We start from the raw sequence: 144,179 nt of genomic DNA on the forward strand, positions 1-144,179 counted from the left end.
TTAGGGTTATCTAACAAGGAAACCCTAATTTGGATGCTTAAGCCCTAAGCAACCCATGGACTCCTTTACTTAAAGGCCTTGGACGATTTCTAATGGGTTTCCCCATAGAATTCTTCCACTCCTTAATATAAGGCAATCCATAGCCCAAATTGAAATTATCTTATAATTACAATTCCAGTCCCTTAAGTTTAATTAATCTCTTTTAGTCACAAACTTAATTCTTATTAATTCTTGACTAATATTAATTAAACAATATGATTTCTCCTTTAATATATAATTCCCATAATATATTAATAAATCATATTTAATCCTTTTCTCTTCATAATTCATCCTATCAAGTTGCTTTGGTGAAGGCAACCCAAAAGGACCATGCACCATCGGGTCAAGTACATACCAAAATAGTTATGGGCTTAGACATTAATCCAACAGTCTCCCACTTGGATAAGTCTAATAACTATTCTGCGTATGACTTCAGATCCTGATCTGCAATCATAGCTTTCCAAAGCCGCTGTCAACTCTGATCCTATCAGATACGCGTGTCCTTTAGATAAGGGATCATATATTCCTCCATTTTAGATATCGTAAGACATGATTTCTAATCATTCTCTTTGTACTATTTCTCGACTTCCGATTTATGACGACTGACTAATTGAACAAATCAAATTAGTTCTAGCCCGGCCGAGCATTTACGTTTGTCATCACTAAATCATCGAGGGGCCCAAAGATATCGCTTTTATCATACTTTGGATAAAAGGAATGGATAAACTTTGATTCAATGCTCTCTTGCACTCACTCACCGAATCACACACAACAATATGTTTTATGACACCAAGTTACTGGTGCATTTACATATTATCAATGTGCAACCGATTTGCAAGATACAACTCACACATCTCGGTTTCAAGAATATAAGATGTTATCGTCTCACCAATCACTCGTGATACAATTCATGGAGTGATCCAAGTGAGCGTGGGTTTAATCCAATGCTCAAATCATATTCATAAGCACTCATGAACGTTGCAACAAACATTTGCTTATGTCTAATACTCTTTAGACGATCCACACACCAGTTCATGACAGTCTTTATTCATACCTACTTCCAACACATGAACGACTGTGGCCCGTTCGAATAATTTGACTGTTGTTAACCAATTAAATTATTCAGGAAGTCAAAACATGCAAAGTGAAACACAAGAATAATACTAATCCCATATGGCCTCAAACCTTTGAGTATAAATAAAACACCTTTTATTTATCACCATATCGATTACTCATTATTTGTTGTTTCGGGTAATCAACTTCTTACTTGAATTATTACACTTGTCCCATGCTCTTATCATGCACACAATGTTTACCTATGGTTCTTACTTTGTGAAATAGATCAAATGAACACATTTCCAATGATAATCATTTCACAACTCCAAATCCTTTTTCATAAGTGAAAGAATATCAAATTCTTGCTACTTATAGAATATGTTAGATTCTAACATTTTATGCAATGATCCTTTTCGTAATGTCATAGCACAAAAAAATCACAAAGACTATTGCGAACGATATTACGAAGTCCTCTATCGAAGATTGTTACAATACAATTCCTTAGATATGATGTCTCTCACTCAAAGTACATTCCTTTGAACATCCTTTTGCATAAAAGTTTCTAATCTAGACATAGATTTTCATATTCAATTCCTAATATGGAAAAGTTTCCATACTTACCATATGACAGCTCATTCTCAATAGAATCTTATCTATTCATAATAATGTCGATATGGTCCATCCAATATCATGCTTCCAACTACTCACAAGCGACCAATCCTCAGCGAACTTTGGATTGTCCTTTGATAGTTGTTTAATTATCTTAGTCAAAACCAATTCTTGTCCTTTTCCCTCTAAATGAGCTAGACATTTGGAAAAGTCTAGAATGGTCAAATATTATAGCATTTGCAATCGATCCTACACCCGAAGCGTATGGGACACGATGCATAATGTCTCACATAAAGATTTGATACTTTATCAATCTTCTGCCGTAATATTTTATGTGCTACGTTCTCAAAATTCGAACTATGAAGAGGAATGTCGTAATCATAATCGAAATTTGAGAACACACTATGTTTGCTTGACTAAATTATTAACATTCCACAACCTAAGCCTTTAGATTTGAAATGAAGCATAATATTCTCTCCCTTAATTATAGCAAAACAACTATTCAACCTTTACAACTTTGCAAAGTATGACTTTTGTTTTTCTATAATTAATATTGCTAACTTGCAATACTTTCCATAATAATCATGCAATCATAACATTTATGTTCCCACTATCATGATAATTATTATAAACATTACACTTATGCTCCCACTAGCTTTGACATGTATTCAGAAACAACTTAACTTTCAGAAAAAAACAATACTTATTGAATTTCTTAAGTTCATGTTTCTAATACCTAATGCTTTGATAATCCTTTATCTAAGCTTATACACCTTTCCCTTAGATAGCTCATATGTGTGTCTAATCAATTCAGACTAATTGCCAAATCTCACAATTCGAATCATGGAAAGGGATATCGTAACCATAATCGAATTCGAGAATCCAATTTTCACAATCACTATCGTTTTAAAATCTCTCTTAGTGAAAGCATTTCCTCACAGTCATTTTCATGAAGGAGGGAATCTTATGACACTTAGATTTTAATGGTGTATGTGTTCCTATCCATGTGAATTTGTTAAAACCAAAGTTTACGACAAATTCAAACTCATATGGACCGAACTTTTTTTAATCTTGATTTCTTGCCTTATGGTAGCACAGCTGCCCACCATGTCTTCCAAGTAGTTAAGCAGCTCACCTTTTCCTATCAATGTACTTTTCATTGATCAAGGTGCCTGCCTTTTATGCGTTCAAATGAGAACTCATAGAACTCACATGCATAATTAACTCAATTGGAATGGCACAGAAACAAAATAGTGTCAACACGATAGGTTGTAAACCTCAACTCGTGTGCTAGTGATGATCGATAAGGTTTATTTTGATTTGTTCTTGAAACCTTTCAAGACCATTAAGACTCCCACTGACTCCTTGACATATAAGATTCTCTTGTCAATAAACATTTCTTGACAAATATTCAAGAGTTAGTGCAGCTTTTATCAAAACACTTCATAAATTGGTCCTAGTTGGTCTTTGTCTTATCCAAGACATCACAACTTTCCACATTTGATGAATGTTATAAACCTTCTTAATATTTATCACTCAATGTCACAATCTTAACTCTAAGACTTGTTTTGGAACGAAGTATGATTGACTTCTTGATTTAACCATTTCTTCAATTCTTGATTCCTCTTCTTAGACATACAATTGTACTAAGACTCACTTAGAGGATCAATTGAGATATGGTTCTTAATCATTAAGACCTATCATAAAGCATAAAAGGTACTCTCCCTTCTTCTTAGAATGGAGAAACTTTTATCTTTCTGCCTACTTGATTCTTCTTATTCGTTCTGCTATTGATTTAAACTTTTTCAATCAATTCAGAATTACACTTAATCTTATAAGTATAATCATATTTACTAAACCTTTAGTAAATCATGACGAATATCTTTGTTACTCTTATGGTGGACTTGATCAACACGCAACACTGTGTACTCGATCTCCTAGTCCTTCACTTGACACTTTGTCAATGAATTAGTCTAATTTCCAAATATGAAATTTCTCATTCATCGTGTAACCATGTTGCATGATTCCAAGTTTCTGTCCAATTGAAGCTTGGGCGATGAGAAACTCTCCCTATTTGGTAAATTCTCGACATTTCCACAAATAATATAATTAAGAATCAAATCCATTATTGCTAATATTAGAAACCTTCAAACATGCCATTGCAAGGATAAATAAATAATATAAAATCAAAATTTATTTTATTGAGGAAAAATTTGTCCTTACAATGCAATTTATTGAAAAACTATGCTAATGCATATTTCTAATTCTAACTCTAAGTAGTAGCTCAAGAATCTAATCTTCAAGTAATGCGATCGAAATCCATTTCTTCACGGTTAGATTCTGCTCACTTCTTCCCTTAAGCTTCCTTTCTTTTCTTCGATCCTACAAAACATCGATTGTAATCTTATCACATTATGTATTAAGAATCTAGAATAGAAGCTTAAAAGAGTTAGTCAATGGATTTTACCTAAAGCAGAGCCATATGTTTTGACTCTCACATCTCTTAGATCTCTTAGGTAAATAGGGCAACTTCGTCTCCAATGCCCCTTCTCTTGGCAATAAAAGCAAATTGACTCTTTTGGAACAGAAATGAAACTACTTCAGATATTGCCTTTCTCTTATGATCAAACTCTTCGATCATGGCATGTCTTTCGTTGCCATTGCCTATATCCATAGAGGTCTGGAAGGCAGATTCATTAATCAACTTTGCTTTTCCATTGCGCCAAACCATTGTTGATTCAGCAACAATAAGCATATAAGTGAGATCTATAAGGGTCACGTCGTGGTTCATCATATAGTACTCTCTTACAAACTCACTATACGAGTTAGGAAGTGACTGAAGAACCCAGTCAACAACCATCTCCTCACAGACAGCGGATCCCAACATTTTTAACTTATCAATGTGTGACTTCATCCTTAGGACGTGTGCACACACCGACTTTTCTTCTTTATGTTTACTTGCCAAAAGGGCTTGAGTGAGCTTGAACCTTTTAAGCCTTCGAACTTGTGGGTTAGGGAGAATAATTGGAGGAGGTGGAGGGAGTGAAGCATGATCTCTTGTTCCTCGATCGAATCGTGGAATATCATCTTCATGTGGAATGCTTGTTCCACGGGATTTGGGAAGACCATAGTTGTCGTACTTTGACATCTACAAAACGGGAGAAAACGAATTCAAGTTAGTTGATTGATTGAGTCCTTAGTAAATCACCCAAATGAGATACTAAGGCTAGGACCCAACACAATACGCTACAACCTAGAAAAGGGATGCCGTAATTTAGTTGCAGAATGTTTGAAGGTAAGTGAATGACGATTCACTAATTTCCACCATGAAAAAAGAAAAAGAAATTTAAGTTTTAAATCTACGAAAACTCCTAGATCCTTTGAGATTCATTGAACATTTCAATGGCATGTTTAAATCTCGATATGCCCCTCTAGTTTGTGACTGGGATGCCAATGATCACAAAGCGGGTGTGAATAACCATGCAAACTTACGTGGTGCCCTCACATGTTACAGTCACCTATTCGATGTGCCGGTAAACCACACACGCTCCACCGAACTATGACAAACATTGAGTCACCCTTTTCTACCTTTGATTAGAACCATTTAGTGTGCCGGTTAACCACACACGCTCCACTAACGTCTTCGCAAGGGCACAAAGTGTAATTTCATGGAATTGCATCAATTCACTTTTGCCTAAGTAACTAAGATTGGGAATTTGTAAAACATTTAGTTACTTTTGTACTTCATTATACTTATAATGGAAGGTTTTTTTTCTTCCTATCCTACCCGTTCGGCTAACGACCCTCCACTAGTCAAGAGTGCGGTGGGTAAGAGTGGATACCCATTCAATCGCCATTTTATAGGCAATTTCCTTAAACACCCCTTATAGACCAGCTTCGTGAATGAGGCCTACTAACGGTAAGACTGACTTTTACTCATACATATATATAATGTTAGACTTTTAATGTTATATATAATGTTACACTTTTAAAATACTAGGAGGTCAAATTTAACAATTATACTTTTAATTCAATTAAATTGTAAACCTAAACTTTTATGGATTTATTAAACCTCTTTTAATTATACACCTTAATTAATTAATAAAACCATAAGGGTGTGATTTGAACTTTTCAAACCAATACTAGGGTTTTAGAATTTAACATTCCTAAATTAAACTTTTAATCAACTTTTAAATTCCAAAACTTGAGGGCAAGTTTTGAAACATTTCAAAACATTAGGTTTAGAATTTAAATATACATCAAAATTAAACTTTTAATCAAAATTTAAATTCCAAAACTTGAGGACAAGTTTTGAAACCTTTTCAAAACATTAGGGTTTCAACTATTTAAATTTCAAAACTAAACTTTTGAGTTTAAATTTAAACTATAAAACCTAAAGGGAAAAAATTGAAACTTTTCATAACACAAGGATCAAATTACAAATAATATAAATTAAACAATTAATTTCATCATTATCTATATTTGACCTAATTTCAGTTTCTTGCAAAATAAGTTACCCAATTAATACAAATAATCAACTTTAATCATATAAGGAAGTTATTATCTAATCAATTGGTAATTATTTTTTGTTTAATCAAGGATATACTCAAAAATATGAATAAAATCGGATTTTAATGATCTAAAACAGATAAGGCAAGTATCCATGAGAAAAACAGCAAGAAATCCCGAAATCCCCTCTTTCTGACGCTCGAACTCGCCAAGTCCACAATGGGACTCGCCGAGTTCATCAGGCAGTTTCACAAACATCGAATTTTTCAACTTGAACAAACATACAAGGCACCAATACAATAGAAACCAACCAAGCTCTGATACCACTGATGGGTTTTAGCAATAAGAACATCCTATGTGCTCATACAAACCCTAATGCTTGGATCTAGGTTTCTCTATTGTACATGCAAGTTATCCAAGACTATAAACCCTAGTTCTAGCATACAAGTAATCATATTAACATAAGAATGGGTTTAAGATATTACCTTGATTGTTATGTAGCAATAACAATCACAATTCCTCCTTGTAATGACTTTAGAAAGCTTAGAGTCACAAATGTCACTCCTCTAATGGTTCACAAACACCAAGAGCAAGAGGATGAAGAAGAGAAGAGAATGAGACTGCCCAAAACGTGTGGAAACCTTAGAAGAAATCTTGTCCACGTTTTTTGGGGCATAATGGCTCTTGAAATAGTGAGGCTATTAGGGTTATCTAACAAGGAAACCCTAATTTGGATGCTTAAGCCCTAAGCAACCCATGGACTCCTTTCCTTAAAGGCCTTGGACGATTTCTAATGGGTTTCCCCATAGAATTCATCCATTCCTTAATATAAGGCAATCCATAGCCCAAATTGCAATTATCTTATAATTACAATTCCAGTCCCTTAAGTTTAATTAATCTCTTTTAGTCACAAACTTAATTCTTATTAATTCTTGACTAATATTAATTAAACAATATGATTTCTCATTTAATATATAATTCCCATAATATATTAATAAATCATATTTAATCCTTTTCTCTTCATAATTCATCCTATCAAGTTGCTTTGGTGAAGGCAACCCAAAAGGACCATGCACCATCGGGTCACGTACATACCAAAATAGTTATGGACTTAGACATTAATCCAACACATACCAACCGGGTCAAGTACATTCCAAAAATAGTTATGAACTTAGACACCTAATCCAACAGTCTCCCACTTGGATAAGTCTAATAACTATAATTGCAAGAATGACTTCAAGAATCGATCAGTAATCGTAGCTTTTTCAAGGTCTCGCGGAACTGAGATGATGATGAGACGCCATTTAAGATAAATGATCATATAAGCCTCTGTTCTAGATATCAGTCGAGCAAATACATGGACCATAGTCTTACTTATTGTCCAACAGTTTGTTTCCCGATTTCTGATTTGTTTGACATAGAACTTAATCGAACACATCAATTTAGTTCTGACCGGGCCCGGTACATAGGTCACAACAAAATCATCGAGGAGCCCAAATATCGCTGTTAATCCAAGAAGGAACAGATAAAATTCGACTCGTATGCTTGTTCTACTACTTGTTAAATCATACACAAAGGCACGTTTTATAACATCGAGTTACCAATGTGTTTTCGGACAATCAATGCATAACCAACTCATAGGCAACAACTTATATCTTTAGGTTTGAAGACTTATATGATATTACTGTCTCACAATCACTTGAGATAAATTCCATGAAGTGATACAAGTGAGCGTGGGTTGAATCCAATACTCAGAACTTATGAGCACTCATGAGTGTTGTAGCAACACTTTTCTATGTCCAACATCTTAGACATCTACAAGCCAACTCATGACAACCTTGATTCATATCTACTTCCAACATATGACCGACTGTGGAGAATTTGAATAATATGAAATACCATAACATAATTATTCTAGAAGTCAAAACATGCAAAATGAAACGATAGTAAACGATCGACAAAAGATAGCAACACTTTACTCATAAATAAACAACAACTTTTATTCATCATCAAATGTCAATTACACTTTACACATTTCAAAAACTATCTAATTACTAAAACTAATATCATCCTTTAGCCCTATGCGCCTCGTATGCTGGAGATGCTTAACCCTACCCAGTCCCTTCGTGAGGGGATCTGTTGGGTTCTCATCCGATGATACCTTCTTTGCCACGAGGAATCCTTCTTCTATTCGATGTCTGATGAAATGGTATTTTCTGTTGATGTGTCTAGATCTCCCGTGATCCCTTGGTTCCTTAGCTAAGGCAACTGCACTTTCACTATCACAAAAAATCTCTATAGGCTCCTTTATAGCTGGTACAACTCCAAGGTCTCCAATGAAGTTCTTTAGCCATATAGCGTCCTTTGTTGCCTCGCTTGCCACTATATACTCTGATTCGCAAGTTGAATCAGCCACTGTCTCTTGCTTGGAACTTTTTAAAGAAATTGTTCCTCTGTTTAAGGTAAAGACCGAGCCTTACTGAGAGCGGAAATTATCCCTATCAGTCTAGAAGTCAGCATTGATATACCCTAATACTCTCAAGTCATCACTCCCACCGAGGGTAAGGACCCAGTCCTTAGTCCTCCACAGGTACTTGAGAATGTTCTTTACCATAGGTACTTGAGAATGTTCTTTATCGCAGTCCAGTGAGCCTTGCCAGGGTTCCCCTGATATCTGCTGACCATGATCAATGCAAAGACCACATCAGGACGAGTACATGTCATAACATACATGATCGAGCCTACAGCGGAAACATACGGTACTCGACTCATCTCTGCTATCTCATCCTCTGTACTCAAGCTTTGAGTCTTACTCAGTCTGGCGTTACTCTGGATCGGTAACTCTCCTTTCTTGGAATTCTGCATGCTGAACCTATTCAACACATTCTCCAAGTAGGTACTCTGACTAAGTCCAATTAGTCTTTTACTCCCGTCTCTCAAAATCCTTATCCCTAAGATATAGGCAGCTTCTCCAAGGTCCTTCATAGCGAAACACTTCCCAACCCAGAATTTCACTTCCTACAGAGTTGGGATGTCATTTCCTGTAAGTAGTATGTCATCCACATACAGTACCAAAAAGATAACTATACTCCCACTAGCCTTGACATATACAAAAGATTCATCTTCGCTCCTCGGAAAGCCAAACTCTTTGACTTTCTCATCGAAACAAAGATTCCATCTGCGAGGTCCTTGCTTTAATCCATAAATGGATTTCTCAAGCTTACACACTCTATTAGGGTACTCTGTACTGAAAAAACCATCTGGCTGACTCATGTAAACATCCTCAGCCTGTTTTCCATTAAGGAAGGGGGTTTTGACATCCATTTGCCATATTTCATAATCATGAAATGCAGCAATGGCTAACATAACCCTAATAGACTTAATCTTCGCTACTGGTGAAAAGGTCTCATCATAATCAACTCCTGGAGTTTGAGAAAAGCCCTTTGTAACAAGTCGCGCCTTATAAGTGTGTACATTACCATCCATGTCAGTTTTCTTCTTAAAGATCCATTTGCACCCGACTGTCTTACGACCTAGTGTTGGAATAGTGTCTAAGGCTGCAACTATATTAGGCAAGTATTTGACCCGGTTGTGCATGGTCCTTTTGGGTTGCCTTCACCATAGCAACTTGACAGGATGATTTATTATGAGAGAAGAAATATTATTAATATATTATGAGAATAATATAAGGAATAATAATAATATTATTTGATTAATATAAGTCATAAATTAATTAAGAATTAATTTGGTGACTTAAAGAGATTAATTGAATAAAGGGGCATAAACTGTAAATTGTGTGATAGTTATACTTTGGGCTATAAATCCCTTATGGATAAAGGGTGGCCGGTTTTAAGGACATTGGATAGGGCTTAAAATCGTCCAAGGCTTATCTGGAAGGGATTAGGATTGCTTAGGGCCTAAGTTATCCAATTAGGGTTTAAGGGTGAAACCGTAGGAGCCTTACAAGTATAAAAGGACCCCAAGGGTTAAGGAAATCGACACTTGTGCTTAGAGAAGAAACCCTGGCCGATTTGATCCCCTCTCCTCTCTCCTAAATCATCTTCTTGCTAATTGGTGTTTGTAAGCCATTAGAGGAGTGACAATTATGACTCTAAAGCTCCAAGGACAAGAAGATCAAGCAAGTGATTCAAGGTAAACTTCTAATTCTGATTTCATAATGTTATTATAGTCAATTAGCCATTAGAAGTCTTGGATTGAATGCATGTTCAATTAGAGAAACCTAGATCCAAGCATTAGGGTTTGCATGTGCACATAAGAATGTTCATATGGCCAAAACCCATCAGTGGTATCAGAGCCTAGATTGGTTTCTATTGAATTGATGCATTGTTTGCTTGTTTGATGCTTGTTAAATTCGAATTTTATGTTTCTGTCTGATGGAATTGGCGAGTCCCATAGTGGACTCGGCGATTAGGCTCGACTCGGCGAGTCCATTGGGGTACTCGGCGAGTCCAAGCGTCAGAAAGAGCAATCTTCGGGATTTCTTGCTGTTTATCTTTGAGATACTTGCCTTAATCATATTAGATCAATATGAATCCGATTTTATGATATATATGATTATATTCTTGATCTAATTGAAGATATTTATCAATTAATAAAATATTTATTTCCTTATGTGATAATTGATTAATTATTTTAATTAAATTGGTAAATTGTTTTGCAAGAAATCATTAAATAAATCAAATATGGATAATTATGTGATTAATTGTTAATTTAGATTATTTGTTATTTGATCCTCTATGTTTTGAAAAGATTTAAAACTTTCCCTCAAGTTTTGAAATTTATGTTTTGTGATTAAAAGTTTTAATTTAGACAATTTAAATTTCAAACCCTAGAATTTTACAAGTTTAAAATTCAAACCTATACTAATATAATATTACAAGATTAATATATATATATATATATATATATATATATATATATATATATGTATGTATGTATGTATGTATGATTAAAATGCTAGTCTTACCGTTAGTAGGCCTCATTCACGAAGCTAGTCTATAAGGTGGGTATAAGGTTGCTGCCTATAAAATGACGCTTAATGGGTGTACACTCACACCCACCGCTTGCTTGATCGGTGGAAGGTCGTTAGCCGAACGGGTAGGATAGGGCAACCTCATCTCTTCATTAAAAGTATAATATGAAATACAAGGTAACTACATGTTTTTTTTTAAATTTCCCAATCTTAGTTACTTTAGGAAAAGTGAATTGATGCAATCCCATGAAATTACACTTTGCACCCTTGCTAAGAAGTTAGTGGAGCGTGTGTGGTTTACCGGAACACTAATTGGTTCTAAGAAAAGGTGGCAAAGGGTGATTCATTGATTCATTGTTTATCATAGTTCGATGGAGCGTGTGTGGTTTACCGGCACATCGAATAGGTGATTGTTACAATGAAGGCACCATGTGAATTTGCATGGTAATTCACACCCACTTTGTGATCCTCGGTATCCCAGTCACAAACGAGAGGGGCATATCGAGATTTAAACATGCCATTGAAAAGTTTCAATGAATCTCATCCAAACCTAGGGATTCTCAATACATTTAGAACTTAAGATTATGTTTTCAATGGAGAATTAGTGAATCGTCATTCACTTACCTTCAAATTGTTTGCATGTTAGATTACGGTATCCCTTTTCTAATATGTAAATATTGTTGTTGGATCCTAGCCCTAATTTTTCTTATTGGGTGATAATTAGGGATTCAAATTCTAATCTATCTTTCTCCTTTCTATTTGTAGATGTCGAACGCGAACAACGCTGCTGCTAGTTCATTCACATTGATGAGCCTTTATCAAAAAGTGACTTTCGATGGGACGAACTTTAGCGAATGGATAAGATACATTCGCACAATTGCTTGCTACGAGGATAAGGAGTATGTCCTCGATGAGAAGCTCTAGAAAATCAACCCAGAAATCGCTACTCCGGCTGAAATGACCGCTTTTGAGACTCACGAGCGTGATGCAACGAAAGTACATTGCATCATGATAGCCACCATGAATGCCGAATTCCAAAAGTCCTATGAGGACATGTATCCGTACGAAATGCACCAAGACTTGTTGGAGAGATACCACCAAAACGCAAGGCAATAGCGTTTTGAGATTTTCACTAACATGATTTTCGCCAAAATGGGTCATGGAGAATCTCTTACCGTGCACCTGCAAAAGATGCAAAGGTATGTCGATCTTCGCAAGTTGAATGTTGACTTTGGGGAAGACTTGGCGATCGACATGGTGCTTCACTCTTTGCCTCCGTGTTACAATTAATTTAGGATGACCTACCACATGAACAAAGAAGAGGTCACCCTAAGCAAAATCCAAGGTCTACTTAGGGTTGCTGAAAGCAACCTCAAGGACAAGTCTGTTGCACCCACTCCCAATCCACCCGCTGCTCCTGTTTTGGCCATTGGGCAAGGAAGAGGCAAGAAGAGGAAGGCTCCGTCTAAGAGCCACCGCAAGGGAAAGTCCCATGATGGTTCCTCCTCTAGCGGGACCAAAGTTGATCCCGCTAAGCCTAACCCTAACCCTAAGGAGGCAGAGTGCCATCATTGCCATAAAATAGGGCATTGGAAGAGAAGCTGCCTAGACTACCTGCAAGCCATAAGGGAAGGAAAGATCAAGCCGTATTTCGCAGGTATATATACAATTAAATCTAATGATTCATCTCATGCTATTTCTTGGGTCCTTGATACCGGTTGTGGTTACCACATTTGTTCTGAATTGCAGGGACTAAGAAGAAATAAGGATGTGGAGCATGGAAGAATAAATCTAATCATGGGGAACAGAAGATCGTCGCCTGTGACCAAGATTGGAGTGTATTCTTTAGTGCTTAGGAATGGTTTATGTTTAGATTTGAACAATTGTTGCTATTCGCCAGAAATGGCAAGAAACATCATTTCATTTCATGGTTTGTTTAGATAAGGTTTTAGATTTTCTTTTAATAATGAGAATGGTTCTATTCTTGCTTATCTAAATGGTGTCTTATATTTTGAAGCAATACCGTGTAATGGAATTTATGAAACTGTTATGATTGTAGATACCTTAGGAAATGATGTTTTATGCATGGATTCTTCCAATGGTATGGATAGAGCATCCTTGTGGCATTGTCGTCTTGGACATGTCAAAAAGAAGCGCATAGCCCAACTCCAAAAGGATGGAGTGTTGGAGTCATTCGACCTTAGGGAAGATGGCACATGTGAATCTTGTTTGCTTGGAAAGATGACTAAGTCACCCTTCACTAGTACATGTGAAAGGGGTGAGGGTCTATTAGACCAAATACATACCGATGTATGTGGGCCGTTTAGATCAACCACGAAGGATGGGAACCGCTTCTATGTGACTTTCACCGATGACTATAGTAGATATGGGTATATCTACTTAATCAAACAAAAGTCAGGAACGTTTGAAAAGTTCAAAGAGTTCAAAAATGAAGTGGAGAATCAATTGGGCAGGAAAATCAAGATGCTTCGATCCGATCGAGGAGGAGAGTACCTAAGTCTTGAATTCCACGACTATCTCAAGGAGTGTGGAATAGTTTCACAATTGACGCCACCTAGGACACCGCAGTTGAATGGTGTGGCAGAAAGGCGTAATCGAACCTTGTTGGACATGGTTCGCTCTATGATGAGTCGTGCTTCACTACCTATCTCTTTTTGGGGGTATGCCTTAGAGACTGCCGCCCATATCCTTAACCGAGTCCCTACTAAGAAGGTTGCCAAAACACCTCACGAGATGTGGACAGGGAAAGCTCCCTCGTTATCACATATCAAGGTTTGGGGTTGCGAGCCTCTCGTAAGACGAGATACTCACGACAAGCTCGAACCTCGTAGTGAGCGATGTATTTTCATTGGCTACCCGCAGAAATCCTTTGGATATCTCTTCTATAGACCGAAGGACAATGTTGTCTTTGTTGCGAGAAGAGGAGTTTTCCAAGAGCGAGAACTCATAAGCCAAAGAGACAGTGGGAAAAAATCGAGCTTTAAGAGATTCAAGAGTCGATAGATGAAGGAACCTCTACCGCTGGCACTCAACCCGAGGAGGAAACTCCGGTTGAACCAATTGACGAATCATTACCTATTAGACGTTCCGAAAGAGTTAGAGTTCAATCCCAGTTTTATGGTTTTCATATTACTACAGAAGGGGATACGTATATTAGTGATGGTACACTAATAAACCTTGATGAACCTAATAGCTATAAGGAAGCCATGGCAGGCCCGGAGTCTGCGAAATGGAAAGAGGCAATGGACAGCGAGATCCAATCCATGTATGACAACCAAGTTTGGAATTTGGTTGATAATGTGCCCGGACGTAAGACCGTTGGGTGCAAATGGAACTTCAAGAAGAAGACCGACGTGGATGGAAACGTACACACATATAAGGCGCGATTGGTTGCAAGGGCTTTACTCAAACTCCCGGAGTTGACTATGATGAGACCTTCTCACCAGTTGCGAAGATAAAGTCTATTAGAGTGATGCTAGCTATTGCCTCATTTCATGATTATGAGATTTGGCAAATGGATGTCAAAACCGCTTTCCTTAATGGAAAGTTGGCTGAGGATGTTTACATGGCTCAACCAGAGGGTTTTGTCGATCCGAAGCATCCAAATAGAGTGTGTAAGCTTGAGAAGTCCATTTATGGACTTAAGCAAGCGTCTCGCAGATGGAATCTTTGCTTCGATGAGAAAGTCAAAGAGTTTGGATTTGTACGAAGCGAAGATGAATCATGTGTATATGTCAAAGCCAGTGGGAGTATAGTAAGCTTCCTCGTTCTGTATGTCGATGACATACTACTCATAGGAAACGACGTCCCGACTCTGCAGGAGGTTAAGTCCTGGCTCGGAAAGTGCTTCGCTATGAAGGACCTCGGAGAGGCTTCCTATATTTTGGGAATACGGATAGTGAGAGAACGAAGTAAGAGACTAATAGGACTTAGTCAGAACATTTACTTAGATAAGGTACTGAAACGTTTTAGTATGGAACACTCGAAGAAGGGAGAATTACCGATACAGAGTAATGCCAAATTGAGTAAGACTCAAAGTCTGAGTACCGAAGCTAAAATAGCAGAAATGAGCCGAGTACCATACGCTTCCACAGTTGGCTCAATCATGTATGCTATGACTTGTACTCGCCCTGATGTAGCCTTTGCTTTGAGCATGGTTAGTAGATATCAAGGGAACCCTGGCAGAGCCCATTGGATTGCGGTCAAGAATATCCTTAAGTACCTTCGGAGGACGAAGAAATGGTTCTTAGTCCTCGGAGGGAGTGATGACTTGAAGGTGAGAGGGTATAGTGACGCCAACTTTTAGACCGACAGGGACAACTACCGTTCGTAGTCGAGCTGGGTCTTTACCCTGAATGGAGGAGCAGTAACTTGGAAAAGTTCCAAGCACGAAACCGTAGCTGATTCAACGTGCGAATCAGAGTACATTGCAGCGAGCAAAGCGTCGAAGGAGGCAATATGGTTGAAGAACTTCATCGGTGATCTTGGAGTTGTACCTGCCATAAAGGAGCACATGGAGATTTTCTGTGATAATGAAGGAGCGGTTGCCTTGACCAAGGAACCGAGGGATCATTGTAGATCTCGACATATCGACAGAAAATATCACTTTATTAGACATCGTGTAGAAGAAGGACAACTCGTGGTGAAGAGGATATCATCAGAAGATAACCCAGCAGATCCGCTTACGAAGGGACTGAGTAGGGTCAAGCACTTGCAGCATGCTAGGAGGATTGGGCTGAAGGATGATATTAGTGTAGATTAGATAGTATCGGAAACGTGTAATAGATAAATGTAATTAACATTTGATGATTAAATAAAAGAGTATTATTTATGAGTAATGTTACTGTCTTATGTTAATTGTTTAACTATTGGTTCACTTTGCATGTTTTGACTTCTAGAATAATTGAATTTATTAAGAATAATCGAATTATTCAAATTGTCCACAATCGTTCATATGTTGGAAGTAGATATGAATGAAGATTGTCATGAATTGGTGTGTAGATTGTCTAAATGGTATTAGACATAGCAAAAGGTTGCTGCAACGTTCATGAGTGCTTATGAAATAGTTTTGAGCATTGGAACAAACCCGCGCTTGCTGGAATCACCTTATGGAATGTGAAAAAAGGGTGATCGCAAGACGATAATATCATATGGTCTTAAAACCAAGATATATGGTTTGTTATTTGTTAATTGGTTGTACATTGATAATGCGAAACCGCATCAGTAACTTGATGTTATATAATGCATTGTTGTGTATAGTTGATTAATGAATAAGTAAATGCATATAAGTTGACGTTTATCTGTTACTTTTATCCTAAGAGGGTAAAAGCGATATCTCGGCCGCTCGATGATTTGATTTGACTTATGTGCCGGGCCCGGTCAGAACTGAATTGATGTGTTCGATTAAGTTCTATGTCAAATAAATCGGAGATCGAGAAACCAAATGCTAGACAAATTGATTCCATATAAATGTCTGCATGATATCTAAACAGAGGACTGTACGATCCCTTATCTAAAGGACAAGATTGATTAGATCAGAGTTTGACAGCGTCTTTGAGAGCTACGATTGCTAATCAGATTATACTTGTATATATAGTTACTAGACTTATCCAAGTGGGAGACTGTTGGAATAGTGTCTAAGGCTGCAACTATATTAGGCAAGTATTTGACCCGGTTGTGCATGGTCCTTTTGGGTTGCCTTCACCATAGCAACTTGACAGGATGATTTATTATGAGAGAAGAAATATTATTAATATATTATGAGAATAATATAAGGAATAATAATAATATTATTTGATTAATATAAGTCATTAATTAATTAGGAATTAATTTGGTGACTTAAAGAGATTAATTGAATAAAGGGGCATAAACTGTCAATTGTGTGATGGTTATATTTGGGCTATAAATCCCTTATGGATAAAGGGTGGCCGGTTTTAAGAACATTGGATAAGGCTTAAAATCGTCCAAGGCTTATCATGGAAGGGATTAGGATTGCTTAGGGCCTAAGTTATCCAATTAGGGTTTAAGGGTGAAACCCTAGGAGCCTTACAAGTATAAAAGGACCCCAAGGGTTAAGGAAATTGGCACATGTGCTTAGAGAAGAAACCCTGGCCGATTTGATCCCCTCTCCTCTCTCCTAAATCATCTTCTTGCTAGTTGGTGTTTGTAAGCCATTAGAGGAGTGACAATTGTGACTCTAAAGCTCCAAGGACATGAAGATCAAGCAAGTGATTCAAGGTAAACTTCTAATTCTGATTTCATAATGTTATTATAGTCAATTAGCCATTAGAAGTCTTGGATTGAATGCATGTTCAATTAGAGAAACCTAGATCCAAGCATTAGGGTTTGCATGTGCACATAGGAATGTTCATATGGCCAAAACCAATCACCTATTACATTGTCAACCAAGTTCCAAACTTGATTGTCATACATGGATTGTATCTCGTTGTCCATAGCCTCTTTCCATTTAGTAGCCCCAGGGCCTACCATGGCTTCCGTGTAGCTGTTAGGTTCATCGAGACTTACTAGTATGCTATCACTGATAAGTGTATCACCTTTCGCAGTAATATGGAAACCATAGTAATGCTCAGGTGCATTCCTAACTCTCGTGGAATGCCTCAGAGGTATAGACTCTTCTGTCGGATCAACAGGAGTTTCCTCCTCAGGTTGATTGCTAGGGTTTGAGGTTCCTTCACGACTTGAATCTCGAATTTCTTCAAGGTCAATTTGCCTCCCACTGTTTCCTTGGCTTATGAACTCTCTCTCGTGAACAACTCCTCTCTTTTCTACAAAGACCACATTATCACTAGGTATGTAGAAGAGGTAACCGAAGGATGTCTGTGGGTAGCCAATGAAAATACAACTCGCACTTCGAGGTTCGAGCTTATCGTGAGACTCGCGCCTCATGAATGCCTCGCAACCCCAAATCTTGATGTGATCTAGATTGGGAACTTTTCCAGTCCACATCTCGTGAGGTGTTTTGGCAACCTTTTTGGTAGGGACTAGATTAAGGATATGGGTGGCAGTCTCTAAGGCATACCCCCATAATGAGATTGGTAGCGAAGCTCGACTCATCATGGAACGAACCATATCTAACAAGGTTCGATTACGCCTCTCAGCCACACCATTAAGCTGTGGTGTCCTGGGAGGTGTCAATTGTGAGACAATCCCACATTCCTTAAGATAGTTAAGGAACTCTGTACTAAGATACTCACCAGCTCGATCGGATCGAAGCATCTTAATGTTCCTGCCCAACTAATTCTCTACTTCCTGTTTATACTCCTTGAACTTTTCAAAGGTTTCTGACTTATGCTTGATTAAGTAGACATATCCATATTTACTAAAATCATCAGTAAAAGTCACATAGAAGCGGTTAGCATCCCTTGTGGCGGTTCTGAAGGGTCCACACACATCAATATGTATGAGATCCAACAAACCCTCATCCCTAGCACAAGAACCAGTGAAGGGTGACTTTGTCATTTTCCCAAGCAAACAAGATTCACAACTATCATCCGAATTTAGCTCAAATGACTCCAAGACTCCATCCTTTTGGAGTTGGCCTATGCGTTTCTTGCTTACATGTCCAAGACAACAATGCCATAATGATGCTTTATCCAAGCTAGTGGAAGAATCGATACACAACACATTATTTCCTAGGTTATCTACAACCGACACAGTTTCATACATACCATCACAAGGTAATACTTTAAAATAAAGAACATTATTAAAGAAAGCATTTATACCACCACATTCATTATCAAACAAAAAGGTAAAACCTTGTTTGTACAAACCATGAAAGGAAATAATATTTCTCGCCATTTAGGATGAGTAACACCACTTATTCAAATCTAACACTAATCCACTACTTAGCAACAAAGAATAAACTCCAATCTTGGTGAGAGGTAAAGCTTTCCTATTCCCCATGATCAAGTTTATCTTCCCATGCTCCACGTTCTCACTTCTTCATAGTCCCTGCAAATCAGTACATATGTGAATACCACAAGCTGTATCAAGGACCCAAGAATTAGAATGGGGTGAGTTATTAGACAATATAGTATAAATACCTGCATGGTTGGGTTTTACTTTCCCATCCTTAACATCTTGCAGGTACTTCGGGCAGTTTCGCTTCTAGTGCGACTTTTCATGGCAATAGAAGCATTCAGCCTCTTTAGGGTTGGCAGAAGGAGTGACAAAACCTTTCTTGGTTCCACTTGAAGAGGATCCATCAAGGGACTTTCCTTTGGTATCCTTCAAAGGGCTCTTCCTCTTCTTTCCTTTGCCTTGCCCGATTGCCAAGACAGGGGCTGTGGTAGGAGTAGGAGTAGTAACAACCGACTTACTTTTAAGACCACTTTCCGTGGTCTTCAAGAGTCCTTGAAGTTTTCCGAGTGTAACTTCATCTTTTTTCATGGTGTATGTCATTCAGAATTGATCATAACACGAAGGTAAGGAGTGCAAAATGATGTCAATTGCCAACTCCTCGGGGAATTTCACATTCAGTTTCATCAAACAGTCCACATACCTTTGCATTTTCTGCATGTGGCTTGTGATGGGTTCACCATACTTCATCCGGGTTGTTATCATGGAGGAGATGATTTCATACCGCTCTTGACGAGCACTCTGATGGTAGCGGTCCATCAAATCTTGGTGCAGCTCAAAAGGGTAATAGTCCTCATAGGACTTTTGGAGCTCGGCTGTCATTGTGGCCAACATGATACATGCCACTTTGGTAGCATCTATCTCATGTGCCTGGTATTCAGCAATCTCCTCAGGAGTAGCAGACGAATCAAGTTCCTTAAGCTCCTTGTCGAGGACATATTACTTGTCCTCATACTGAGTGATCATCCTGATGTTCCTGATCCAATCCATAAAGTTGGATCCATCGAAGATGACTCTCTTACAAAGGTTCATGAGAGAGAAGGAACCAATAGGATTTGATCCAGAAGCAGCATTGTTGGAAGACATCTGAAAAAGAAGAAAGACAAATTTAGATTAGATATACAGATAGTACTTAATAAGACACCCAAATGTAATATTAAGGCTAAGACCCAACACAATATTTTATAACTTAGAAGAGGGATGCTGTAAACCAAGCTATAAAATACTTTACATTCATCATACTTTTAAGGAGGATTTAAAGTCCTTGTCCTACCCGTTCGGCTAACGACCCTCCACTAGTCAAGGAAACGGTGGGTGAGAGTGGACACCCATTAAGCTGCCATTTTATAGGCAACAACCTTATACCCCCTTATAGACCGGCTTCGTGAATGAGGCCTACTAACGGTAAAACGACTTGTTCTTATACATATATAATTATTATTAAACTTATAATATTATAAAGTATAAGGGTTGAATTTTAACTTTCAAAATTCTAGGGGTTGGAACTAAAGTTTTTAGAATGACTTTACATGTTCCTAAACTTGAGGGCAAGTTTTGTAACTTTTAAAACTTTTCATCTTTCATAACTTATGAGTTAATGGTTTATTAAAATGAGAGTTTTTTCATTTTATGTAACCTATGTGTTTCTTTAATGGACTTTAAAAGAGTGACTTTTGGTAATCCAGAACTTGAGGACAAATTATGAATTCCATCAAAACACATCACGATCAAGAATTAAACTACCAAGCAAGTTGCAAATAATTCCTATGATCTTCTAAACTCATAAGTTCATGAACATTCATATCAACAATTTCAAGAATCATAAATAATCCATACAAAACTTGAAATTTTGATAATAGCCATTGAAAATGGATTAGCATAACCATTACACCATCTAAAACAAGTTTTATAAGACCAAAACAGTTTAGGGTAATGTTTGTAGTCCATTTCCAACAGTAAAACTCGAAAATATTTATTCTGGGGCTCTTACTCGTCGAGTGCACTAATCTACTCGACGAGTAGGATGAATTATCACATGGACTCGTCGAGTCCACCCATGGACTCGGCGATTTCATGCTGCAGAATGTAGAAAACTTGAGTTTTTTTCAACAACTTGCATCAAGTATCAAGAAAACAAGCCTAGGCTCTGATACCACTGAAGGGTTTTGAGCAATCTAACACTCCTAAGGTGTACATGCAAACCTAGAAACCTTGGATCTATGTTTTACTAAGATACATGCAAATTTGATTTTCCAAGGTTCTTTACTTAACTAGCGTGGCATGGGGAACTTTGAATCATAATAGCTAGTAGAAGAACATACCTTTTGTTGTTGGGATTCCTTGAGAACCTTGTGAGCCTAGCACGGCAAGTGTGATGCCTCAAATGTCTCACACAACATGTAACATCCGGATTTTCAGGGTTATTATTGTGTAGGTTAATCTTTTGATTAAATGAGAGACTCGACAAGTTGAGGATCCAACTCGCCGAGTCGAGTCGGGTTTCTCACGCGGATTTAATGAGTGGACTCGACGAGTCAGAGGAGGGACTCGCCGAGTAGGTGTTGGGTAGAGAAACCCTAATTTCTTGGATTTGGTACCTATTTAAAGGTCCTTATGGCCTTCATTTGCGGCTACCACACCCTGAGAAACCATAGAGAGCAGAGAGGAAGCTTGTAGTGCAAGAGGATGGCTAATTCATCATCCTTTGGAGTGTCTTAGCAAAGGGAAGGAAGGATTTTGAGTTGGGCTGTCACGTGGGACTCAAATCTTCCATCATTTCGTTCAGAACTGCTTTGAGAGGTAAGGATTCATATCCATCTGCGTTTGTTTAGTAGATTTCATGAATCTAGGGTTTCTTCATGCTTTATTTAGCTTGAATCTAGAGTATGAGAGGTCCCATGGTGAAATGATTCCTAGATATGGACCTTAAGAGGTCCAGAGAGTCCCTTCCATTCTGCTTTATGCCTTTTCCTTGGAGTTATGAGCTAGGGTTGTCATGATATGAAGGATTTCACCAAAATAAGCATAGAGAGCCTTGCATGTGTACCAAGATTCGACCTTTACGTGGTTATTGGTCGTAAGGAAGCCAGATCTATGGATTAGAGGAACATATCTGACCTCAGAAGGTCAGATGAGTGTTGTCATGGGAGCAACTCACCGAGTCCATGGGAAGACTCGACGAGTCGAGTCGGGTTGCCCCGTGATTCGAATGTAGTGGAAACCCATCAAGTGAAAGGTTCACTCGACGAGTCGAGTGAGGCCTTAGAGGAGTCGGGTGACACGCATGGACTCGCCGAGTCACTCTTGTGCACTCGACGAGTCTGGTCAGAGTTGACCGTTGACTTGAGTTGACTTCTGTTGACTTTGGGGTTTTGGTCAACATAAGTAATAGATATCATAGAGGGGTAAAATGGTCTTTTACCCCCTACCCGATTAGAGAGGGAAAGAGAAATTGTCGGTTTAATTATAGATATTTTCCTTATGTGTTAGGCGGTGGCGAGTTCGAGATTCAAGTGTAAGGATAACTGCTTTATGCTTTCATGTGAGTCTTTTCACTATACTTTACCTAGAGTGGTATTTATGTGTTGACCGGAGGGTCTTATGTGCTATGAATGAGTTTATGTGCTATGTGATATATGTATGTTATATGATTGTATAGACCAGACCGGAGGGTCCAACGATACAGATTGGACCGGAGGGTCCAATGATACAGACCGGACCGAAGGGTCCAACGATTCAGACTGGGTCAGAGGGCCCAATGAGTTATGACCGGACCAGAGGGTCCAACGAGCTACGAGACTGGAGGGTCCCGCTGAGACGCATCGACCGGAGGGTCGTACTGTGGCATCGAGTGGCGTATGTGTTGTATGTGGTATTTTGGGGAACCCACTAAGCTTCGTGCTTACCGTGTTATGTGTTATGTGTTTCAGGTTTTTCTCAGGATCACGGGACGGCACCAGCTCGATTGTACACACCAGAGGAAGAGTTATGTTTTAGAGGATCCTGAATTATTATTTAATTGATTATGGATTTATGTTTTGTAATTTAAACCAAATGAGATTTTTACGAAAAGTGTTTTAAGAATTAAGAGAATTTAAATGAAAATTTTAGTTTTGAAAATTTTGGTGTTACACAACACCACAACACTTGGAATAACCTTGAGAGAAGTTCACTAACACTCAAAATTCGGCTAGCCCTCTTGTACTTTCTTGTAGTAGTGCCAATTTTGCTAGTCATGAGGTCTTTATATAGTTGTGTCACAAGATGGGTTACACCATGTAAACCCTAATTGTCATGGCTTTCCATATTCCATGATCCATGGGTTTATAACCTCCATGGACTATCTATGGAGCACCTTATGGGTTTAGCCCAATTTATATAAACCATGGATCATTAGGTCACTATACAAGAATAGATGATTTACACAATCAACCCCATATATTTAATTAGTCTCTTTTTGATCACTTAATTAATTCCAAATTAATTCTTTGATCAATAGTAATTAAATAGTGTTATTAATATATTAGAACTTATAATATATTAATAAACCTTAAGTGTCATTTCTCTCATTTAGTCTATCTAAGTGTTGCAATGCCATGCAACCCAAATGAACCATACCAACCGGGTAAAGTACATTTCAGAAATAGTTATGAACTTAGACACCTAATCCAACACAATTATCTCTACTATAATCAACTACTAGTGGGCTGGAAATCGTGCCTTCGACCCACTTCTACTGGAAGTTAACTCACCTCAAATGTAGTGAAGTAGCTGAACTATCCTCGACTCTGAAATCAACCCCACTCAAACTCTTACACATAAAATATTCCCTTTAATTACCCTTTTGATACTCATAACCCCTTAAGGTTCAACTTTGATCAAAGTCAAAGTCGATGTCAACACCCTAGCCAAATTTAACATTCTGGTCAAAGTTAACACTCTAGTCAAAGTCAACATTCTGTGTTGACTCAACTCGGCGAGTTCCATAAATCATGAAACCTTGAAATCACGATCCAAATCGTCGAGTTCTTTCACAACTCGTCGAGTTCCTCCTATAAACAGAATTAGGACTTCTCCAGTTTACTCGTTGAGCCATCCTTGAACTCGTCTTTTTTTTTTTTCCTTTTTACAGAATCGGGATACTTCAACCAAACTCGTCGAGTTCCTCTATGAACTCATCGAGTTCTTCAGTCTGTTAAGCCCTTCTTAATGGATGAAGCTCCTATCCCTCAGATCTAAGCTCCATACTTCGTATCATACTGAAAATGTCTTTTTAAGGGTAAAAGTTTCCAACTTTACCCGTTAATACCCTTCCTTAATGGATTTAGCTCAAAACCTAACTCTATAAGACCTAGATCTTGATCCAAAAGCCATTAATACTTCAAGCTAAGGCATACAAACTGAGATCTAGACCCTAGACACTACATGAACATGTAAAGTCTCTGACTTTATCTCCATGCATGGCCTTTTGGAGCTTAAAAGGACAAAATGACATCCTAAAGCTTGCATGGGGCTTCAATGGCCATAAAGTTTGCACCTTTATGCCATGAAAGCCCTTCAAGGTCCTAGATCTAGAAGTATACTCACTTGAGACGTCCACTTCCCAAGGACCATGCTACTTGGACCAAAACCCAATGAAAGTGAAAATGAAGGGATCTAAGAAATCATTAAGCAAGTTTGAGGCTTGGTTACTAGAAAATGCTGCAAATGGAGTGAAGTTTCTGGATCTACTACTTCATTCTAGAGTCCTCACGCTTCTTCTTCTTCCACAAGCAGGAACCGGGTGTTAAACAACGACCAACGTTGACTTGCCATTTCGTGGTGGTCCTTCAGCATGTCGTAGTTGTTGGATTAGGTGTCTAAGCCCATAACTATTATTGGTATGTATTCGACCCAAGAGTAGCATGATCCATTTGGGTTGCATATCATCAGGACAATTTGTTAGGATGGACTTTTGTGAGAAGGTTATTTATGGTTTATTAATATATTATAAGTAATAATATATTAATATGAAATCATATGTTTTAATTAGTATTGATCAAGAATTAATTTGGAATTAATTTAGTGGTCGAAAGAGACTAATTAAATCTATGGGGACTAATTATGATAATTAGTTAGATTTATATGTGTTGGGCTTATGATCCATGTTGGACCAAGTTTATGTATGGATACATAAAGAGTTGGGCCACATGAACCATTGATCATAAAACCCATGGGTATGGGTTTGGGTTATATCCATGACCCTAAAAATCCCACATATAAATAGATACTTCATTGCCCAAAATCGCCACTTGTGTCTTTTTAGAGTTCATGGTGTCTTTTGTGTGCATGGAATTCTCTCTCAAGTTCATCCTTTGCCCATGGTGTGTTGTGATTCCATTTGAGGCTTCTACACTATTGGGGCTAAGCTCTTTAAGGCCAAATACAACAAGAATTCAAGCTCCATCAAAAGGTATGTCATGCTAACTAGTATATTATATTTTTATGTTAAATGCATGCTAGTTGTAAGATTAATACCCTGGAAACCATTTGCATGTATAATTAGTGAAAACATAGATCCAAGGTATTTAGGGTTGTATGTGCACCATAGGATGTTGTAGTATACCAAAACCCAACAGTGGTATCAGAGCCATGGGTTGTTTTCAATTATACTTTATGCAAGTTGCAAGAAAAAACTAGAAAAAAAATCGAATTTTTATTGTCGGGACAACAGACTCGACAAGTCCAGTGATGGACTCGACGAGTCCATGAACAAATTCATCCAACTCGTCGAGTTGGTTCATGCACTCGATGAGTTGGACCCCCTGACAGCTTATCTTTGAGTTTTTTTTGGCCTGTTTTGGATTAGAATCATTACCGCAAAGTGTTTTTGTTCATAAAATTTGTTTTGTAATACTATGGTAATGTTTATTCTCATCCAAATAAAGGATAATAATCAAAGTTTCAAGTTTTATACATGTTTATATGATGCTTGAAAAATGTTGATTATGAATGTTCATGTTTATGAGTTTGTTTAGATTAATAGGAAAAATTATGAGATAATTGTTTTCAATCCAAATTAATCTTGAAGTTGTTCATAATATGTGTTTTTGTAACTTTTCCTCAAGTTACATGAAAAGTCACATTTATGAATTTTAAAACTCATAAAATTTCCATGAGTTATGAAAAAAAATGAAGAGTCACATTTTTAATGCTTTTAAAGTCTTCCATAAGTTGTCTACAAGTTATGGAACTTGAAGGGTTTTTTCCATTAAACCACTTTAAAATTCATAAGTTATGGAAACCATAAGTTTTTTGAATTGTTCAAAGCTTGTCCTCAAGTTTTGGAATTTGTAAAGTCAAATCCCATATACACTTTAATTCCAAACCCAAGAATTTTAAAAGTTAGAGTTCAAACTTTATGGACTTCATTAAATTAATTAAAGTGTCTAATTAAAAAAGTTAATAATTCCATAAAGACATGGTTTAAGTTTAATTAAATTAAGAGTATATTTTAATTAATAGATTAAACCACCAAGTATTTTAAATGTTTAAAATACACCCTTATACTATTATAATATTAATAGTTAATACTTATATATATGTATAAGAACAAAGTCAGTCTTACCGTTAGTAGGCCTCATTCACGAAGTCGGTCTATAAGGGGGATATAAGGTTACTGCCTATAAAATGGCAGTTTAATGGGTGTCCACTCTCACCCACCGCTTCCTTGACCGGTGGAGGGTCGTTAGCCGAATGGGTAGGACAAGGACTATAATTCTCCCTTCATTAAAAGTATTAATGATAAATACTAAGTAACTAAACCTTTTATAAATACCCAATCTTAGTTACTTAGGAAAATGTGAATAAGGTGCTAATCCATGAAATTACACTTTGCACTTTGTTTAAGTCGGTTAGTGGAGCGTGTGTGGTTAATCGGCACACTAACTCGTATTTAACAAGGTAGGCAAAGGGTAACTTAATGTTTATCATAGTATCGATGGAGCGTGTGTGGTTAACCGACACATCGATTGAGGGGTAAACACCTAAGGGTGCCAAGTAATTTGCATGGTTACTTCACACCTTGTTTTGTGATCCTCGGCATCCCAGTCACAAAACCTGAAGGGCACACTCGAGATTGAAACATGCCATTGAAAAGTTCAATGAATCTCAAAAGATCTAGGAGTTTCAAATCCAATTAAAACCTAATAAATTATTTCGTTTTTCAAGGTGGAAATTGGTGAATCGTCATTCACCTACCTTCAAATATTCTATAGCTTGGATTACGACATCCCTCTTCCAAGTTATAAAATAGTTTGTTGGGTCCTAGCCTTAATATTTCATATTGGGTATTATATTAAGGACTTTAAATCAACTATCTTGAATATCTCCCAAAAGATGTCTGGTTTAGACATTTATGATCTTCCCAAATCTCTTGAAACAAGCTTTCCTAAATGAAGATGGTGTCTCATGAAAATTATACTTCTTTCACCTCCTCCAATGATTCTCCCTAAACCACAAGTTCCTGAAAAATTTAAGGTCACTCAAGCCATATTTGCAAGTAAAGGTCTATGTGTGATCACATCTTGGAGATGTAATCACATATTGACAAGCCGGGAGAGTTGGGTGTCAAAGTCTTGAGAAAGTTGGTGGCTCAACTACTTTCTAAGTCACATAGTGAGTTCTTTTGGAACACCTATGAAACAGACTATGACAAGACCCTTAATGATCTTATCTATTTGGTAAGATCAACTTCCTAAAAACTTTATGGACATTGACAATGATGACACTGGAAATCCAGAAAAAGCATTCTCTTCCCAATGAAAGGGATCGGCCATAGTCAACTCGGTTGACCAAATGGTAAAGAGAAAAGTTAAGTCTGAGATAGTCCCATTACCAATGGGTCCATATGTTTATATTGCCCAAGAAAGGGGAATTGGTTGCGAAGCTGCCAAATTTACCTAAGGATGTTAAAGTCAATAAGTTTGACTCTATTTCTAGTAAAAGTCCACTATCTAACTCTGCTAAGTTTTTATTCTGAGATTCTTGATACATGATGTGACTGGGTCACATGTTGATGTTTTAAGAATCAAAGAAAAGTGAAGAAACTTAAAGAAAGAATATGTTGAATCTGATCGCGTAGATGGATTTCTATCGCATAGTTTGAAGATCAGATTCTTGAGCTACTTCTTAGGAGTTATGATATTTTGCTTAGGAATAGATAACAACAAGTTTTCATATGGATTGTAAGGATAAGTTTTTCCTCAAAGTTTTAAAATAAAAGGTAAATCTTTTGATTTTATTTATTTTAAAATATCCTTACAATGGCATTTCTGAAAATCTGTGTTGCTTATAAGATTCCATTAAGAGAAAGAGTGGAAATATGAATTTGATTCTTTCATTAGTGGTAGTGTCTAAATTTACCAAATAAGGAAAGATTCTCATCACCTAAGTTTCAATTGGACCGAAACTTGGAATCATGCAAGTTGTATAGTATGATGAATGAGAACTTTCGAGCATTGGAAAAATTAAGACTAACTACTTGTTCACATGGATGTGTGAGTCAAGAGAAGGACTAAGGGATGAAGTACACTTTCTTGTGCACTTGTCAAAGTCCTCCACAAAAGATGGATAAGACTATTCGTCATGATTTACTAAGGTTTAGTAAATATGATTATACTTACAAGCTTAAGTATAATTCTGAAACATTGGAAAATTTTCAATGTATGACAGAACGAATAAGAAGAATCAAATTAGGCAGAAGGATAAAAGTTTCTCAAATCTGAAAAGATGGGAGAGTACTTTAGTATCATGTTTTAAGGTCATCTTAATGATTTTGAGACCTTATCACAATTCATCCTCTAAGTACATTCTGATAGTTAAGAAGAGGAGTTATGAATTGTTGAAGTGGTTAAATCAAGAAGATGATTCATACTTCATTCCAAAACAATTCATAGAGTTATACTCTAAGATTGTAACTTGAGTGACATGTCTTAAAGAAGGTTTAAATTGTCAAATATAAGAGTAAAAGTTTTCTACTCTTGTACATTTGAAATTGGTAAGTTGTGATGTTTTGGATAAAACAAAGACCAACTAAGGCTAATTGTGTTAAGTGTCTGTCTTGATTAGAATCCACACTATCTCTTGAATATTTGGCAAGAAAGTCGTATAGGTCAAGGAGACCGTGGGAGTCTAAAAGATCCTGAAAAAGGTTTCAATAAGTAATCAAGAATAAAACCTGTATTTCATCGCTAGCACACAAGTAGAGGTTTATAACCTATCGTGCTGACATTTCTATGCCCATTCCAGTTAAGTTGGCTATACATTTGAGTTCTACATGTTCTCAATTGTTTGCATAACTACTTGGAAGCAATGGAAGGCCCTTGAGCTGCCAGGTGGCAAGAAGTTAAGATTGCACAAGTTCAGTCCATATGAATTTGGATTTGTCATTATCCTTGTCTTATGACTATGGTTTTGACAATTCACATGGATAAGAACACATACACCATTAAATCTAAGGGTCATAAGGTTTCTCTCCACTTCATGAAAATGATGGTGAGGAAACACTTCCACCAAGTAGATTTGAAGTAGATAGCAATTGTGATATTTGCATTCTCAAAGTTGTTAGTGGAGCTGTGTGGTTAACCGACACACTAACATGGACTTGTGAGAAGTGGAAAAGGTCTAAACAATTGAGACTATGATTATGACATCCCTTTTCATAGTTCTGAAATTGTTTAGACACACATATGAGCTATCTAAGATAAGGTGTATGATATTGATAAAGTTTATCAAAGCAATCTAGTATCAGAAATCTGAACTTTGGTAAGAAAGTCAATAAAGTATTGTTTTTTTCTAGAAGTTTAGCTGATTTCTGAGTACATGTCAAAGCTAGAAGGAGCATAAGTGTTATGCTAATAATCATCATGTTAGTGGGAGCATGATAATTATAATAAAGGTTGCAAGTTAGCAATGTTAATTATAGAAAACAAAAGGTTTCAATTAGGAAAAAGTTGTTTTGCTATAATCAAGGGAGAGGAAATTATACTTCATCTCAAATCTAAAAGCTTAGATTGAGGTTTTAATCGTATTTAGTCAAGAATATATATGAATTTCATGTTGGGATGGCTCAACATAAGGAAATTCTATATATGGGTTCATTATTTGCGTTAAAAAATTCGATTATGATTACGACATCCCTTTTCATAATCTGAATTATGAGAACTTGGCAAATAGAAATGGAAATATTATAGCAAAAGACTGGTTTAGTCTTTATGTGAGACATCATGAATCGTGTCCCATATGCTTCGGATATCGGATCGATTACATGTGTTATATTCACTCTTTCTAAGTTTTTCCAAATGCCTGGGGCATGAAGAAGGGAAAAAGGTCTAGAAATTGATATAACTAAAATGATTAAGCAATTGTTGAGGAAAATATAAGGTTTACCAAAGATTGGTTGCTCAAGGACAGTTGGAAGTATAGTATTAATTCTGGAAGGACCATATTGACATAATCTGTAAGGAGGCAACTCTTGTTCAGAAGTGATAGTCAAAATGGAATATGGAAATGCTTTAAAGTTAGAAAGTATTCCATCTGTATGATTAGGAAACTTAATACCGAAATGGGCCAACAAATATGTCCATTATAATAGACTAATATTTAGTTGGAGTTTTGAACGATAACAAGATTTTTTGACCCAAGTTAGCAAGTTAAGATTAAAAGTTTTCTTTCTCTTCAAAATTCACAAAAAATAAAAATAAAAATAAACCACGGTCAAACATCTCTCCTTTTCTCCGGTTAGATGAAAGATACACCATTTTCTTCTTTAATGATCAATCCCCGATAACTACATCCAATTACACCCTTGATCCCGTTTTAAGTTGGAGTAGAACTTTGAGCACCGTGCTGGAAATGTATACCCACTTATAGGACTATGTTGTACCGATGTAGGACACACTAACAACAACATGAGAAGTTACATCTTTGATATTTTGGTCGGTGGTCAAGTAAAAACTTTAAATTAGAGTTTTAGACATCTACCACGTACACCCTGCATACCTAATCGTATGCCCAACGTAGGCGCCTCAGCCACTCGATGCTCACACACGAGTATGCTAAGCGTACCCAAATGTTTGCCTAACATATGAAAAGACCCTTTTTGCGAAACTTGAAATACTTCAGGGAAAACAATGGAATACCTAAATTGGAGTGTTACACCCGACATCATCACGACCTTTCGATTTGTGTTATAGGCAGTGATAGGGATCTAAGACCATTTTCACTCAAAATTTGATTCCATCAAAATCAGGTCTTAAACACTTGTATTTCTCCATTTTCTTTGGACCGTAAATATCATATATAATTTTTGTATATCTTGATGATTAATTTACTCAGCCCATGGTCTTAATGCTTTACCTTTCTACAAAAATCTTGGTGATTTTTTTCAAAATATCAATATTTCTTTACTAGTTATTGTTGATTCTCATTTATATAGTATTGGTTCCATATATTGGAGGTATTATTCCGAACTTTAAACATGGACTAAGTTTTACGAATATTGATAAACTTTGTTATTTTTGTTAAGTTTAACGAATATTATTGTAAAAGACTTGCTAAAAATTCGCTGGACAAAGAGTACATATGACGGTTCTTTCTGACATGCCATAATTCGAGTTTTTTTAATTGTTATTTCCGACATCTCAAAAAATATCTTATAAACAAGTTTATAAGCAAGGTTTTTAAAAAGCTACTCAAACTCACATTTCAACAAACTTCAAAATCTTTTTTTAAATCCTCCCTTCATATATGTTCATGTCCCTAGACCAAGGGCCAAGGAGCCAAAAGAGAAGATAGAAGAAAAGTAGTCTGTTGGTTAGCTAGTTAGCTGGTGCAATACCTTTTTTTTCTGTTTGTAAAAGTAAGCTGCACTATTACAAAAAGCATTTGTTTATGCGGTTAACATGATTAACTAGTGCGAGTAAAGAACCACACGTTTTATAACTGCACCAATTAAACTTGCATTCACCTCCATTAAACCTCCATACACGATGCTCTTCAAGATCTCAAAAGATTTAGAATGGTGACTTTATGTTTGACCATGGATCAATGCAGGAGAGGTGGCTACTTGAATATGTTTCATGTTTTATTGGTGTTTTACTTTTACCACCCAAATGAGAAAAGACATCATTAATAGCTGGTGGGTCTTTTGGCTTTGAATACGCTCCTACTCTCGATCCATCATTTTCACCTGCACAACACCAAATCATATTTAAGATTTTTAACCACAAAAAACTAGTAATTAAAAGATAGACATGATAAAGGATTTCACTTGGTTCCCCGACTTCTGGATCATTAACTGTACTGTTGGGTTATAACTCGAAAGATGCTAAAAGGCTTCCCTTCTTCCATTTAACCGTAGTGTAAGACTTAAGTTAGTACGAAGATAAAATAACAACGAACTTACAACATGAACAAGGCAGGATATAGTGATGACGGTGGTAGTGATTGTTCTTTGAATGTTGGTAAACGTGAGGTCGTGGTGGCTAGAGCTTGTCCGTGTAAGCTTGAATGACATATTAGAATGAAGACGGAAGATTTGGGAAGGGTATCTATATACACGGAGGGAACGAGCGCAAAATGAAATTTTTGAATAAAACTTTTAGAAGGATGATTACATGATTTTTTGGTGCAGTATTGAACTAATGCACCAATAAATACACTTTTAATTTCTTTTGATGCGGATATAGGAACCACAACAATAAATGCTTTAAATGGTGTGGTTGGTTGGTGTGTTGATGCGAAATTCTTTTACTAGTACGGTTTTAGCTACAAGCGTACCAAAAAAAACCCTATCGCACCAAAAGGTTTTAGGCTACCACCGCACCAAGAAAAAACCCTATTGCACCAAAAAAAAGGTTATGTACTACTGCTGTCATGAATGGTTGATATGAAATGGAATGAAAATGCTAGTCTTATATATGTGTAATACTACAAAAAGTGTAATTAGGTCAAAAGGGACAATAATAAGAAAGTATGATTGTTACTACCTTCATATATGTTATTATAAGTCATATAATTTATTAGAAATGAGTTTCATGGAAATGAGGATAAAATGAGAAGAATTGTGAAAAATTAAAATTTACATGAAATAATGAAAGTAGTAAATTTGGAGCTTTGGGAGGCTAACCAAACGAAGGTGTTAAGGAACAAACAAGGTTGAAATGGAAAGAGGACGTATAAGACTAAACAATGTAAAATGAATCAACTTAATTGGCCAAACAATGAGCAAATTATGAGCATGCAAAGTTAAAAGACAATTCATTCATAAGTTATGTTTTTTTTTCAAAATTCCGAGGTATTAACTTTAGAGATTAATAGGTATAGAGCTAGAATGATTCAGAAATATCTATAAAACGAAAGTTATAAACATTGTGTCAACAGAACATACAAAAATGATTCAAGAAAGTCAGAATAAAAATATAGTTACGATAATTTAAAAAAGTGAAGTTAAAACATAAAATTTATTGAAAATGATTATTAACCTATGTTTTCGTGTTAATAACTCAATATTGGTACATATTCAGCCAAAGATGTCTGAAGATAAGTTGCAACACACTTTACTAACTTTCCACGTATATAAGAGTCATCGGAATCTGATATCATACGAAGAATCTATGGTTGTTACAAGATGGGAAGAAAAATAAGAAAGAAAGATGGACAACGGCTAAATTTTTCTATTTGTTGGAGAAAGGCTATGTGGGCCACAACACAAAATGGGTAAATACCATCATTTAATCATAGTCTAAATTCACAAGCCACGTGGTTGTGTTAGACACAAGCCCAAGCCAAAACATGTTGTAAGTGGACACTCACCCTCAAACTTAAGCAATGCATGGGAGGACGTGAGTGGTCCCTCAAGCCATGAAATTTCGACACATGTTATTATCTACCTTTTCAATAAATCGTTTCAAAAACTATATATTGATTTCAAACTTATAGTTAGCTAGGCAAATCGAAGGTTGAATACTCCTTGTCCACACACTCGGTTGGAAAGCCAAAAAATTAATAACTATGATATAACAACCTCATAATAAAAGAGTCCGGAGGGAAACCAAATTGGGATATCAATTACAACGTCCTTCGTCAAAAGGTACCAAACTCAACATCTATCGACTAAAGTGCAAGTTGGTATATTGAGAAAGAGAAGATCAAAATTTTGAGATTTTTCAATATTAAAACATTCACGTTCCCAATATGAATACCTTTCCCGTCTTTCAACATAAATCTAAAACTTGACAAGAGAGTCAAATTTTTTCTTTGCTCTGCGGGGTTCTGTCGGGATGGTCAAGAGATGATCAACGATGCTAAAAATGATGCGGTGGGTCTCAAAAAGTTAAAGACACGCGTAGTAATTGAGTTCGTCTAGACCAAGGATAAAGAGGAACATATGCATTGACGTTGGTAATGTCGAATGGCTTGTCTGAGTTCTGGGGGGTGGCAACCATCGGTGAGAAGATAAGGCGGTGACTATGGTTGTATCGAGAATGAAGACTAACAGGAAAAAAAGAGAGAAGATATGGATTGTAGGCTGAGGTGAGATAATCAGGATAAATCTGTTACAAATTTGATAGTATATTAAAACATTGTTTCCACATCAATCCCAATTCTCATTAAAGAAAAAGAATATATAATTGTACGACATACATAGGCCGAATTTCAACATTAATGGGTCGGGTATGTATAAATACATAGATATACATACCGAAATGGGTTAAAAAATATGCAAGCTATAATAGTTACATGGACTTTTGAGAGATAACATGATTTTTAACCCAAGCTACCAAATTAAGATTAAAATTTTTCTTTCAGTTATAAATCTACAAAAAAAGAAAAATAAAAAAGGAAAGAAAGAAAGAAAGAAAGAAAGAACGTTCAAACAGCTCTCCCTTTTTCGGGTTAGATGAAAGAAACAACATTTTCTTCTTGAATGGCCAATCCCCCATAACCACATCCCATGACACTCTCTATTCCCATTTAGTTAGAGTGGAACATTTTCTTCAAAAGCATATTACTAGCTGGTTAATTCATATGCCTAATTAGATTTGCTCCCTTTTCATTATTGATTGTGTTCAACATTCACCACCTAAAATGGTGGAATGGTTGTACTTCAAAAATAAATAAATTATAAAGATGCAAAATGTTACGTTTTTTAATGGAACATATCCATGTGAATAATAATGGTGCATGTCCTTCAGAATCCAATATACATATGGGCCATAGTTTTGTTCACTCTTTTCCACTTACATTGCAGAAAATATGTGGCATACTTCATTCAACGTCTAATCCTTTGGGTCCAATAACAACTTGGAAGACAAAAGCATGTGATCTTGCATTTTGCAAGAATGTGTCACAATCTCTTCGCTAAAATTCCTACTATTACCCAATCTTATTGAAATCTTCTTACACCTATATAATGCATCCAATTGTGCTGATATCAAGCACAACTCCTCCACAGCACCTGTCACAAAAACGAAATCCTTTCATATTGCATTTCTTCACCAAAACAAATTAAGTGACCGTACCCTTCATATATACATGGCTATTCGTATGCCTCGGATCATTCAAGCAAAGAAAGTTCTTGGTCGATCATTGTCCAATGGAAGCCGTCCATCATCATCTACAGACATCATCCCTAAAGGACATTTTGCAGTTTATGTTGGTGATCAAGAGAAAAGACGATTTGTTGTTCCTTTATCATTATTAAACCAGCCTTCATTCCAAGACTTGCTACATCAAGCAGAGGAAGAATTTGGATATGATCATCCAATGGGTGGCCTCACAATTCCATGTCGTGAGGAAGTGTTTGTTGATGTTGCTTCCCGCCTTTGCTCGTTATGATGAAGAGCTAGGCATGCATCGTGAATTTGCTAACAGTTTTGTACAGTCAAAATTACCATGAGGATTAATTACTTGTAAATCAGAGGGAGTAATGTGGTCTCCAAATTAACTGTATGATAACAAAATTTAGTTTCAGCAATAATACATTAATGACGAGCATAGTTCAACGTATGGTGTTCATGTTATGCCATTAGGGCTTTCTTTATCAATATCCTCTAAGCCCACCAGAACCACTTACTTTCTTTTGTTCTTTAGCTTGTATTTTCAATCTGTTAAAAAAAAAAGTGTGTATGCCTCATCTTTCTCCGTATACTGAATGTCACTATAGCTTTAAGGCCTGGATCAGTTGTTTCTTCAACACCACCTACCCAAGAGCTATCAGTTATTGTTCTTTTACTCTAACCTATTATAGGGACTGATTGGTGAAGAGAAATCGGCTGATGACCAATGATCAGTAGTTCGATAAAGGGAACGACTTTGTAAAAGGCCTGCTAATGTCTTTCTTGTGGAAGCTCAGAAGTTTAAACAAAAGAACTCACATAGAGAACATCATGGTATTTAGCTGCTTCTGATGGCAAACTATTAGGCATATTTTTAATAGATTATGACCATATTACTAATTAGGAAGGTTTCAATATAAAGTCCAGCTACAACTCTTGTATAGATATCATGAAAACTATGGAAAAAGGCAAGGCATTGAGTTTCAAATATTATAATCACAAAAGAATTCCAACAGAGACCCCTCTTGGAACATCCTAAACATCATAACATCCTACTTTCTTCCCAATAGATTTATTCCGCTACAAATCTTAATTACTCAAGCAACATGACAATCACTGACAACCTACCAAAATAGTTAGAAAGACCCCACAATATATATATATATATATATATATATATATATATATATATATATATATATATATATATATATATATATATATATATTGTGGGGTCTTTCTAATATAAAAACACAATGGGTCACTTACTTAGTTGATATCAGAGTTACGGAAAAGCAAACAGCCAATCGGTTACCAGTTAAAGTCAAATAGCGGATCCTTTTGTATCGAACATTTATAACAGAACAACCTTCTGAAGATATATCTCTGATTTTCTTCAGGAGGGAAAAGCAAAATATTTAAGTGCGTACTATGTGTTTAATTCATATATCAGATTAGATATGAGCATTAATTTCTTTTTGGATGCTTTGTTGATTTCAGGACCTGAAATCGTGGACTTGTTGCACTTGAAAAAAAGATGCCTAACCTTCTGATATTTTTGACAAACATGGCCATGTGAGAAATAATGATGTGTGTCCATAAGACTCACTTGTAAATGGGCCCATAGTGTAGCTTAAGCTTGGCCACTCAGCGTTACTGAAATTTTGTGGCATACTTCATTGTACATATATAATTCTTTGGGACCAATAACAAGTTGGAAGACAAAACCATGTGATTTTTCTTTTTGGTAGAATGTGTCGCCATCTCTTCTTTGAAATTCCTACTATTATTCGATCTTCATTAAAATCTTCATACACCTATAAAATGGATACAATTGGGCTGATATGAAGCACAACTCATCCTCCCAAAATCGATCACAGCATCTTTCACATAAAAGAAATCCTTTTAGAAGAAAGAGACCGTAGCCTTCATATAAAAATGGCCATTCGTATGCCTCGAATCATTCAGGCCAAAAAAGTTCTCGGTCGATCATTCTCCAATTGAAGCCGCTCATCATCATCATCGGTAGACATCATCCCCAAAGGACATTTAGCAGTTTATGTTGGTGATCAAGAAAAAAGACGATTTGTTGTTCCTTTATCGTTATTAGACCAGCCTTCATTCCAAGATCTGTTACGTCAATCAGAGGAAGAATTTGGTTATGATCATCCAATGGGTGGCCTCACAATTCCATGTCGTGAGGATGTCTTCATTCATGTCGCTTCTGGCCTGGTCTGCTCATTATGACCAAGAATTTTGCATTCTATTCGCTAACATATAACGTAATTTTGTACAGTAGAAATCACCATGAAACCTAAGTATTTGTAAAGCTGTCTCCAAATTGTATAATAGCCAACATTAGTTTCACCATTAACATAGCAATGAAGAACATCATTCAAATTTTGGTATCTATATATGCATATTCCATCTTTCCTTTATTAATGTACTCTTATAAGGTGCTCAAAATCCGTACTTCAAACTTTCTAAATCGATCTAACAAGTGTTCGAAAATGGTAATTATTTCACATAAATTTTCTATATAGTTAATACTACAATTCTTCTGCGCTAAGACAGCCACACGACTTCAATCAAGCACCAAATTTCGCTGAACTCAACACATAGACTCCTCCACATATACTGTGCGGCTTCCTCGTGTGATCGTGTGATCCACATTCCACAATCTCATCGGCACGATATCATCACGACCTTCCATTTCGCGTTATAGGCGGTGGCAGGGATTTAAGACCATTAATCACTCAAAATTCGATTTCATCAAAATCAGGCCTTAAACGCTTGTATTTCTCCATTTTCTTTGCACCGTAAATATCATATATGATTTTTGTATCTTTTGACTCAGCCAATGGTCTTCATGCTTTTGGCTTTATACAAAAATCTTGGTGATTTTGTCTTAATATCAATATTTCTTTACTAATTATTGTTGATTCTCATTTATATAGTATTGGTTCCATACATTGGATGTATTATTTTGGATTATCAAACCGTATGAAGATGCAAGTTCGATTATTTGAAACTTTAAACTTTGGATTGAGATTTACCAATACTGATAAAGTTTGTTATTTTTGTTCATTTTAACTAATATTATTGTGAAAGACTTGTTAAAAACTAGCAGGACAAAGACGACATACGAAGGTTCTTTTTGATACGACACAATTCGAGTTTTTTTAATTGTTATATTCGGCATGTCAAAAAATATCTTCTAAACAAGTTTATAAGCGAGGTTTTTAAAGAGCTACTCAAACTCGAATTTTAACAAACTTTAAAATCTTTTTTAAAATCCTCCCTTCATATATGTTCATTTCCCTAGACCTAGGGCCAAGGAGCCAAAAGCGAAGATAGAAGAAAAGTAGTCTATTGGTTAGCTAAGTGCAAAAGTGACAAAAATAAGAAAGTATGATTGTTATTACCTTTATATATGTTATTATAAGTCATATAATTTATTAGAAAGGAGTTTCACGGAAATGAGGGTAAAATGAGAAGAATTATGAAAAATTAAAGTATAAATGAAATAATGAAAGTAGTAAATTTGGAGCTCTAGGAGGCTAACCAAACGTAGGTGTTAAGGAACAAACCGGGTTGAAATGGAAAGAGGACGTATAATACTAAACAATGTAAAATGACTCAATTTAATTGGTAAAACAATGAGCAAATTATGAGCTTGCAAAGTTAAAAGACAATTCATTCATAAGTTATGGGTTAGTTCAAAATTCCAAGGTACTAACTTTAGAGGTTAATAGCTATAGATCTAGAATGATTCAGAAAAGTCTATAAAAAGAATGTTATAAACATTATGTCAACAGAAACATAAAACGATTCAAGAAAATTAGAATCATTATGAAGTAGTTATGATCATTTAAAAAAGTCAAGTTAAAACATAAAGTTTACAAAAAACGAGTATAAACCTATGTTCATGAGTTAATAACTCAATATTTGTACATATTCAGCCAAAGATGTTTGAAGAGAAGTAGCAACACACTTTACTAACTTTCTACGGATATAAGATTCATCGAAATCTGATATCATATGAAGAATCTATGGTTGTTAGAAGACGAGAAGAAAAATAAGAAAGAAAAATGGAGAACGGCTAAAATTTTCAAAGTGTAGGAAAAGGCCATGTGGACCGCGCCATAAAATGGGTAGATAACATCATTTAATCATAGTCTAACTTCTTAAGCCACGTGGCTAAAATAGACACAAGCCCTAGCCAAAACGTGCTGTGAAACATCAAAAAAATACAGTCCAAAAATTTTATTTTAAATTATAAATAAAAAACCAAAATAAACCAAATTATCTCATAAAACATAAGTAGGGTATCTGAAAATATCATAACATTTGTCAACAACATCAGAGTATGAAAATCCCAGGCTGAACATATGGTGTGTGCACTGCAATCTTCCCGAGCACTTCCCATTGCTATCGGAAGTACGTGAAACCAATACTGAAACTGTAAGCACGAAGCTTTGTGAGTCTCCCTAGACTACCACATACCATACACATAAGCATATAAACTGGGCCCCCGCCCCTTCCTCGGGCCCCGCCCGTCATCGAACGATGTCCGACACCAAGCCCCGCTCGGTAAACAAATCTGTTTCTACCAGGCGCCACCTGTCTCTGGCCCCTGCGTGCTATACACATACAAACGATAACATATAATCATGCTAGTACATAAAGAATCATACATAATAATATATATTCTCGTCCTATGGCCTTGCCTATCATGGGCCCCACCCTTACTCTGCTAATAATGAGATATGGAACCACGTCCACACTCAGCTAGCGATGAGATACGACACCCCGCCCACACTCACCTCCCTACCAGGCACATACAAGTATCACAAAGACAACAAGTATAACTAAACATGCATTCCTTCATCGGGTACCACCCGACATCGAACCGTAGTTCGGAAACATACATATAAACATTCGTCGGGCTTGCCCCGACATCGGACCGAAGCCCGGAACATATACACATAACATATAAGCTAAACATTCCTCGGGCTTTCCCCGGTATCAGACCGAAGTCCGGAAACATATAAACAGACACATGCAAGAATCACGAAGACATCAGGCATACAAATATTCCTCGGGCTTGCCCGAAATCGGACCGAAGTCCGGAAACCAACTACATACATAAATGAGTCGACATTGGTGCCTTTGACCCATTCCTATAGGAGAAAGCTGACCTCACAAGCTGACTGCAGAATCCCACGGATAAACCTCTGCCTGCTAGCTGGCAGATCCCTGAACTACTGATTTCTCGACTCCCCAAGCTACATATCATCATGCAAATTAGATAAGTCCATGATTCTCATGACCTAACCATAAGTCCTCACTAGGGGTAAAAGACCATTCTACCCCTCTCAAACTCTTGTCCCAAATTGAACACTACCTTAACCTTAGCCCAAAAGATCAACACTTCCACAAGGCCCAATATATGGCCCAATTTCCAATTGGGCCCAATCCCATCACATAGGCCTCAACCTAAGGCCCCAAACCATAATATGACAGGCCCAATACTAGGTACACTTCCCAAGCCCACTAGTGGCCCACTAATGGACCAATTTGCTAAATTGCACCCAACCCCTCTAATGGGCCTTACCCTAAACCCCAAACATATTCTAGGCCCAAAATATCTGTCTTCAGATGGCCCACTAAGGCCCAAAGAAACAAAATCCAATATATGGCCCAATCCGGGGCCCAAAACATGCAAAGCCCACTTTTGTTGAGTACGTGTAACGTACTCGTTTGTACGCTAAGCGTACGCCTATATGGCTTGTACGTTGCACGTACATGCATGTACACCCAACATACTTCTCTATTAAGTCACTTTTCCCATTAAGCACTTAATACTCTATTCCAATGGATATAATCACAGATCCAAGTCCTCTTCAACGTATTAATCCATAAAGTCACTGACTTGGTGAGTTTACATGATCCAAATAAGCCCAAATTCCAAAATGGTATTCTATTTTCATGAAAGTGATCTTACCTCATGCATGAACCCATTAAGACATCCAAGATGGCAACATTCTGCCTTAGCGACTCATTTATCACTGATAGTGGCAACTCCAGGCGTAGGAATCGGGTTTGAACCATAAAGCTCCATTCGTGGGACAAAAAAGGTCCAAGAACTCAACATAATAGATCTAAGCATTCAAGAGGCAAGTTCAGGACTTTATATCTGAAGATGATTTGGAATGAAGCAGCAGTCTCAGATCTACAACTTCTCCTTTGAACCACCACCGTGCTTTGCTCTTCACTTGCTTGGAAAATGGATCCACAACACCAAAATGCTCTCTAATGGCCTTCTAAACTCCAAGAAAACTCAAAGAAGAATTAGGGTTTCGTGGTGGATGTCTAAGGGTATGTAACACCTAGAATCAGAAAGGCTAAGAAAGGAAAGGAAAACCCTAATTCAAAGGGGGTCACCTCGTCGAGTTCAAGGAATGACTCGACGAGTCGTAGCGGGTCCGTGTTGCAAATTAAGTGACTGACTTGACGAGTCTGGTCTGGGTTGGGAAAGCCCTTATTTCGGGACTTGGTACCCTATTTAAGCATCTTATTCTCTTCCCTAGGGTTCATTACAGCCTCTCTCGTCCATAACCCCAAAACCCTAGCCACCCAACTTCATTCTTGAGCTTTTGGTGAAGATTAAGGTCCATTGGAGGGGATTTTGTAGGCTTGGAAGAAAGGAGCAAGGAAGGAAGTGTAGATCCGGCCTTCATATCGTTTTGGCAATTGTTAGAAGGTAAAAAGTCTGGACCTTGAGCTTTCAATTGATAGATCCCCTTTCTAGTTTGCTTTTGGTCATATTTGGATCATTTCCAAGGTTAATCCGAGTATTAAACCCTTGAGGATGGATTGGACAACAGATCTGGACACTCTTGAACTTTAGGAGCTCAGAGTTGCTGGCTTTATCCAGCTAAGATTCCATTTCATGACCTAGGTTTTCTTTGAAGCTTGGATTAATTGTTTTAGCCCCTTAAAACCTTGCATGCACGTAAAGTTAGCAACTTTACGTGCAATGCTAGCATAAGGGGTATAGATCTATGAGTTTGAGATGTTGGAATGGACTGGAATCGGCGGAATAGAGTTGTCATAAGGTGGACTCGGCGAGTCAGTTCATGGAATCGACGAGTCGGGTTGCAAACCCAAACCCTTCTGTTTATGATTCGGATTAGTGTGTGGGGTTTGAGAAGGGCTCGACCAGTCTGTGTCCGTAATGGACATGAAGATCATGGTACTCGACGAGTTTGAGGAGGAACTCGGTGAGTCCAAGGCAATCTCCTTAGCTTATGAAGATGGACTCGACGAGTTGTAGAACAACTCAGCAAGTCGGTTGAAGATGGTCCCGAATGTTTAGTTGAAGGAGAACCCGTCGAGTGGTTGCTAGACTCGACGAGTAGAGTCGAGGTTGTTTTGAGATTTCAGGAGCATGGACTCGATGAGTTGGAAGAACAACTCGGCACGTCGAGTCAACTGGAAGTTGACTCTTACCATTGACTTTGACCTTGAGAAGGACCTCGACCAGAGTTGACCTAATTGACTTCTGGAGGACAGTTAGGCTAATTGTTATTATTTGGTATTGGTAGCTCGGGGAGCTAGAGGGCCAGCGGTTCAGAGAGTTGTCGGTTAGCAGCCAGAGGGTTATCAGTAGCTTCAGCAGTTTGAGGTGAGTTTTCCCTTTGTATGAATGGGTCTACGACCATAATGCCGGCCCATGTAGTTATGAGTAGGAAGACCCGAGGGTTGGCGCTAGGCACTGTTTGCTAGTATGATGTTCATGACCAAGGTCCACTGTCGGGTGGGTGCCCAAGGAATGGTTTGCATGATAGAGTATACTTGTTGTCTGTGTGATACTTGTATGTGCCTGGTAGTGAGGTGAGTGTGGGCGAGGTCTTGTATCTCACCATTAGCAGAGTATGGATGGGGCTCCATATTTCATTAGTAGCTGAGCAGGGGTAAGGCTTGTGTTAGGAAAGGAGTGAGCGTGGGCTAGGCCCGTATATCACTATCAGCAGGAGTGTGGACGGGGTTGCATGACTCATCAGTAGTAGGACAGGGGCGGGGCCCAAGACAGGCGAGGCCTTAGTATAGGAATGCAGTAGACTGTCAAATAAAGCTTCTACCCTATACCACGACCAAACAAAGAACATGTATAAGGTAGAATCCATCATTATAGGGCTATGAAATCCTACACGTATACAACTTTGAAAGCATACACTTAGCTAATAATCAGCTCAACATCAATTTCCAACAATAATATAGCATGGCTAATACATTGGGAACACTTACATGAGCTCGGCCGATTACGCGCATTGCACTCTCCCTTTTTTACTTACGAAAACCGTTTTCAATAAAACTTTAACTTTTTGGTTTTTTTGAAAAAGGTTTACCATTTCCCTGGTTTGAGTTTGGACACACCCGAGAGTGTGCCGAATCCCTCAAACCAAGGCTCTGATACCAACTTGTAACAAACCAAAAATTCAGATAAATTTTTTCATTTAATAATTACAAATCTCATTCATATTAGTTTTCCACAATTCCATTACATAACCATGTTATTCAAAAGATCAGAGTATCCAAAACCACTAATGCGGAAATACTGGAGAGTACACGTTGCGCCATCAAGCCGGGCCCTTGCCCTTAGAACCAGAAGTAGTTGTAACACCCAAGAAAGCTTTAAGCACACGCTTAGTGAGTTTCCCAAAATACAAAAATCACAAAATCGTATATTGTCATGCACATATACATATAAAACTGCCATGGACTCCCTCCATGGTCTTCAACGGGGATGCCATGGGCTACCCCTATGGTCTTATACCCAAGTGTCATGGGCTCCCCCTCACGGTCTTACCAAGTGCCATGCGCTCCCCCATGGTATTCACGTAGATCAATACACACCAAATAACAAACCATTGCACAATCAATTATAGAGATTTCACATCAAGTAATGGACCGGCCTTCGACCCATTGGCATAGTGAGAAGACTCACCTCAGTCTATTGAACACAAAAGCTACTCGACTACTAGCGCAAAATATCACACTCAACAAATATACAAAACACCCTAATTAGAATTGAGTCACAACTTAGACAAAGGCCTAACATTTCAATCTAACACCCACCATTAAAGCCTAATGTCTAACCTACATTACTGGGTCTAATATCAAAGTCCAAATTATAATGGGTCACATAGCCCAATAAGACTCAATCATGACATCAATGTCGCAAAATAGAAAAAGGTCCAATAACTCTGAATGGGACCAGGCCCAAGGCTGAATAGGGCCCAATAAGCTTGCAAGTCCAACTCTTCTATGATGTGTATGCCCAATGTACCACATCAGTATGCTTAGCATACTCGACCTTTTGGTGATACACACTGCATACGCGACCTTACGCCCAGCGTACAACCAGTCCATGCACAAAACTCTATTAAGCTCTTAATGCTTAAGGTTTCAACGTCTAACTACAGACCTAAGTATATTAAGATGTCTTAGGGCATAAAGTTGACAACTTTTTGCCCTTGCATGCCATATGGGTCCCCAATACTTCGTTTCATCTATTAAGACCACTTTTGAGACCTTAAACTCATGCATGGTCTTAATACAACTTTCAAGATGGCAACTTCATACATCAAACATGCTTAAGGAGCTTAGATCTAACAATTCTAGTCTCTAGAGTTGCTTAACTCACAAAAGAGGGTCTAAGAACCAAAAATGGACTTCATAACAAAACCTAATTCAAACTAGCAAAACATATGGCAAGGTTTTGTCTTTTTACCTCTAGAAGTTCCTCAAGATGAACTAGATGCAGGATCTAGAAGCTCAATAACATCCAAAGCCTGGTCACCAGCTTCCTCTTCTTGAACACCCTCTAGAAAAGTTACCAAACACACCTTTAAGCTCAAAACTCATAAGTTCTTGCAAAAATAGGGTTTAAGGATGACATGAGGCTATGGAGGTTGATTAGGGTTTGGTCCAAATGATATAAGGTTGTTTAAATATAGTGTAAGTCAAGAAATTAGAGTTTTAGACATCTACCACGTACACCCCGCATACCTAATCGTATGCCCAACGTAGGCGCCTCAGCCACTCGATGCTTACACATGAGTATGCTAAGCGTACCCAAATGTTCGCCCAACTTATGAAAAGACCCTTTTTGCAAAACTTGAAATACTTTAGGGAAAACAATGGAATACCTAAGTTGGAGTGTTACACCCGACATCATCACGACCTTTCGATTCGTGTTATAGGCAGTGATAGGGATCTAAGACCATTTTCACTCAAAATTTGATTCCATCAAAATCAGGTCTTAAACACTTGTATTTCTCCATTTTCTTTGGACCGTAAATATCATATATAATTTTTGTATATCTTGATGATTAATTTACTCAGTCCATGGTCTTAATGCTTTACCTTTCTACAAAAATCTTGGTCATTTTTTTCAAAATATCAATATTTCTTTACTAGTTATTGTTGATTCTCATTTATATAGTATTGGTTCCGTATATTGGAGGTATTATTCTGAACTTTAAACATGGACTAAGTTTTACGAATATTGATAAACTTTGTTATTTTTGTTAAGTTTAACGAATATTATTGTGAAAGACTAGCTAAAAATTAGCAGGACAAAGAGTACATATGACGGTTCTTTCTGACACGCCATAATTCGAGTTTTTTTAATTGTTATTTCCTACATCTCAAAAAATATCTTATAAACAAGTTTATAAGCAAGGTTTTTAAAAAGCTACTCAAACTCACATTTCAACAAACTTTAAAATCTTTTTTTAAATCCTCCCTTCATATATGTTCATGTCCCTAGACCAAGGGCCAAGGAGCCAAAATAGAAGATAGAAGAAAAGTAGTCTGTTGGTTAGCTAGTTAGCTGGTGCAATACCTTTTTTTTCTGTTTGTAAAAGTAAGCTGCACTATTACAAAAAGCATTTGTTTATGCGGTTAACATGATTAACTAGTGCGAGTAAAGAACCACACGTTTTATAACTGCACCAATTAAACTTGCATTCACCTCCATTAAACCTCCATACACAATGCTCTTCAAGATCTCAAAAGATTTAGAATGGTGACTTTATGTTTGACCATGGATCAATGCAGGAGAGGTGGCTACTCCAATATGTTTCATGTTTTATTGGTGTTTTACTTTTACCACCCAAATGAGAAAAGACATCATTAATAGCTGGTGGGTCTTTTGGCTTTGAATACGCTCCTACTCTCGATCCATCATTTTCACCTGCACAACACCAAATCATATTTAAGATTTTTAACCACAAAAAACTAGTAATTAAAAGATAGACATGATAAAGGATTTCACTTGGTTCCCCGACTTCTGGATCATTAACCGTACTGTTGGGTTATAACTCGAAAGATGCTAAAAGGCTTCCCTTCTTCCATTTAACCGTAGTGTAAGACTTAAGTTAGTACGAAGATAAAATAACAACGAACTTACAACATGAACAAGGCATGATATAGTGATGACGGTGGTAGTGATTGTTCTTTGAATGTTGGTAAACGAGAGGTCGTGGTGGCTAGAGCTTGTCCGTGTAAGCTTGAATGACATATTAGAATGAAGACGGAAGATTTGGGAAGGGTATCTATATACACGGAGGGAACGAGCGCAAAATGAAATGTTTGAATAAAACTTTTAGAAGGATGATTACATGATTTTTTGGTGCAGTATTGAACTAATGCACCAATAAATACGCTTTTAATTTCTTTTGTTGCGGATATAGGAACCACAACAATAAATGCTTTAAATGGTGTGGTTGGTTGGTGTGTTGATGCGGAATTCTTTTACTAGTACGGTTTTAGCTACAAGCGTACCAAAAAAAAAAACCCTATCGCACCAAAAGGTTTTAGGCTACCACCGCACCAAGAAAAAACCCTATTGCACCAAAAATAAGGTTATGTACTACTGCTGTCATAAATGGTTGATAGGAAATGGAATGAAAATGCTAGTCTTATATATGTGTAATACTACAAAAAGTGTAATTAGGTCAAAAGGGACAATAATAAGAAAGTATGATTGTTACTACCTTCATATATGTTATTATAAGTCATATAATTTATTAGAAATGAGTTTCATGGAAATGAGGATAAAATGAAAAGAATTGTGAAAAATTAAAATTTACATGAAATAATGAAAGTAGTAAATTTGGAGCTATGGGAGGCTAACCAAACGAAGGTGTTAAGGAACAAACAAGGTTGAAATGGAAAGAGGACGTATAAGACTAAACAATGTAAAATGAATCAACTTAATTGGCCAAACAATGAGCAAATTATGAGCATGCAAAGTTAAAAGACAATTCATTCATAAGTTATGTTTTTTTTTTCAAAATTCCAAGGTATTAACTTTAGAGATTAATAGGTATAGAGCTAGAATGATTCAGAAATATCTATAAAACGAAAGTTATAAACATTGTGTCAACAGAACATACAAAAATGATTCAAGAAAGTCAGAATAAAAATATAGTTACGATAATTTAAAAAAGTGAAGTTAAAACATAAAATTTATAGAAAATGAGTATTAACCTATGTTTTCGAGTTAACAACTCAATATTGGTACATATTCAGCCAAAGATGTCTGAAGATAAGTTGCAACACACTTTACTAACTTTCCACGGATATAAGAGTCAGATATCATACGAAGAATCTATGGTTGTTACAAGATGGGAAGAAAAATAAGAAAGAAAGATGGACAACGGCTAAATTTTTCTAATTGTTGGAGAAAGGCTATGAGGGCCACAACACAAAATGGGTAAATACCATCATTTAATCATAGTATAAATTCACAAGCCACGTGGTTGTGTTAGACACAAGCCCAAGCCAAAACATGTTGTAAGTGGACACTCACCCTCAAACTTAAGCAATGCATGGGAGGACGTGAGTGGTCCCTCAAGCCGTGAAATTTCGACACATGTTATTATCTACATCTTCAATAAATCGTTTCAAAAACTATATATTGATTTCAAACTTATAGTTAGCTAGGCAAATCGAAGGTTGAATACTCCTTGTCCACACACTCGGTTGGAAAGCCAAAAAATTAATAACTATGATATAACAACCTCATAATAAAAGAGTCCGGAGGGAAACCAAATTGGGATATCAATTACAACGTCCTTCGTCAAAAGGTACCAAACTCAACATCTATCGACTAAAGTGCAAGTTGGTATATTGAGAAAGAGAAGATCAAAATTTTGAGATTTTTCAATATTAAAACGTTCACGTTCCCAATATGAATACCTTTCCCGTCTTTCAACATAAATCTAAAACTTGACAAGAGAGTCAAATTTTTTCTTTGCTCTGCGGGGTTCTGTCGGGATGGTCAAGAGATGATCAACGATGCTAAAAATGATGCGGTGGGTCTCAAAAAGTTAAAGACACGCGTAGTAATTGAGTTCGTCTAGACCAAGGATAAAGAGGAACATATGCATTGACGTTGGTAACGTCGAACGGCTTGTCTGAGTTCTGGCGGGTGGCAACCATCGGTGAGAAGATAAGGCGGTGACTATGGTTGTATTGAGAATGAAGACTAACAGGAAAAAAAGAGAGAAGATATGGATTGTAGGCTGAGGTGAGATAATCAGGATAAATCTGTTACAAATTTGATAGTATATTAAAACATTGTTTCCACATCAATCCCAATTCTCATTAAAGAAAAAGAATATATAATTGTACGACATACATAGGCCGAATGTCAACATTAATGGGTCGGGTATGTATAAATACATAGATATACATACCGAAATGGGTTAAAAAATATGCAAGCTATAATAGTTACATGGACTTTTGAGAGATAACATGATTTTTAACCCAAGCTACCAAATTAAGATTAAAATTTTTCATTCTGTTATAAATCTACAAAAAAAGAAAAAGAAAGAAAGAAAGAAAGAAAGAAAGAAAGAACGTTCAAACAGCTCTCCCTTTTTTGGGTTAGATGAAAGAAACAACATTTTCTTCTTGAATGGCCAATCCCCCATAACCACATCCCATGACACTCTCTATTCCCATTTAGTTAGAGTGGAACATTTTCTTCAAAAGCATATTACTAGCTGGTTAATTCATATGCCTAATTAGATTTGCTCCCTTTTCATTATTGATAGTGTTCAACATTCACCACCTAAAATGGTGGAATGGTTGTACTTCAAAAAATAAATAAATTATAAAGATGCAAAATGTTACGTTTTTTAATGGAACATATCCATGTGAATAATAATGGTGCATGTCCTTCAGAATCCAATATACATATGGGCCATAGTTTTGTTCACTCTTTTCCACTTACATTGCAGAAAATATGTGGCATACTTCATTCAACGTCTAATCCTTTGGGTCCAATAACAACTTGGAAGACAAAAGCATGTGATCTTGCATTTTGCAAGAATGTGTCACAATCTCTTCGCTAAAATTCCTACTATTACCCAATCTTATTGAAATCTTCTTACACCTATATAATGCATCCAATTGTGCTGATATCAAGCACAACTCCTCCACAGCACCTGTCACAAAAACGAAATCCTTTCATATTGCATTTCTTCACCAAAACAAATTAAGTGACCGTACCCTTCATATATACATGGCTATTCGTATGCCTCGGATCATTCAAGCAAAGAAAGTTCTTGGTCGATCATTGTCCAATGGAAGCCGTCCATCATCATCTACAGACATCATCCCTAAAGGACATTTTGCAGTTTATGTTGGTGATCAAGAGAAAAGACGATTTGTTGTTCCTTTATCATTATTAAACCAGCCTTCATTCCAAGACTTGCTACATCAAGCAGAGGAAGAATTTGGATATGATCATCCAATGGGTGGCCTCACAATTCCATGTCGTGAGGAAGTGTTTGTTGATGTTGCTTCCCGCCTTTGCTCGTTATGATGAAGAGCTAGGCATGCATCGTGAATTTGCTAACAGTTTTGTACAGTCAAAATTACCATGAGGATTAATTACTTGTAAATCAGAGGGAGTAATGTGGTCTCCAAATTAACTGTATGATAACAAAATTTAGTTTCAGCAATAATACATTAATGACGAGCATAGTTCAACGTATGGTGTTCATGTTATGCCATTAGGGCTTTCTTTATCAATATCCTCTAAGCCCACCAGAACCACTTACTTTCTTTTGTTCTTCAGCTTGTATTTTCAATCTGTTCAAAAAAAAAGTGTGTATGCCTCATCTTTCTCCGTATACTGAATGTCACTATAGCTTTAAGGCCTGGATCAGTTGTTTCTTCAACACCACCTACCCAAGAGCTATCAGTTATTGTTCTTTTACTCTAACCTATTATAGGGACTGATTGGTGAAGAGAAATCGGCTGATGACCAATGATCAGTAGTTCGATAAAAATTCATGGTAGGATCACACATGTTAGTGTATGAACTAAAGGGAACGACTTTGTAAAAGGCCTGCTTATGTCTTTCTTGTGGAAGCTCAGAAGTTTAAACAAAAGAACTCACATAGAGAACATCATGGTATTTAGCTGCTTCTGATGGCAAACTATTAGGCATATTTTTAATAGATTATGACCATATTACTAATTAGGAAGGTTTCAATATAAAGTCCAGCTACAACTCTTGTATAGATATCATGAAAACTATGGAAAAAGGCAAGGCATTGAGTTTCAAATATTATAATCACAAAAGAATTCCAACAGAGACCCCTCTTGGAACATCCTAAACATCATAACATCCTACTTTCTTCCCAATAGATTTATTCCGCTACAAATCTTAATTACTCAAGCAACATGACAATCACTGACAACCTACCAAAATAGTTAGAAAGACCCCACAATATATATATATATATATATATATATATATATATATATATATATATATATATATATATATATATATATATATATATATATATATATATATATATATATATATATATATTGTGGGGTCTTTCTAATATAAAAACACAATGGGTCACTTACTTAGTTGATATCAGAGTTACGGAAAAGCAAACAGCCAATCGGTTACCAGTTAAAGTCAAATAGCGGATCCTTTTGTATCGAACATTTATAACAGAACAACCTTCTGAAGATATATCTCTGATTTTCTTCTGGAGGGAAAAGCAAAATATTTAAGTGCGTACTATGTGTTTAATTCATATATCAGATTAGATATGAGCATTAATTTCTTTTTGGATGCTTTGTTGATTTCAGGACCTGAAATCGTGGACTTGTTGCACTTGAAAAAAAGATGCCTAACCTTCTGATATTTTTGACAAACATGGCCATGTGAGAAATAATGATGTGTGTCCATAAGACTCACTTGTAAATGGGCCCATAGTGTAGCTTAAGCTTGGCCACTCAGCGTTACTGAAATTTTGTGGCATACTTCATTGTACATATATAATTCTTTGGGACCAATAACAAGTTGGAAGACAAAACCATGTGATTTTTCTTTTTGGTAGAATGTGTCGCCATCTCTTCTTTGAAATTCCTACTATTATTCGATCTTCATTAAAATCTTCATACACCTATAAAATGGATACAATTGGGCTGATATGAAGCACAACTCATCCTCCCAAAATCGATAACAGCATCTTTCACATAAAAGAAATCCTTTTAGAAGAAAGAGACCGTAGCCTTCATATAAAAATGGCCATTCGTATGCCTCGAATCATTCAGGCCAAAAAAGTTCTCGGTCGATCATTCTCCAATGGAAGCCGCTCATCATCATCATCGGTAGACATCATCCCCAAAGGACATTTAGCAGTTTATGTTGGTGATCAAGAAAAAAGACGATTTGTTGTTCCTTTATCGTTATTAGACCAGCCTTCATTCCAAGATCTGTTACGTCAATCAGAGGAAGAATTTGGTTATGATCATCCAATGGGTGGCCTCACAATTCCATGTCGTGAGGATGTCTTCATTCATGTCGCTTCTGGCCTGGTCTGCTCATTATGACCAAGAATTTTGCATTCTATTCGCTAACATATAACGTAATTTTGTACAGTAGAAATCACCATGAAACCTAAGTATTTGTAAAGCTGTCTCCAAATTGTATAATAGCCAACATTAGTTTCACCATTAACATAGCAATGAAGAACATCATTCAAATTTTGGTATCTATATATGCATATTCCATCTTTCCTTTATTAATGTACTCTTATAAGGTGCTCAAAATCCGTACTTCAAACTTTCTAAATCGATCTAACAAGTGTTCAAAAATGGTAATTATTTCACATAAATTTTCTATATAGTTAATACTACATTTCTTCTGCGCTAAGACAGCCACACGACTTCAATCAAGCACCAAATTTCGCTGAACTCAACACATAGACTCCTCCACATATACTGTGCGGCTTCCTCGTGTGATCGTGTGATCCACATTCCACAATCTCATCGGCACGATATCATCACGACCTTCCATTTCGCGTTATAGGCGGTGGCAGGGATTTAAGACCATTAATCACTCAAAATTCAATTTCATCAAAATCAGGCCTTAAACACTTGTATTTCTCCATTTTCTTTGGACCGTAAATATCATATATGATTTTTGTGTCTTTTGACTCAGCCAATGGTCTTCATGCTTTTGGCTTTATACAAAAATCTTGGTGATTTTGTCTTAATATCAATATTTCTTTACTAATTATTGTTGATTCTCATTTATATAGTATTGGTTCCATACATTGGATGTATTATTTTGGATTATCAAACCGTATGAAGATGCAAGTTCGATTATTTGAAACTTTAAACTTGGACTGAGATTTACCAATACTGATAAAGTTTGTTATTTTTGTTCATTTTTAACTAATATTATTGTGAAAGACTTGTTAAAAACTAGCAGGACAAAGACGACATACGAAGGTTCTTTTTGATACGACACAATTCGAGTTTTTTTAATTGTTATATTCGGCATGTCAAAAAATATCTTCTAAACAAGTTTATAAGCGAGGTTTTTAAAGAGCTACTCAAACTCGAATTTTAACAAACTTTAAAATCTTTTTTAAAATCCTCCCTTCATATATGTTCATTTCCCTAGACCTAGGGCCAAGGAGCCAAAAGCGAAGATAGAAGAAAAGTAGTCTATTGGTTAGCTAAGTGCAAAAGTGACAAAAATAAGAAAGTATGATTGTTATTACCTTTATATATGTTATTATAAGTCATATAATTTATTAGAAAGGAGTTTCACGGAAATGAGGGTAAAATGAGAAGAATTATGAAAAATTAAAGTATAAATGAAATAATGAAAGTAGTAAATTTGGAGCTCTAGGAGGCTAACCAAACGTAGGTGTTAAGGAACAAACCGGGTTGAAATGGAAAGAGGACGTATAATACTAAACAATGTAAAATGACTCAATTTAATTGGTAAAACAATGAGCAAATTATGAGCTTGCAAAGTTAAAAGACAATTCATTCATAAGTTATGGGTTATTTCAAAATTCCAAGGTACTAACTTTAGAGGTTAATAGCTATAGATCTAGAATGATTCAGAAAAGTCTATAAAAAGAATGTTATAAACATTATGTCAACAGAAACATAAAACGATTCAAGAAAATTAGAATCATTATGAAGTAGTTATGATCATTTAAAAAAGTCAAGTTAAAACATAAAGTCTACAAAAAACAAGTATAAACCTATGTTCATGAGTTAATAACTCAATATTTGTACATATTCAGCCAAAGATGTTTGAAGAGAAGTAGCAACACACTTTACTAACTTTCTACGGATATAAGATTCATCGAAATCTGATATCATATGAAGAATCTGTGGTTGTTAGAAGACGAGAAGAAAAATAAGAAAGAAAAATGGAGAACGGCTAAAATTTTCAAAGTGTAGGAAAAGGCCATGTGGACCGCGCCATAAAATGGGTAGATAGCATCATTTAATCATAGTCTAACTTCTTAAGCCACGTGGCTAAAATAGACACAAGCCCTAGCCAAAACGTGCTGTGAAACATCAAAAAAATACAGTCCAAAAATTTCATTTTAAATTATAAATAAAAAACCATAATAAACCAAATTATCTCATAAAACATAAGTAGGGTATCTGAAAATATCATAACATTTGTCAACAACATCGGAGTATGAAAATCCCAGGCTGAACATATGGTGTGTGCACTGCAATCTTCCCGAGCACTTCCTATTGCTATCGGAAGTACGTGAAACCAATACTGAAACTGTAAGCACGAAGCTTAGTGAGTCTCCCCAGACTACCACATACCATACACATAAGCATATAAACTGGGCCCCCGCCCCTTCCTCAGGCCCCGCCCGTCATCGAACAATGTCCGACACCAAGCCCCGCTCGGTAAACAAATCTGTTTCTACCAGGCGCCACTTGTCTCTGGCCCCTGCGTGCTATACACATACAAACGATAACATATAATCATGCTAGTACATAAAGAATCATACATAATAATATATATTCTCGTCCTATGGCCTCTCCTATCATGGGCCCCACCCTTACTCTGCTAATAATGAGATATGGAACCACGTCCACACTCAGCTAGCGATGAGATACGACACCCCGCCCACACTCACCTCCCTACCAGGCACATACAAGTATCACAAAGACAACAAGTATAACTAAACATGCATTCCTTCATCGGGTACCACCCGACATCGAACCGTAGTTCGGAAACATACATATAAACATTCGTCGGGCTTGCCCCGACATCGGACCGAAGCCCGGAACATATACACATAACATATAAGCTAAACATTCCTCGGGCTTTCCCCGGTATCAGACCGAAGTCCGGAAACATATAAACAGACACATGCAAGAATCACGAAGACATCAGGCATACAAATATTCCTCGGGCTTGCCCGAAATCAGACCGAAGTCCGGAAACCAACTACATACATAAATGAGTCGACATTGGTGCCTTTGACCCGTTCCTATAGGAGAAAGCAGACCTCACAAGCTGACTGCAGAATCCCACGGATAAACCTCTGCCTGCTAGCTGGCAGATCCCTGAACTACTGATTTCTCGACTCCCCAAGCTACATATCATCATGCAAATTAGATAAGTCCATGATTCTCATGACCTAACCATAAGTCCTCACTAGGGGTAAAAGACCATTCTACCCCTCTCAAACTCTTGTCCCAAATTGAACACTACCTTAACCTTAGCCCAAAAGATCAACACTTCCACAAGGCCCAATATATGGCCCAATTTCCAATTGGGCCCAATCCCATCACATAGGCCTCAACCTAAGGCCCCAAACCATAATATGACAGGCCCAATACTAGGTACACTTCCCAAGCCCACTAGTGGCCCACTAATGGCCCAATTTGCTAAATTGCGCCCAACCCCTCTAATGGGCCTTACCCTAAACCCCAAACATATTCTAGGCCCAAAATATCTGTCTTCAGATGGCCCACTAAGGCCCAAAGAAACAAAATCCAATATATGGCCCAATCCGGGGCCCAAAACATGCAAAGCCCACTTTTGTTGAGTACGTGTAACGTACTCGTTTGTACGCTAAGCGTACGCCTATATGGCTTGTACGTTGCACGTACATGCATGTATGCCCAACATACTTCTCTATTAAGTCACTTTTCCCATTAAGCACTTAATACTCTATTCCAATGGCTATAATCACAGATCCAAGTCCTCTTCAACGTATTAATCCATAAAGTCATTGACTTGGTGAGTTTACATGATCCAAATAAGCCCAAATTCCAAAATGGTATTCTATTTTCATGAAAGTGATCTTACCTCATGCATGAACCCATTAAGACATCCAAGATGGCAACATTCTGCCTTAGCGATTCATTTATCACTGATAGTGGCAACTCCAGGCCTAGGAATCGGGTTTGAACCATAAAGCTCCATTCGTGGGACAAAAAAGGTCCAAGAACTCAACATAATAGATCTAAGCATTCAAGAGGCAAGTTCAGGACTTTATATCTGAAGATGATTTGGAATGAAGCAACAGTCTCAGATCTACAGCTTCTCCTTTGAACCACCACCTTGCTTGGAAAATGGATCCACAACACCAAAATGCTCTCTAATGGCCTTCTAAACTCCAAGAAAACTCAAAGAAGAATTAGGGTTTCGTGGTGGATGTTTAAGGGTATGTAACACCTAGAATCAGAAAGGCTAAGAAAGGAAAGGAAAACCCTAATTCAAAGGGGGTCACCTCGTCGAGTTCAAGGAATGACTAGACGAGTCGAAGCGGGTCCGTGTTGCAAATTAAGTGACTGACTTGACGAGTCTGGTCTGGGTTGGGAAAGCCCTTATTTCGGGACTTGGTACCCTATTTAAGCATCTTATTCTCCTCCCTAGGGTTCATTACAGCCTCTCTTGTCCATAACCCCAAAACCCTAGCCACCCAACTTCATTCTTGAGCTTTTGGTGAAGATTAAGGTCCATTGGAGGGGATTTTGAAGGCTTGGAAGAAAGGAGCAAGGAAGGAAGTGTAGATCCAGCCTTCATATCGTTTTGGCAATTGTTAGAAGGTAAAAAGTCTGGACCTTGAGCTTTCAATTGATAGATCCCCTTTCTAGTTTGCTTTTGGTCATATTTGGATCATTTCCAAGGTTAATCCGAGTATTAAACCCTTGAGGATGGATTAGACAACAGATCTGGACACTCTTGAACTTTAGGAGCTCAGAGTTGCTGGCTTTATCCAGCTAAGATTCCATTTCATGACCTAGGTTTTCTTTGAAGCTTGGATTAAGTGTTTTAGCCCCTTAAAACCTTGCATGCACGTAAAGTTAGCAACTTTACGTGCAATGCTAGCATAAGGGGTATAGATCTATGAGTTTGAGATGTTGGAATGGACTGGAATCGGCGGAATAGAGTTGTCATAAGGTGGACTCGGCGAGTCAGTTCATGGAATCGACGAGTCGGGTTGCAAACCCAAACCCTTCTGTTTATGATTCGGATCAGTGTGTGGGGTTTGAGAAGGGCTCGACCAGTCTGTGTCCGTAATGGACATGAAGATCATGGTACTCGACGAGTTTGAGGAGGATCTCGGTGAGTCCAAGGCGATCTCCTTAGCTTATGAAGATGGACTCGACGAGTTGTAGAACAACTCAGCAAGTCGGTTGAAGATGGTCCCGAATGTTTAGTTGAAGGAGAACCCGTCGAGTGGTTGCTAGACTCGACGAGTAGAGTCGAGGTTGTTTTGAGATTTCAGGAGCATGGACTCGATGAGTTGGAAGAACAACTCGGCACGTCGAGTCAACTGGAAGTTGACTCTTACCATTGACTTTGACCTTGAGAAGGACCTCGACCAGAGTTGACCTAATTGACTTCTGGAGGACAGTTAGGCTAATTGTTATTATTTGGTATTGGTAGCTCGGGGAGCTAGAGGGGCAGCGGTTCAGAGAGTTGTCGGTTAGCAGCCAGAGGGTTATCAGCAGCTTCAGCAGTTTGAGGTGAGTTTTCCCTTTGTATGAATGGGTCTACGACCATAATGCCGGCCCATGTAGTTATGAGTAGGAAGACCCGAGGGTTGGCGCTAGGCACTGTTTGCTAGTATGATGTTCATGACCAAGGTCCACTGTCGGGTGGGTGCCCAAGGAATGGTTTGCATGATAGAGTATACTTGTCGTCTGTGTGATACTTGTATGTGCCTGGTAGTGAGGTGAGTGTGGGCGAGGTCTTGTATCTCACCATTAGCAGAGTATGGATGGGGCTCCATATTTCATTAGTAGCTGAGCAGGGGTAAGGCCTGTGTTAGGAAAGGAGTGAGCGTGGGCTAGGCCCGTATATCACTATCAGCAGGAGTGTGGACGGGGTTGCATGACTCATCAGTAGTAGGACAGGGGCGGGGCCCAAGACAGGCGAGGCCTTAGTATAGGAATGCAGTAGACTGTTAAATAAAGCTTCTACCCTATACCACGACCAAACAAAGAACATGTATAAGGTAGAATCCATCATTATAGGGCTATGAAATCCTACACGTATACAACTTTGAAAGCATACACTTAGCTAATAATCAGCTCAACATCAATTTCCAACAATAATATAGCATGGCTAATACATTGGGAACACTTACATGAGCTCGGCCGATTACGCGCATTGCACTCTCCCTTTTTTACTTACGAAAACCGTTTTCAATAAAACTTTAACTTTTTGGTTTTTTTGAAAAAGGTTTACCATTTCCCTGGTTTGAGTTCGGACACACCCGAGAGTGTGCCGAATCCCTCAAACCAAGGCTCTGATACCAACTTGTAACAAACCAAAAATTCAGATAAATTTTTTCATTTAATAATTACAAATCTCATTCATATTAGTTTTCCACAATTCCATTACATAACCAGGTTATTCAAAAAATCAGAGTATCCAAAACCACTAATGTGGAAATACTGGAGAGTACACGTTGCGCCATCAAGCCGGGCCCTTGCCCTTAGAACCAGAAGTAGTTGTAACACCCAAGAAAGCTTTAAGCACACGCTTAGTGAGTTTCCCAAAATACAAAAATCACATAATCGTATATTGTCATGCACATATACATATAAAACTGCCATGGACTCCCTCCATGATCTTCAACGGGGATGCCATGGGCTACCCCCATGGTCTTATACCCAAGTGTCATGGGCTCCCCCTCACGGTTTTACCAAGTGCCATGCGCTCCCCCATGGTATTCACGTAGATCAATACACACCAAATAACAAACCATTGCACAATCAATTATAGAGATTTCACATCAAGTAATGGACCGGCCTTCGACCCATTGGCATAGTGAGAAGACTCACCTCAGTCTATTGAACACAAAAGCTACTCGACTACTAGCGCAAAATATCACACTCAACAAATATACAAAACACCCTAATTAGAATTGAGTCACAACTTAGACAAAGGCCTAACATTTCAATCTAACGCCCACCATTAAAGCCTAATGTCTAACCTACATTACTGGGTCTAATATCAAAGTCCAAATTATAATGGGTCACATAGCTCAATAAGGCTCAATCATGACATCAATGTCACAAAATAGAAAAAGGTCCAATAACTCTGAATGGGACCAGGCCCAAGGCTGAATAGGGCCCAATAAGCTTGCAAGTCCAACTCTTCTGTGATGTGTATGCCCAATGTACCACATCAGTACGCTTAGCATACTCGACCTTTTGGTGATACACACTGCATACGCGACCTTACGCCCAGCGTACAACCAGTCCATGCACAAAACTATATTAATCTCTTAATGCTTAAGGTTTCAACGTCTAACTACAGACCTAAGTCTATTAAGATGTCTTAGGGCATAAAGTTGACAACTTTATGCCCTTGCATGCCATATGGGTCCCCAATACTTCGTTTCATCTATTAAGACCACTTTTGAGACCTTAAACTTCTGCATGGTCTTAATACAACTTTCAAGATGGCAACTTCATACATCAAACATGCTTAAGGAGCTTAGATCTAACAATTCTAGTCTCTAGAGTTGCTTAACTCACAAAAGAGGGTCTAAGAACCAAAAATGGACTTCATAACAAAACCTAATTCAAACTAGCAAAACATATGGCAAGGTTTTGTCTTTTTACCTCTAGAAGTTCCTCAAGATGAACTAGATGTAGGATCTAGAAGCTCAATAACATCCAAAGCCTGGTCACCAGCTTCCTCTTCTTGAACACCCTCTAGAAAAGTTACCAAACACACCTTTAAGCTCAAAACTCATAAGTTCTTGCAAAAATAGGGTTTAAGGATGACATGAGGCTATGGAGGTTGATTAGGGTTTGGTCCAAATGATATAAGGTTGTTTAAATATAGTGTAAGTCAAGAAATTAGAGTTTTAGACATCTACCACGTACACCCCGCATACCTAATCGTATGCCCAACGTAGGTGCCTCAGCCACTCGATGCTCACACACGAGAATGCTAAGCGTACCCAAATGTTTGCCTAACATATGAAAAGACCCTTTTTGCGAAACTTGAAATACTTCAGGGAAAACAATGGAATACCTAAATTGGAGTGTTACACCCGACATCATCACGACCTTTCGATTCATGTTATAGGCAGTGATAGGGATCTAAGACCATATTCACTCAAAATTTGATTCCATCAAAATCAGGTCTTAAACACTTGTACTTCTCCATTTTCTTTGGACCGTAAATATCATATATAATTTTTGTATATTTTGATGATTAATTTACTCAGCCCATGGTCTTAATGCTTTACCTTTCTACAAAAATCTTGGTGATTTTTTTCAAAATATCAATATTTCTTTACTAGTTATTGTTGATTCTCATTTATATAGTATTGGTTCCATATATTGGAGGTATTATTCCGAACTTTAAACATGGACTAAGTTTTACGAATATTGATAAACTTTGTTATTTTTGTTAAGTTTAACGAATATTATTGTAAAAGACTTGCTAAAAATTCGCTGGACAAAGAGTACATATGACGGTTCTTTCTGACATGCCATAATTCGAGTTTTTTTAATTGTTATTTCCGACATCTCAAAAAATATCTTATATAAACAAGTTTATAAGCAAGGTTTTTAAAAAGCTACTCAAACTCACATTTCAACAAACTTCAAAATCTTTTTTTAATCCTCCCTTCATATATGTTCATGTCCCTAGACCAAGGGCCAAGGAGCCAAAAGAGAAGATAGAAGAAAAGTAGTCTGTTGGTTAGCTAGTTAGCTGGTGCAATACCTTTTTTTTCTGTTTGTAAAAGTAAGCTGCACTATTACAAAAAGCATTTGTTTATGCGGTTAACATGATTAACTAGTGCGAGTAAAGAACCACACGTTTTATAACTGCACCAATTAAACTTGCATTCACCTCCATTAAACCTCCATACACAATGCTCTTCAAGATCTCAAAAGATTTAGAATGGTGACTTTATGTTTGACCATGGATCAATGCAGGAGAGGTGGCTACTCGAATATGTTTCATGTTTTATTGGTGTTTTACTTTTACCACCCAAATGAGAAAAGACATCATTAATAGCTGGTGGGTCTTTTGGATTTGAATACGCTCCTACTCTCGATCCATCATTTTCACCTGCACAACACCAAATCATATTTAAGATTTTTAACCACAGAAAACTAGTAATTAAAAGATAGACATGATAAAGGATTTCACTTGGTTCCCCGACTTCTGGATCATTAACCGTACTGTTGGGTTATAACTCGAAAGATGCTAAAAGGCTTCCCTTCTTCCATTTAACCGTAGTGTAAGACTTAAGTTAGTACGAAGATAAAATAACAACGAACTTACAACATGAACAAGGCAGGATATAGTGATGACGGTGGTAGTGATTGTTCTTTGAATGTTGGTAAACGAGAGGTCGTGGTGGCTAGAGCTTGTCCGTGTAAGCTTGAATGACATATTAGAATGAAGACGGAAGATTTGGGAAGGGTATCTATATACACGGAGGGAACGAGCGCAAAATGAAATTTTTGAATAAAACTTTTAGAAGGATGATTACATGATTTTTTGGTGCAGTATTGAACTAATGCACCAGTAAATACGCTTTTAATTTCTTTTGTTGCGGATATAGGAACCACAACAATAAATGCTTTAAATGGTGTGGTTGGTTGGTGTGTTGATGCGGAATTCTTTTACTAGTACGGTTTTAGCTACAAGCGTACCAAAAAAAACCCTATCGCACCAAAAGGTTTTAGGTTACCACCGCACCAAGAAAAAACCCTATTGCACCAAAAATAAGGTTATGTGCTACTGCTGTCATAAATGGTTGATATGAAATGGAATGAAAATGCTAGTCTTATATATGTGTAATACTACAAAAAGTGTAATTAGGTCAAAAGGGACAATAATAAGAAAGTATGATTGTTACTACCTTCATATATGTTATTATATGTCATATAATTTATTAGAAATGAGTTTCATGGAAATGAGGATAAAATGAGAAGAATTGTGAAAAATTTAAATTTACATGAAATAATGAAAGTAGTAAATTTGGAGCTATGGGAGGCTAACCAAACGAAGGTGTTAAGGAACAAACAAGGTTGAAATGGAAAGAGGACGTATAAGACTAAACAATGTAAAATGAATCAACTTAATTGGCCAAACAATGAGCAAATTATGAGCATGCAAAGTTAAAAGACAATTCATTCATAAGTTATGTTTTTTTTTTCAAAATTCCAAGGTATTAACTTTAGAGATTAATAGGTATAGAGCTAGAATGATTCAGAAATATCTATAAAACGAAAGTTATAAACATTGTGTCAACAGAACATACAAAAATGATTCAAGAAAGTCAGAATAAAAATATAGTTACGATAATTTAAAAAAGTGAAGTTAAAACATAAAATTTATAGAAAATGAGTATTAACCTATGTTTTCGAGTTAACAACTCAATATTGGTACATATTCAGCCAAAGATGTCTGAAGATAAGTTGCAACACACTTTACTAACTTTCCACGGATATAAGAGTCAGATATCATACGAAGAATCTATGGTTGTTACAAGATGGGAAGAAAAATAAGAAAGAAAGATGGACAACGGCTAAATTTTTCTAATTGTTGGAGAAAGGCTATGTGGGCCACAACACAAAATGGGTAAATACCATCATTTAATCATAGTATAAATTCACAAGCCACGTGGTTGTGTTAGACACAAGCCCAAGCCAAAACATGTTGTAAGTGGACACTCACCCTCAAACTTAAGCAATGCATGGGAGGACGTGAGTGGTCCCTCAAGCCGTGAAATTTCGACACATGTTATTATCTACATCTTCAATAAATCGTTTCAAAAACTATATATTGATTTCAAACTTATAGTTAGCTAGGCAAATCGAAGGTTGAATACTCCTTGTCCACACACTCGGTTGGAAAGCCAAAAAATTAATAACTATGATATAACAACCTCATAATAAAAGAGTCCGGAGGGAAACCAAATTGGGATATCAATTACAACGTCCTTCGTCAAAAGGTACCAAACTCAACATCTATCGACTAAAGTGCAAGTTGGTATATTGAGAAAGAGAAGATCAAAATTTTGAGATTTTTCAATATTAAAACATTCACGTTCCCAATATGAATACCTTTCCCGTCTTTCAACATAAATCTAAAACTTGACAAGAGAGTCAAATTTTTTCTTTGCTCTGCGGGGTTCTGTCGGGATGGTCAAGAGATGATCAACGATGCTAAAAATGATGCGGTGGGTCTCAAAAAGTTAAAGACACGCGTAGTAATTGAGTTCGTCTAGACCAAGGATAAAGAGGAACATATGCATTGACGTTGGTAATGTCGAATGGCTTGTCTGAGTTCTGGGGGGTGGCAACCATCGGTGAGAAGATAAGGCGGTGACTATGGTTGTATCGAGAATGAAGACTAACAGGAAAAAAAGAGAGAAGATATGGATTGTAGGCTGAGGTGAGATAATCAGGATAAATCTGTTACAAATTTGATAGTATATTAAAACATTGTTTCCACATCAATCCCAATTCTCATTAAAGAAAAAGAATATATAATTGTACGACATACATAGGCCGAATTTCAACATTAATGGGTCGGGTATGTATAAATACATAGATATACATACCGAAATGGGTTAAAAAATATGCAAGCTATAATAGTTACATGGACTTTTGAGAGATAACATGATTTTTAACCCAAGCTACCAAATTAAGATTAAAATTTTTCTTTCAGTTATAAATCTACAAAAAAAGAAAAATAAAAAAGGAAAGAAAGAAAGAAAGAAAGAAAGAACGTTCAAACAGCTCTCCCTTTTTCGGGTTAGATGAAAGAAACAACATTTTCTTCTTGAATGGCCAATCCCCCATAACCACATCCCATGACACTCTCTATTCCCATTTAGTTAGAGTGGAACATTTTCTTCAAAAGCATATTACTAGCTGGTTAATTCATATGCCTAATTAGATTTGCTCCCTTTTCATTATTGATTGTGTTCAACATTCACCACCTAAAATGGTGGAATGGTTGTACTTCAAAAATAAATAAATTATAAAGATGCAAAATGTTACGTTTTTTAATGGAACATATCCATGTGAATAATAATGGTGCATGTCCTTCAGAATCCAATATACATATGGGCCATAGTTTTGTTCACTCTTTTCCACTTACATTGCAGAAAATATGTGGCATACTTCATTCAACGTCTAATCCTTTGGGTCCAATAACAACTTGGAAGACAAAAGCATGTGATCTTGCATTTTGCAAGAATGTGTCACAATCTCTTCGCTAAAATTCCTACTATTACCCAATCTTATTGAAATCTTCTTACACCTATATAATGCATCCAATTGTGCTGATATCAAGCACAACTCCTCCACAGCACCTGTCACAAAAACGAAATCCTTTCATATTGCATTTCTTCACCAAAACAAATTAAGTGACCGTACCCTTCATATATACATGGCTATTCGTATGCCTCGGATCATTCAAGCAAAGAAAGTTCTTGGTCGATCATTGTCCAATGGAAGCCGTCCATCATCATCTACAGACATCATCCCTAAAGGACATTTTGCAGTTTATGTTGGTGATCAAGAGAAAAGACGATTTGTTGTTCCTTTATCATTATTAAACCAGCCTTCATTCCAAGACTTGCTACATCAAGCAGAGGAAGAATTTGGATATGATCATCCAATGGGTGGCCTCACAATTCCATGTCGTGAGGAAGTGTTTGTTGATGTTGCTTCCCGCCTTTGCTCGTTATGATGAAGAGCTAGGCATGCATCGTGAATTTGCTAACAGTTTTGTACAGTCAAAATTACCATGAGGATTAATTACTTGTAAATCAGAGGGAGTAATGTGGTCTCCAAATTAACTGTATGATAACAAAATTTAGTTTCAGCAATAATACATTAATGACGAGCATAGTTCAACGTATGGTGTTCATGTTATGCCATTAGGGCTTTCTTTATCAATATCCTCTAAGCCCACCAGAACCACTTACTTTCTTTTGTTCTTTAGCTTGTATTTTCAATCTGTTAAAAAAAAAAGTGTGTATGCCTCATCTTTCTCCGTATACTGAATGTCACTATAGCTTTAAGGCCTGGATCAGTTGTTTCTTCAACACCACCTACCCAAGAGCTATCAGTTATTGTTCTTTTACTCTAACCTATTATAGGGACTGATTGGTGAAGAGAAATCGGCTGATGACCAATGATCAGTAGTTCGATAAAGGGAACGACTTTGTAAAAGGCCTGCTAATGTCTTTCTTGTGGAAGCTCAGAAGTTTAAACAAAAGAACTCACATAGAGAACATCATGGTATTTAGCTGCTTCTGATGGCAAACTATTAGGCATATTTTTAATAGATTATGACCATATTACTAATTAGGAAGGTTTCAATATAAAGTCCAGCTACAACTCTTGTATAGATATCATGAAAACTATGGAAAAAGGCAAGGCATTGAGTTTCAAATATTATAATCACAAAAGAATTCCAACAGAGACCCCTCTTGGAACATCCTAAACATCATAACATCCTACTTTCTTCCCAATAGATTTATTCCGCTACAAATCTTAATTACTCAAGCAACATGACAATCACTGACAACCTACCAAAATAGTTAGAAAGACCCCACAATATATATATATATATATATATATATATATATATATATATATATATATATATATATATATATATATATATATATATATATATTGTGGGGTCTTTCTAATATAAAAACACAATGGGTCACTTACTTAGTTGATATCAGAGTTACGGAAAAGCAAACAGCCAATCGGTTACCAGTTAAAGTCAAATAGCGGATCCTTTTGTATCGAACATTTATAACAGAACAACCTTCTGAAGATATATCTCTGATTTTCTTCTGGAGGGAAAAGCAAAATATTTAAGTGCGTACTATGTGTTTAATTCATATATCAGATTAGATATGAGCATTAATTTCTTTTTGGATGCTTTGTTGATTTCAGGACCTGAAATCGTGGACTTGTTGCACTTGAAAAAAAGATGCCTAACCTTCTGATATTTTTGACAAACATGGCCATGTGAGAAATAATGATGTGTGTCCATAAGACTCACTTGTAAATGGGCCCATAGTGTAGCTTAAGCTTGGCCACTCAGCGTTACTGAAATTTTGTGGCATACTTCATTGTACATATATAATTCTTTGGGACCAATAACAAGTTGGAAGACAAAACCATGTGATTTTTCTTTTTGGTAGAATGTGTCGCCATCTCTTCTTTGAAATTCCTACTATTATTCGATCTTCATTAAAATCTTCATACACCTATAAAATGGATACAATTGGGCTGATATGAAGCACAACTCATCCTCCCAAAATCGATCACAGCATCTTTCACATAAAAGAAATCCTTTTAGAAGAAAGAGACCGTAGCCTTCATATAAAAATGGCCATTCGTATGCCTCGAATCATTCAGGCCAAAAAAGTTCTCGGTCGATCATTCTCCAATGGAAGCCGCTCATCATCATCATCGGTAGACATCATCCCCAAAGGACATTTAGCAGTTTATGTTGGTGATCAAGAAAAAAGACGATTTGTTGTTCCTTTATCGTTATTAGACCAGCCTTCATTCCAAGATCTGTTACGTCAATCAGAGGAAGAATTTGGTTATGATCATCCAATGGGTGGCCTCACAATTCCATGTCGTGAGGATGTCTTCATTCATGTCGCTTCTGGCCTGGTCTGCTCATTATGACCAAGAATTTTGCATTCTATTCGCTAACATATAACGTAATTTTGTACAGTAGAAATCACCATGAAACCTAAGTATTTGTAAAGCTGTCTCCAAATTGTATAATAGCCAACATTAGTTTCACCATTAACATAGCAATGAAGAACATCATTCAAATTTTGGTATCTATATATGCATATTCCATCTTTCCTTTATTAATGTACTCTTATAAGGTGCTCAAAATCCGTACTTCAAACTTTCTAAATCGATCTAACAAGTGTTCGAAAATGGTAATTATTTCACATAAATTTTCTATATAGTTAATACTACATTTCTTCTGCGCTAAGACAGCCACACGACTTCAATCAAGCACCAAATTTCGCGGAACTCAACACGTAGACTCCTCCACATATACTGTGCGGCTTCCTCGTGTGATCGTGTGATCCACATTCCACAATCTCATCGGCGCGATATCATCACGACCTTCCATTTCGCGTTATAGGCGGTGGCAGGGATTTAAGACCATTAATCACTCAAAATTCGATTTCATCAAAATCAGGCCTTAAACGCTTGTATTTCTCCATTTTCTTTGGACCGTAAATATCATATATGATTTTTGTATCTTTTGACTCAGCCAATGGTCTTCATGCTTTTGGCTTTATACAAAAATCTTGGTGATTTTGTCTTAATATCAATATTTCTTTACTAATTATTGTTGATTCTCATTTATATAGTATTGGTTCCATACATTGGATGTATTATTTTGGATTATCAAACCGTATGAAGATGCAAGTTCGATTATTTGAAACTTTAAACTTGGACTGAGATTTACCAATACTGATAAAGTTTGTTATTTTTGTTCATTTTTAACTAATATTATTGTGAAAGACTTGTTAAAAACTAGCAGGACAAAGACGACATACGAAGGTTCTTTTTGATACGACACAATTCGAGTTTTTTTAATTGTTATATTCGGCATGTCAAAAAATATCTTCTAAACAAGTTTATAAGCGAGGTTTTTAAAGAGCTACTCAAACTCGAATTTTAACAAACTTTAAAATCTTTTTTAAAATCCTCCCTTCATATATGTTCATTTCCCTAGACCTAGGGCCAAGGAGCCAAAAGCGAAGATAGAAGAAAAGTAGTCTATTGGTTAGCTAAGTGCAAAAGTGACAAAAATAAGAAAGTATGATTGTTATTACCTTTATATATGTTATTATAAGTCATATAATTTATTAGAAAGGAGTTTCACGGAAATGAGGGTAAAATGAGAAGAATTATGAAAAATTAAAGTATAAATGAAATAATGAAAGTAGTAAATTTGGAGCTCTAGGAGGCTAACCAAACGTAGGTGTTAAGGAACAAACCGGGTTGAAATGGAAAGAGGACGTATAATACTAAACAATGTAAAATGACTCAATTTAATTGGTAAAACAATGAGCAAATTATGAGCTTGCAAAGTTAAAAGACAATTCATTCATAAGTTATGGGTTATTTCAAAATTCCAAGGTACTAACTTTAGAGGTTAATAGCTATAGATCTAGAATGATTCAGAAAAGTCTATAAAAAGAATGTTATAAACATTATGTCAACAGAAACATAAAACGATTCAAGAAAATTAGAATCACTATGAAGTAGTTATGATCATTTAAAAAAGTCAAGTTAAAACATAAAGTTTACAAAAAACGAGTATAAACCTATGTTCATGAGTTAATAACTCAATATTTGTACATATTCAGCCAAAGATGTTTGAAGAGAAGTAGCAACACACTTTACTAACTTTCTACGGATATTATATTCATCGAAATCTGATATCATATGAAGAATCTATGGTTGTTAGAAGACGAGAAGAAAAATAAGAAAGAAAAATGGAGAACGGCTAAAATTTTCAAAGTGTAGGAAAAGGCCATGTGGACCGCGCCATAAAATGGGTAGATAGCATCATTTAATCATTGTCTAACTTCTTAAGCCACGTGGCTAAAATAGACACAAGCCCTAGCCAAAACGTGCTGTGAAACATCAAAAAAATACAGTCCAAAAATTTCATTTTAAATTATAAATAAAAAACCATAATAAACCAAATGATCTCATAAAACATAAGTAGGGTATCTGAAAATATCATAACATTTGTCAACAACATCAGAGTATGAAAATCCCAGGCTGAACATATGGTGTGTGCACTGCAATCTTCCCGAGCACTTCCCATTGCTATCGGAAGTACGTGAAACCAATACTGAAACTGTAAGCACGAAGCTTAGTGAGTCTCCCCAGACTACCACATACCATACACATAAGCATATAAACTGGGCCCCCGCCCCTTCCTCGGGCCCCGCCCGTCATCGAACAATGTCCGACACCAAGCCCCGCTCGGTAAACAAATCTGTTTCTACCAGGCGCCACTTGTCTCTGGCCCCTGCGTGCTATACACATACAAACGATAACATATAATCATGCTAGTACATAAAGAATCATACATAATAATATATATTCTCATCCTATGGCCTTGCCTATCATGGGCCCCACCCTTACTCTGCTAATAATGAGATATGGAACCACGTCCACACTCAGCTAGCGATGAGATACGACACCCCGCCCACACTCACCTCCCTACCAGGCACATACAAGTATCACAAAGACAACAAGTATAACTAAACATGCATTCCTTCATCGGGTACCACCCGACATCGAACCGTAGTTCGGAAACATACATATAAACATTCGTCGGGCTTGCCCCGACATCGGACCGAAGCCCGGAACATATACACATAACATATAAGCTAAACATTCCTCGGGCTTTCCCCGGTATCAGACCGAAGTCCGGAAACATATAAACAGACACATGCAAGAATCACGAAGACATCAGGCATACAAATATTCTTCGGGCTTGCCCAAAATCGGACCGAAGTCCGGAAACCTACTACATACATAAATGAGTCGACATTGGTGCCTTTGACCCGTTCCTATAGGAGAAAGCTGACCTCACAAGCTGACTGCAGAATCCCACGGATAAACCTCTGCCTGCTAGCTGGCAGATACCTGAACTACTGATTTCTCGACTCCCCAAGCTACATATCATCATGCAAATTAGATAAGTCCATGATTCTCATGACCTAACCATAAGTCCTCACTAGGGGTAAAAGACCATTCTATCCCTCTCAAACTCTTGTCCCAAATTGAACACTACCTTAACCTTAGCCCAAAAGATCAACACTTCCACAAGGCCCAATATATGGCTCAATTTCCAATTGGGCCCAATCCCATCACATAGGCCTTAACCTAAGGCCCCAAACCATAATATTGTTGGATTAGTGTCTAAGCCCGTAACCATATTTGTCAAGTACTTGACCCGATTGTGCATGGTCCTTTTGGGTTGCCTTCACTAGAGCAACTTGACTGGAGAAATAATAGAGAAAGAGGTTATTATGATTTATTAATATGTTATAAGAATAATATATTAAAGGAGAAATCATATTTGTTTAATTAATATTGGTCAATAATTAATTAGGAATTAATTTTATGATCGAGTGTAATTAATTAAACTAGAGGGGCTGAATTGTAATTATGTGATAGTTACAAAATATGGTAATGGTTATCCTAAATATGGGTTGAACGAATTCAAGGAGATAAGGATCCTTGAAATTGTCCAAAGGATAAAGGATAAGGGATTTCAAGGCTTATCTTATGATTGCTTGGTGGGAAAGCAACTAGATAAGGATAAGGACTGAAACCCTAATCCCTACACCTATATAAAGACCCCTTGGCTAATGAAATTCGTCCATGCCTTGTCTAGGGTTCCTAGGGACGAATTTCACACCTCTTCCCTCTCTCTATTACCTCTCCATTTGCTCTTGGTGTTTGTGAGCCATTAGAGGTACTACACTTGTGGTACTTGCTTTCAAAGACAAGAAGATTCAAGATTTAAGTTGTTATTAACAATATAACAAAAAGAGGTATGTATTTCATCTTTCCTTGTGGATTTCGAAATTCCTAGAAGCCTTTTAGGGTTCTTCAAGTGTTCATAATGTTGTGTATCTAATAGTGAAAACATAGATCCAATTCTAGGGTTGCATGCACACATAAGATTGTTTGTACAAAACTCATCAGTGGTATCAGAGCCATTGGTTTTTGTTTTCAGTTAGCATTATACAATTGTATGGACTTGACATATTAGGGTTTATTGCCAATAAACCCTAGGAGGCAAGTAATTTCGAGATTAGGGTTTCTATACCCTAATTTGCGAAAATTTGAAAGGGTTTTCAAATCCTTTCCTTAAGCCTCAAGATTTCGAAATCTAGGGTTTGCAAAACCCTATGATTTTCGAAATTAGCCTCCTCCCCAAGATAAGGTCCTAAATTTTAGGGATTTGGATTATCCTATATCTTGTAATTATCCTTTAATGGTAATATATGGTAATTAAAGATTTTGAATTATCCTATCCCATGATTTTCGATATATAGAGGGATTAAAAGGATTAGGATAAATTAATTGTTTAATTGGTAATTATCCTTTATGATTTAGATAATCCCTTATGATTTAATAATTTAAATTAGTAGTTTAATTCAAGATAATTATTAAATCAAGAGTTTTAATATTTAAAATTTTAATTTAAATAGTCTTAAATTCAAAAATTTTAAAGTGAGATTAAAACCTAAATATTTTGAAAAGTTTCAAAACTTGCCCTCAAGTTTTGGAATTTAAATTGTTTGATTAAAAGGTTTAATTTTGAAAAAGTCTAAATTCTAAAACCCTAATTTTGAAAAGTTCAAATTACACCCTTATGGTTTTATTAAATTAATTAAGTGTATAATTAAAAGAGAGTTACTAAATCCATAATGATATGGTTTATATTTAATTAAATTAAAAGTGTAATTTATAAAATTAAACCACCTAGTATTTTAAAAGTGTAAAATACACCCTTATACTATATATATAACATTGAAAGTCTAATATTATATATGTATAACTAAAATGCTAGTCTTATTGTTAGTAGGCCTCATTCACGAAGCCGATCTATAAGGGGGGTATAAGGTTATGGCCTATAAAATGGTCGTTTAATGGGTGTCCACTCTCACCCACCACTTCCTTGATTGGTGGAGGGTCGTTAGCCGAACAGGTAGGATAGGGCAAACCCTTTCCATTAAAAGTATAATGAAGTATAAAGTAACTAAATGTTTTTACAAAATTCCCAATCTTAGTTACTTTAGGCAAAAGTGAATTGATGCAATTCCATGAAATTACACTTTGTGCCCTTGCGAAGATGTTAGTGGAGCGCGTGTGTTTAACCGGCACACTAAATGGTTCTAAGCAAAAGTAGCAAAGGGTGACTCATTGTTTTTCATAGTTCGGTGGAGCGTGTGTGGTTAACCGGCACATCGAATAGGTGATTATAACATTGGGGGCGCCATGTAAGTTTGCATGGTTATTCACACCCTATTTTGTGATCCTCGGCATCCCAGTCACAAATCGAGGGGCATATAGAGATTTAAACATGTCATTGAAAAGTTCAATGAATCTCAAAAGATCTAGGAATTTTCAATAGATTTAAAACTTAAATTTCTTTTTCGTTTTTCATGGTGGAAATTAGTGAATCATCATTCACTTACCTTCAAATGTTCTGCAATTTGGGTTACGACATCCCTCTCCCAAATTGTAGAGTATTGTATTGGGTCCTAGCCTTAATATCTCATTTGGGTGATTTATTAAGGATTCAATCAATCAACTAACTTGAATTTTTCTCTCGTTTTGTAGATGTCAAAGTATGACAACTATGGTCTTCCCAAATCCCGTGGAACAAGCTTTTCACATGAAGATGATATTCCACGATTCGATCGGGGAACAAGAGATCATGCTTCACTTCCTCCACCTCCTCCTATTATTCTCCCTAACCCACAAGTTCAAAAGATTGAAAAGTTCAAACTCACTCAAGTCCTTTTGGCAAGTAAACATGAAGAAGGAAAGTCAGTGTGTGCACACGTCCTAGAGATGAAGTCACACATTGATAGGTTAAGAATGCTGGGATCTGTTGTCTGTGAGGAGCGGGCTGTGGACTGGGTCCTTCAGTCACTTCCTGACTCATATAGTGAGTTCGTAAGAGAGTACTATATGATGAACCACGACGTAACCCTCATCGATCTCACCTATATGCTTATTGCTGCTGAATCAACAATGATTTGGCGCACTGAAAAAGCAAAGTTGATTGGTGAATCTGCCTTCCAGACCTCTATGGATATAGGCAATGGCAACGAGAGGCATGCCATGATCGAAAAGTTTGATAATAAGAGAATGGCAAAGTCAGAAGTAGTTCCGTGTGTTGTTCCAAAAGAGTCAATTTTCTTTTATTGCCAAGAGAAGGGGCATTGGAGACGAAGCTGCCCTATTTACCTAAGAGATCTAAGAGATGGGAGAGTCAAAACGTATGGCTCTACTTTAGGTAAAATCCATTAACTAACTCTTTTAAGTTCCTATTCTAGATTCTTAATACATAATATGATAAGATTACATTTCGATGTTTTGTAGGATCAAAGAAAAGAGAGGAAGCTTAAAGCAAGAAGTGAGCGGAATCTAATCATGAAGAAATGGATTTCGATCGCATTATTTGAAGATTAGAATCTTGAGCTACTACTTGGAGTTAGAATAAGATTGCTAAGAAATATGTATTAACATAGTTTTTCAATTAAATTGCATTGTAAGGTAAAAATTTTCCGCAATAAAATAAATTTTGATTTTATATTATTTATTTATCCTTGCAATGGCGTGTATAAAAAATTGATGTTTGTAAGTTTCTATTATTAGCAATAATGGATTTGATTCTTAAGGGATATATACAGTAAAGTCCCAATATTTTCATCGATTTGAAAAGAAAGTCCTAAACTTTATTTTTTTGACAGTAAAGTCCAAATTACCGGCAGTTTTTGACACTTTTACCCTTTTTTCCCGGTTATCTGGTAATTAGGATTTTTTTGTCAAAAAAATAAAGTTTAGGACTTTCTTGTCAAATCGTCAATTAGGACTTTAATGTCAAAAAAATAAAGTTTAGGACTTTTTTGTCAAATCGTTGAAAATATTGGGACTTTAGTGTATATATAACTTTTTTTGGTTAGAAATTTAATGGTATGATACTCTTTAAGCATAAGAGTTATTGAAACCTTCACTAATCTGCTAGATCATATTGAAATCCTTAACGTTTTGCTTCTTGTTAAATCGTTTTTTTTAATCTCAAGAAACCGACATTGAAAAAAATTGAGATAATCAAGAAAGAAAGAAAGAAAGAACCAGGGTAGTGTTGACTTTTTGCAACTCCAAAAATGGAGAAATAAGAAACCAAAAAAAAAAAAACGAAATTGCCATTCTTTCCTTTCTCCACATCCACACCCTTTTGACTAGACATATGTTGTTTGTGTTTGTATAAAGCCAGGGCAATTTCGTTTTTTTAGGTTTCTAATTTCTCCATTTTTGAGACTACAAAAAGCCAACACAACCCTGGTTCTTTCTTTCTTTCTTGATTATCTCAATTTTTTTCAATGTCTGTTTGTTGAGATTAAAAAAACAATTTATCAAGAAGCAAACGTAAAGGATTTCAATAGGATCTAGCTGATTAGAGAAGATTTCAATAACTCTTATGCTTAAAGAGTATCATACCATTAAATTTCTAACCAAAAAAATTATATATACACTAAAGTCCCAATATTTTCAACGATTTGACAAAAAAGTCCTAAACTTTATTTTTTTGACAGTAAAGTCCTAATTGACGATTTGACAAGAAAGTCCTAAACTTTATTTTGTTGACAAAAAAGTTCTAATTACCAGCTAACCGGGAAAAAAAGGTAAAAGTGTCAAAAACTGCCGGTAATTTGGACTTTACTGTCAAAAAAATAAAGTTTAGGACTTTCTTGTCAAATCGATGAAAATATTGGGACTTTACTGTATATATCCCGATTCTTAATTGTATTATTTTTGGAAAGGTCAAGAATTTACCAAATAGGGAAAGTTTCTCATTGCCCAAGTTTCAATTGGATAGAAACTTGGAATCATACAACTTGATTGCATGATGAATGAGAAATTTCATATTTGGAAATTTAGACAAATTCTTTGACAAAGTGTCAAGTGTAGGACTAGGAGATCGAATACACAAAGTTGTGTGTTGATCAAATCCACCACAAGAGTAACAAAGATATTCGTCATGATTTACTAAGGTTAAGTAAATATGATTATACTTATGAGATTAAGTGTAATTTTGAAATGATTGAAAAAGTTTCAATCAATAGCAGAACGAATAAGAAGAATCAAGTAGGCAAAATATAAAAGTTTCTCTATTATAAGAAGAAGGGAGAGTACATTTTATTATGTTTTATGATAAGTCTTAATGATTAAGAACCTTATCTCAATTGATCCTCTAAGTGAATCTTAGTACAATTTGTATGTATAAAAAGAGGAATCGAGAATTGTGGAAATGGTTAAATCAAGAAGTCAATCATACTTCGTTCCAATATCAAGTCTTAGAGTAATACTCCAAGATTGTGAATTGAGTGACAAGTCTTAAGAAGGTTTATAACATTCATCAAATGTGGAATTTGGGAAAAGGTTTTCTTATTCTTGCACATTTGAAATTGGTAAGTTGTGATGTCTTGGATAAGACAAAGACCAACTAGGACCAATCATGTGAAATGTTTTGTATTGATAAAACTACACTAACTCTTGAATATTTGTTTGTCAAGAAATGTTTCTTGACAAGAGAACCTTATATGTCAAGGAGTCAGTGGGAGTCTTAATAGTCTTGAAAGGTTTCAAGAACAAATCAAGAATAAACCTTATCAATCATCACTAGCACACGACTTGAGGTTTACAACCTATTGTGTTGACACTATTTTGTTTTCTGTGCCATTCCAATTGAGTTTTCTATATACATGAGTTCTACGAGTTCTCAGTGGATTGTATAGGGGCAAGACACCTTGTTCAATGGAAAGTACATTGAAATGAAGGGGTGAGCTGCTCAATAACTTGGAAGTAATGGTGGGACCCTTGATGGCAAGAAATTAAGAAGAACAAGTTCTATCCATAAGAGTTTGGATTTGTCACTAACATTATCTTAAGATTATGGTTATGATGAATTCACATGGATGGGAATGTATACACCACTAAGAGAGACATTGAAGATAGCATTATGTGATTTGGGTTTCTCAAATTCAACTATCATTACGGCATACCTCTTCATAGTTCGAATTGTGGGAAATGGCAAATGGGTCTGAACATTTTGGACTTGTTGATATGAGTCCTAGAATTGTTTAGACATATACATATGAGTTGTCCAAGGAAAAGTGTATGCGGTTGAGAAGCTTAAATAAAGTCTTATCGAAGCAACTAGTATTAGAAATATGAACTTAAGAAATTGTTTTCTAGAAGTTCAGCTGATTTCTGAATACATGTCGAAGCTAGTGGGAGCATAAGTGTTATGCTGGTAAAGAAATAATCATCATGTAAGTGGGAGAATGATTATTATGGTAAGTATTGCAAGTTAGCAATATTAATTATAGAAAACAAGAGTTATACTTTGCAAAGTTGTAAGAGTTGAAAAGTTGTTTTTCTATAATTAAGGGAGAGAATATTGTACTTCGTTCAAAATCTAAAGCTTAGATTGAGAAATTTTAATAAATTTAGTCAAAGGATACATAGTGTCTTCTTAAATTTCAATTATGATTACGGTATCCCTCTTCATAGTTCGAATTGTAAGAACGTGACACATAAAATATTATGGCAGAAGATTGATAGAGCATCCTATCTAAATGTAAGACATTATACATCGTGTCCCATACGCTTCGGGTATAGGATCGATTGCAAGTGCTATAATATTTGACCATTCTAAAATTTTTCCAAATGTCTAGCGCATTAAGAGGAAAAAAGGACAAGAATCGGTTTTGACTAAGATAATTAAACAACTATCAAAGGACAATCCAAAGTTCGCTGAGGATTGGTCGTTTGTGAGTAGTTGGAAGTATGGTATTGAATGGACCATATCGACATTATTATGAATAGATAAGATTCCATTAAGAATGAGTTGTCATATGGTAAATATGGAAATGTTTCCATATTGGGAGTTGGATATTAAGGTTTTATGTCTAGATTAGGAAATTTTATGCAAAAGGATGTTCAAGGAATGTACCTTGAGTGAGAGACATCATATCTATAGAATTGTTCTGCAACAATTTTGATAGAGTACCTTGTGATTTCGTTGGCCGAGTCTTTGTATTTTTGTGTTGTGACTTCACAAGAGGATCATTGCATAAAATATTAGAATTTGACATATTCTAAAAGGTGGCAAGAATTTGGTATTCTTACACTAAGGATTGGGGATTGTGAAATGAGTTGCATTTGAAAAGTTTCAATTGATCTATTTCACAAAGTATGGACCATAGGAAACCAAAGTGTGCATGATTGGAGCATGGGACAATTGTGGTTATGATTCGAGTTATAAAGTTGAAACATTAAACAATGGATAATGAGTAATCGATATGGTGATAAATAAAAGGTGTTTTATTTATACTCAAAGGTTTGAGACCATATAGGATTAGTATTATTCTTGTGTTTCACTTTGCATGTTTTGACTTCTTGAATAATTAATTATTTCATAATAATCAAATTATTCGAATGGTCCATAGTCGTTCATATGTTGGAAGTAGGTATGAATGAAGACTGTCATGAATTGGTTTGTAGATTGTCTAAAGTGTATTAGACATAGTAAAGGTTTGCTGCAACGTTCATGAGTGCTTATGAATATGATTTTGAGCATTGGATTAAACCCACGATCACTTGGATCACTTCATGGATTTATCACGAGTGATTGGTGAGATGATAATATCTTGTATTCTTGAAACCGAGATGTGTGAGTTGTATCTTGCGAATCGGTTACACATTGATAATATGTAAACGCACCAGTAACTTGGTGTTATAAAACTTAGTGTTGTGTGTGATTTGGTGAGTGAGTGCAAGCAAATATTGAGTCGAAGTTTATCCGTTCCTTTTACCCAAAGTGGGATAAAAGCGATATTTGTGGGCCCCTCGATGATTTAGTGATGACAAACGTAAATGCTCGGCCGGGCTAGGGCTAATTTGATTTGTTCAATTAGTCAATCGTCGTAAATCGGAAATCGGGAAACAACACATAGACTGAGAGAATGATTTCAATCCATGTCTCACGTCTATACGATATCTAGAATGGAGGAATATATGATCCCTTATCTAAAGGACAGGTTACTGATAAGATCAGAGTTCGACAGCGTCTTTGAGAGCTATGATTGCTAATCGGGTTGTACTTACTATTATAGTTACTAGACGTATCCAAGTGGGAGACTGTTGGATTAGTGTCTAAGCCCGTAACCATATTTGTCAAGTACTTGACCCGATTGTGCATGGTCCTTTTGGGTTGCCTTCACCAGAGCAACTTGACTGGAGAAATAATAGATAAAGAGGTTATTATGATTTATTAATATGTTATAAGAATAATATATTAAAGGAGAAATCATATTTGTTTAATTAATATTGGTCAATAATTAATTAGGAATTAATTTTATGATCGAGTGTAATTAATTAAACTAGAGGGGCTGAATTGTAATTATGTGATAGTTACAAAATATGGTAATGGTCATCCTAAATATGGGTTGAACGAATTCAAGGAGATAAGGATCCTTGAAATTGTCCAAAGGATAAAGGATAAGGGATTTCAAGGCTTATCTTATGATTGCTTGGTGGGAAAGCAACTAGATAAGGATAAGGACTGAAACCCTAATCCATACACCTATATAAAGACCCCTTGGCTAATGAAATTCGTCCATGCCTTGTCTAAGGTTCCTAGGGACGAATTTCACACCTCTTCCCTCTCTCTATTACCTCTCCATTTGCTCTTGGTGTTTGTGAGCCATTAGAGGTACTACACTTGTGGTACTTGCTTTCAAAGACAAGAAGATTCAAGATTTAAGTTGTTATTACAATATAACAACAAGAGGTATGTATTTCATCTTTCCTTGTGGATTTCGAAATTCCTAGAAGCCTTTTAGGGTTCTTCAAGTGTTCATAATGTTGTGTATCTAATAGTGAAAACATAGATCCAATTCTAGGGTTGCATGCACACATAAGATTGTTTGTACAAAACTCATCAAATATGACAGGCCCAATACTAGGTACACTTCCCAAGCCCACTAGTGGCCCACTAATGGCCCAATTTGCTAAATTGCGCCCAACCCCTCTAATGGGCCTTCCCTAAACCCCAAACATATTCTAGGCCCAAAATATCTGTCTTCAGATGGCCCACTAAGGTCCAAAGAAACAAAATCCAATATATGGCCCAAACGGGGGCCCAAAACATGTTGGATAAGGTGTCTAAGTCCATAACTTATTTGGTATATACTTGACCCGACCGGCATGGTCCATTTGGGTTGCATCTCATCCAAACTATTTATGGATAATTTTATGAGAGTTATACACATATGTTTATTAATATATTATAAGTTATAATATATTAATATGAGGTTATGTTATTTAATTAGTCTTAGTCTTAAATTAATTATGAATTAATTTAGAGATTAAAAGAAAGACTAATTAGATTATGGGCTATTGTTTTATATGGTGTGGGCTAACACTCATTTGTTAATGGGCTAGGCTTATATGGAAGTCCATGGATGATCCATGGAGCTTTTAACCCATGGATCCTTGGAAAGGGAAAGGTCATCGGTTATTAGGGTTTCACCCTAATCATGTACACTATATAAGCATGCTTATGTTGCATGAAATGGCCCCGAAGGGTAACTAGTGAACTAGTGTGTGTGTGCTTGTGTGTGGCCGAAATATACAAGTGTGTATACTCTCTCAAAGTTTTCCAAGAGTTTGTGGTGTTTTGTGATTCCATTTGAGGCATTCACACTATTGGTGCTTGGCCCTCAAACTCCTCAAGAACCAAACTCATCAAAAAGGTATGTAATCTCTTCTAACTTTTTATGTTGAAATGTTCCCCATGCCATGTTAGATAGGTTATAAACCTTGGAAAATTATTATTTTGCATGTATTTAGACAAACATAGATCTAAGGTTTATTAGGGTTGCATGCACACTTAGGAAGTGTTAGATTGCTCAAAACCCAACAGTGGTATCAGAGCCTAGGCTTGCTTGTTTGAATACTTGATGCAAATTGCTGAAAATCGAAGATTTTATGCTGTCTGCACAGCTGACTCGCCGAGTCCATGAAGGGACTCGACGAGTCCAAGGCAAAACCCATCCAACTCGGCGAGTTGGTTCATGCACTCGACGAGTTGGACCCCCAGACAGTATATCTTCGAGTTTTGGTGCTGGAATTGGTCTAGAATCATTACCTTAAACTGTTTTGGACTCATAAAACCTGTTTTTGATGTGGTAATGATGATGGTGGACCAATTTCAAAGTTATAATCAAAATTCCATGATTTTATGTGTTCATATAATTCTTGAAATTTTGATGATCATGTTCATGTTCTTATGAATTTAGAAGCTGATAGGAATTATTTGCTGAATTGTTTAGAATTAATTCTTGATCATTTATGTGTTTTAATGGAGTCCATAATTTGTCCTCAAGTTATGGATATCCAAAGGTCACTTTTATTTAACACACACTTAAAACACATAAGTTACATGAAAATGAAGAGTCTTCATTTTTATGAACCTTTAATTCATAAGTTATGAAATGAAAAGTCTTGGATGGTTACAAAAGATGAAGAGTCTTGTCCTTAAGTTATGGAGGTTCAAGAGTCACTTCATTAATAAATATATAAATAAAGTGTAACCTTAATTAATTCCATAAGTTATAAAATAAAGAAAAGTAATTCTTTTATTAGTTTAAAGTCTTCCATAACTTGTCCTCAAGTTATGGAACTTGAAGAGTTTTTGGATTAAAACTACTTTAAACACATAAATCATGGAATTAATTAGTTTTGAATAGTTTCAAAACTTGCCCTCAAGTTTTGGAATTTGGAAAAGTTTCACACACTTTAATAAACTTTAATTCCAACACTTAGAATTTTAAAAGTTAAAATTCAACCCTTATACTATTTATAACATTAATGGTTAATTATATATATATATATATATATATATATATATATATATATATATATATATATATATATGTATGTATAAGAACAAGTCGTTTTACCGTTAGTAGGCCTCATTCACGAAGCCGGTCTATAAGGTGGGTATAAGGTTGTTGCCTATAAAATGGCGACTTAATAGGTGTCCACTCTCACCCACCGCTTGCTTGATCGGTGGAGGGTCGTTAGCCGAACGGGTAGGACAATGACTTTAAATTCTCATTAAAAGTATAATGAATATTATAAAGTAACTAAACATTTTTTATTTAATTCCCAATCTCAGTTACTTTAGGAAAAATGTGAATTTGGTGCTAGCCCATGGAATTCACACTTTGTACCTTACCAAGTCGTTGGTGGAGCGTGTGTGGTTAACCGGCACACTAACTTGGACTAGTAAGGATCACGAAGGGTGACTTAATTTTTGTCATAGATCAATGGAGCGTGTGTGGTTTACCGACACATTGATTAGGTGATAATATTAAGGGTACCAAGTGAATTGGTATGGTTATTCACACCTTGTTTTGTGATCCTCGGCATCCCAGTCACAAAATATGAGAGGGCACACTCGAGATTGAAACATGCCATTAAAAAGTTCAATGAATCTCAAAAGATCTAGGAATTTCAAATCCAATTAAAACCTAATAAATTATTTCGTTTTTCATGGTGGAAATTGGTGAATCGTCATTCGCCTACCTTCAAATATTTTATACCTTGGATTACGGCATCCCTCTTCCAAATTATAAAATATTGTGTTGGGTCCTAGACTTAATATTTCATATTGGGTGTTATATTAAGGACTTTGAATCAACTAACTTGATTTTCTCCCATTATAGATGTCTGGTTCAGACAACTATGATCTTCCCAAATCTCTTGAAGATGGTGTCCCTCAACATCATGCTTCACTTCCTCCACCTCCTCCAATTATTCTCCCTCACCCACAAGTTCTTGAAAAGTTTAAAGTCACTCAATCCCTATTGGCAAGCATAGTCTATGTGTGCTCACATCTTGGAGATAAAGTCACATATTGACAAGCCGGGAGAGTTGGGTGTCAAAGTCTCGTGAAAGTTGGATGTTCAATCACTTTCTTAGTAACATAGTGAGTCTTTTTGGGACTACTATGAGACGGACTATGACATGACCCTTAATGATGTTATCTATTTGCTTGGTGTTGTGGAATCAACAATGATTTGGAACGCCAGTAAAGCAAATTTGATTAAAAGAACAACTTCCCAAGTCTTAAATGGACATTGACAATGGTAGCATTGGATATCTAGAAAAGGATTTCTCTTCCCAATGGAAAGGGATCAGCTATAGTCAAGTCGGTTGACCAAATGGTAAAGAGAAAGGCTAAGTTTGAGATAGTCTCATGTGCCATTACCAAAGGGTCCATGTGTTTTGTTGCCAAAGGAAGGGGCATTGGTTGCGAAGCTGCCCTATTCACCTGAAAGGTCATAAGCTTGATCAAGTCAAGAGGTTTGACTCTACTTCGGGTAAAGTCCATTGTCTAACTCTATTAAGTTCCTATTTGGAGATTCTTATTACATAATGTGAATGGGTTACATGCTGATGTTTTAAGAATCAAAGAAAAGATAGGAAGCTTAAAGTAAGTATATGTTGATTCTGATTGCGAAGGTGGGTTTCGATCGCATGATTCGGCAATCAGAATTTTGAGTTGTTGTTTATAATATATTGCTTATGAATAGATAACAACAAGGTTTTCATGTGGATTGTAAGGATAAGTTTTTCCGCAAAGTTTTAAAATAAAAGAAAAAAAAGGGTTTTAATTTTATTTAAAAATATCCTTACAATGGCATCTGTGGAAAATTGTTGCTTATATGTTTCCAATAATAGCAATATTGGAAAATGGATTTGATTCTTTCATTTGTGGTAGTGTCTGAATTTACCAAATGAAGAAAGTTTTTCATCACCCAAGTTTCAATTGGATAGAAACTTGGAATCATACAAGTTGTATTGTATGATGAATGAGAATTTTCATCTTTGAAAATTAAGACTAATTCTTTGATCACATGTATATGTGAGTCAATTGAAGGACTAAGGAATTAGGTACACTGGGTGTGCGCTGGTCAAGGTCCACCACAAAGATTGATTTGTCATGATTTACTAAAGATTAGTAAATATCATTATACTTATAAGGTTAAGTATAATTCTGTAACATTGGAAAGGTTACAATGTATGACAAAATAAAATCGAGAAGAATCAAATTAGGCAGAAAGATAAAAGTTTTTCAAATCTGAAAGGATGGGAGAGTACTTTAGTATCAAATTTCATGACCATCTTAATGATTATGAAACCATATCACAAACTCATACTCTAAGGACGTCTTAATGCATTGTTATGGCTAAGAAGAGAGGTCATGAATTGTTGGATTGGTTAAAATCAAGAAGATGAGTCATACTTCGTTCCAAAACAATTCTTAGAGTCATACTCCAAGATTGTAACATTGAGTGACATAAAGTAAGATTTAAAACACTTATCAAATGTAGTGTTGAATGTTTCTACCCTTGTACATTTGAGATTGGTAAGTTGTGATGTCTTGGATGAGACAAAGACCAACTAAGACGAATTGTGTGAAGTGTTAGTCTTGATAAGAATCTGCACTATCCCTTGAATATTTGTTTTGTCAAGGAATGGTTCTTGACTGAGGAAACTTATATGTCAAGGGGACAGTGGGAGCCTTAAAGATCCTGAAAGAGTTTCAAGATTTAATCAAGAGTAAAACCTGTAATTTATCACTAGCACACGACTTAAGGTTTGCAACCTATCGTGTTGACATAATTCTTGTTTCTATACCTACATCAAATAAGTTGAATTTGCATGTGAGTTATCAGAGTTCAACTTGGAAGCATTGGTGGGCCTTGTGCTACCAAGGTGACAAGAAACTAAGATTGAACAAGTTTAATCCATGTAAGGCTGAATTTGTCACTAACCTTATCTTGTGATTATGGTTTTGACAAATTCACATGGATAGGAACTCATACACTATAAAATCTAAGTGTCATAAGGTTTCTCTCCGATTCATGAAAATGATGGTGAGGAAACGCTTTCACTAAGTAGATTTTACGTAGATATCAATTGTGTTATTTGCATTTTCAAAAGTCGTTAGTGGATCGTGTGTGGTTAACCGGCACACTAACATGGACTTGTGAGAAATGGCAAAGGTCTAAAAAATTGAGACTATGATTACGGCATCCCTTTTCATAGTTCTGAAAATTGTTTAGACACACATGTGAGCTATCTAAGAAAGGGTGTATGAATCTAAATTTCAGAAGTCCAGCAGATTTTTGGAAATATGTCAGAGCTAGTGGGAGCTTAAGTGTTATGCTGATAATCATCATGTTAGTGGGGGCATGATTATTACGTTTAGTGTTGCAAGTTAGCAATGTTAATTATAGAAAACAAAGTTTCAATTCGTGAAGTTGCAGGGGTTGAAAAGTTGTTTTGCTATAATTAAGGGAGAGGAAATTATACTTCATTTCAGTTCTAAAGCTTAGATTGAGATTTTAATCATCTTTAGTCAAGAATACATACATATATATGAATTTTATGTTGGAATGGTTCAACTTGAAGAAATTCTATATATATTACGTTTTCAAAATTCAATTATGATTACGACATCCCTCTTCATAGTTAAATTTTGAAAACATGGCAAATAAAAAATATTGTAGCAAAAGACTTGTCTAGTATCATGTCTTTATGTGAGACATCATGAATCGTGTCCCATATGCTTCGGATATAGGATCGATTGCATGTGCTATAATATTCATCTTTTCTAAATTTTCCAAATGCTTAAGGCATTGAGAAGGGAAAAGTCTAGAACTGGATATGACTAAAGTGATTAAAAAATTTTAAGGATAATATGAGGTTCGCCAAAGATTGGTTCCTCAGGGAAAGTTGGAAGTATGATGTAAGTTGTCGAAAAGGACCGTATTGACATGTTCTTAAAAGAAGTAACTCTTGTTCGGAAGTGATAGTCAAAATGGGACTATGGAAATGTCTCCATAGGTGGAAGTTATTCAATCTATGTAAGATTAGAAAACCTTAATGCAAGAAGGATGTTCAAAGCAATGTACTTTGAATATGAGACTTCCGTTCCATAGAAGTTGACCTTCTTTGGAATACTCTGTAATGACTGGTGACAAGGTTTTGGTGACTTTGTGCATAATCATTACGAGAGGAACATTGCATAAAAGTTTAAAATCTAACAGATTTTTTTGGTAAATGATAGGAATCGGGGATTCTCACATTTACAATAAGGATTTGGGATTGTGAAATGAGTATCATTGGAATCATGTTCAATTGATCTACATCACAATGTAAGGATCATAGACAAACATAGTATGCATACTTGGAGTATGGCATAACTATTGTATAGAAAAACAAAGTGTATATGCTAGGAGCATGGGGCGACTGTTGTTTTATTCAAGTCTTAAGTTGATTGTTTGAAACATTATACAATGAATAATGTGTAATCAATATGGTGATAAATAAAAGGTGGTTCTATTTGTATTCAAAAGGGTTCTGAGACCATATTGGATTCGATTATTATTGTGTTTCACTTTGCATGTTTTGACTTCCTAAATAGCTAGGTTATTCTTTCCGAATGACTAAGTTATTTAAACACTCTACAGTCGTTCATATGTTGGAAGTAGGTATGAATCAAGACTGTCATGAATCGGGTTTGTAGATGGCTAAATGGGTTTAGTCATAGCAATGGTTGCTACAACATTCATGAGTGCTCATAAGTTATGAGTATTGGATTAAACCCACGCTCACTTGTATCACTTCATGGAATTTATCTTGAGTGATCGTGAGACGGTAATATCATATAAATCTTCAAGCCTAGAGATATGAGTTGTTACCTATGAGTTGGTTGTGCATTGATTGCACGTAAACGCATCAGTAACTTGATGTTGTAAAACGTGCCTTTGTGTACAATTCAACAAGTAGTAGAACAAGCATATGAGTCGAAGTTTATCTGTTCCTTCTAGAAATAGAAGCGATATCTGGGCCCCTCGATGATTTTGTTGTGACCTATGTACCGGTCGGTCAGAACTAAATTGATGTGTTCGATTAAGTTCTTTGTCAAACAAATCAGAAATCGGGAAACAAACTGCTGGAAAATAAGTACGACGTTGTTCCATGTATTTGTCCGACTGATATCATGAGAACAGAGGTGTCTAAGTCCATAACTTATTTGGTATATACTTGACCCGACCGGCATGGTCCATTTGGGTTGCATCTCATCCAAACTATTTATGGATAATTTTATGAGAGTTATACACATATGTTTATTAATATATTATAAGTTATAATATATTAATATGAGGTTATGTTATTTAATTAGTCTTAGTCTTAAATTAATTATGAATTAATTTAGAGATTAAAAGAAAGACTAATTAGATTATGGGCTATTGTTTTATATGGTGTGGGCTAACACTCATTTGTTAATGGGCTAGGCTTATATGGAAGTCCATGGATGATCCATGGAGCTTTTAACCCATGGATCCTTGGAAAAGGAAAGGTCATCGGTTATTAGGGTTTCACCCTAATCATGTACACTATATAAGCATGCTTATGTTGCATGAAATGGCCCCGAAGGGTAACTAGTGAACTAGTGTGTGTGTGCTTGTGTGTGGCCGAAATATACAAGTGTGTATACTCTCTCAAAGTTTTCCAAGAGTTTGTGGTGTTTTGTGATTCCATTTGAGGCATTCACACTATTGGTGCTTGGCCCTCAAACTCCTCAAGAACCAAACTCATCAAAAAGGTATGTAATCTCTTCTAACTTTTTATGTTGAAATGTTCCCCATGCCATGTTAGATAGGTTATAAACCTTGGAAAATTATTATTTTGCATGTATTTAGACAAACATAGATCCAAGGTTTATTAGGGTTGCATGCACACTTAGGAAGTGTTAGATTGCTCAATACCCAACAAAACACGCAAAGCCCACTTTTGTTGAGTACGTGTAGCGTACTCGTTTGTACGCTAAGCGTACGCCTATATGGCTTGTACGTTGCACGTACATGCATGTACGCCCAACATACTTCTCTATTAAGTTACTTTTCCCATTAAGCACTTAATACTCTATTCCAATGGCTATAATCAGAGATCCAAGTCCTCTTCAACGTATTAATCCATAAAGTCACCGACTTGGTGAGTTTACATGATCCAAATAAGCCCAAATTCCAAAATGGTATTCTATTTTCATGAAAGTGATCTTACCTCATGCATGAACCCATTAAGACATCCAAGATGGCAACATTCTGCCTTAGCGACTCATTTATCACTGATAGTGGCAACTCCAGGCCTAGGAATCGGGTTTGAACCATAAAGCTCCATTCGTGGGACAAAAAAGGTCCAAGAACTCAACATAATAGATCTAAGCATTCAAGAGGCAAGTTCAGGACTTTATATATGAAGATGATTTGGAATGAAGCAACAGTCTCAGATCTACAGCTTCTCCTTTGAACCACCACCTTGCTTTGCTCTTCACTTGCTTGGAAAATGGATCCACAACACCAAAATGCTCTCTAATGGCCTTCTAAACTCCAAGAAAACTCAAAGAAGAATTAGGGTTTCGTGGTGGATGTCTAAGGGTATGTAACACCTAGAATCAGAAAGGCTAAGAAAGGAAAGGAAAACCCTAATTCAAAGGGGGTCACCTCGTCGAGTTCAAGGAATGACTCGACGAGTCGAAGCGGGTCCGTGTTGCAAATTAAGTGACTGACTTGACGAGTCTGGTCTGGGTTGGGAAAGCCCTGATTTCGGGACTTGGTACCCTATTTAAGCATCTTATTCTCCTCCCTAGGGTTCATTACAGCCTCTCTCGTCCATAACCCCAAAACCCTAGCCACCCAACTTCATTCTTGAGCTTTTGGTGAAGATTAAGGTCCATTGGAGGGGATTTTGAAGGCTTGGAAGAAAGGAGCAAGGAAGGAAGTGTAGATCCAGCCTTCATATCATTTTGGCAATTGTTAGAAGGTAAAAAATCTGGACCTTGAGCTTTCAATTGATAGATCCCCTTTCTAGTTTGCTTTTGGTCATATTTGGATCATTTCCAAGGTTAATCCGAGTATTAAACCCTTGAGGATGGATTGGACAATAGATCTGGACACTCTTGAACTTTAGGAGCTCAGAGTTGCTGGCTTTATCCAGCTAAGATTCCATTTCATCACCTAGGTTTTCTTTGAAGCTTGGATTAAGTGTTTTAGCCCCATAAAACCTTGCATGCACGTAAAGTTAGCAACTTTACGTGCAATGCTAGCATAAGGAGTATAGATCTATGAGTTTGAGATGTTGGAATGGACTGGAATCGGCGAAATAGAGTTGTCATAAGGTGGACTCAGCGAGTCAGTTCATGGAATCGACGAGTCGGGTTGCAAACCCAAACCCTTCTGTTTATGATTCGGATCAGTGTGTGGGGTTTGAGAAGGGCTCGACCAGTCTGTGTCCGTAATGGACATGAAGATCATGGTACTCGACGAGTTTGAGGAGGAACTCGGTGAGTCCAAGGCAATCTCCTTAGCTTATGAAGATGGACTCGACGAGTTGTAGAACAACTCAGCAAGTCGGTTGAAGATGGTCCCGAATGTTTAGTTGAAGGAGAACCCGTCGAGTGGTTGCTAGACTCGACGAGTAGAGTCGAGGTTGTTTTGAGATTTCAGGAGCATGGACTCGATGAGTTGGAAGAACAACTCGACAAGTCAAGTCAACTGAAAGTTGACTCTGACCATTGACTTTGACCTTGAGAAGGACCTCGACCAGAGTTGACCTAATTGACTTCTGGAGGACAGTTAGGCTAATTGTTATTATTTGGTATTGGTAGCTCGGGGAGCTAGAGGGGCAGCGGTTCAGAGAGTTGTCGGTTAGCAGCCAGAGGGTTATCAGCAGCTTCAGCAGTTTGAGGTGAGTTTTCCCTTTGTATGAATGGGTCTACGACCATAATGCCGTCCCATGTAGTTATGAGTAGGAAGACCCGGGGGTTGGCCCTAGGCACTGTTTGCTAGTATGATGTTCATGACCAAGGTCCACTGTCGGGTGGGTGCCCAAGGAATGGTTTGCATGATAGAGTATACTTGTCGTCATATGATACTTGTATGTGCCTGGTAGTGAGGTGAGTGTGGGTGAGGTCTTGTATCTCACCATTAGCAGAGTGTGGATGTGGCTCCATATTTCATTAGTAGCTGAGCAGGGGTAAGGTCCGTGTTAGGAAAGGAGTGAGCGTGGGCTAGGCCCGTATATCACTATCAGCAGGAGTGTGGACGGGGTTCCATGACTCATCAGTAGTAGGACAGGGGCGGGGCCCAAGACAGGCGAGGCCTTAGTATAGGAATGCAGTAGACTGTCAAATAAAGCTTCTACCCTATACCATGACCAAACAAAGAACATGTATAAGGTAGAATCCATCATTATAGGGCTATGAAATCCTACACGTATACAACTTTGAAAGCATACACTTAGCTAATAATCAACTCAACATCAATTTCCAACAATAATATAATATGGCTAATACATTGGGAACACTTACATGAGCTCGGCCGATTACGCGCATTGCACTCTCCCTTTTTTACTTACGAAAACCGTTTTCAATAAAACTTTAACTTTTTGGTTTTTTTGAAAAAAGGTTTACGATTTCCCCGGTTTGAGTTCGGACACACCCGAGAGTGTGCCGAATCCCTCAAACCAAGGCTCTGATACCAACTGGTAACAAACCAAAAATTTAGATATATTTTTTCATTTAATAACTACAAATCTCATTCATATTAGTTTTCCACAATTCCATTACATAACCATGCTATTCAAAAGATCAGAGTATCCAAAACCACTAATGCGGAAATACTGGAGAGTACACGCTGCGCCATCAAGCCGGGCCCTTGCCCTTAGAACCAGAAGTAGTTGAAACACCCAAGAAAGCTTTAAGCACACGCTTAGTGAGTTTCCCAAAATACAAAAATCTCATAATTGTATATTTTCATGCACATATACATATAAAACTGCCATGGACTCCCTCCATGGTCTTCAACGGGGATGCCATGGGCTACCCCCATGGTCTTATACCCAAGTGTCATGGGCTCCCCCTCACGGTCATACCAAGTGCCAAGCGCTCCCCCATGGTATTCACGTAAATCAATACACACCAAATAACAAACCATTGCACAATCAATTATAGAGATTTCACCTCAAGTAATGGACCGGCCTTCGACCCATTGGCATAGTGAGAATACTCACCTCAGTCTATTGAACACAAAAGCTACTCGACTACTAGTGCAAAATATCACACTCAACAAATATACAAAACACCCTAATTAGAATTGAGTCACAACTTAGACAAAGGCCTAACATTTCAATCTAACGCCCACCATTAAAGCCTAATGTCTAACCTACATTACTGGGTCTAATATCAAAGTCGAAATTATAATGGGTCACATAGCCCAATAAGGCTCAATCATGACATCAATGTCACAAACTAGAAAATAGTCCAATAACTCTGAATGGGACCAGGCCCAAGGCTGAATAGGGCCCAATAAGCTTGCAAGTCCAACTCTTCTGTGATGTGTATGCCCAATGTACCACATTAGTACGCTTAGCATACTCGACCTTTTGGTGATACACACTGCATACGCGACCTTACGCCCAGCGTACAACCAGTCTATGCACAAAACTCTATTAAGCTCTTAATGCTTAAGGTTTCAACGTCTAACTACAAACCTAAGTCTATTAAGATGTCTTAGGGTATAAAGTTGACAACTTTATGCCCTTGCATGCCATATGGGTCCCCAATACTTCGTTTCATCTATTAAGACCACTTTTGAGACCTTAAACTCATGCATGGTCTTAATACAACTTTCAAGATGGCAACTTCATACATCAAACATGCTTAAGGAGCTTAGATCTAACAATTCTAGTCTCTAGAGTTGCTTAACTCACAAAAGAGGGTCTAAGAACTAAAAATGGACTTCATAACAAAACCTAATTCAAACTAGCAAAACATATGGCAAGGTTTTGTCTTTTTACCTCTAGAAGTTCCTCAAGATGAACTAGATGCGGGATCTAGAAGCTCAATAACATCCAAAGCCTGGTCACCACCTTCCTCTTCTTGAAAACCCTCAAGAAAAGTTACCAAACACACCTTTAAGCTCAAAACTCATAAGTTCTTGCAAAAATAGGGTTTAAGGATGACATGAGCTATGGAGATTGATTAGGGTTTGGTCCAAATGATATAAGGTTGTTTAAATATAGTGTAAGTCAAGAAATTAGAGTTTTAGACATCTACCACGTACACCCCACGTACCTGATCGTATGCCCAACGTAGGCGCCTCAGCCACTCGATGCTCACACACGAGTATGCTAAGCGTACCCAAATGTTCGCCTAACATATGAAAAGACCCTTTTTGCGAAAATTGAAATACTTTAGGGAAAACAATGGAATACCTAAGTTGGAGTGTTACACTGGACATCATCACGACCTTTCGATTCGCGTTATAGGCAGTGATAGGGATCTAAGACCATTTTCACTCAAAGTTTGATTGCATCAAAATCAGGTCTTAAACACTTGTATTTCTCCATTTTCTTTGGACCGTAAATATCATATATAATTTTTGTATATCTTGATGATTCATTTACTCAGCCCATGGTCTTAATGCTTTACCTTTCTACAAAAATCTTGGTGATTTTTTTCAAAATATCAATATTTCTTTACTAGTTATTGTTAATTCTCATTTATATAGTATTGGTTCCGTATATTGGAGGTATTATTCTGAACTTTAAACATGGACTAAGTTTTACGAATATTGATAAACTTTGTTATTTTTGTTAAGTTTAACGAATATTATTGTGAAAGACTTGCTAAAAATTAGCAGGACAAAGAGTACATATGACGGTTCTTTCTGACACGCCATAATTCGAGTTTTTTTTAATTGTTATTTCCGACATCTCAAAAAATATCTTATAAACAAGTTTATAAGCAAGGTTTTTAAAAAGCTACTCAAACTCACATTTCAACAAACTTTAAAATCTTTTTTTAAAGCCTCCCTTCATATATGTTCATGTCCCTAGACCAAGGGCCAAGGAGCCAAAAGAGAAAATAGAAGAAAAGTAGTATGTTGGTTAGCTAGTTAGCTGGTGCAATACCTTTTTTTTCTGTTTGTAAAAGTAAGCTGCACTATTACAAAAAGCATTTGTTTATGCGGTTAACATGATTAACTAGTGCGAGTAAAGAACCACACGTTTTATAATTGCACCAATTAAACTTGCACGCACCTCCATTAAACCTCCATACACGATGCTCTTCAAGATCTCAAAAGATTTAGAATGGTGACTTTATGTTTGACCATGGATCAATGCAGGAGAGGTGGCTATTTGAATGTGTTTCATGTTTTATTGGTGTTTTACTTTTACGACGCAAATGAGAAAAGACATCATTAATAGCTGGTGGGTCTTTTGGCTTTGAATACGCTCCTACTCTCGATCCATCATTTTCACCTGCACAACACCAAATCATATATAAGATTTTTAACCACAAAAAACTAGTAATTAAAAGATAGACATGATAAAGGATTTCACTTGGTTCCCCGACTTCTGGATCATTAACAGCACTGTTGGGTTATAACTCGAAATATGCTAAAAGGCTTCCCTTCTTCCATTTAACCGTAGTGTAAGACTTAAGTTAGTACGAAGATAAAATAACAACTAACTTACAACACGAACAAGGCAGGATATAGTGATGACGGTGGTAGTGATTGTTCTTTGAATGTTAGTAAACGAGAGGTCGTGGTGGCTAGAGCTTGTCCGTGTAAGCTTGAATGACATATTAGAATGAAGACGGAAGATTTGGGAAGGGTATCTATATACACGGAGGGAACGAGCGCAAAATGAAATTTTTGAATAAAACTTTTAGAAGGATGATTACATGATTTTTTGGTGCAGTATTGAACTAATGCACAAATAAATACGCTTCTAATTTCTTTTGTTGCGGATATAGGAACCACGACAATAAATGCTTTAAATGGTGTGGTTGGTTGGTGTGTTGATGCGGAATTCTTTTACTAGTACGGTTTTAGCTACAAGCGTACCAAAAAAACCCTATCGCACCAAAAGGTTTTAGGCTACCACCGCACCAAGAAAAAACCCTATTGCACCAAAAATAAGGTTATGTACTACTGCTGTCATAAATGGTTGATATGAAATGGAATGAAAATGCTAGTCTTATATATGTGTAATACTACAAAAAGTGTAATTAGGTCAAAAGGGACAATAATAAGAAAGTATGATTGTTACTACCTTCATATATGTTATTATAAGTCATATAATTTATTAGAAATGAGTTTCATGGAAATGAGGATAAAATGAGAAGAATTGTGAAAAATTAAAATTTACATGAAATAATGAAAGTAGTAAATTTGGAGCTATGGGAGGCTAACCAAACGAAGGTGTTAAGGAACAAACAAGGTTGAAATGGGAAGAGGACGTATAAGACTAAACAATGTAAAATGAATCAACTTAATTGGCCAAACAATGAGCAAATTATGAGCATGCAAAGATAAAAGACAATTCATTCATAAGTTATGGGGTTTTTTTTTTTTCAAAATTCCAAGGTACTAACTTTAGAGGTTAATAGGTATAGAGCTAGAATGATTCCGAAATATCTATAAAACAAAAGTTATAAACATTGTGTCAACAGAACATACAAAAATGATTCAAGAAAGTCGGAATAAAAATATAGTTACGATAATTTAAAAAAGTGAAGTTAAAACATAAAATTTATAGAAAATGAGTATTAACCTATGTTTTCGAGTTAATAACTCAATATTGGTACATATTCAGCCAAAGATGTTTGAAGATAAGTTGCAACACACTTTACTAACTTTCCACGGATATAAGAGTCATCGAAATCTGATATCATACGAAGAATCTATGGTTGTTACAAGATGGGAAGAAAAATAAGAAAGAAAGATGGACAACGGCTAAATTTTTCTAATTGTTGGAGAAAGGCTATGTGGGCCACAACACAAAATGGGTAAATACCATCATTTAATCATAGTCTAAATTCACAAGCCACGTGGTTGTGTTAGACACAAGCCCAAGCCAAAACATGTTGTAAGTGGACACTCACCCTCAAACTTAAGCAATGCATGGGAGGACGTGAGTGGTCCATCAAGCCGTGAAATTTCGACACATGTTATTATCTACATCTTCAATAAATCGTTTCAAAAACTATATATTGATTTCAAACTTATAGTTAGCTAGGCAAATCGAAGGTTGAATACTCCTTGTCCACACACTCGGTTGGAAAGCCAAAAAATTAATAACTATGATATAACAACCTCATAATAAAAGAGTCCGGAGGGAAACCAAATTGGGATATCAATTACAACGTCCTTCGTCAAAAGGTACCAAACTCAACATCTATCGACTAAAGTGCAAGTTGGTATATTGAGAAAGAGAAGATCAAAATTTTGAGATTTTTCAATATTAAAACGTTCACGTTCCCAATATGAATACCTTTCCCGTCTTTCAACATAAATCTAAAACTTGACAAGAGAGTCAAATTTTTTCTTTGCTCTGCGGGGTTCTGTCGGGATGGTCAAGAGATGATCAACGATGCTAAAAACGATGCGGTGGGTCTCAAAAAGTTAAAGACACGCGTAGTAATTGAGTTAGTCTAGACCAAGGATAAAGAGGAACATATGCATTGACGTTGGTAACGTCGAACGGCTTGTCAGAGTTTTGGGGGGTGGCAACCATCGGTGAGAAGATAAGGAGGTGACTATGGTTGTATCGAGAATGAAGACTAACAGGAAAAAAAGAGAGAAGATATGGATTGTAGGCTGAGGTGAGATAATCAGGATAAATCTGTTACAAATTTGATAGTATATTAAAACATTGTTTCCACATCAATCCCAATTCTCATTAAAGAAAAAGAATATATAATTGTACGACATACATAGGCCAAATGTCAACATTAATGGGTCGGGTATGTATAAATACATAGATATACATACCGAAATGGGTTAAAAAATATGCAAGCTATAATAGTTACATGGACCTTTGAGAGATAACATGATTTTTAACCCAAGCTACCAAATTAAGATTAAAATTTTTCTTTCTGTTATAAATCTACAAAAAAAGAAAAAGAAAGAACGTTCAAACAGCTCTCCCTTTTTCGGGTTAGATGAAAGAAACAACATTTTCTTCTTGAATGGCCAATCCCCCATAACCACATCCCATGACACTCTCTATTCCCATTTAGTTAGAGTGGAACATTTTCTTCAAAAGCATATTACTAGCTGGTTGATTCATATGCCTAATTAGATTTGCTCCCTTTTCATTATTGATAGTGTTCAACATTCACCACCTAAAATGGTGCAATGGTTGTACTTCAAAAAATAAATAAATTATAAAGATGCAAAATGTTACGTTTTTTAATGGAACATATCCATGTGAATAATAATGGTGCATGTCCTTCAGAATCCAATATACATATGGGCCATAGTTTTGTTCACTCTTTTCCACTTACATTGAAGAAAATATGTGGCATACTTCATTCAACGTCTAATCCTTTGGGTCCAATAACAACTTGGAAGACAAAGCATGTGATCTTGCATTTTGCAAGAATGTGTCACAATCTCTTCGCTAAAATTCCTACTATTACCCAATCTTATTGAAATCTTCTTACACCTATATAATGCATCCAATTGTGCTGATATCAAGCACAACTCCTCCACAGCACCTGTCACAAAAACGAAATCCTTTCATATTGCATTTCTTCACCAAAACAAATTAAGTGACCGTACCCTTCATATATACATGGCTATTCGTATGCCTCGGATCATTCAAGCAAAGAAAGTTCTTGGTCGATCATTGTCCAATGGAAGCCGTCCATCATCATCTACAGACATCATCCCTAAAGGACATTTTGCAGTTTATGTTGGTGATCAAGAGAAAAGATGATTTGTTGTTCCTTTATCATTATTAAACCAGCCTTCATTCCAAGACTTGCTACATCAAGCAGAGGAAGAATTTGGATATGATCATCCAATGGGTGGCCTCACAATTCCATGTCGTGAGGAAGTGTTTGTTGATGTTGCTTCCCGCCTTTGCTCGTTATGATGAAGAGCTAGGCATGCATCGTGAATTTGCTAACAGTTTTGTACAGTCAAAATTACCATGAGGATTAATTACTTGTAAATCAGAGGGAGTAATGTGGTCTCCAAATTCATTGTATGATAACAAAATTTAGTTTCAGCATTAATACATTAATGACGACCATTGTTCAACTTATGGTGTTCATGTCTATGCCATTAGGGCTTTCTTTATCAATATCCTCTAAGCCCACCAGAACCACTTACTTACTTTTGTTCTTTAGCTTGTATTTTCAATCCGTTCAAAAAAAGTTTGTATGCCACATCTTTCTCCATATACTGAATGTGACTATAGCCTTAATTTGGGCCTGGATCAGTTGTTTCTTCAACACCACCTACCCAAGAGCTATCAGTTATTGTTCTTTTCCTCTAACCTGTTATGATAGGGACTGATTGGTCAAGAGAAATTAGCCGATGATCAATGATGAATAGTTTGATAAAAATTCATTGTAGGATCACACATGTTAGTCTATGAACTCAAGGGAACGACTTTGTAAAGGGCCTGCTTATGTCTTTCTTGAGTAAGCTCGGAAGTTTAAACAAAAGAACTCATATAGCAAACATATTGATGCTTAGCTGCTTCTGATGGCAAACTATTAGGCATATTTTTAATAGATTATGACCATATTACTAATTAGGAAGGTTTCAATATGAAGTCCAGCTACAACTCTCGTATAGATTGCATGAAAACTATGGAAAAAGGCAAGGCATTGAGTTTCAAATATTATAATCACAAAAGAATTCCAACAGAGACTCCTCTTGGAACATCCTAAACATCATCACAACCTACTTTCTTCCCAAAAGATTTAATCCGCTACAAATCTTAATTACTCAAGAAACATGACAATCATTGACAACCTATAACCAAAATAGTTAGAAAGACCCCACAATACATGGACCTATATATATATATATATATATATATATATATATATATATATATATATATATATATATATATATATATATATATATATATATATATATATATATATATATATATATATATATATATATATATATACTGCTTGTAATCAATAAATGAATGATATAAAACCACAATGGGTCTCTTACTTAGTTGATATCAGAGTTACGGAAAAGAAAACAGCCAATCGGTTAACAGTTATGGTCAAATAGCAGATCCTTTTGTATCGATCATGGATAACAGAACAACCTTCAAAAGATATGTCTCTGATTTTCTTCAGGAGGGAAAAGCAAAATATTTAAATGCGTACTATGTGTTGATTTCAGGACCTGAAATCGTGGACTTGTTGTACTTGAAAAAAAGATGCCTAACCTTCTGATATTTTTGACAAACATGGCCATCTCTTCTTTGGAATTCCTACTATTATTCGATCTTCATTAAAATCTTCATACACCTATAAAATGGATACAATTGGGCTGATATGAAGCACAACGGATCCTCCCAAAATCGATCACAGCATCTTTCACATAAAAGAAATCCTTTTAGAAGAAAGAGACCGTAGCCTTCATATAAAAATGGCCATTCGTGTGCCTCGAATCATTCAGGCCAAAAAAGTTCTCGGTCGATCATTCTCCAATGGAAGCCGCTCATCATCATCATCGGTAGACATCATCCCCAAAGGACATTTAGCAGTTTATGTTGGTGATCAAGAAAAAAGACGATTTGTTGTTCCTTTATCGTTATTAGACCAGCCTTCATTCCAAGATCTGCTACGTCAATCAGAGGAAGAATTTGGTTATGATCATCCAATGGGTGGCCTCACAATTCCATGTCGTGAGGATGTCTTCATTCATGTCGCTTCTGGCCTGATCTGCTCATTATGACCAAGAATTTTGCATTCTATTTGCTAACATATAACGTAATTTTGTACAGTAGAAATCACCATGAAACCTAAGTATTTGTAAAGCTGTCTCCAAATTGTATAATAGCCAACATTAGTTTCATCATTAACATAGCAATGAAGAACATCATTCAAATTTTGGTATATATATATATATATATATATATATATATATATATATATATATATATATATATATATATATATATATATATATATATATATATATATATATATATATACCTTTATTAATGTACTCTTATAAGGTTCTCAAAATCCGTACTTCAAACTTTCTAAATCGATCTAACAAGTGTTCAAAAATGGTAATTATTTCACATAATTTTCTATATAGTTAATACTACATTTCTTCTGCGCTAAGACAGCCACACGACTTCAATCAAGCACCAAATTTCGCTGAACTCAACACATAGAATCCTCCACATATACTGTGCGGCTTCCTCGTGTGAGCGTGTGATTCACATTCCACAATCTTATCGGCACGACATCATCACGACCTTCCAATTCGCGTTATAGGCGGTGGCAGGGATTTAAGACCATTTTTCTTTCGAAATTCGATTTCATCAAAATCAGGCCTTAAACACTTGTATTTCTCCATTTTCTTTGGACCGTAAATATCATATATGATTTTCGTATCTCTTGACTCAGCCAATGGTCTTCATGCTTTCGGCTTTATACAAAAATCTTGGTGATTTTGTCTTAATATCAGTATTTCTTTACTAATTATTGTTGATTCTCATTTATATAGTATTGGTTCCATACATTGGAGGTATTATTTTGGATTATCAAACCGTATGAAGATGCAAGTTCGATTATTTGGAACTTTAAACTTGGACTGAGATTTACCAATACTGATAAACTTTGTTATTTTTGTTCATTTTTAACTAATATTATTGTGAAAGGCTTGTTAAAAACTAGCAGGACAAAGACGACATACGAAGGTTCTTTTTGATATGACACAATTCAAGTTTTTTTAATTGTTATATTCGGCATGTCAAAAAATATCTTCTAAACAAGTTTATAAGCGAGGTTTTTAAAGAGCTACTCAAACTCGAATTTTAACAAACTTTAAAATCTTTTTTAAAATCCTCCCTTTATATATGTTCATTTCCCTAGACCAAGGGCCAAGGAGCCAAAAGCGAAGATAGAAGAAAAGTAGTCTATTGATTAGCTAAGTGCAAAAGTGACAAAAATAAGAAAGTAAGATTGTTATTACCTTTATATATGTTATTATAAGTCATATAATTTATTAGAAAGGAGTTTCATGGAAATGAGGGTAAAATGAGAAGAATTATGAAAAATTAAAATATAAATCAAATAATGAAAGTAGTAAATTTGGAGCTCTAGGAGGCCAACCAAACGTTGGTGTTTAGGAACAAACAGGGTTGAAATGGAAAGAGGACGTATAATACTAAACAATGTAAAATGACTCAACTTAATTGGTAAAACAATGAGCAAATTATGAGCTTGCAAAGTTAAAAGACAATTCATTCATAAGTTATGGGTTATTTCAAAATTCCAAGGTACTAACTTTAGAGGTTAATAGCTATAGATCTAGAATGATTCAAAAAAAATCTATAAAAAGAATATTATAAACATTATGTCAACAGAAACATAAGATGATTCAAGAAAATTAGAATCATTATGAAGTAGTTATGAGCATTTAAAAATGTCAAGTTAAAACATAAAGTTAACAAAATAACAAGTATAAACCTATGTTCATGAGTTAATAACTCAATATTTGTACATATTCAACCAAAGATGTTTGCACGCATCACACTCCTTGTTCTTTCTAATAAATCCTTAATTTTAATTTTAGAAAAATTATTTTCATTATAAAAATTTCTCAAACCCTCGATTTGAGTCTAGACACCCCCGAAGGTGTGGCCGGATCCCTCAAACCAAGACTCTGATACCAAATTGTAACATCCCAAAAATTAAGGCCAAAAATTTCATTTTTATTTAATAATTATAAAACCATTTGTCTGAAAACATCCATAATATCAACTCATATCAAAACCACTATATGAATAGTCAAAACATGTCATGATAAACAATATCAGAGTAAAACTCCAAGAGATCTCATGTGCGGAAAATATAGTGTGATACACTACGATCATGCCGGATATCTGGGTGCTTGACCTACTCTGCTAGGCATATCTGGGTGCCCAACCTATGCTCCAGTTTATCTCAACCGGTTACAGAGACTATTTCACCCCTACCACTACCACATAATACATAGCATAATCATACTGTCAGGCATATCTAGGTGCCGAACCTACCCTTAGGTTTATCTCAACCGATTCCGGGGACTATTCCTCCTCCTACCACTATCACATAATATCATAGCATAATAGCACATATAACATAACAGATAGTGGCATACTAGACAATTATCTCTACTATAATCAGCCAATAGTGGGCTGGCATTGGTGCCTTCGACCCACTTCTACTGGAAGGTAACTCACCTCAAATATCATGAAGTAGCTAAACTATCCTCAACTTTGAAATCAACCCCACTCAAACTTCTACACATAAAATATTCCCTTTAATTACCCTTTTCATACTCATAACCCGTTCAGGTTCAACTTTGATCAAAGTCAAAGTCGAAGTCAACACCCTAGTCAAAGTCAACATTCCGGTCAAAGTCAACACTATGGTCAAAAGTCAACATTCCGGGATGACTCAACTCGCCGAGTTCCATAAATCATGAAACCTTGAAATTGCGATCCAACTCGTCGAGTTCTTTCACAACTCGTCGAGTTCCTCCTATAAACAGAATCAAGACTTCTCCATTCAACTCGTCAAGTTTTTCCTTTTTATAGAATTGGGATACTTCGACCCAACTCGTCGAGTTCCTCTATGAACTCGTCGAGTTCTTCAGTGTGTTAAGCCCTTCTTAATGGATGAAGGTCCTATTCCTCAGATCTAAGCTTCATACTTCGTATTCATACTGAAAATGTCCTTTTTAAGGGTAAAAGTTTCCAACTTTACCCGTTAATACCCTTCCTTAATGGATTTAGCTCAAAACCTAACTCTTTAACACCTGGATCTTGATCCAAAAGCCATTAATACTTTAAGCTAAGGCATACAAACTCAGATCTAGAGCCTAGACACTACATGAACACGTAAAGTCTCTGACTTTCTCTCAATGCATGGCCTTTTGGAGCTTAAAAGGCCAAAATGACATCCTAAAGCTTGCATGGGGCTTCAATGGCCATAAAGTTTGCACCTTTATGCGATGAAAGCCCTTCAAGGTCCTAGATTTGGAATTATACTCACTTGGGACTCCCATTTCCCAAGGACCATGCTACTTGGACCAAAACCCAATGAAAGTGAAAATGCAGAGATCTAAGAAATCATTAAGCAAGTTTGAGGCTTGCATACCAGAAAATGCTGCAAATAGAGTGAAGTTTCTGGATCTACTACTTCCTTCGTGAGTCATCACGCTTCTTATTCCACAAGCAAGAACCGGGCGTTACACAACGGCCAACGTTGACTTGCCATGTCGTGGTGGTCCTTCATCATGTCGTAGTCCCTAAAGAACAAAACAGACGATCTAACCCCAGTCGCCACAACGTGGTGACCTGACACTACGTCGTGGAAACGAGGTTCCAAACAACTTAATTGATTAAACTGCTTTCTTCAACCTTCTAGACTACAATGCTCAAATCTCACTCAAAACGATATCTAGAGGGATAAAGTTTCTAAATTTACCCTAAGGACCATCAAAAAAGGTCTAAAACTCAAACCCTAGGTTCCATAAGGCATGAAATTAACAATTAAGCACTTATTCCTTTAAATCCAAGGTCCATCTTCTCTAGTTGTGTTTCTAACACTAAAATCAACATGAAAGTTGGTGCTTTATAGACATGCATGTCCAATGCGTGTCTTGAACCCATATTAGGTCAAAATGAGAATTTGTGAACTAAATCTCATGCATGATTACAATATGCAACTAAACTTCAGATCCAAGCCACCAATTTCATCAAATGTCAAAGAGATTCATAAAGTCGCAAACATTATGAAATCCCACCATTCTAACCAGTAAGAATAAGAAGATTATGGGACAAAGCTTAAGATCTAGCATCCTATCATGATAAAAGTCATGTTTGGGACAGTTACAAAGGTCCAAAAGAGTGTCAAGGTAAATAATGGAGGCTTGCTTGCTGGATCGAAGCTCAATAATTCCTCCTTCTTCCTTCAAAAGATTCCAAGACGACCAAAAACGAGCACAAGAGCACCAAGGAGGATTAGGGTTAGAGTTGCTGGGTTTGGGAGTGATGGAGGCTGAAGGTGGACAACCCTAGCCTCCCTACTTTCCGTTAAATACTCAAAAAAATTAGGGTTTGCCATCAGGCCGCCACCACATTGTGGCCACAAGCCGCCACGTCATGGTGACTAAATGAAACATGCGATCTAGTCTCGACTCGCCATGTTGTCTTGGTCCTTCACCAAGTCGTGGCGGCCCTAAACAAAGAAGATAATAATTACAAAGTACCTCAAAATCTGGATGTTACATTAACAAGATGACAAGGCTTTGTTGGGTTGCTACCTCCGGTCGGGAAGTATATTCCTAGTCGACAAACATAAAAACGCCTAACTATTTTTGCAACAATGTAGCTAGGCGAATTGAAGGTTGAATACTCCTTGTTTGCAAGGTTGGTTGGAAAGCTACAAAATTAATAGCTATGATTTAACAACCTATGAATAAAAGAGTCTCGAAGGAAACCAACTTGGGATTACAACGTCCTCCATCAAAAGGTACCAAAGTCAACATTGATTGATTAAAGTGTAAGTTGGTATATTAAGAAAGAGTTAAGATAATTTTTTTGGATTTTTGAATACCAAAACACTCACTGTCCGAATATGAAGACTTCTCTAGTGGTTCATTTTTTTTCATTGCTCTGTGGGTTCTGTCGGGATGATCAAGAGATGATCAAACGATGCTAAACGTGATGCGATGAGCCTCTAAAACTTTAAGACCGTGTTGTAATTGAGTTCGTCTAGACCAAAGACGACGGGTATGTATGCGATGATGTTGGTAATGGAAACCATCAGTGAAAAGGAAGGCGGTGACTATAGTTGTATAGAGAAGGACAACTAACAAGAAGAAAAAAGAGAAGATAAGGATTGGATATTGGAGTGACATAATCACGAAAAACTGTAACAAATTGGATATTATATTACAAAACGTATTTCCACATCAATCCAATTTGTCATTAAAGAATCAGAATATGTACTTGTACATCATACGTAGACAATGTTAGCATTAACGGGTTGGGTATATATATATATATATATATATATATATATATATATATATATATATATATATATATATATATATATATATATATATATATATAATACCGAAATGGGCCAACAAATATGTCCGTTATAATAGACTAATATTTAGATGGCGTTTTGTACGATAACAAGATTTTTGACCCAAGCTAGCAAATTAAGATTAAAATATTTCTTTCTCTTCAAAAACCACAAAAAATAAAAATAAAAATAAACCACGGTCAAACATCTCTCCTTTTTTCCGGTTAGATGAAAGAAACACCATTTTCTTCTTTAATGAGCAATCCCCGATAACTACATCCAATTACACCCTTGATCCCGTTTTAAGTTGGAGTAGAACTTTGAGCACCGTGCTGGAAATGTATACCCACTTATAGGACTATGTTGTACCGATGTAGAATACACTAACAACAACATGAGAAGTTACATCTTTGATATTTTGGTCGGTGGCCAAGTAAAAACTTTAAATTCAAAAGCTTATTAGTAGGTGGTTGATTCATATGCATGATTAGATTTGATCCCATTTGGATTTTGATAGTGTTGAACACTTCACCACCTAAAATGGTGGAATGGTTGTACTTCAAAAAAAATAAAGATGCAAAATGTTATGATTTTTTATGAAACATAGCAATGTGAGAAATAATGGTTAATGTCCTTCAGACTCCAATATACATATGGGCCATAGTTTTGCTCACTCTTTTCCACTTACATTGCAGAAAATATGTGGCACACTTCATTCAACGTCTAATCCTTTGGGTCCAATAACAATTTGGAAGACAAAAGCATGTGATCTTGCAATTTGCAAGAATCTGTCACAATCACTTCGCTAAAATTCCTACTATTACTCAATCATATTAAAATCTTCTTACCCCTATATAATGCATCCGATTGTGCTGATATCAAGCACAACTCCTCCACAGCACCTGTCACAAAAACGAAATCCTTTCATATTGCATTTCTTCACCAAAACAAATTAAGTGACCGTACCCTTCAAATATACATGGCTATTCGTATGCCTCGGATCATTCAAGCAAAGAAAGTTCTTGGTCGATCGTTGTCCAATGGAAGCCGTCCATCGTCATCTACATACATCATCCCTAAAGGACATTTTGTAGTTTATGTTGGTGATCAAGAGAAAAGACGATTTGTTGTTCCTTTATCATTATTAAACCAACCTTCATTCCAAGACTTGCTACATCAATCAGAGGAAGAATTTGGATATGATCATCCAATGGGTGGCCTCACAATTCCATGCCGTGAGGAAGTATTTGTTGATGTTGCCTGCCGCCTTTGCTCGTTATGATGAAGAGCTAGGCATGCATCGTGAATTTGCTAACAGTTTTGTACAGTCAAAATTACCATGAGGATTAATTACTTGTAAATCAGAGGGAGTAATGTGGTCTCCAAATTAACTGTATTATAACAAAATTTTGTTTCAGCAATAATACATTAATGACGAGCATAGTTCAACGTATGGTGTTCATGTTATGCCATTAGGGCTTTCTTTATCAATATCCTCTAAGCCCACCAGAACAACTTACTTTCTTTTGTTGTTTAGCTTGTATTTTCAATCTGTTCAAAAAAAGTGTGTATGCCACATCGATCTTTCTCCATGTACTGAATGTCACTATAGCTTTAAGGCCTGGATCAGTTGTTTCTTCAACACCACCTACCCAAGAGCTATCAATTATTGTTCTTTTACTCTAACCTGTTATGATAGGGACTGATTGGTGAAGAGAAATCGGCTGATGACCAATGATCAGTAGTTAGATAAAAATTCATGGTAGGATCACACATGTTAGTGTATGAACTAAAGGGAACGACTTTGTAAAAGGCCTGCTTATGTCTTTCTTGTGGAAGCTCAGAAGTTTAAACAAAAGAACTCACATACAGAATGAGAACGATCTGAATTAATTTAACCAAAAGTCATTACAGAAGAAAGATAATACAAAGACTAAATACTTGGACAATTATACATAAATGACAAAAAGAGTCCTTCAACTATATTTATAAATATATTAACACCCCCCCCCCCCCCCCCCCCTCAAACTCAAGATGGTTCATGAGGGACCAAATTGAGTTTGGAAAGTAGAATAGAGAAGCGTCCTGGATGATGAGCTTTAGTGAAGATATCAGCAGGTTGGTCAGTAGATGAGATTGGAGATAGAGTAATGGTATTGTGAATGACATGTTGTCGAACAAAATGGCAATCGATCTCAATGTGTTTGGTGCGCTCATGGAACACGTCATTGTAAGCAATCTGAATGGCACTTGTATTATCACACCATATGATGGTCGGTGAAGAAAGAGAAAGACCCATATCTGATAGAAGCCAACGCAACCATACAAGCTCTTGGGTGGTGAAAGCAAGAGCCCGATATTCAGCTTCGGTGCTAGATCTGGTGACTAATGATTGTTTCTTACTACGCCATGAAATTAGTGAATCACCAAGGAAGAAACAAAATCTGGTGGTAGATCGACGATCTGTGATATCCCCATCCCAATCTGCATCCGAGAAGGCACGAAGCTCTAAAGATGAGGTGGATGAGAAGTAGAGACCATGGAATATGGTACCTTTAATATACCGTAAGATACGCAACACTGCAGTATAATGAGTTGTTCGAGGAGAAGCCATGAATTGACTAACAATATGAACAGCAAATGCAAGATCGGGACGCGTAACGGTCAGGTTGACAAGTGAACCGACGAGCTGACGGTAAAGGGTAGGATCAGAGAGGAGAGAACCATCACCCGGTGATAGATGAAAGTTAGGGTCTAAGGGTGTATTAGCAACCTTACAATCGGTAATACCAGCACGTGAAATAAGATCTGATGCATATTTTGCTTGAGATAAATAAATGCCAGTGTCATGAGGAAGCACTTCAAGACCAAGAAAATAGTGAAGTAAACCCAGATCCTTCATCTCAAAATAAGAACTAAGTGACTGTTTTAGATCAAGAATACCATGAGCATCGCTACCTGTAATAATCATGTCATCCACATAGAGAATAAGAAGAATAGTGCCCGATGTAGTGGTTTTAGTGAACAGTCCAGAGTCATAGTTGCTGGCGGTGAAACCCAAAGACTGAATAATTGTGCTGAATTTTTCAAACCAAGCTCTTGGTGCTTGTTTAAGACCATAAAGGGCCTTTTTGAGACGACAAACATGATCATGTGGGTGAGTAACACCTGGAGGGGGTTTCATATAAACTTCCTTGGTGAGATCACCATGGAGAAAAGCATTTTTGAAATCCATCTGATAAAGAGGCCATCGGCGTACAGCAGCAATAGCAAGAAGGCTACGAACCAAAGTAACCCTAGCGACAGGTGCAAAAGTCTCCTCATAGTCAATTCCATATTCTTGATTAAAACCTTTCGCAACTAATCTGGCTTTGTACCGATCGACAGTGCCATCCGAGTTTGTTTTGACTTTAAACACCCATTTGGAGCCAATGATGCCCTTTCCTGATGGAAGAGGGACGATGTCCCATGTATGAGCCTTATTAAGAGCCTCTAATTTGTCGGATATAGCTCTTTGCCAAAGTGGGTCAGAGGATGCTTCTTTATACGAAGATGGTGTATGGATAGAGAATAGAGTAGAATAAGACTTGTAGTCACGAAGATGAGAAGGTATATGTCTTACCCGGGTGGATCGGCGATTGTCGGTAGTAAGTTCATCAAGCAAAACAGACATTTCAGGAGAGTCCATAGAGGAAGAGTCGGGAGTAGAATCACATGTAGACAACGATGTAGGATCAGATGGTGTAATAGAAGGAGAAGTATCAACAGGTGAAGAAGAGTCGGGAAAATGCAATGGTGAGGAATGAGATGGTGTGGCAGAAGACATGTCCATAGATGGAGACGAAGGATCGACAATTGTCTGCGAAGGTGGGACAGAAGATGATGGTTGTCCCGGAAATAGTTGAACAGATGTATCGGTAAAGAAAGGAGGAACATGATCATATTCCAATTGAGATGTTGAAATGGAGGAAAACATTTTGTGTTCCCAGAAGACAACATGACGAGATATACGAAGTCGTTTGGAGATAAGATCCCAACACCGATAGCCTTTGTGTTCGATGTCGTATCCCAGGAAACAACAAAGACGGAATCGAGGTTGAAGTTTGGTGTGTTCATGTGGTTGTAGCAAGACGAAGCAAGCACAACCCCATACTTTGAGTAGATTGTAGTTAGGAGGTTGTCCATACAAAGCTTCATACGGAGACTGATTCTGGAGAAGTGTAATTGGATGGTGATTGATGGTGTAGACTGCTGAAAGGGCGGCCTCACCCCAAAAACGTTCTGGGCATTGAGCTGAGATAAGTAAGGTACTAACAGTATCTAGGATATGGCGATGTTTGCGTTCAGCTCTACCGTTTTGTTGGGAAGTACCGGGGCAAGAGTACTGAGATACGGTGCCTTGTTGGCGGAGGATGTCAAGGAAAGAACGTTCTTTGTATTCTATGGCATTGTCGGCACGAAAGACTTTTATGTGTTTAGCAAACTGGGTTTGGATCATACGTGCAAAATTCATGTATATATGGGGTAGTTCAGATCTGTTTTTCATTAGATATATCCAAGTAAATCGCGTATGATCATCAAGAAAGATAACAAAATATTTTGACCCTCCCATTGAAGGAAGAGGAGAAGGTCCCCACACATCTGAATGAATCAAATCAAAAGAAGCAACTGAATTAACATCAATTCTACAAAATGGTAAGGCATGTTGTTTTCCTAATTGACATGATAAACAAGATAACTTGTCAGGTTTAACCGACCCCAAAATACCAGATAAAGTAAGAACTTTAAGTTTATCAAAAGAGATATGTCCCAATCTTGAATGCCATGTATCTATATCACTGGGAGAGCCATCGGATGTTGATAGAGAAGAGTGAACAAAAGGTTGTGGTTTGCGGAGATAAACTAGCTCAAACTGCCGACCCACTTTACGGCCTATCCCAATTGTTTTCTTCGTGCTGGGATCCTGAACATAACAACCAGAAGGAGAGAATAAAGTGTTTAGACCCATATCACAAAGCTGGCCCACTGAAATTAAGTTAACTGATAGCTTTGGGATGTAAAGTGTATCTGGTAAGGACAATTGGGTTGTAGAAATATGCCCACTGTAATGAACAGGTAGACTGGTTCCATTAGCGGTCGTAACAACAGATGGAGATGTAGTTGTGGTTTTTGTGACAAATACATCAGGTTGTGAGGTCATGTGATTGCAACAACCAGAATCAAATAACCAAGCTTTACCTGCAACCGTTGAATTGGCCATGATTGGTGAGGATCTTGACATAACTTGTTTTATGAGCTCGATTACATCATCAGAGGTAAAAGTGTTGAGGCTCTGAGCTGTTGAGGACCCCCAAAGGCACATTGGAAAAATCTGGAGCACAAACTGTTGCAGTGATATTTTTGATGCGATCTGGATTCTTAAAACAGTTAGATGCAAAGTGCCTAGGATGTTTCTTTTGACAAAAAATACAAGAACGGTTTGGACAATCCAATAGTTGATGACCATTATCATGACAATATGAGCACTGAGATGATTTTCTGTTGTGTGGAAACTGAGCTTTGTTGGATGTGAAGTTTCGAACTCCTTTGTGGAAAGGTACAGCAAGAACTCCATCAGTGGATAAACTAGTTGATGAAGTAGGAACTCCCAACCTGGTTTCTTCTGAGATAAGTTCAGCTATCGCAGATTCAAGAGTAGGAAGAGGAGACCTATGTAGGAGAGAAGCTCGAACAGGTTCATAACGATCTTGTAGCGCCATAAGAAAGATCATGAGATGTTGTTTTTGATGGGTAGTTGAAATCATAGCATCCTCTTGACATTTGAAAGTGGGTCCCGCAAGAGTCAGTTGATCCCATATAACTTGTACTTCAGATAGAAATGCACTGATGGTTTGACCTGGTTGTTGACGTTTGCTAAGAAGCCCAGACAAAAGGTGATACTGATGAGCCATATCAGTGGTGGTATACCTATCTTTAAGAAAATCCCATATTTCTTTACCAGTGACAAAAAGCCCAAATTGTTGATTGATTTCTGTTGTTGAAGTATTACACAGAATGGTGACAATTTCTCCATTCTTACACAACCAATTTTCTTCTCTAATGTCAAAGGCATCTTGATCTTCCCTTTCTTTTTGAACTGGTCTAGGTATAGCACCTATAACAACCCTCCATAGTTTGCGAGATTGAAGATAGCTTGTCATATGTCGAGCCCATATAACATAATTAGATCCATCTAATGTAATTGAGATTGGGCGAGGTGTGACAAGAGGAGTTGTCATTGTTTAGGAAGGAAATACAAGAAAGGAATGAGAAACTTGAAGAATGTTGTGGAAACCTCGTGAACAGTATAGTGAGTTCAATTTTACCAGAAAATAGGGGAGATAATGGCTGCTCAGATGTTATTACGAGAGATAGCTGCTACAGGGGTGACGATGAGAGATTGAATCGACTATTGTTGTAGTGGTAATGAGACACACCACAAAAGTCGACCAGTCAACCGGAGATGGTGAGAGGAGACGAACTTGGTAGCCACTGGAAGCCCTAGCGATTTGGAGCCCTAAGCTCTGATACCATGAGAACGATCTGAATTAATTTAACCAAAAGTCATTACAGAAGAAAGACCATACAAAGACTAAATACTTGGACAATTATACATAAATGACAAAAAGAGTCTTTCAACTATATTTATAAATATATTAACAGAGAACATCATGGTATTTAGCTGCTTCTGATGGCAAACTATTAGGCATATTTTTAATAGATTATGACCATATTACTAATTAGGAAGGTTTCAATATAGAGTCCAGCTACAACTCTTGTATAGATATCATGAAAACTATGGAAAAAGGCAAGGCATGGAGTTTCAAAGATTATAATCACAAAAGAATTCCAACTGAGACCCCTCTTGGAACATCCTAAACATCATAACATCCTACTTTCTTCCCAAGAGATTTATTCCGCTACAAATCTTAATTACTCAAGCAACATGACAATCACTGACAACCTACCAAAATAGTTAGAAAGACCCCATTTACAAGTATATATATATATATATATATATATATATATATATATATATATATATATATATATATATATATATATATATATATGTATCAAGATTTCAACATCACAAGTTACTGCTTGTAATCAATAAATGAATAATATAAAAACACAATGGGTCACTTACTTAGTTGATATCAGAGTTACGGAAAAGCAAACAGCCAATCGGTTACCAGTTAAAGTCAAATAGCGGATCCTTTTGTATCGATCATTTATAACAGAACAACCTTCTGAAGATATATCTCTGATTTTCTTCAGGAGGGAAAAGCAAAATATTTAAGTGCGTACTATGTGTTTAATTCATATATCAGATTAGATATGAGCATTAATTTCTTTTTGGATGCTTTGTTGATTTCAGGACCTGAAATCGTGGACTTGTTGCACTTGAAAAAAAGATGCCTAACCTTCTGATATTTTTGACAAACATGGCCATGTGAGAAATAATGATGTGTATCCATAAGACTCACTTGTAAATGGGCCCATAGTGTAGCTTAAGCTTGGCCACTCAGCATTACTGAAATTTTGTGGCATACTTCGTTGTACATATATAATTCTTTGGGACCAATAACAAGTTGGAAGACATAACCATGTGATTTTTCTTTTTGGTAGAATGTGTCACCATCTCTTCTTTGGAATTCCTACTATTATTCGATCTTCATTAAAATCTTCATACACCTATAAAATGGATACAATTGGGCTGATATGAAGCACAACGGATCCTCCCAAAATCGATCACAGCATCTTTCACATAAAAGAAATCCTTTTAGAAGAAAGAGACCGTAGCCTTCATATAAAAATGGCCATTCGTGTGCCTCGAATCATTCAGGCCAAAAAAGTTCTCGGTCGATCATTCTCCAATGGAAGCCGCTCATCATCATCATCGGTAGACATCATCCCCAAAGGACATTTAGCAGTTTATGTTGGTGATCAAGAAAAAAGACGATTTGTTGTTCCTTTATCGTTATTAGACCAGCCTTCATTCCAAGATCTGCTACGTCAATCAGAGGAAGAATTTGGTTATGATCATCCAATGGGTGGCCTCACAATTCCATGTCGTGAGGATGTCTTCATTCATGTCGCTTCTGGCCTGATCTGCTCATTATGACCAAGAATTTTGCATTCTATTTGCTAACATATAACGTAATTTTGTACAGTAGAAATCACCATGAAACCTAAGTATTTGTAAAGCTGTCTCCAAATTGTATAATAGCCAACATTAGTTTCACCATTAACATAGCAATGAAGAACATCATTCAAATTTTGGTATCTATATATGCATATTCCATCTTTCCTTTATTAATGTACTCTTATAAGGTGCTCAAAATCCGTACTTCAAACTTTCTAAATCGATCTAACAAGTGTTCAAAAATGGTAATTATTTCACATAATTTTCTATATAGTTAATACTACATTTCTTCTGCGCTAAGACAGCCACACGACTTCAATCAAGCACCAAATTTCGCTGAACTCAACACATAGACTCCTCCACATATACTGTGCGGCTTCCTCATGTGATCGTGTGATCCACATTCCACAATCTCATCGGCACGACATCATCACGACCTTCCATTTCGCATTATAGGCGGTGGCAGGGATTTAAGACCATTAATCACTCAAAATTCGATTTCATCAAAATCAAGCCTTAAACACTTGTATTTCTCCATTTTCTTTGGACCGTAAATATCATATATGATTTTCGTATCTTTTGACTCAGCCAATGGTCTTCATGCTTTCGGCTTTATACAAAAATCTTGGTGATTTTGTCTTTAATATCAGTATCTTTACTAATTATTGTTGATTCTCATTTATATAGTATTGGTTCCATACATTTAAGGTATTATTTTGGATTATCAAACCGTATGAAGATGCAAGTTCGATTATTTGAAACTTTAAACTTGGACTGAGATTTACCAATACTGATAAACTTTGTTCTTTTTGTTCATTTTTAACTAATATTATTGTGAAAGGCTTGTTAAAAACTAGCTGGACAAAGACGACATACGAAGGTTCTTTTTGATACGACACAATTCAAGTTTTTTTTAATTGTTATATTCGGCATGTCAAAAAATATCTTCTAAACAAGTTTATAAGCGAGGTTTTTAAAGAGCTACTCAAACTCGAATTTTAACAAACTTTAAAATCTTTTTTAAAATCCTCGCTTCATATATGCTCATTTCCCTAGACCAAGGGCCAAGGAGCCAAAAGCGAAGATAGAAGAAAAGTAGTCTATTGATTAGCTAAGTGCAAAAGTGACAAAAATAAGAAAGTATGATTGTTATTACCTTTATATATGTTATTATAAGTCATATAATTTATTAGAAAGGAGTTTCATGGAAATGAGGGTAAAATGAGAAGAATTATGAAAAATTAAAATATAAATCAAATAATGAAAGTAGTAAATTTGGAGCTCTAGGAGGCCAACGAAACGTAGGTGTTAAGGAACAAACAGGGTTGAAATGGAAAGAGGACATATAATACTAAAAAATGTAAAATGACTCAACTTAATTGGTAAAACAATGAGCTTGCAAAGTTAAAAGACAATTCATTCATAAGTTATGGGTTATTTCAAAATTCCAAGGTACTAACTTTAGAGGTTAATAGCTATAGATCTAGAATGATTCAGAAAAATGTATAAAAAGAATGTTATAAACATTATGTCAACAGAAACATAAAATGATTCAAGAAAATTAGAATCATTATGAAGTAGTTATGAGCATTTAAAAAAGTCAAGTTAAAACATAAAGTTTACAAAAAACGAGTATAAACCTATGTTCATGAGTTAATAACTCAATATTTGTACATATTCGGCCAAAGATGTTTACACGCATCACACTGCTTGTTCTTTCTAATAAATCCTTAATTTTAATTTTAGAAAAATTATTTTCATTATAAAAATTTCTCAAACCCTCGATTTGAGTCTACACAACCCCGAAGGTGTGTTTGGATCTCTCAAACCAAGACTCTGATCCCAAATTGTAACATCCCAAAATTTAAGGCCAAAAATTTCATTTTTATTTAATAAATATAAAACCATTTCTCTGAAAACATCCATAATATCAACTCATATCAAAACCACTGTATGAATAGTCAAAAAATGTCATGATAAACAATATCAGAGTAAAACTCCAAGAGATCTCATGTGCGGAAAATATAGTGTGATACACTACGATCATGCCGGATATCTGGGTGCTTGAACTACTCTGCTAGGCATATCTGGGTGCCCAACCTATGCTTCGGTTTATCTTAACCGGTTACAGAGACTATATCACCCCTACCACTACAACATAATACATAGCATAATCATACTGTCAAGCATATCTAGGTGCCCAAACTACCCTCTGGTTTATCTCAACCGATTCCAGGGACTATTCCTCCTCCTACCACTATCACATAATATCATAGCATACTAGCACATAAAACATAACAGATAGTGGCATACCAGACAATTATCACAAAGACAATTATCTCTACTATAATCAGCTAATAGTGGGCTGGCATTGGTGCCTTCGACCCACTTCTACTGGAAGGTAAATCACCTTAAATGTCATGAAGTAGCTAAACTATCCTCAACTTTGAAATCAACCCCACTCAAACTTCTACACATAAAATATTCCCTTTAATTACCCTTTTCATACTCATAACCCCTTAAGGTTCAACTTTGATCAAAGTCAAAGTCGAAGTCAACACCCTAGTCAAAGTCAACATTCCGGTCAAAGTCAACATTCCGGTCAAAGTCAACACTATGGTCAAAAGTCAACATTCCGGGATGACTCAACTCGCCGAGTTCCATAAATCATGAAACCTTGAAATTGCGATCCAACTCGTCGAGTTCCTCCTATAAACAGAATCAAGACTTCTACAGTCAACTCGTCGAGTCATCCTTGAACTAGTCGAGTTTTTCCTTTTTATAGAATTGGGATACTTCGACCCAACTCGTCGATTTCCTCTATGAACTCGTCGAGTTCTTCAGTGTGTTAAGCCCTTCTTAATGGATGAAGGTCCTATCCCTCATATCTATGCTTCATACTTCGTATTCATACTGAAAATGTCCTTTTTAAGGGTAAAAGTTTCCAACTTTACCCGTTAATACCCTTCCTTAATGGATTTAGCTCAAAACCTAACTCTTTAACACCTGGATCTTGATCCAAAAGCCATTAATACTTTAAGCTAAGGCATACAAACTCAGATCTAGAGCCTAGACACTACATGAACACGTAAAGTCTCTGACTTTCTCTCAATGCATGGCCTTTTGGAGCTTAAAAGGCCAAAATGACATCCTAAAGCTTGCATGGGGCTTCAATGGCCATAAAGTTTGCACCTTTATGCGATGAAAGCCCTTCAAGGTCCTAGATTTGGAATTATACTCACTTGGGACTCCCATTTCCCAAGGACCATGCTACTTGGACCAAAACCCAATGAAAGTGAAAATGCAGAGATCTAAGAAATCATTAAGCAAGTTTGAGGCTTGCATACCAGAAAATGCTGCAAATAGAGTGAAGTTTCTGGATCTACTACTTCCTTCGTGAGTCATCACGCTTCTTATTCCACAAGCAAGAACCGGGCGTTACACAACGGCCAACGTTGACTTGCCATGTCGTGGTGGTCCTTCATCATGTCGTAGTCCCTAAAGAACAAAACAGACGATCTAACCCCAGTCGCCACAACGTGGTGACCTGACACTACGTCGTGGAAACGAGGTTCCAAACAACTTAATTGATTAAACTGCTTTCTTCAACCTTCTAGACTACAATGCTCAAATCTCACTCAAAACGATATCTAGAGGGATAAAGTTTCTAAATTTACCCTAAGGACCATCAAAAAAGGTCTAAAACTCAAACCCTAGGTTCCATAAGGCATGAAATTAACAATTAAGCACTTATTCCTTTAAATCCAAGGTCCATCTTCTCTAGTTGTGTTTCTAACACTAAAATCAACATGAAAGTTGGTGCTTTATAGACATGCATGTCCAATGCGTGTCTTGAACCCATATTAGGTCAAAATGAGAATTTGTGAACTAAATCTCATGCATGATTACAATATGCAACTAAACTTCAGATCCAAGCCACCAATTTCATCAAATGTCAAAGAGATTCATAAAGTCGCAAACATTATGAAATCCCACCATTCTAACCAGTAAGAATAAGAAGATTATGGGACAAAGCTTAAGATCTAGCATCCTATCATGATAAAAGTCATGTTTGGGACAGTTACAAAGGTCCAAAAGAGTGTCAAGGTAAATAATGGAGGCTTGCTTGCTGGATCGAAGCTCAATAATTCCTCCTTCTTCCTTCAAAAGATTCCAAGACGACCAAAAACGAGCACAAGAGCACCAAGGAGGATTAGGGTTAGAGTTGCTGGGTTTGGGAGTGATGGAGGCTGAAGGTGGACAACCCTAGCCTCCCTACTTTCCGTTAAATACTCAAAAAAATTAGGGTTTGCCATCAGGCCGCCACCACATTGTGGCCACAAGCCGCCACGTCATGGTGACTAAATGAAACATGCGATCTAGTCTCGACTCGCCATGTTGTCTTGGTCCTTCACCAAGTCGTGGCGGCCCTAAACAAAGAAGATAATAATTACAAAGTACCTCAAAATCTGGATGTTACATTAACAAGATGACAAGGCTTTGTTGGGTTGCTACCTCCGGTCGGGAAGTATATTCCTAGTCGACAAACATAAAAACGCCTAACTATTTTTGCAACAATGTAGCTAGGCGAATTGAAGGTTGAATACTCCTTGTTTGCAAGGTTGTTTGGAAAGCTACAAAATTAATAGCTATGATTTAACAACCTATGAATAAAAGAGTCTCGAAGGAAACCAACTTGGGATTACAACGTCCTCCATCAAAAGGTACCAAAGTCAACATTGATTGATTAAAGTGTAAGTTGGTATATTAAGAAAGAGTTAAGATAATTTTTTTGGATTTTTGAATACCAAAACACTCACTGTCCGAATATGAAGACTTCTCTAGTGGTTCATTTTTTTTCATTGCTCTGTGGGTTCTGTCGGGATGATCAAGAGATGATCAAACGATGCTAAACGTGATGCGATGAGCCTCTAAAACTTTAAGACCGTGTTGTAATTGAGTTCGTCTAGACCAAAGACGACGGGTATGTATGCGATGATGTTGGTAATGGAAACCATCAGTGAAAAGGAAGGCGGTGACTATAGTTGTATAGAGAAGGACAACTAACAAGAAGAAAAAAGAGAAGATAAGGATTGGATATTGGAGTGACATAATCCGGAAAATCTGTAACAAATTGGATATTATATTAAAAAACGTATTTCCACATCAATCCTATTTGTCATTAAAGAATCGGAATATGTACTTGTACATCATACGTAGGCAATGTTAGCATTAATGGATTGGGTATATATACAAATCCATATATATAATACCGAAAGAGGCCAACAAATATGTCCGTTATAATAGACTAATATTTAGATGGCGTTTTGTACGATAACAAGATTTTTGACCCAAGCTAGCAAATTAAGATTAAAATATTTCTTTCTCTTCAAAAACCACAAAAAATAAAAATAAAAATAAACCACGGTAAAACATCTCTCCTTTTTTCCGGTTATAAAGAAACACCATTTTCTTCTTTAATGATCAATCCCCGATAACTACATCCAATTACACCCTTGATCCCGTTTTAAGTTGGAGTAGAACTTTGAGCACCGTGCTGGAAATGTATACCCACTTATAGGACTATGTTGTACCGATGTAGAATACACTAACAACAACATGAGAAGTTACATCTTTGATATTTTGGTCGGTGGCCAAGTAAAAACTTTAAATTCAAAAGCTTATTAGAAGGTGGTTGATTCATATGCTTGATTAGATTTGATCCTATTTGGATTTTGATAGTGTTGACCACTTCACCACCTAAAATGGTGGAATGGTTGTACTTCAAAAAAAATAAAGATGCAAAATGTTATGATTTTTTATGAAACATAGCAATGTGAGAAATAATGGTTAATGTCCTTCAGACTCCAATATACATATGGGCCATAGTTTTGCTCACTCTTTTCCACTTACATTGCAGCAAATATGTGGCACACTTCATTCAACGTCTAATCCTTTGGGTCCAATAACAACTTGGAAGACAAAAGCATGTGATCTTGCATTTTGCAAGAATGTGTCACAATCTCTTCGCTAAAATTCCTACTATTACCCAATCTTATTGAAATCTTCTTACACCTATATAATGCATCCAATTGTGTTGATATCAAGCACAACTCCTCCACAGCACCTGTCACAAAAACGAAATCCTTTCATATTGCATTTCTTCACCAAAACAAATTAAGTGACCGTACCCTTCATATATACATGGCTATTCGTATGCCTCGGATCATTCAAGCAAAGAAAGTTCTTGGTCGATCATTGTCCAATGGAAGCCGTCCATCATCATCTACAGACATCATCCCTAAAGGACATTTTGCAGTTTATGTTGGTGATCAAGAGAAAAGACGATTTGTTGTTCCTTTATCATTATTAAACCAGCCTTCATTCCAAGACTTGCTACATCAAGCAGAGGAAGAATTTGGATATGATCATCCAATGGGTGGCCTCACAATTCCATGTCGTGAGGAAGTGTTTGTTGATGTTGCCTGCCGCCTTTGCTCGTTATGATGAAGAGCTAGGCATGCATCGTGTTTGCTAACAGTTTTGTACAGTCAAAATCACCATGAGGATTAATTACTTGTAAATCAGAGGGAGTAATGTGGTCTCCAAATTCATTGTATGATAACAAAATTTAGTTTCAGCATTAATACATTAATGACGACCATTGTTCAACTTATGGTGTTCATGTCTATGCCATTAGGGCTTTCTTTATCAATATCCTCTAAGCCCACCAGAACCACTTACTTACTTTTGTTCTTTAGCTTGTATTTTCAATCCGTTCAAAAAAAGTTTGTATGCCACATCTTTCTCCATATACTGAATGTGACTATAGCCTTAATTTGGGCCTGGATCAGTTGTTTCTTCAACACCACCTACCCAAGAGCTATCAGTTATTGTTCTTTTCCTCTAACCTGTTATGATAGGGACTGATTGGTCAAGAGAAATTAGCCGATGATCAATGATGAATAGTTCGATAAAAATTTGTTGTAGGATCACACATGTTAGTCTATGAACTCAAGGGAACGACTTTGTAAAGGGCCTGCTTATGTCTTTCTTGAGTAAGCTCGGAAGTTTAAACAAAAGAACTCATATAGCAAACATATTGGTGCTTAGCTGCTTCTGATGACAAACTATTAGGCATATTTTTATTAGATTATGACCATATTACTAATTAGGAAGGTTTCAATATAAAGTCGAGCTACAACTCTTGTATAGATTGCATGAAAACTATGGAAAAAGGCACGGCATTCAGTTTCAAATATTATAATCACAAAGAATTCCAACAGAGACTCCTCTTTGAACATCCTAAACATCATCACAACCTACTTTCTTCCCAAGAGATTTATTCCGCTACAAATCTTAATTACTCAAGAAACTTGACAATCATTGACAACCTATAACCAAAACAGTTAGAAAGACCCCACAATACATGGACCTATATATATATATATATATATATATATATATATATATATATATATATATATATATATATATATATATATATATATATATATATATATATATATATATACTGCTTGTAATCAATAAATGAATGATATAAAACCACAATGGGTCTCTTACTTAGTTGATATGAGAGTTACGGAAAAGAAAACAGCCAATCGGTTATCAGTTAAGGTCAAATAGCAGATCCTTTTGTATCGATCATTGATAACAGAACAACCTTCAGAAGATATGTCTCTGATTTTCTTCAGGAGGGAAAAGCAAAATATTTAAGTGTGTACTATGTGTTTAATTCATATATCAGATTAGATATGAGTGTTAATTTCTTTTTGGATGTTTTGTTGATTTCAGGACCTGAAATCGTGGACTTGTTGCACTTGAAAAAAGGATGCCTAACCTTCTGATATTTTTGACAAACATGGCCATGTGAGACATTAATAATGATGTGTGTCCATAAGACTCACTTGTAAATGGGCCCATAGTGTAGCTGAAGCTTGGCCACTCAGCGTTACTGAAATTTTGTGGCATACTTCATTGTACATATATAATTCTTTGGGATCAATAACAAGTTGGAAGACAAAACCATGTGATTTTTCTTTTTGGTAGAATGTGTCACCATCTCTTCTTTGAAATTCCTACTATTATTCGATCTTCATTAAAATCTTCATACACCTATAAAATGGATACAATTGGGCTGATATGAAGCACAACGGATCCTCCCAAAATCGATCACAGCATCTTTCACATAAAAGAAATCCTTTTAGAAGAAAGAGACCGTAGCCTTCATATAAAAATGGCCATTCGTGTGCCTCGAATCATTCAGGCCAAAAAAGTTCTCGGTCGATCATTCTCCAATGGAAGCCGCTCGTCATCATCATCGGTAGACATCATCCCCAAAGGACATTTTGCAGTTTATGTTGGTGATCAAGAAAAAAGACGATTTGTTGTTCCTTTATCGTTATTAGACCAGCCTTCATTCCAAGATCTGCTACGTCAATCAGAGGAAGAATTTGGTTATGATCATCCAATGGGTGGCCTCACAATTCCATGTCGTGAGGATGTCTTCATTCATGTCGCTTCTGGCCTGATCTGCTCATTATGACCAAGAATTTTGCATTCTATTCGCTAACATATAACGTAATTTTGTACAGAAGAAATCACCATGAAACCTAAGTATTTGTAAAGCTGTCTCCAAATTGTATATTAGCCAACATTAATTTCACCATTAACATAGCAATGAAGAACATCATTCAAATTTGGTTTCTATATATGCATATGCCACCTTCCTTTATTAATGCACTCTTATAAGGTGCTCAAAATCACGTACTTCAAACTTTCTACGTCTATCTGACAAGTGTTCAAAAAAGGTGTTTATTCACATCTTATTCTATATAGTTAATGCCACATTTCTTCTGCGATAAGACAACCGCACTACTTCAATCAAGCGCCCAATTTCGCTGAACTCAACACAAAGACTCCTCCAGAGATATACTGTGCAACTTCTTCATGTGATCCACATTCCACAATCTCATCGGCGCGACATCATCACGACCTTCCCGCGTTATAGGCAGTGACAGGGATTTAAGACCATTTTTCAGTCAAAATTCGATTCCATCTAAACCAGGCCTTAAACACTTGTATTTCTCCATTTTCTTTGGACCATAAATATCGTAAATGATTTTTGTAATCTATTGACTCAGCCCATGGTCTTTCATGGTTTTGGCTTTCTACAAAAATCTTGGTGATTTTTTCCTAATATCAATATTTCTTTACTAATTAGTGTTATTCTCATTTATATAGTAATGGCTCCATACATTGGAGGTATTATTTTGGATTATCAAACCGTATGGAGATGCATGTTCGATTATTTGGAACTTTAAACTTGGACTGAGTTTTACCAATATTGATAAACTTTGTTATTTTTGTTCATTTTTAACAAATATTATTGTGAAAGGCTTGCTGAAAACTAGCAGGACAAAGACGACATACGTACGAAGGTTCTTTTTGACACACCACAATTCGAGTTTTTTTTTTTAAATTTTTATTTTAAATTGTTATTTTCGGCATGTCAAAAAATATCTTATAAACAAGTTTATATGTTGGGTTTGTAAAGAAGAAAAGTAGTTTGTTGGTTAGCTAGTTAGTTGGTGCAATACCTTTGTTTTTGTTTTTGTTTTTGTAAAAGTAAGCTACACTATTATAGAAATCATTTGTTTATGCGCTTAACATGATTAACTAGTGTGAGCATGGAACCACACCTTTTATAACCATACCAATTGAACTTGCCATCACCTCCATTAAGCCTCCATAGACAATTTTTTTCAAGATCTCAAAAGATTTAGAATGGCGTCATTATGTTTGACCTTGGATCAATGTAGGAGAGGCGGCTACTCGAGTATGTCTCATGTTTTATTGGTGTTTTACTTTTACCACCCAAATGAGAAAGGACATCATTAATAAGCGGTGAGTCTTTTGGCTTTGAATAAGTTCCTACACTCGATCCATCAATTTCACCTACATAACATCCATTCATATTATAAAATTTTTAACCAAAAAAAAACTAAAAAGATCGACAAAATAAAGGATTTCACTTGGTTCCCTGACTTCTGGATCATTAACAACACTGTTGGGTTATAACTCGAAAGATGCTAAAACGCTTCCCTTCTTACATTTAACCGAAGTGTAAGACATAAGTCGGTACACAGATATAAATAAACAACTAACTTACAACATGAACCAAGCATAATATAGTGTTGAGGGTGGTAGTGATGGTTCTTCGAATGTTGGTAAAAAAGAGGTCGTGGTGACTAGAGCTTGTCTGCATAAGCTTGAATGAAATATTAGAATGAAGAGGGAAGATTTGGGAAAGGGTATCTATATACATGGAACCGCAACAATAAATGCTTTAAATGGTGTGGTTGGTTGGTGTATTGATGCGAAATTCTTTTACTAGTACGGTTTTAGCTACAAGCGTACCAAAAAAACCCTGTCGCACCAAAAGGTTATAGGCTACCACCGCACCAAAAAAAACCATATCGCACCAAAAAATTAGGTTATGTACTAGTGCTGTCATAAATAGTTTATATGAAATGGAATGAAAATTCTAGTCTTATATATGTATAATACTACAAAAAGTGTAATTAGGTCAAAAGGGACAACAGTAAGAAAGTATGATTGTTATTACCTTTATATATGTTATTATAAGTCATATAATTTATTAGAAATGAGTTTCATGGAAATGAGGATAAAATTAGAAGAATTGTGAAAAATTAAAATTTATATGAAATAATGAAAGTAGTAAATTTGGGGCTATGGGAGGCTAACCAAACCAAGGTGTTAAGCAACAAACAAGGTTGAAATGGAAAGGGGACGTATAACACTAAACAATTCAAAATGAATCAACTTAATTGACAAAACAATGAGCAAATTATGAGCTTGCAAAGTTAAAAGACAATTCATTCATAAGTTATGGGTTTTTTTTTTCAAAATTCCAAGGTACTAACTTTAGAGGTTAATAGCTACAGAGCTAGAATGATTCATAAATATCTATAAAACCAAAATTATAAACATTGTGTCAACAGAACATAGAAAAATGATTCAAGAAAACCGGAATTAAAATAAAATGGTTATGATCATTTAAAAAAAGTGAAGTTAAAACATAAAATTTATAGAAAACGAGTATGAACCTATGTTTTCAAGTTAATAACTCAATATTTTTACATATTCAGCCAAAGATGTCTAAAGATAAGTTGCAACACACTTTACTAACTTTCCACGGATATAAGATTCATCGAAATCCGCTATCATACGAAGAATCTATGGTTGTTACAAGATGAGAAGAAAAATAAGAAAGAAAGATGGAGAACGACTAAATTTTTCTAAGTGTAGGAGAAAGGCTATGTGGGCCGCCCCTCAAAATGGGTAAATATCATCATTTAATCATAGTCTAACTTCACAAGCCACGTGGCTGTGTTAGACACAAGCGCAAGCCAAAACATGTTGTAAGTGGACACTCACCCTCAAACTCAAGGAATGCATGGGTGGACGTGAGTGGTCGCCCAAGCCGTGAAATTTTGACACATTTTATTACCTACATGTTCAATAAATCGTTTCAAAAACCATTGAAATTTTGAACTTATAGCTAGGGAAATCGAAGGTTGAATACTCCTTGCCCACACAGTCGGTTAGAAAGCCAAAAAATTAGTAACTATGATATAACAACCTCATAATAAAAGAGTGTGGAGGGAAACCAAATTGGGATATCAATTACAACGTCCTTCGTCAAAAGGTACCAAAGTCAACATCGATTAACTAAAGTGCAAGTTGGTATAATTAGAAAGAAAAGATCAAAGTTTTGGGATTTTTCAATATCAAAACGTTCATGTTCCCAATATGAATACCTTTCCCGTCTTTCAGCATAAATCTAAAACTTGACAAGAGATGATCAACGACGCTAAACATGATGTGTTGTGCAAAACCCCTACGCCAATTAAAGTTGGCTTTATTCGGTTAGTCTTAATCATTTTTTTCGTTAGATATTTTGGTAAAATATGATTTGAAATATTATAGTTGGCTTTTGGTTAATATCCCTAAAACCTTTGATTTGTTTAATGGCATTTCTAAACAGCGCCGTTAAATCATAAAAAAATGAAACAAATATTATATAAGCATAATATGAAAACAGAAAAAAAAAATGTTTAAAATTGAATTGAGTGGTTTTTACAGTCAAATCATCTAAGCAATATGTTTTTATTGCATTCTCTGGGATACCTATATATATATATATATATATATATATATATATATATATATATATATATATATATATATATATATATATATATATATATACACCAAAAACAGTCATAAGTTTAAAAATAATACCAAACAGTCCATGAATGCATTTTTATTACCAAAAGAACCCGACTTTTTCGACTCTATAACCTAACCCGGTTCTTTTTGGTTCTATCAGTCAACTTGTAAAAGCAAGACATTTATCCGAACAAGTCAAAAATAGCAATGTATTTTTGTCGTTGCTAGAACAATCATAAATAAAAGGAGGGACATAAATGTCTGAAACAAATCTACAATGAATTATACAAACAATAATGTATAGCTGATTAGCATTAAGGAACAACAATTGACTTTCACTAAGCAACCAATTATGACATCAAACTTTGGAATTGCAAACTTTCAAAGAAAATAGGAAGCAGAAACCAGTTGTGTACATTGCATATATTGCAAATAGAGTGATCAACGAGCAACCGAGTGTACCAATGCAAAAAAAAAGACACACACACACACACTTAGAATACAACCCAATGAATGTATTTCAGCGTGATCTTATTTATCAATGCATGGGTAAATCATTGAAAAATAAATTACTTAACAAAACAAACATATGTTTTCTTACGTTTTTAGGATTAAATAATTATCAATGTTCTAAAAGGTAGCATTAACCTCCTGTTCTAGTGCCCATCCTTCCCATTTTGGACAATTATACCCTTGCCATCCAAAAGTTCTAAAATATTAGTCTAGGCTAATCAGATGTTACTTCCGCCTCATTAACACCTTGCTCTTGCTTGTTTCTGGCAGCTTGTTAGCAACAATCATCTGCTAAAGAAAAAGAAAAAAAAAAGATAATTAAAGCTTCTTAAATTAAACTATTAAGTCTATATGTTAAAAACACTAAAAATTTTCAAAATGAAGAACCTATTTAAAATAAACATTCACAATTCAAAAACTAAAAGCACACGGTCTAATTTAATTTACAGGAATCTCCATGGATCATGGTTCATCTACAGGTCCTGGGAAAATGATAAGCATCAATAAAAATTTACCTAGCAAAAGGCCTCTATCTCTGAATTCAAATTAAGATCCCTAATATCTAGAGTCATTTGAAGATCACATATCCATATGGAAAAACCTTTATAGCATGAGTTGTTCAACCTTTATTTCATTAAAATATCAAAGCACTAAACCACTTGGATTTACATAAAAGAACCCCAAAATATTAGATTGAAAAAAACAAAAAGTAAAGTGAAGTGAAGCAATTACCTAAAGGAATATTGTATGTGTGTGTAGATGTAGGTCTAGGATTTCCTGAGAAATCCCATGGTCTGTTTTCTACAAGTATATATGGAGGATTTAGCCCACACAACAATTTTCTCTTTTCTTGCATGTGACTTAAATCCGGTAAGAAAGCCATGATGAAAGTCAGGAATAAATATAGAAACATCGACACCAAAGAGGATGAATTGTAATATAAACAGAGAAATTTATCAAAAAAAAACGTTCCCAAAACGATGAAATCCATACTTACGCACATAGTATTTCCAAAATCAAAGAGCTTGTTGTAAAAAACCAAGCAATGATCTATTGTATAGGAGAAAAAATAATATATTTTTACAGGAAGCATAATCGGACCTCACCGAAACCCTTGAACCTCCGGCGCCGACTTTGTATGATCACCAAAACCATTGCCTAAATCAGCATACACCAAATCATGAATTTAATTGACCGGATATTAAGAGGGAAATCAATATTTGAACCGCTTAATCACTTAATCACTGGAAGGTCTTCGATCTAGATTTGAATCCGACAATAGTGGCACATGTTCATCGATTGGAGATTAGGATCCATAAATAGTGGCGGGTGTCTTGGATCGAAAGCCAGAAAGAGATGAATGCGTGGTGATGTCTTGAAAAACAGTAGTAGAGAGAGAAAGAGGAAGTGAGATGGCCGGTCATGATGATGTTGAGGATGATGGTGGTATTGAGAAAACACCAAATTTTACTTTCTTCTGACGTGTTATTCACCCAAAATAAAGCAACTTCACCTACATCTCTATTATCCAATTACCGAAATCGTCAAAGTGACCGATAGACTTCATAGGAACAACTTTGATTGTAGTGAGGTTATAGTTTCCTGAGATTTTGAGTAATAAACATACAAAACTTAAGTTAGGAAAATGGAAAAATGGTGCACAAGAGAATATATAGGTTGGAGATTCCTGCCTGGAAAATCATAAAGAAGGCGCTTGGTGCTAAATCAATGCCGGTGGTTATGGATTTAGATCCAGATCCTTGAAATCGACATGGTGGAGAGAGAGTAATAGAACATGAAGCATTTGATTTGTTATTGTTGGTGTACCTCTTTACCCCTTTGTTTTTCATTCCAACACATCCATTCATTCCCATTCTTGTCATCTTCATCCAAAGAAAACCATGAGAGAAATGTTAGGTTTTAAATTTAAACAATTAAAGTCGGAGAATTTGGATTAAAAACGGTCTTCTAATAGAGCATATCTTAATAAGCATCCGAGAGAGAGAGAGAGAGAATCAAGTCAGTTAGCGTGAAGGGTCGTATACTAAAGAAAATGAGAGATGATTGTGACTGCGTAAGATTTACCTGTGACAATGAGTGGTGGTATTGATGGTTTTTGTACCTCGTAAAAACCTTAGATCATGAAAGCTTATGAATAGAGAGAATGATAAAGAAGACATATACCTTTGAATTTATCAGTGATGAGGACGGAAGGGATGAGGAGATTCAAATCGAATTTTGGGGTTCATTTCCAAAGATAAAGGCAGAAGACCAGGTATAGATAGACAAGAGATAAGATGGAAAGATAAACCCCGTCAAAATTAAAATCAAACGAGAGAGGAAGGATCATTTGAGAACCCATAGTTTTCCGAGAACCCGAGAACTAAAAAATGATCGTTAGATTAAAATAATAAAAGGTTATGATGCATTGTGGCAATTTTGTATATACTTTGGAAAAAAAAGACATTGAGGCATCTAATTAAAATGAATCAAGGGCATTTCAGGCATAACAAGGTCAAACCGTTTATCATATCAACCCATACCCTCCCTTTCTTTCCCCTTTGTCCGCCTCTCTCTCCCCTTCGTCCTGCCTCCGGTAACACTCCTTAATCTCCGGATCATCGGATTTGTAACTATTGATCCTATCAGTAGTTGTGATAGAAGTGGTCGTTTACAATCGCCTCCTCATTCTCATTGTCATGTTGATTCGCCGGTTTTGTTGTTGTCGATATGACCTGACACATCGTCGATGTCTCACATTCCTTGGCCATTATCATAGATCTGGAAAGAACATCAATTGAAGTGGCTTTGTTGATTTACTCGTCTACGATCATCAGGTTTGCTATTCATATTATTCAATATTACACTGATATGAAATTGATTCTGACATAATGTTCTTCTAATTGATGGAATTTTATAGATTTGGCTTGGTTCCTAAGATCTAAATTAAAAACATCATCTCCGTCCTTCTACCTTTCATCTAATTTCACAAGAGGATTCACTTTTGGATCTGATGTGAACGACATCGCTGTAGTTGTTGAAGGTCCTGGCAGATTGTGCCGGAATTTCTACTAGAAGGTGATCTCAACAAATTGTGAGTGAACTTCGCTAAGGATATTGGCATCATAGAGGACCAAATTCATTCAAGGATCTAGAATTTATCAGAAGTTGACCTAATGCTTGGTTTCCGCAGGTGTGCTTTCTATTTATCACATTACAAATTACAAATTATATGCCTAGTTATACTTCCTTAAATGTAGCACGGGTAGTAGTATCTTTGCATAAACATTGTGAGAGTTTTAATCAGATTGACGGTCTTGTATGTTTAATCATAGTGCCTAATTGATGGTCGTTTGTTTATTCATTTATCTTTTCAACGTGATTTGTAAACAGTTTTTGCACTTGTTCATTCTGATTAACCTTACATCATGTCCTGGGATGGTTTTTTTTCTAATGCTTTTCTACATATCGTTTTGAAAGTTTAACCAGATCTAAATGATCTTATTATGAATTCAAAATCTAGATGTTAATGTGCTACAGATTTCATTTATTATGTTGTATTGTTACTCTCTTCAAGTTTATTTGATTTACGGTTAATCAATTGTTGACAAATCTGTATGAGCTAATGTAAACACTAATTTGATTGTTAGATTGGCTGTGACACACAGTTTTGTATATGTAATGATGATTTGATGTTACAGATAGATGATGAGAACCATGAACATCAACACATTGTTGACATATCTATAGTATTTTCATCAAAAGAGAACAACAAGCAAACTGTAAGCAAGGTTTGTGGTGGAGCACCATGTGGATTATCAGACTCAAAAAACACAGTTTTATATTTTTTTTTTATTTTTTCTTGATATTGGTTGTTACAAAATATTAACAATATTCTATTAATGACAGGTTTAGAAATAAGTCTAGCCGATACGAGGCTCAAGTTTCACTAAGTGTGGCGGTGTTATCCAACAACTATTCCATCAGGTAAATCATAATTGATTATGGTTCATTTTGGAATTTTCTTGAATTTTGATATTTGTCTAAATCATAGTGTGATTCATATATGAATCATATGTGATGCACATATAAATCACATGAAATTCACGTATGAATTACATGCAATTTACAAGTGAATCACATGAATTACACGCGATTCACATGTAATTCATGTATGAATCATATGTAATTCACATGAAAATCACAAGTGAATCACATGTTATTCACATATGAATTTCATGTGATTCACATGTAAATCAAATGTTATTCACATGTAATTCATATATGAATTACATGTAATTCACATGTGATTCACATGTAAATCAAATGTAATTCACACATGAATTACATATGATTCATATGTAAATCACATATGACTTACATGTGATTCACATGTAAATCACATATGTATTTTTGTGAGTGTTTTTGCATCAATATATATATATATATATATATATATATATATATATATATATATATATATATATATATGTATATATATATATATACTTGTAGATTTGGAAGAAATTGTGGTGAAAAATGATAAAGTGAAGAAAATATGGAAATATTGACACGAAGACATGAAAACGCTTTGAAATTTTGTAGCATTTTTTTTGTTTTTTGATATTTTATATTGTATCAAATAAAATAATTATTGTATTGTGTTTATAGATTATTAAATAAAATGAGTTTTTTTATAATTCATTTACAAATATTATAATATATGAAATACACATATATGCACTTGTAAAAATATGCATAAATGTACAAAAAAATGTTCATTTTTTTGGTTAAAAAATTACAGTATTTTTTAAATTTTCAAGTTTTTTTTTAATTCTATTGATTTTTAAATGCTTCTAAAAAAATTGCAGTTTTTTTTTTAAAATATCTTTTTCCAATTTTTTTTTTCAAAAATTCAAGTTTTCTATAAAAAATTAAAAAATTTGCACTTTAAAAAAAATGAAAAATACTATTTTTAGAAAAAATCCAAAATTTTGATTTATATTGTAATTTTTAGAGATTTATATTAATATTTACAATAACACAAAAAATTAAACATTAAATGAGATTGATAAGATTACGATCGTGCCCTTAATGAATTAGTTTTGATTTAACGTTCCATTTTTAGTTCTCAGGTTCTCAGGAAACTATGAGTTCTCAACCGATCCCACCCATATATATATATATATATATATATATATATATATATATATATATATATATATATATATATATATATATATATATATATATATATATATATATATAGGTTCAGGTTCATTTGAGACCATTCTAATTTTGTGAGACCGTGAGACCAAATCTAAAAATAATTTTAAAATGCAAAATAAATGGAAAAATCCAAAAATTCTTTTTTTTAAAATTATTTTCGGAACTTGAATTAACTAAAAAATAAAAAAAATCCTTTTTTTTTCGAAAAATATGTGAAATATTCTAAATAGAATATTATACTGACATATTTTAAAAAATAATTTTAAAATGCAAAATAAATGGAAAAATCTAAAAATTCTTTTTTTAAATATTATTTTCGGAACTTGAATTAACTAAAAAAAAAATAAAAAAAATACTATTTTTTTTAAATATGCGTGAAATATTCTAAATAGAATATTACACTGCACATATTCTAAAAATAATTTTAAAATGCAAAATAAATGGAAAAATCAAAAAATTCTTTTTTTAATATTATTTTCGGAACTTGAATTAACTAAAAAAATAAAAATAAATAAAATAAATAAAAAAATGCGTCTCACGGTCTCACAAAATTAGGCTGTCTCACATTAACCTAACCATATATATATATATATATATATATATATATATATATATATATATATATATATATATATATATATATATATATATATATATATATATATATATGAGAAAACTTCAAAAATGGTCCCTGTGGTTTTCGAAAATATCAAGTTTAGTCCCTAAGTTCAAAAAACCTCACAGATGGTCCCTATGGTTTCAAAACTTTTAATAAATGGTCCTTCCGGCTCACTCCGTTAGTTTTTGGCCGTTAAGTCAGGGCCATTTTTTTCATTTCATTACCCAGGGACCATTTATGAGGTTTTCTATTACTTTTTTTTAAATAAATAAATAAATTTAATATGCAAGGTCCCACCTCTCTCTCTCTCTCTCTCTCTCTCTCTCTCTCTCGTTTGTGACTTCATCTGCAAAAAACGAAGGAGCTCCTCAAATTGCACACCTGATAAGACAATCCGAGCTTTTTTTGAACAACCTTGGATCCCAAACACGATCGTGAACACACAACACGCAATGACAAAGGTTCTAATGATCAGAGCATTATCTGATCAATCAGCAAAAGAATTATAAACAACTGATTCAAATTAGCAATAAGAAAGGGAATTTCAAAGAAATTGGTAGAAAATACATATTGAAACCAGATGGGCCGCCGTTCATCTTTCTTTAAAGTGAACCAACGACCTTCAATCTTGAGAGGGCCTTTTGTCGATTCAAATCTTTGTTCTACTACACCGATCTATGATATATTGGAAGGAGATCCTGAAATTGTAGTCAAAGCTCCAATTTCAGGTTCATGTAACGCAATTAGAGGCATCACAAGGGTTCTACAACGATTCATATACAGATGGATCTCAAAAACCCAAAATCAAACGGGAATATGTGGCAAAAAAAGTTCGTTCATCCCTAAACTATACAGTGAACACAAGAACCCACCCCTAATTTCAACCTGATTCGTTACCTATCGTGATTTGCAGGTTTGAGATTCAACAAAAATCGAGACCCATCGTTGGGTCTCTTTGGTTAACTGATCGCAATTTCAGGATGCACAAGAAGGAAATCGGGACCCTTTGTTGGGTCTCTTGGTCTAGTTGAAATCAACAAGTCTCGACAATGTGATTCAAGATGGCAGAGGTGGCGATGGCTTACCAGCAACAACAAAACGATGGTGGCGGTATGTAGCTGGGGGCTGCTCTAGTATCCTTCTGCTGCTCTATTTCTGTTTCTGTTCCAGCGAGTTCCACAAGAAGGGATATGGAGAAGCAACAACAGGTGGCTGGAGGTTGTGTGGGTGGTTTATTGAAAGAAGATCAACGGTGGAATGGTGGCGGTTTTGTGGGAGTGGGTGGCAGCCCTACTGTTGGCTTTTCTTGCTTTTAGTGGTTCACAACACGGAAGGAAAAGGGAAAGCAGTAACAGGTTTTCAAGGGTGTTTGTCAACTTGCTTGATAGAAAAGGAATCGAAGGAGCAGAGTGTGGTGGTTTATGGTGGTGGGGCTTGGTCGACTAAAACGGTGGTGGCAGCAGGTGGTGTGTGGGTAGTGGGAAGTGGTAGAGTGTGATCGGAGAGGAGGCCAGAAATTGGTATCTCCGGTGGTTGTTTCTTCCACCGGTGCATCGGAGAGAGAGAGGTGGGACCTTGCATATTAAATTTATTTATTTATTTAAAAAAAAGTAATAGAAAACCTCATAAATGGTCCCTGGGTAATGAAATGACAAAAATGCCCCTGAATTAATGGCCAAAAGCTAACGGAGTGAACCGGAAGGACCATTTGCTAAAAGTTTTGAAACCACAGGGACCATCTGTGAGGTTTTTTGAACTTAGGGACTAAACTTGATATTTTTAGAAACCACAGGGACCATTTTTGAAGTTTTGTCTATATATATATATATATATATATATATATATATATATATATATATATATATATATATATATATATATATATATATATATATATATATATATATATATATATATATATATATATATAAAAGGCTTATTTATCTCCCTCCCCAAAAATCACATTTCCGCATTGTAATGGATGCCACGTCGACTCCCTCCTGAACGACACCATAACATCAACGTCGATTCATCACATCGTCTTTCCACCACGTATTCTCCTCCACCGTGTTCACACCACCGCTTCGCTATAGACACCTGTTTCCAACCACCGTTTCTATCTTTTCCCCCTTCACTCACGTAACCCTAACTCCTGAACGACGCAACTTACCACAACACATCTTCTTCCTCTCTCCACTAACGTTCCATATTCTCCATATTCAAAGACGGACTCGATTCACCATCTCCTCTAACCGCAACTCCGACTTTCTCCAATAATACCAACGACATCAATCCATAAACAAACCCTAATTTCACGTACAACAAATCGCCATTTCATCTCTATCCCATTTGATTGATCTTCCGGCATTCCTCATTACCGAGCACCGACTGTATCATCCACATAAAAAACTCTAACTTCGCAAGCAAAGATTTCGCTAATTCATCTTCTACCTGCTGAGGATTGATTCATCATACCGAATTCCTCAAGAAGGTTAGACTTCGCGAATTGATTACTGTCACTTTCCCGTTTCCATTAAACTTTTAAAGGATTCTTCCTCGTATAGTCGATACTGCGTCAAAAATGATATCTTCCTATTAAGTTACAGCGTACGTATTTGCTTCCCCTGGTTCCACCTGGCCTCTTAATTTTTTATTTTCCTTTTTTCTCCATACATCCTTACAATATAAGAAAGGAATTGATTTTAATCAGTATCCACCATCTGAATCCTTTTCATTTAATCGAGACCACCACAGTGATCCATTCACCGGATTCATCATCATTTGTCAAATCCACCTGCTTGCCTCAAGTTTCATCTGGTGCCTGTTTAACAGCTGCTTTGAATATATTACTGAAACAATCTAAGTGGTGAAGACTTCCAATATCGTTCCTTCTGATGACACTTTGTTTGCTCCTGGTATGTATAATTACACATTCATTATCTACATTGTGATTGCTGTTTAGGGAAAATCCAATATTTTGATGTTGATACCCTTTATATTGTGAATACCAAAAGCAGAGAAAACTCTGCTTCTGAGAATGTACTATCTTTTCTCTTGCAATTTCCAGGCAATTTGAATTTAAACGTCAACCCACTCAATTTATATCCATAATTGATTTTGATCATTTCTTTCTTGTTAGATATTAAAAATTCAACATTTTTGTCGACTTTTTGCCAATCCTATCACCTAAAAAGCTTCTGCTTATGGTTTTCATGTATTTATTAGCTATTATTTTCTAGTTGTTCAGGAATTTAGATTAATTTTATTCAAGTAAAATTGATATGATCACAAATGTCATTCTTAATGTCTTCCTATAATCTGCACCATGAAGTATTTAAAGAAGAGTATTTGTTGTATGTATACCATTTGAAGGGGATATTTGGATGATCTTCACATGAGAGATGCACCACACTACTTCTTCACTCACTGATGTTGGATTCTTGGTTATGTTCGCTTCTAAACTAATTTTCCACTATTGTATGATCTTTGTGACTTACATGATGATGAAATCATGTTTTTTGCTAACCATTATGACACCACAGATTGTTTTGGTCAGTTTTTTAAATTCCATAATGGGAGAGTTGAAGCCATATTGTCATGTTGTCAACCAGAGCATCAACAGAAACTGCTAACAATTAAGACCCCAAAAGACTGCATATATCATGAAGACATTAACAACTTCAGTAAGACCACAACAATTTTGCAAAAACATACAGGATCATTTATAACCAGAGTTTTGATATAGTCTATTTTATCTCACTATCTTGTGCTGATTGCTTTGTCTGATGTAAGTTTAATCATTTTTTTCTTCTATAATTTCCCATGCTGCTTGTTATGCTTTTTGTTATAATCAATGTTTTAAAAACCGGTTTGAACCGGCCGGTCGAACCGGTTGGACCGGGAGCCAGAGGAGGAAGCGGTTCAACTATTACCGGTTTTATGTTGATTTCTGAACCGAATTGAACCGGACGGTTTTTTGAAAAACCCGGTTGAAATGGTCAAAATAAACCGGTTGAACCGCTTAAATCGAATAAAAGTACATGGAAAAGAACCATTTGCATAATAAACTTTGGTGATTTTTTTCAAATCTATTTAGTTTTTTTTCTAATAAAAACATATGGTAAATGTTATAAATTTTTTTGATGTGTTGCTATTCATCTAAAATTATATTTTGTTTCGGTATTATATTTTATTTTCTTTTTGACGTATATAGATTGATGTAAAACACTAAAGCTTATGGTTATGTGTTATTTTAATGTATTTTGATTGATCTCCAACTTATTTTTATAGGTTTTTTTAATGTTTAAACTTGTAAATGTCAAATTCATGATATATATATATATATATATATATATATATATATATATATATATATATATATATATATATATATATATATATATATATATAGAAAAATAGAAAAAAAGATGAAAATTATAGAAACCGGTTAACCTAACGGTCGAACCGGTTGAACCGGGTATCGGTCACCATACCGGTTCAACTAAAAAACCGGTTTTTAAAACATTGGTTATAATGCTTTTACTAGGTTTTGTGTTTAACCTGCGTTGGTGTATCATTAATGAGGTATTCAACTGCATCAAGTTTAGGGTGCTTTAAATTTGTCCGGCTTGGATCCTTATCATCACCACCCAAGTTCTTTTTTGCATAAGAAAGTTAAATGTTATTATTATAGATTCATAATTAAAAATTTCTTTCTTTGAATAACAAAGATAAATATAACTAATCAATTTTTTGGTTTAATTGTAATCGAGCAATATCAGTTTCTTTAATTTCATTATCTTGTCGGTTTTATAATGTCCTAAGAGCAAGAATATTTGTGTATAAAGTTGAATTGTTATATAAATATCACTTTGTTATTTTAATAAAAAAAATAATCAACATACAACGATTATATAATAATTTACAAGTTCAAGTTCATTTATTAAATTATTAACAAACGTTTGACAACTAAACATGTTAGAGAATCTATTTTTTATTTAATTATTGTTTTAGTTTCTGGGTAATGTAACCGGAGTTTTGAATTAAAATGGTGAAAGTGCAATTAGTTTTCTTTTACCTCGGATTTTAGCTTGGCACCTGTGTGTCTTTGAGAAAAAATTCAATAAACATTTCACTTATTTTTGGGTATTGTATTAGTGAATACAACTTATTAAGGATATTTGTGGACCTATTAGTTATCAAATTTAGTTTAATTACATATGCTTATGAGACACTTATGACATGACAGAAATAAATGAAAAAATGTTCCATTACCTGTTGTATTTCATATGTTTAGAATAATATTTTGCTATGTAGATGCACAACCTTGAAGCTTTATCAGTACTTATGATATTAATAAAACGGTTATTACTTCAAAATGCATACTTAAGATATTTGTATAACCCTGGTTTTACAAGATTGTTGCAATACATTGCTTTCATTTAACTAAAAACACATCAATTATCTATTTGATTGCAACGTGTATGTTCCGACAGTTTCAGGATCTAAAAAAGTTTTTATAGTCTCAAATCCTTCTATTTCATACTTAACTTCTTAGGTCACATCGAATGACGAAGTGGACATATCAATAACGATCAACATGCATGCAACCAAGGAACAAGTGAAACATGCATGCAACCAAGGAACAAGTGCCTAAAGCCTTGAATCAGAAATCCAAGTGGTATTTCAAATCCTGGCACTACTCACACTACAAGAAATAGAGCCTTTAGCGGCGACACCAATAGTGGCGACAGGGAGCTTTAGCGGCGACAAATTAAAACGTCGCCGCTAAAGGCCTGTGTCGCCGCTAAAGGCCTGTGTCGCCGCTAAAGGTTGAATGACACCGATCCACTCTTTGACGTTTTGGCAAACACGAACCGTCTGACCGTTTTTCTAATCCAACGGCTAGGGTGCTCGTGGAACGCATAAATGAAATACCGGCGACTTTTGTCGCCGGTAATGATCCAAAATAGTCGCCGCTAAAGGCTGAATGACACCGATCCGCTCTTTGACATTTTGGCAAACACGAACCGTCCGATCGTTTTTCTAATCCAACGGCTAGGGTGCTCGTGGAACGCATAAATGAAATACCGGCGACTTTTGTCGCCGGTAATGATCCAAAATAGTCGCCGCTAAAGATAAAAAAATGACGCGGTAATAATTCCCTCCTGATAGTCGCCGCTATTGATAGGTGTCGCCGCTAAAGCTCAATTTGTTGCCGGTAAAGGTGTCGCCGCTAAAGGCCGACGCAGTTAACCCGAAAAACTCGATCTTTTTCCTTTTGCTCTTTCTATTTCACTCCCTTCGTCTGTTTCTCTTCTCTCGTCTACATCTTGCTTCACCGATTATTGTGGGCTACCAGTGAGAATTATCAATTTTGGGTGGGTGAAATTGTCCACAAAGAAGATACCACCGGTGGAGAAAGATTTCCAGGTGAGGCCCAAGCTTTTCCGGCGACACCAAACTTTTTCCGGCGACACCAAGCTATTTTCAGGTCAATTTTCGTTCCCTTTTGTCTTGTAACATCGATTTTATGCTTATTAGAGTGGTTAATTGTAAAAAATTTTCAATTTCAGTTTTGTTGATTGTGTTACTACGTTCCCGACCACCACCCGAGACTATCGCCACCACTGGACTATTTTCATTGACTTCCACCACCACAGGTTCTATTTACTTCTATTTATTGTGAATTTTTAGTTTAATTGAAAAATATTTGTAGTTGTCTCAATGTATATATGTCAATGTATGTGTGTTTGATGTATATATATGTCAAAATATGTTAAAATTTGATGTATATATGTATATATGTGTAGGTGCTGTGTTTGATGTTTGATGTATATATGTCAAAATATGTGAAATTTTAGTTTAATTGTATATATGTCAATGTATATATGTGTAGTTTGTCTAAATAAAATTAAAAAATAAAATTAATAAATATGTGAAATTTTAGTTTAATTATATATATGTCATGTGTTATAAAGTCTACATTACATTTGTTTGATTATTATTATTATTATTATTATTATTATTATTATTATTATTATTATTATTATTATTGTGTTGTTCATTCTTGCATAATATTTCAAACTATCGATATGAAAATTTGAAAAGTAAAAGGCATTAAGGTGCTGGTCATCATGATTTACTAAAAGCTTTGGTAATTATGTTTTTGTCCCAAATGCAATAAATAACAATTTACTTTGGTTATTTGGCTTAGTTTAAAAATAGAAATGTAGTTTGGCATCATAAAATGTAAGTTGATTTGGTCATTTTGGTTTTTGGTGAGTATTTGCTAAAATCGTTGGTATTTGAGTTTTTGTCCCATATGCAAGAAATAACAGTGTACTTTGTTTTTTTTTTGTCTTAGTTTAAAAATAGCAATGTACTTTGGCGTCATAAAATGCATGTGCATTTGGTAATTGTGTTTTCGTCCCTAGTTGGAAATTTTAACTTATAATTTATATATGTTGTTATCTATTATGTAGTTGGAAAATCTTCGGGCATTGCTCAATGACCCGACATGTAGGGAGGAGCTTTATTCGTTTTTTCAATCACAGAATAATCAAGGAGGACATGATAGGAACGAAGATGATGATATGTAAGGAGGAGCTTTATTTGTATGTTATACTTGTCAAACTTTGCTATTTGTTAGAATTGTAAAACTTACTTTGCTACTTGTTAGAATTATCAAACTTTTGGTTGTTTTATTTTGGTATTAAATTAATTATAACAGTATTTGGTATTTAATTTGATGTTGTTATGTAGTTTTTGGTATATAATTAATTATAACAGTGTTTGGAATAAATTATACCCAAAATTGCAAATATATAAAAAAAATTGAAAAACATTACTACCGGCGACACTATTACTGGCGACAAGAATATTACCGATGACATTGTCCTTAGCGGCGACATGAAGTATTAGCGGCGACAGGTACATTAGCAGCGACAATTGTCTTTAGCGGCGACAATCTGATCAATAGCGACGCAGCAGTAGCGGCGACTCTTTATCGGCGACTTGTCGCCGCTATTAGCTTTAGCGGCCACTTCTCGATCCTTTACCGGCGACTTTTGTCGCCGCTAATTGCTTATTTCCTTGTAGTGTCAGCCCTTGTGGTCATGGAGGTTCATCTGCAGTGACTCCAGAGCATTCATGTTTGTAGCGGGGGATTAGTTGATGTGCGAAAGCTGGCCCGGAAACCCTCGCTAGGGAAATTCCATTTCTAAAAAAAATAATGATGCAGATAGGATTTCCATAAGGTGAAAAAAAATCATAATATTAGAAAATTGCAATTGGGTTTTCATGTATATGTTGATGACAGACAATATACTTTCTTTTTTCTTTTCTTTTATTCATGCATTGTACATTGAAATCAACCTATTTAGAGCATTGCATTTTCACTTTTTTTTGGTGATTGGTACAATATATTTTAGATAAGGGTAAAAGAAATACCCAAATTACCCTCTATGGGTCGTGTTTTGCATGGTCCTCAAACTTTTCTAGTATATATATATATATATATATATATATATATATATATATATATATATATATATATATATATATATATATTCCAATGAGGGCTCAAAAAATGGTGAAGACTACGAGGACAATTCTCTATCACCCATTTCGTCAAGGACACAAACGTCAAACCCAAATACTTTGTCGTTGTGCGTTCACTTGCGACCCACGCCCATGGTAACTAATACAGACTCGAAGATTTAATCACGTGCGGCGAACGTCCATGGAACGACATTTAAATGGGTTTTATTATTTAGTTTCGTTTTATTTATTTATTTTAATTTTTCGTTAAAAAAATCAAAAAAAAAAATTAAATAGCTATATGTTCGGTTTAAACAGTTTTATTTTTTTTTGTTTTGTTTAATTATTATGTTTTCTTATTATTTTTCTTTTTTTTTTGTTTTTTAAATATTTTTACTACATACTTGAAGGTACTAGTGTTTTTATATATATTTGTTTTTTTTTATATATTTTAATTTTTTTTGTTTTATTTTTTAAAACTAAATATCGGTTTGAGTTTTTAATGTTTAACAATTATAAAATTTTAAATAAGAAGAATATTAAAGATCATAGCTTTTTTTCTCTAGTACTTTTTTTGAATTATATTATTTTTGAATCATAAAATTTTGAATTGTTCAAAAAATATATATATAGTTTTTGGTCAAAAAAAGTATGAATCATTATATATTTTGAATCATAAAAGATATAATTAAGGACTATAAAATATTTGAGTCTAAATATTTTTAGATCATAACAAATTAAAGATAAGAAACACGTTAAATCAAAAGTTTTTTTGAATCATAAATATTTTAAATCATCACAGTTTGGATCATATTATGTTTGGAAATCTGCAGAAAAGTCCTAAAATTTTAGTCCAATTTATGAAAAGTCCAAAACTAAATTTTATTTACAGAAAAGCACATAATACCGATTAAAATTTCGAAAAAAACCTTTTCGGCCGGTTTCGCAGATTTTGCCGGTATTCTGTCCTTTTTCGTTAGTTTGCTCTAAATTTTGGGACTTTTCCAAAAAATACTTAATAACCAAAATATTAGGACTTTTTTGAAAATTACCATGAAATTAATGGACATTATTATTAAAAAAATCATTTATAAACATAACAAATATTTTTATTATAAAAAATGAAATACATTTGTTGCTAATTTCTAGGAATAAATTGGTGGTCTAAGTACTCTATTGCTTCCTGACCACTCAAACTCTCTACGTTCTTCCTATCCAATGTTATGAGTATGAAGGTGAGATGAACTTAGTTAGCATTCCTCTAATGTTGGTTTTCCTCTTATGTTGTTTAACTTAACTACAAACCAACATTTATACTTTGAAGTGGTCAACAAACAATATATAAGTACATAGCCGACCATTTTATTCCTAGAAATTAGCAACAAATGTATTTCCATTGTTTATAATAAAAAAAATATGTTTATAAATGATTTGTTAATAATAATATCCATTAATTCCATAGTAATTTTCAAAAAGTCCCAATATTTTGGTTATCGGGTAATTTTCAGAAAAGTCCTAATATTTTGAGCAAACTAACAAAAAATGACAGAATACCGGATAAAGCTACGAAACCGGCCAAAAAGGGTTTTTTCAAAGTTTTAGCCAGTATTCTGTACTTTTCTGTAAATAAAATTAGTTTGGGATTTTTTCATAAATTAGACTAAAATTTTAGGACTTTTCTGGAGATTTCCCTATTATGTTCAATATATTTTTTAAAAATTAATATTTCTTAAAATTAAATATAAATAATTCAAAAATTATTATTGAAAAATTATTTTTACAAAGTCACTAGTATACTGAGTAGATGTATCCCTTAAATTTTTATGATTTTTGGAGAAATTTTTTTATCGTTCTTTTTACAAAAAAAGTAAAAAAAATAAATATTATTTTTTCAAATTTTCATGATTGTGCTCATTTTGTAGAGAATTAAATTTTAAGAACTTCGGTTTTTTAAGATTTATTTTTAAAAAAATGTTATGGCCAATGTAACACCTCAAATTTTAAACCAAAATTTTCATTTTAAATTACCAAAACGTTGTTCATGAACCAAGTCATCCAAAAACATAAGTGTCATATACAAATTATCATCATAAAATATTAGAGTGTTACACACTTCCCCAGTAGAAAATCTCCCAACGAGTGTGTACAATCAGGCCTTTGCATTCTCACGATTCTCAGAAGTACCTGAAACACATAAATCAACAACTATAAGTACGAAACTTAGTGAGTTCCTCAAGATACCACATACAGCACAACATAAATAAACATCTATGGGTTATCAACAACCCTAGGGACTATCAGCAGTCCCAGTGGGCAACAGCACGCCCTATAGGTTATCAACAACCCTAGAGACTATCCACCGTCTTAATCACACATAAACAACATAATATAAAATAACAGTTAAACCCAGATGGTCATCACAAATACAGCTATTCGAACTGTCGGAACTAGACTCCGCCTATTAACACAACATTTAACCTTAAATAATAATCAATGTACTTAACTCAACTCACCAGTCCAATCCGCACACTAAGCCCCTTAATGGCAAAAAGACCATTTTGCCCCTCCCATGTTCCAAAACCCTAAATCTTGACCAAAGGTGAAAAGTCAGCAAAAGTCAATTGTCTGGCACGTATGTTGGGGGTACTCTCCTTCTACGTGGGGTGTACTCGATAATCAGGCTAGATCGGGGTCTCACCTGGCTATATTGGGCGTAGCCATTAGTACACGAGGCGTACTCCGACTGACCCCAAATACCACTCCAAAATGGTCTTAATTATTAAGACATGAATCCAAACACAAATCTGACCTTCTTAGAACGTCTTAATCCATAAAGTCTAAAACTTTAAGCCTTTCCATGGCTGAAAAGGGCTTAAATCTTAAAACTCTAACTCAATCCTTGCTGAACACTACTAAACTATTGCATGGCTAGAAAGGGACGATCAAGCACCCATTTTTATGAATCTACAAGGCCTAAAATGCATGAAAGGAGAACTAATACACTCTGGAGTACTCCTTACTAACAATGGTCCAATCTTTGGGAAAAAAAGGCTCATAAAACTCTTCCATGAAGATCAAAAAGGAAACACATTAAGGTATAAACTTTATGCCTTCACAAGGTGATGTAGTCTCTGGATCTACAAGTTTGTAAGCAACACCTCGAGTTTAGGGTTTATGAGGGAAGGTTGGCTGATAAGAATGCCCAAGGGAAGCATCAGGTGGAATAAATAGGGATCAAACCCTTAAAATTAGGGTATAGAAGATGGGTCGGTATGCCTAGCGTACTACATGTACGCCCAGCATACTAGCATGGTTGTCGAGATCCGGGTTCTCACAAGTATGCTGCACGTACCTCACGTACGCCCACCGTATGGGCTGAATTGTCATTTCTTAAACAACAGAGGACCAAATATGCAAACTTAAAATAGGCTAAGGGCTAAAATGGAATTACCTGAAAATCAGATGTTACATTTCTCCCCCACTAGAATCAGACTTCTACCTTGAAGTCCTTCTCGGGAAATAGATCACGATAATGCTTGTACATCTTACACTCGGGCTCCCATGTCCACTCCGAGCCTTTTTGGTGTTGGCACTGAACTTTGACCAAGTTCAGTACGTTGTTCCTCAAGGTCTTCACTCTCCGATCCAAAATTGCCACAGGCTTCTCGATGTAATTCAGGCGATGATCGACCAGAATATCCTCTGAAGGAACTACATCTGTCTCATCAGCTATACAATTTCTTAACTGAGAAACATGGAAAGTATCATGAATCTATCTCAACTCCTCTGGTAGCTCGAACCGGTAAGCCACCTTGCCCACATAGGTAACACCTTGAATGGTCCGACAAATCTGGGGTCCAGCTTTCCCCGCTTCCTGAAATGGATAACACCCTTCCAGGGTGACATCTTTAGAAGCAACAAATCACCCGCCTGGAACTCTAACTTAGAGCGTCACCGATCCCCATAACTCTTATGGTGGCTCTGGGTCATCAACAATCTCTGTCTGACTTGTTGTATAAACTCGTTCTTCTAGAGCACTATCTCAGTTCTCCCCATGACTCTCTGGTCGGCCTTGCTTTAGCTAATAGGAGTCCTGCACCTCCTCCCATACAGAAGCTCAAAGGGAGGCACACCAATACTGGCATGATGGCTACTGTTATAAGAAAACTCAGCCAATGGAAGATAGGAGTCCTAGACCCCACTAAAATCAATGATACATGCACATAATATATCCTCGAGCATCTAAATAGTCCACTCACTCTGCCCGTCCGTCTACAAATGATATGCAGTACTGAAATGTAACCGGGTACCCAAATCCTCGTGAAACCTCTTCCAAAACCTGGAAGTGAAACGAACATCCCGATCTGACACAATCGAATTCGGCACCCCATGACGAGCCACCAACTCTTGGACATAAATCTCAACCAACTTCTCTGCAGAAGAGCCCTCAGTAATTGCTAGAAAGTGAGCACTCTTAGTCAAACGAGCCACTATCACCTAGATAGCATCCAAACCCCTCATAGTCCTCGGCAATTTTGTAATAAAATCCATGGTGATATGCTCCCACTTCCATAGTGGAACCTCTAAGGGCTTCAATTTTCCATGAGGGCACTAGTGCTCGGCCTTGACCTTCTGGCAGGTTAAACATCGCTCCAGAAACCAAGCCACATCTCTCTTCATACATGGCCACCAATAACTACGCTTCAATTCGAGATACATCTTGGTAGCCCCTGGATGATTGGAAAATCTCGACCTGTGGGCCTCTTCCATCAAAATCCGTTGGGCGCCACCTGCATAAGGCACCTAAACCCTCCCATGAAGAGTCAAAAGCCCTCGACTGTCGATATCAAAGGCGGAAATCTGGCCGATCACCCGCTCAATTTTCCGATTATCTTCATTTATGACCTGCAACTGTGCTTCTTTGATAATCTCCAAGAATGGGGTCATCTCAAATCATCCTCATACACACATCCCGAATCAGGGCACTAACCGCTCTCCGCCTTAAGGCATCGGCCACCACATTAGCCTTACCTGGATGGTACAAAATCTCATAGTCATAATCTTGCACTACATCCAACCACCTCTATCCTCAAAACTACACCTCATGCAACCACAAGTCACACGTGGAG

At 36.0% G+C, this 144,179-nt stretch overlaps 11 protein-coding genes and 2 pseudogenes across 11 annotated transcripts; 12 read left to right on the plus strand and 1 right to left on the minus strand.

Moving 5' to 3' along the window:
* Positions 1 to 35,565: 35,565 nt before the first annotated feature.
* On the plus strand, positions 35,566 to 36,154 carry LOC111889270 (auxin-responsive protein SAUR23-like). The gene has a single exon (XM_023885406.3). It carries the CDS (start codon positions 35,681 to 35,683, stop codon positions 35,981 to 35,983), a length of 303 nt encoding a protein of 100 aa, XP_023741174.1. The 5' UTR covers positions 35,566 to 35,680; the 3' UTR covers positions 35,984 to 36,154.
* A 1,353-nt stretch (positions 36,155 to 37,507) lies between these two features.
* LOC128133247 (auxin-responsive protein SAUR22-like) lies at positions 37,508 to 38,117 on the plus strand (annotated as a pseudogene).
* A 12,076-nt stretch (positions 38,118 to 50,193) lies between these two features.
* On the plus strand, positions 50,194 to 50,782 carry LOC128133248 (auxin-responsive protein SAUR23-like). Its single transcript, XM_052770403.1, has one exon. It carries the CDS (start codon positions 50,309 to 50,311, stop codon positions 50,609 to 50,611), a length of 303 nt encoding a protein of 100 aa, XP_052626363.1. The 5' UTR covers positions 50,194 to 50,308; the 3' UTR covers positions 50,612 to 50,782.
* A 1,455-nt stretch (positions 50,783 to 52,237) lies between these two features.
* Positions 52,238 to 52,815, plus strand: LOC128133249 (auxin-responsive protein SAUR21-like). The gene has a single exon (XM_052770404.1). The coding sequence runs from the start codon at positions 52,342 to 52,344 to the stop codon at positions 52,648 to 52,650; it is 309 nt and encodes a 102-aa protein (XP_052626364.1). The 5' UTR covers positions 52,238 to 52,341; the 3' UTR covers positions 52,651 to 52,815.
* Positions 52,816 to 64,878: 12,063 nt separating this feature from the next.
* LOC128133250 (auxin-responsive protein SAUR23-like) lies at positions 64,879 to 65,467 on the plus strand. The gene has a single exon (XM_052770405.1). It carries the CDS (start codon positions 64,994 to 64,996, stop codon positions 65,294 to 65,296), a length of 303 nt encoding a protein of 100 aa, XP_052626365.1. The 5' UTR covers positions 64,879 to 64,993; the 3' UTR covers positions 65,297 to 65,467.
* A 1,379-nt stretch (positions 65,468 to 66,846) lies between these two features.
* Positions 66,847 to 67,434, plus strand: LOC111899761 (auxin-responsive protein SAUR21-like). Its single transcript, XM_023895604.3, has one exon. The coding sequence runs from the start codon at positions 66,961 to 66,963 to the stop codon at positions 67,267 to 67,269; it is 309 nt and encodes a 102-aa protein (XP_023751372.2). The 5' UTR covers positions 66,847 to 66,960; the 3' UTR covers positions 67,270 to 67,434.
* A 28,614-nt stretch (positions 67,435 to 96,048) lies between these two features.
* LOC128133251 (auxin-responsive protein SAUR23-like) lies at positions 96,049 to 96,647 on the plus strand (annotated as a pseudogene).
* Positions 96,648 to 97,892: 1,245 nt separating this feature from the next.
* LOC128133856 (auxin-responsive protein SAUR21-like) lies at positions 97,893 to 98,484 on the plus strand. The gene has a single exon (XM_052771375.1). The coding sequence runs from the start codon at positions 98,013 to 98,015 to the stop codon at positions 98,319 to 98,321; it is 309 nt and encodes a 102-aa protein (XP_052627335.1). The 5' UTR covers positions 97,893 to 98,012; the 3' UTR covers positions 98,322 to 98,484.
* Positions 98,485 to 104,562: 6,078 nt separating this feature from the next.
* On the plus strand, positions 104,563 to 105,137 carry LOC111899768 (auxin-responsive protein SAUR23). Its single transcript, XM_023895613.3, has one exon. It carries the CDS (start codon positions 104,664 to 104,666, stop codon positions 104,964 to 104,966), a length of 303 nt encoding a protein of 100 aa, XP_023751381.1. The 5' UTR covers positions 104,563 to 104,663; the 3' UTR covers positions 104,967 to 105,137.
* A 4,172-nt stretch (positions 105,138 to 109,309) lies between these two features.
* Positions 109,310 to 109,962, minus strand: LOC111899611 (uncharacterized). Its single transcript, XM_023895451.2, has 2 exons — positions 109,394 to 109,962; positions 109,310 to 109,346 (listed from the first exon to the last, which is right to left on the minus strand). The coding sequence occupies exons 1-2, from the start codon at positions 109,960 to 109,962 to the stop codon at positions 109,310 to 109,312; spliced, it is 606 nt and encodes a 201-aa protein (XP_023751219.2).
* Positions 109,963 to 111,423: 1,461 nt separating this feature from the next.
* Positions 111,424 to 112,042, plus strand: LOC111899749 (auxin-responsive protein SAUR21). Its single transcript, XM_023895597.3, has one exon. It carries the CDS (start codon positions 111,543 to 111,545, stop codon positions 111,849 to 111,851), a length of 309 nt encoding a protein of 102 aa, XP_023751365.2. The 5' UTR covers positions 111,424 to 111,542; the 3' UTR covers positions 111,852 to 112,042.
* A 5,920-nt stretch (positions 112,043 to 117,962) lies between these two features.
* LOC111899740 (auxin-induced protein X15-like) lies at positions 117,963 to 118,544 on the plus strand. Its single transcript, XM_023895593.3, has one exon. It carries the CDS (start codon positions 118,077 to 118,079, stop codon positions 118,377 to 118,379), a length of 303 nt encoding a protein of 100 aa, XP_023751361.1. The 5' UTR covers positions 117,963 to 118,076; the 3' UTR covers positions 118,380 to 118,544.
* Positions 118,545 to 119,957: 1,413 nt separating this feature from the next.
* Positions 119,958 to 120,604, plus strand: LOC111899731 (auxin-responsive protein SAUR21-like). The gene has a single exon (XM_023895583.3). The coding sequence runs from the start codon at positions 120,130 to 120,132 to the stop codon at positions 120,436 to 120,438; it is 309 nt and encodes a 102-aa protein (XP_023751351.1). The 5' UTR covers positions 119,958 to 120,129; the 3' UTR covers positions 120,439 to 120,604.
* Positions 120,605 to 144,179: the final 23,575 nt, after the last annotated feature.

The sequence above is a fragment of the Lactuca sativa genome, chromosome 4, assembly GCF_002870075.4.
Source record: "Lactuca sativa cultivar Salinas chromosome 4, Lsat_Salinas_v11, whole genome shotgun sequence".
Taxonomy (NCBI): domain Eukaryota; kingdom Viridiplantae; phylum Streptophyta; class Magnoliopsida; order Asterales; family Asteraceae; genus Lactuca; species Lactuca sativa.

What these genes read in the sequence shown, in the direction of transcription:
- LOC111899740 (XM_023895593.3), top strand. Translation starts at nt 118,077, where the DNA reads ATGGCTATTCGTATGCCTCGGATCATTCAAGCAAAGAAAGTTCTTGGT.
- LOC111899731 (XM_023895583.3), top strand. Translation starts at nt 120,130, where the DNA reads ATGGCCATTCGTGTGCCTCGAATCATTCAGGCCAAAAAAGTTCTCGGT.
- LOC111899761 (XM_023895604.3), top strand. Translation starts at nt 66,961, where the DNA reads ATGGCCATTCGTATGCCTCGAATCATTCAGGCCAAAAAAGTTCTCGGT.
- LOC128133250 (XM_052770405.1), top strand. Translation starts at nt 64,994, where the DNA reads ATGGCTATTCGTATGCCTCGGATCATTCAAGCAAAGAAAGTTCTTGGT.
- LOC111899611 (XM_023895451.2), bottom strand. Translation starts at nt 109,962, where the DNA reads ATGACAACTCCTCTTGTCACACCTCGCCCAATCTCAATTACATTAGAT. An exon ending in CGAGCTTCTCTCCTACATAG is followed by an intron (nt 109,347 to 109,393) that starts GTCTCCTCTTCC and finishes AACTTATCTCAG; the next exon opens with AAGAAACCAGGTTGGGAGTT.
- LOC111899749 (XM_023895597.3), top strand. Translation starts at nt 111,543, where the DNA reads ATGGCCATTCGTGTGCCTCGAATCATTCAGGCCAAAAAAGTTCTCGGT.
- LOC128133249 (XM_052770404.1), top strand. Translation starts at nt 52,342, where the DNA reads ATGGCCATTCGTATGCCTCGAATCATTCAGGCCAAAAAAGTTCTCGGT.
- LOC128133856 (XM_052771375.1), top strand. Translation starts at nt 98,013, where the DNA reads ATGGCCATTCGTGTGCCTCGAATCATTCAGGCCAAAAAAGTTCTCGGT.
- LOC111899768 (XM_023895613.3), top strand. Translation starts at nt 104,664, where the DNA reads ATGGCTATTCGTATGCCTCGGATCATTCAAGCAAAGAAAGTTCTTGGT.
- LOC111889270 (XM_023885406.3), top strand. Translation starts at nt 35,681, where the DNA reads ATGGCTATTCGTATGCCTCGGATCATTCAAGCAAAGAAAGTTCTTGGT.
- LOC128133248 (XM_052770403.1), top strand. Translation starts at nt 50,309, where the DNA reads ATGGCTATTCGTATGCCTCGGATCATTCAAGCAAAGAAAGTTCTTGGT.